At 46.0% G+C, this 121,896-nt stretch overlaps 2 protein-coding genes across 3 annotated transcripts; both read left to right on the top strand.

Annotated features, from left to right (window-relative positions):
• The first annotated feature begins 17,548 nt into the window (after window positions 1-17,548).
• SREBF2 (sterol regulatory element binding transcription factor 2) lies at window positions 17,549-52,293 on the top strand. 2 transcript variants are annotated; one of them, XM_069967300.1, is made up of 19 exons: window positions 17,549-17,899; window positions 28,305-28,685; window positions 28,994-29,205; window positions 30,358-30,504; window positions 33,778-33,999; window positions 34,167-34,281; window positions 35,483-35,664; window positions 36,529-36,721; window positions 37,688-37,872; window positions 44,503-44,764; window positions 44,848-45,017; window positions 45,520-45,691; window positions 45,790-45,901; window positions 47,187-47,299; window positions 47,784-47,913; window positions 48,619-48,784; window positions 50,437-50,622; window positions 50,715-50,826; window positions 51,725-52,293. In XM_069967300.1, exons 1-19 carry the CDS (start codon window positions 17,818-17,820, stop codon window positions 51,943-51,945), a joined length of 3,363 nt encoding a protein of 1,120 aa, XP_069823401.1. In that variant the 5' UTR covers window positions 17,549-17,817; the 3' UTR covers window positions 51,946-52,293. The 2 variants fall into 2 exon arrangements, with proteins under 2 accessions (XP_069823401.1, XP_069823403.1); XM_069967302.1 differs by having other exon boundaries at window positions 28,994-29,061.
• An 8,982-nt stretch (window positions 52,294-61,275) lies between these two features.
• On the top strand, window positions 61,276-118,860 carry LOC138788906 (cytochrome P450 2D15-like). The gene is made up of 9 exons (XM_069967303.1): window positions 61,276-61,475; window positions 74,419-74,590; window positions 94,627-94,779; window positions 106,901-107,058; window positions 110,262-110,435; window positions 113,510-113,651; window positions 115,642-115,829; window positions 116,502-116,643; window positions 117,980-118,860. Exons 1-9 carry the CDS (start codon window positions 61,281-61,283, stop codon window positions 118,159-118,161), a joined length of 1,506 nt encoding a protein of 501 aa, XP_069823404.1. The 5' UTR covers window positions 61,276-61,280; the 3' UTR covers window positions 118,162-118,860.
• Window positions 118,861-121,896: the final 3,036 nt, after the last annotated feature.

Below are 121,896 nucleotides of genomic sequence, written 5' to 3' on the forward strand. Positions count from 1 at the left end.
GGCTTACAATGTCTTTTATTGCACTGCATGTACTTTTACAAGTAAAACAGATTTGCAATAGGTTTTAATTTAAGTTTTTCTACCGTTTGGCTTCTGCAGCTTGCATGTATTGTAATACAGTGCAAGCTGCTCATCAATGTTCTGTCATTGACAGTCCTCTTCTTTTCCTGAATGCAGATCTAAGTTGAAGCCTAATAAGAGTCAGATGCAAATCGAATAAGATTTCATGAGAGAAGGGGAGACAGACTGAGCTATCGGACAGCTTGTCTGATGACCTCCATTCCGCAGCTTACGCTGTATGGTAAAACATACCAGCTGCAGAAGCCAAACGTAGAATTTTTTTTTTTTTATTAAAATCAGTTACAAATCTGTTTTATTTATAAAAGTATATCTAATGGAATAAAAAACATGGTGTCCATAGCCTTAAAGAGGCTTTTTGATGAAAAAAATATTTACAATATGTTTTTAAAAAAACAGCCTAACTTTTCCTCTGCGTTACCTGTGAGACTGTCTGAGATCAGCAGTTTTTCTGAGCCAGAATTTGTCAAATTGTTGTGTTTTATTTTATTAGGTTGTAAAGAACATATTAAATGTTGTTTTTTTTCCTAATGTTTCTTGTGCTGGTCTGTTATTTCTGTATTCTTTATCTTTATTCTTTATATTTTTTCTATTAAAATATCATGTGTTGATATTTATGCTACTTAGATTTTATGTAAATGGAGTGTCTCGTGTGTTGTAAAAGCGATTTTCCCATCTCAGCTTATACAGTTATACTTGTAGGACTTGTGTAGTTAAATATTTTTACAAATACATTCATTTATTTAGCAAACTTGTCTCCTCCTCCTGATATGTTGCTCTTTTCTTTGCCTCGTTAACAGCTCGTTGTCTAGGTTACTGACCACCACACTGCTGTAAAAGCATTGGTGAAGCTGGTTCATATAAAGGTATAAGGTAGATGTATAGAGATATAATGTATACACTGTATAATATTTAAAGCATAACTGTCATTTCAGGGTCATCTTTCTGAAGAGAAAAAAAAAAATAAAAAAAAAATATATATATATATATATATATATATATATATATATATATAGTACAAGCGATTTTAAGAAACTCTGAAATGGGTTTTATTTACCAAAAGAGTTTCCTTCTGTACTCAAAAAGCTGTTTTTCTAGCCCCCCCCCCCCCTCACTTCATAAGAAGCAGGATTTCTGTGTCCATTATGTGTCTATGGAGAGGGGAGGGGCTGAGAGGAGTGAGTGAGCACGGAGCAGTCCTGCACAGCACACCACCCTGCAATCTTCTCTCAGCAAGTTCCTAGATAAGCACTGACCTTTCTGACCCCTGAATCCGGTACTTTAGGTTCCCAGACAGTCTACAAACAGCTGACCTTCATGTCTCTTCTTCCTGCTCCCTTATCTTTCTCGGCCCCTCCCCTCTCCATAGGATATAATGGACACAGCAGAACCCGTCTTCACTGGCTTCTCTGTAATGAAGACTGATTTGCCTGATAATGCACAGATAAGAAGTAAGGGGGGAGGAGGCTGGGAAACAGCTTTTTTAGTACAGAAAGAAACTTTTTTGCCTAATGAAACCTATTATAGAGTTTCTAAAAAATCGTCTATACTACTGACTTCTAAAACAAAAAAAATTCAAATATGAGAGTTACGCATTAATGGTACAAACACACTTGATGTATCCGCAGCGGCTTTCTAGCTGAGAATACGCAGTGAAACTAGCTGCGGATCCCGTCCCTGTTTACTCAATGGCCGACAAAATCGCAGCAGGGAGTTTGTCTGCAGCCCACCCCGTTAACCTCGCCCCCCCCCCCCCCCCCCGCCGGAGCTGATACTTTACCTGATCCCGGCCCCGGCTTGCTTCGGGGCTCCCGGTGTCGTCTTGTCTCGCTCAGCCAATCAGTACGCTGCGGCGGGGCAGCGCACTGATTGGCCGAGCGGGACGTGCCGGGATCCGCCGAAGGAAGCCGGGGCCAGGATCAGGTAAAGTATCAGCTACGGGGCGGGCTGTGGACAAACTCACAGCAGGGATGTACATCCCTGCTGCGTGTTTGTCTGCCATTGAAAGTATAGGGCCGGGATCCGCAACGGATACGTAAGCAAGACAAGTTGTCAAAAATGGGAGGGAAAGAGGATATCAGGAGGAGGAGGTAACTTTAAGTAAATGTATTTACTTTGATGAGCTCTACAAGTATAACTATATTATTAATATGTGAATACCCTTTACAATATACATCCAAAATATAGAATCCAGTACAATATACTGTATATCATTACAGTACACATATCATAGTACAATATATAGGGATATGAACAACCTACATACTCTTATCAATTGATGTGGGACATTGTATAAACATTTTCCATACTAAACCATTACATAACCCATCGTTTCTCCTTGGAAAGAGCGCCATAAAGGTGTGCGCAGACTTCATGAGAATTCTGGGAAGAAGGAAATGCAAGCCAACTCTTGCGCTACCTTTTGGAGGTAGCTTTTCCTTCAAGCCCAAAGTGGTAGTGACTATAGAAGAGCAAACCTCATTCAAACCCGAGCGTGCTCAAGTTTGGCTTATGGCTAATAGTGACCCATCTGTAGACAGCTACTTTGGGGTTCTTGTCCCTTGTTAGTACAAAGCTTTCTGGCTGCAGAGAGAACTTTGTTGTGGGGTCAAATGGGTTATGTTTCTCTTTGAGGAAACACCATAAAAGTGTTTGGAAGCTTCTAGGTAGAGATGAGCGAACCAGGTTCGGGTTCGAGTCGATCCAAACCCGATTGTTCGGCATTTGATTAGCTGGGGCTGCTGAACTTGGATAAAGCTCTAAGGTTGTCTGGAAAACATGGATACAGCCAATGACTATATTCATGTTTTCCACATAGCCTTAGGGCTTTATCCAAGTTCAGCAGCCACCGCTAAACAAATGCCGAAAGTTCGGGTTTGGATGGACTCGAGCATGCTCCAGGTTCGCTCATCTCTACTATAGAGATGCTGGTGCTGCTATCCTTTTTTCTCACCTGTGCCCTGTTCCCGCGGATGGCGACAGTCTATTCCCAAGCACTGGCCCGGCATGAAGCACTGGGCATGGGCCTGCCAGCTACCAGTGTGACAAAATCCCCTCCCCTCTGTGACGTGGCTCCATTAGAGCGGGTGGCGGTTGGAAAAAAAAGGAATGCGGCACCAGCATCCCCACGACGGTGCTGGCATGTTCATGTAAAAAAAAAAAACACAAATCGATGTACCGGTGGTATATTTGCTTTAGGGTGCCTTCACACTTACCGGATCCGCAGCGGATCCGGTACCATTCACCCTATTGATAGCACATACCCGCAGCGGGATTGACATCCCGCTGTGAGTATGAGCTTTAACCCCCTGGCGCCCGCAGCCCCGCCGCATCATCCCAGCAGCTGCGCCGAGGAGCAAGTAATGTATGCTCTCGGCGGCGGGCTGCAGAGATGATGGGGGATGCGTGCTGGCTGCGGGGATGATCGGGGATGCGTGCGGGCTGAGGGAATGATCGGGTATGCGTGCGGGGCTGATGGGGGCAGCGGTGGAGCTGCAGGAGGCGGGGATGCGGTGGGGCTGCGGGCGCCAGGGGGTTAAAGCTCATACAGCGGGATGTTAATCCTGCTGCGGGTATGTGCTATCATTAGGGCGAATGGTACCGGATCTGCAGTGGATCTCGCTGTGAATCCGCAGCGTGAGGATCCACTGCGGATCTGGTAAGTGTGAAGGCACCCTTAAAGAGAACCTATCATCTAAATCTGACTGTCCCTATTATAAAAGTTTACCTCTCTCGAAGTCTATTCATGAAGACACAGCAGCCTTTGCAGTCTGTATCTTATACTTTACCTAATCCTCTGTGCAGGTGCAGTAAGGCCGGGTCCTGCCGCCTTGATGACGTCACGAGTTCCAGCGCTGGAACGCAAATGACGTCATCCAGATGATGGCGCCCGGCCTTGCTGCACGGAAACAGAGGATTGGGTAAAGTATAAGATACAGACTGCAAAGGCAGTCTGTATCTTCATGAATAGATAAGAAGAAAAGGGACACTAGATAATACACAGCGGTCTCGCGCTGTATAGCACAAAATCACTGTGTATTGACAGAGTGGCGGGCAAAGGAACATGGGAACCTATCCCGCTGCTCTGCATGATGGGAGTTTCCTGTCTTGCGCCGACTCTCTTGAAAAGAGCCGACACGAGACAGTGAAGGAAAGGCGAATAAATTAAAAACGTGGCCACAAAATTAATTAACTATATTTACAAATATAAATAAAAATGAGATTTAAATTAAATAAAAATCAGCCGTTATTGGTTCTCTTTAAAAATCTGTGATCTCCTCTGAAATTAATCTAAATAGGATTTTCGACTTAAAACTTCATTTTGGATTAGAGGAGCTCACAGCACCTAGCCATGTGCCTGGATTTGGCTTGGGTACAGGACTACCTTCGGAGGGTTCACAAAAAGCTCATTTCTATGTATAAGATGAGTGAATGAGTTTGAAAAATAAAAGATAAAGTGAGCGTTCAGTGTACAAATCCAATGAAGCTAAAGGATGAATATGTTCTCTTTAAGGAGACACTGAGCCATGAAATGAACAATAAAAGAATAATAGAAAAGCATAAAGTGTGTCAAGAATAATAAAAAGAAAATAGAAAAAAACAGCACAACATAAAGAGAGTACTTTTTTTTTTTAGTGGCCAATGATGTCTGGACAAATTAAAGGTATCCGTAAGATCCTGACTTATCAATGTCCATGTGAGGTCCCATCAATGTCACAGCATCATTAGGGAATGGTTGCTGTAGACTGGGGGACCTTAGGTGGAGTGACTGCTGGGGACTGGGGGATCTCACATGGGGGACCTTAGGTGGAGTGACTGCTGGAGACTGGGGGATCTCACTTGGAGCGACTGCTGGAGACTTGGGGATCTCACTTGGAGCGACTGCTGGAGACTGGGGGACCTTAGGTGGAGTGACTGCTGGAGACTGGGGGACCTCACATGGAGTGGCTGCTGGAGACTGGGGGACCTTAGGTGGAGTGACTGCTGGAGACTGGCGGACCTCACATGGAGCGGCTGCTGGAGACTGGGGGACCTCACATGGAGCGACTTTTGGAGACTGGGGGACCTTAGGTGGAGTGACTGCTGGAGACTGGGGGATCTCACTTGGAGCGACTGCTGGAGACTGGGGGATCTCACTTGGAGCGACTGCTGGAGACTGGGGGACCTCACATGGAGTGGCTGCTGGAGACTGGGGGACCTCACATGGAGTGACTGCTGGAGACTGGCGGACCTCACATGGAGAGGCTGCTGGAGACTGGGGGACCTCAAATGGAGCGGCTGCTGGAGACTGGGGGACCTCAAATGGAGCGGCTGCTGGAGACTGGGGGACCTTACATGGAGCGGCTGCTGGAGACTGGGGGACCTCACATGGAGCGGCTACTGGAAACTGGGGGACCTCACATGGAGCGGCTGCTGGAGACTGGGGGACCTCACATGGATCAGCTGCTGGAGACTGGGGGACCTCACATGGAGCAGCTGCTGGAGACTGGGGGACCTCACATAGAGCAGCTGCTGGAAACTGGGGGACCTCACATGGAGTGGCTACTGGAAACTGGGGGACCTCACATGGAGCTGCTGCTGCTGGAGACTGGGGGTCCTCACATAGAGCGGCTGCTGGAGACTGGGGGACCTCAAATGGATCAGCTACTGGAGACTGGGGGACCTCACATAGAGCAGCTGCTGGAGACTGGGGGACCTCACATGGAGTGGCTGCTGGAGACTGGGGGACCTCACAGGGAGCGGCTGCTGGAGACTGGGGGACCTCACATGGAGCAGCTGCTGGAGACTGGGGGACCTCACATGGAGTGGCTGCTGGAGACTGGGGGACCTCACAGGGAGCGGCTGCTGGAGACTGGGGGACCTCACATGGAGCGGCTGCTGGAGACTGGGGGACCTCACATGGAGCAACTGCTGGAGACTGGGGGACCTCACATGGATCAGCTGCTGGAGACTGGGGGACCTCACATGGAGCAGCTGCTGGAGACTGAGGGACCTCACATAGAGCAGCTGCTGGAAACTGGGGGACCTCACATGGAGCGGCTACTGGAAACTGGGGGACCTCACATGGATCAGCTTCTGGAGACTGGGGGACCTCACATAGAGTGGCTGCTGGAGACTGGGGGACCTCACATGGAGCTGCTGCTGGAGACTGGGGGACCTCACAGGGAGCGGCTGCTGGAGACTGGGGGACCTCACATGGAGCGGCTGCTGGAGACTGGGAGACCTCACAGGGAGCGGCTGCTGGAGACTGGGGGACCTCACATGGAGGGGCTGCTGAAGACTGGGGGAACTCACATAGAGCGGCTGCTGGAGACTGGGGGACCTCACATGGAGCGGCTACTGGAGACTGGGGGACCTCACATGGAGCGGTTACTGAAGACTGGGGGACCTCACATAGGGCAGCTGCTGGAGACTGGGGGACCTCACATGGAGCGACTGCTGGAGACTGGGGGACTTCACATAGAGCAGCTGCTGGAGACTGGGGGACCTCACATAGAGCAGCTGCTAGAGACTGGGGGACCTCACATAGGGCAGCTGCTGGAGACTGGGGGACCTCACATGGAGCGACTGCTGGAGACTGGGGGACTTCACATAGAGCAGCTGCTGGAGACTGGGGGACCTCACATGGAGCAGCTGCTGGAGACTGGGGGACCTCACATGGAGTGGCTGCTGGAGACTGGGGGACCTCACAGGGAGCGGCTGCTGGAGACTGGGGGACCTCACATGGAGCTGCTGCTGGAGACTGGGGGACCTCACATAGAGTGGCTGCTCTTTCTCCAGACCTGAATCCCATAGAAAACCTGTCAGTGTGTCGAGGCTCAAGGGCACATGACAAATTATTAGGACATTGACATTTGTTGTTGGGATACACCCACCACTTTTGTTTCAATAAATTGAGATGAATAAATCACCATTGATGCCTCCACCTCACTAATATCACTGTAGTGTGACTTTTTTACATTTCCATAAATTTCACCCGCAAGCCAAGTATGCCTAACTTTTTGTGAGCAGTGTAAGGGTCCTATTAGACTAAGCGATTTTTTTTTTGTTTTCACCGATTAACGATAAACGGTTGCAAACGAGCGCTTTTGGGAACGACCTAAAATCAGTCACCACAAAACAATTATAGTTAGTTGGGATTGCAATTACGACTTTTAGTAAACTCTTGTATAAAAATAAAAAAATTTGAAAGGGGCTAAAGATGATTTTATGGTCGACTCAAAATATGCCGTCAAAGACGCATGAACAAAGTTTCGTTAGTAATTTTATCGTTGCTTCAATACAAACGATATAACAATTTTACACATGATAATCGCCCCGTGTAATAGGGTCCTAATTGTTGAACTCTTATGGGGGTCATTGTCAGCCAGTGAGAACCCTGTAATGTTGTTGGAGGAGGCTACCTCTATTTAACCCCATAGATGCCACGGTGGCTATTGACTGGGGCATCTAGGTGGTTAAGCTAGCAGAATCAGTGTTTTCTCGTATTCCACAGCCTTCTGTGTATTATAGCCTGGTTCCACTGATTTTGTGGGTGCATGGATTGCAATGGCAAGAGCCTTAAAAAATGGATGTTATGGAACTTCCATTGAAAGTTCCAGTTTCATGGAATATTTGACAAAATTAAATACTTCTCAAGTTAATACCAACTTAGTTAGGGATTTAAAGGGGTGCTCCAGCGTGGTGGCACTTTTTTTTGGGGACCAGGGAGGAGGTGACTGAAATAAAAGACGTCCACTTACCTCCACGGTTCCAGTGGCGGGTCCCGCATCACGGCGCTCCGGTCCCCGCTTCCCGGCCGCTTCCGAGTGGCTGACGCCGCCCGAGACGCTACGTCTCAGGGCCGCTCAGCCACTCAGTGAAGTAGGCGGGATCCGAGCGGACTTCAAACGGATCCCGCCTCCTTCACTGAGTGGCTGAGCGGACCTGAGACGTCACGTCTCGGGCCCGCGTCAGACACCCGGAAGCGGCCGGGAACCGGGCACTGGAGCGCAGTGATGCGGGACCCGCCGCTGGAACCGGGGAGGTGAGTGAACGTCTTTTATTTCAGCCACCTCCTCCCCGGTCCCCCCAAAAAAGTGCCCCCACGCTGGAGCACCCCTTTAATAGCAAAGGGGGTGAATATGTACCCACTCAAAACTACATTTTCCAGATTGTAGAACAGTAAAACCAGAAATGCACCAACGATGGGTGAACACATTCACAGTGCACTGTAAGATTTTATAATTCATGGGAAAAAAAAAGGTTTTACCATATCGCTATAAAAGATCCATTTCCTACACAACCAATTCAGCTGCTCAGAGGCCCTGAAAGCAAGTATGAGTGACCAACTGAATATTTAACCCTTTATCAGCCACCTTTCTATTAACCTCCTGTGCATCTCTCTCCAGAGAAGTAACATTTTTTTCTGATCTTGAGGTCTGGCGTGTGTGATAGTAGCATGGCAGCGTTATCACCATTAGAGGGCACTGTTGCTGCTGATAGTAAGCGTTCATACAGCTGCACATACAGGACTGCACAGCACTCGCTAGGATCCAGCCGAAGTAGGACGTTTTTGCCTGGCACAGTTATCTCTATGTCCAGCAGCACATGACCAATGTTGATGCTACCAATTTTGCCAAAAGTGTCCCTCTTTATGACCTAGGAACTAGATTTGTATTAATAAACTTTATATGTTGTTCTAGAAAGTGTATAATAGACCTAAACTTGCATATTATTCTATCCTGCTGAAAGTTGTTATATATTCAGATGAATCATGTGACATTATGGTCCCGTTCACACATGATTTCACCTAAATCACATAAAATCACAATGGATACGTCACGGCACGGCTGTTGTTTGAATAACGCCCCTCACGCCTAGATGACTAGATGAGGGTGATTTGCATACGGTGCGACAATCATAAAAGTAAGTTTACAACTTTTATTTTGCAGGGATGCAGGGGATAGGAACATTTATGGGAAGTGTGCTGGGTGATGTATCAGCACATTTCCCTAGCTTAATAGCCATTTTTTGTGTGATTGGTTCCCTTTGAAGGGAACCTATCACCAGGGATGCGGGCACAGAGCCCGCCTAACCCCCCGATGCAGCCCCCGGATACTTACCCTTTCCGGCGAGTCCCGCTCCTGGAGACGAAGATATCAGCACCCGAAGCCGTGCACGCGCTTTATGCAAATTACCTGAGATGACTGGAGCCATCATTCTTTATGGGCATCGGACCCAACACTGCAGCGCGCACGCACGGCTTCGGGCGCTGATATCTTCGTCCTGGGACCGGCTCCAGGAGCGGGACTCGCCGGAAAGGGTAAGTATCCAGGGCGGCACCAGGGGGTCGGGCGGGCTCTGTGCCCGCGTCCCCAGTGACAGGTTTCCTTTAAGCCATTGTACATCCGTGTCACCTATCTGACAGTGGGTCCCTGCAAATGCAGACACTTACTGAAACACATTTGTAATCTTTATATACACCTACAACCCTCCAAAACAAAAATAACCAATTATTTGTAATAAATATACTTTAAATAAATATATACTTTTAATATCCAAAATTACATTAAAAACACCCCTAATAAAAACAATGAATAAGATATAGTGGGGGGTCCCACCAATTCATAAAATAATAATGGGGTCTCCAAGGAAGCCGGCAGGTCTGAGGTGGGATCCCCCATTCTATGGGGGAGATTTATCAAACATGGTGTAAAGTGAAACTGGCTCAGTTGCCCCTAGCAACCAATCAGATGCCACCTTTCATTTTCCAAAGAGTCTGTGAGGAATGAAAGGTGGAATCTGATTGGTTGCTAGGGGCAACTGAGCCAGTTTCACTTTACACCATGTTTGATAAATCTCCCCCATAGTATTAGAAGCAACCTGTGATAACTTCCATCTTCTTACCTGGACAGGCTATGGAGACATAATAAATGTGTTTGAGCCTGCTTCCAATCTCATATAATGGAGTGTTTCTTGCCTTATATATAATATTGTCCACATATTACTATTTTTCGAAGTCTTATTTAGTACCAGGTTGGATACACACTGAGCTTCCATTGCCACATTCATTTTACCTATGTGTACCTGGATTGCTGGTAGTGTTAGTATTGTAAACAATTATATTATTTTATGAATTGGTGGGACCCCACACTATATGTTATTAAAGAGTCACTGTCGTATTTTTTTTTTTTTTTGCAGAAATCAATAGTCCAGGCGATTTTAAGAAACTTTGTAATTGGGTTTATTAGCCAAATCTGCCATTATCTGCATGTAAAAAGCCTTTTCCCAGGTCCCCCCCTCCTTCCTCTTTTTCATCCACTCTGAAAAATCTGAAAATTGTGACTTGTTGCAGGAGTCGTCCCCTGTCTGCTCTAGGGAGAGGGGAGGGGGGAGGAGGAAGGAGGGAGTTAGCCGGCAGCAGAAAGCAGATAACAGAGGATTACAGGCACGGAGCTGGGTGACAGCTGTAATCCGAGCTCAGACAGGTCACTGGTGATGGTCAGAAGAGATAACAGGGTGAGATATTTGTAGATTAACTCTTTGTTGTCCTGTTTTGGTCTTTTCTTTAGCTCTCTCTATAGGAGAACAATGAAGACAGGGGGGAGAGCTTCAGACTGCTTTTTCATGATAAAAATGCATTTTTCGGATAATAAACCCAATTACAAAGTTTCTTAAAATCGCCTGGACTATTGATTTCTGCAAAAAAAAATTTCACGACAGTGACACTTTAATTGTTTTTATTAGGGGTGTTTTTAATGTAATTTTTGATATTGAAAATAAAGTATATTTATTACAAATAATTGGTTGTTATTTATGTTTTGGAGGGTTGTAGGTGTATATATTTTGTAGGTTTCATTCAGGATTTAACAGATTTAATTCTAAATTAATTGATATCTTCTGTTTACATTTGTAATCCTGTCTGCAGTTGTTGTGCACTAAATAGACTGTGCACACAATGTAAAGTGCGACTCCCGGCCATAATTTACATTGTCTGCTATGGCTAATTGGAGTGCGGGCAGACCCCGAATGTGCCCGCATTACAGTTAATGTGTAGTGATGTTCTACTGGCCGATACTGCAATAATTTCACTTTTTGTATATTGTTATTGTATATTGCCATCTTGCCTGGGCTGTTCTTAACAGCCTTTAGTGACACGCTTTACAGCAAGACTCATGGACAAAGACGACAATAGACAGAGTCTGTCTTCTTGAGATGAATGTAAAACATAACTCTGTGTACTCTGTGACCATTGAAAAGGTCATTCCACAGGGAGCTGCTATTGTCTCCTCTATCTACTGGTGTCACATGACGCATAGCTCCCAACTTTTGCAAAGAGCAAAGAGGAACATGTGCGCCACGGTCCCCATAGCCATGCCCCCATAGCGACCCTCCATAGCCACACCCCCATAGCAACCCTCCATAGCCACGCCCCCATAGCAACCCTCCATAGCCACTCCCCTACAGTCACCACATGCTGCTGACTGAATAGTGCCCGATACAGTATCCAATCCCCCCAAAAATGCCCTATATAGTATCCAATCCCCCATTATAGTGCACCACATAGTATCCAATCCCCCATTATAGTGCCACACATAGTATCCAATCCCTCCATATGTGCCCCACATAGTATCCAATCCCCCCAATAGTGCCCACATAGTATCCAATCCCCCTATATAGTGCCCCACATAGTATCCAATGCACCCATATAATGCCCCACATAGTAGCCAATGCCCCAATATAGTGCCCCACATAGTAGCCAATCCCCCATAGAGTGCCCCACATAGTAGCCAATCCCCCACATAGTAGCCAAAGCCCCCATATAGTGCCCCACATAGTATCCAATGCCCCATATAGTGCCCCACATAGCAGCCAATGCCCCCATATAGTGCCCCACATAGTAGGCAATGCCCCCATATAATGCCCCACATAGTAGCCAATCCCCCATATAGTGCCACACATAGTATCCAATCCTCCCATATAGTGCCACACATAGTAGCCAATGCCCCCATATAGTGCCCCACATAGTATCCAATCCCCCATATAGTGCCCCACATAGTAGCCAATGCCCCCATATAGTGCCCCACATAGTATCCAATCCCCCATATAGTGCCCCACATAGTATCCAATCCCCCATATAGTGCCCCACATAGTAGCCAATGTCCCCATATAGTGCCACACATAGTAGCCAATCCCCCATATAATGCCCACATAGTAGCCAATCCCCCCATATAGTGCCCCACATAGTTGCCAATCCCCCCATATAGTGCCCCACATACTTACCAATCCCCTCATATAGTGCCCCACATAGTAGCCAATCCCCCATAGAGTGCCCCACATAGTAGGCAATGCCCCCATATAATGCCCCACATAGTAGCCAATCCCCCATATAGTGCCACACATAGTATCCAATCCCCCCATATAGTGCCACACATAGTAGCCAATGCCCCCATATAGTGCCCCACATAGTATCCAATCCCCCATATAGTGCCCCACATAGTAGCCAATGCCCCCATATAGTGCCCCACATAGTATCCAATCCCCCATATAGTGCCCCACATAGTATCCAGTCCCCCATATAGTGCCCCACATAGTATCCAATCCCCCATATAGTGCCCCACATAGTAGCCAATGCCCCCATATAGTGCCACACATAGTAGCCAATCCCCCATATAATGCCCACATAGTAGCCAATCCCCGCATATAGTGCCCCACATAGTTGCCAATCCCCCCATATAGTGCCCCACATAGTAGCCAATCCCCCATAGAGTGCCCCACATAGTAGCTAATCCCCCCACATAGTAGCCAATCCCCCCATATAGTGCCCACATAGTAGCCAATCCTCCCATTTGTGTGGTCCGACCAGAAAAACAATAAACCAGTAACTCACCTGTCCGCCGGTCCCAGAAGCTGCTCTCCCATCAGAGCGCGCACTCCCGTCATCCTCCGGGGCGGGGAGCGAAGTACAGAGACACTGACTGTACCGGAAGTAATTCATGACAGAGGCTGCAGGACACTTCCGGTACAGTCAGTGTCTCTGTACCCCGCTGCCCGCCCCGGAGGATGACGGGGGTGCACGCTCTGCCGGGAGAGGAGCTGCTGGGACCGGCGGACAGGTGAGTTACTCGTTTATTGTTTTTTTCGGTGGGGCCACATATAATGCGGGACACTAGGTACTGTTCCAGGACCGCGGGACAGCACCCAGAAAACGGCACTGTCCCGCGGAATCCGGGACAGTTGGGAGCTATGCATGACGCTGCAATGCTGTAGAAATCACTTTACAGCAGCCTCCTCTTATCACTACAGACAGAACAGGAAGTCTCAGCTTAGTTTGGCCCCAGTGGTGAGAATGAAAACTGCAAGATTTCCTGATTCTTTCATAATATAGACAGCAACATGGAAAATTAGGAAAAATTTCATCAAAAATTCTTAGAAAATATGTTTCACATAAAAACATTATTTAAACAATGTCATTTTCTTATGACACAATCCCTTTAAGCTTGCACTGTTTTATGCAAAGTTTGCTATAACAAGGACGCCCATTTAAGCCTGATGGTGCTACAGCGCCCAATATAAATTACCAAAATTTCTGATCTACCATGTACCATGTGCCCCCTCGTAATGGTTTATTTATTATTGTTATACCGTAAATGCTAAAATATTTTGTCTGACCTGCCTTCTCTAGTTAAATAATTCACATGTTCCATCTCTCTAATCTTCAGCGGGTACACCCCTTGTACTTCAAATAGCCATCAGGACACCGCTCCATGTAATCCACATTTCTGCCATTCTAATGAGTCATAAAGGTGCTCTCACACACTGCAATTTTGCCCAGTTTCTGTCATGCTTTTTTAAAGAAAACTTAGCAAAAAACTTAGACGTTCATTATTTTATCCAATTTATTATGATCCATACATGGTTTTGGCTTAAAGTGACACTGTTACCCCCTTTTGTGCATTCTGACATCTCTACACAGGTGTAAAGGGTAAATTTAGCAGTTTTCATACCTTATTTTATATCATAGGTCATGGTGCTTGTTCAAGTAAAAAGTCATCTTTTATCAGCTGCAGATTATGTTAAGTGGGCGTGGCCTCACGGCATTAGCGCCACTTAGCCCCGCCCCCTTGTTGGCCATTGGTGGGCCGACCTAAAGGGGGTGGGGCCTAGACCTTTAGGCCAGCTTGTTCCAATGGCTGGTGAGGGGGCGGCGCCAATGGTAGTGTTGTGGGCGGGGCTAAGTGGCGTTAATGCATTGAGGCCCCGCCCACTTAACATAATCTGCAGCTGATAAAAGATGACTTTTTACTTGAACAAGCACCATGACGCATGATATAAAATAAGGTATGAAAACCGCTAAATTGACCCTTTACACCTGTGCAAAGATGTCAGAATGCATAAAAGGGGGTGACAGTGTCACTTTAAAGTGTCACTGTCACTTCACAAAACCTTTGACATGTCATATAGAGGTGTCAAAAGTTTTCTCTATGACATACAAAACAAACAGAAGGTTTAACAGCAACCTATAGGTGCAGGTGCTTACCGTATATACTCCTCCCAGCGTACACACGATAAACACCTGTTCTGTAGCCATTAAAAAATGAGGATCTTAGCAAACTACTCGATCAGTGTACCATGATGTCACCATGTTAAGGTGTCCTCAAAGACATGGTCCCTACTCTAGCATTCTCACACTAGCAATGGCTTCTCCTGGGCTAAGTAAGCCTACAACTGGGCAGATAGGAGCCAAATCTTTATTTATAGCACCCGCAAGACATGGGTGGAGTGCAGGCCAACAGGAGGCAGCCTTATTGTTAGCCCAGGAGGGGCTAAAATTTTGTAATGTGGTGTGTGCTAGACCGGTCACTTGCTAGATGGTACCATGTGACACCACTTCTGTGGTGGTTGGTCGGAGTATAGCTTAGCCAGTGGATGTACCTGGCACACAGGTATGGAGGCACACCTGCTTCTAGTTTAAGGTGGCCAACTATACCCTTACCCCTGTGGTCGGTGACCTGCCGGGCTGTGAGGGGGTCCCTTGGGTAATTATTACGGTGGTCTGGTGTGGAGTTGTGACCCACCCAGACTATCGGTACCACCACCCACAGAAAGGGGAGATGACCCAAGGATGAAGTACTTACTGTGTAGGTGCCAGAACAATGATCAATGAGTCCTGTTATCATAAATAAAATCTTACTGTGAAAACGCTTTGTACAACAGTTGATCATAGACGGTATACTTGTCAGAACAGAATCTGCGTAAAGAGGAGTTTGTGCTGAGAGTTCAGAGTAGTGGAGTTTGTGTTGAGAGTCCCAACCCAGGGTAGAAGTGTGCTCTGCCGGAATGTTAGAAGAAGAAGAAGTAGAATACTAAAGAATACTTGAAAGTAGAAAGATACTTGTGCCCGTGTTTCAACCTTTGTTGTTATGATACCACCTGTTGCCCTACAGTGTTGGGTGACCCATCCTATTAGGGTGACACAAGCCCCAGACCTTGTTACCTGAGTTAAGCAAGGTGTCCACGTTTACTTGGTTAAACCTGCGCAGCGAGATAGAGTACGTAGGCTTCTAGCAACTTTGCTCTTTCCAGATCAGTTCCTTTTGTTTCAGGATACTGTCCTGCTCTTTTAGAAGTGTTCACGGCGTGGGTTGGGGTGTTCTCTGCTTTGTCCTCTCCTGAGTATCTTAGCACTGCATTCTAGGAATAGGTGCAGCTTTTGAAGAAAAAGTCTCTGTGTCTCCCATGTGCGTCTGTTCACTACCACACACTAGACACACGATTGGCTGAGCACTGTTATGCTCAGCCAATCGCGGCTGATCAGCTGATGACGAGCTGGAGGGGGGCCGGCATGAGGGTGGGCTGGAGCGGTCCGGCCGGCCTCCTGAAGATGATGTGATCGTCCCAAGATGGCTTCTGGGTTCGACAGTGATTCCGTAAGTATACGGCATCACACTTCCGGGTCTAGTGGGGCCGGGGGGAACATGGGGAAGGGGGCTATTCACCTAAATAACACACATTACAATGTTGTATAACTTTGTAATGTGTGTTATTTAATGAAATAATGCTTTACCCCTTTAACCCACATGCAGCGTGCAACCTACAGTGTGAACAGAGGCATATAGGCGCTGACATTTTTTGCGCTTTTTTATGCCTCTATGACATGTCAAAAGTTTTGTAAAGTGACAGTGACACTTTAAAGGAGTTGTCCGGTGTTAGACAACATTTAATATACTGCTGCTGTCAGAGTATGTGCACACTACAGGAGCTGGCGGATTACCCGCCGCAGATTCCACAGCTCGCCCCCGCTTCCACACATCTCTGCTGGTCCCATAGGCTTCATTCTATGGTTTGCAAGATTCCGCCGTCTGCACGAAAAAAAAAGAGCGGGTTCACCACTTCTGAACAACAGCCCACTCAGCCAATCACTAACTGAGACGGGACAGCGCTATAACCAGTGATTGGTTAAGTGGGCTGTCACTCACGAGATGAGTTTGTCTGAAAAGTGTGGCATCAGCGGTGATCAGGGGACGCCGGTGACACCACAGGAGGACAACAGGAGAGCGCGGAGAGAGAAGTATGGGCTATTATTTACTTTCTATATAACAGCAGCAGTACATTAAAAGTTGTCTACCACCAGAAACCCCTTTAGGCACCGTTCACACTACGAAATCACCGCGGAGATTCTGTGCTGACACCCATCCCCCCCGCGCAGACAAATCCTGCCTTCAATCTCTTTGAATGGTAGGTCTAGCGCCGGGATTGACCGCTCAAATAACTGACATGTCAATCCCGGCGCTGATTCCGTAGTGTGAACGGGCCCTATAGTAAGATTCTCTGTTGCCCCTGGCAACCAATCACAGCTCAGCTGTCATGTTTCACATTCCTTTGGTAAAATGAAAGCTGTGCGGTCATTGGTTGCTATGATATAAAACAGCCAATACGTTGGTCACATGACACATCAGCCAATCACAGTTCTCCTTGGTCTCTCCTCATATGGATGTAAATTATGCAGAGATCATTGATTGGCTACAGCATCACGTGAACAATGTATGTGACGTCATCAGGGTATAATATAAAGCTGACCGTAATAGATGACTGTATTTATTATTTCCTATTTTATGCCTTTTCCAAACGTATTATGACAGTAAGAAGTTACACGTTATTCATGTCTAGTACACACGGGAACCGCAGGTCAGGGCAGCGTTATATGCGGTTTATTATGTGACACGGCACACAGATGGTTAACAATGAGATCACAGCTGTCAGTCTCTCATATGCGGGAGACACAGCGAACCGTTCTGTGAAGGCGCCGGCCTCCTATGCAAATATAGATCCCCTGATCGGTGACGTCGTATCACCCCACAGCATGCCAAGCGTTCTGATTGGTCAGCGTCCCCTGGTCTCATTGACAACAAAACAACCAGCACGCGCTATTACAAGAGGAGTGGGCGGGGCCTCACCCACACGCCTGGCGTCCAGTGGGGGCTTTCTCAGAAAAGATGGGAGGGGTGGAGGGGGAAGGAAAAGCCAAGCCTCGTTTTCATCACTGTACTTTACTTTAGCTCTCTATGTCCACAACGAGGCTCGACACGCAAAGTAGGGTGTGACGTCATATCAGCGGAGGGCGGTGCTGGAGGAACATGGCGTCGGTTTCGCCTGTGACAGGTTGTTGAGTTTAGGAAGAAAAGTGACAGGAGCCGCGAGTAGGCGCAGGGTCCCCGGGCGGGGAGCGCAAGGAAAGCGACATTTCTCATCTGCTCTATGGAAACTGCAGGAATGAGTATAGAAAACATGGAGACGCTGACGGAGCTGGGGGATGAGCTCACCCTGGGAGACATTGATGGTGAGAGACACGAGCCTGCTGCTTACGCTTTACCGGTTCTTAAAGGGGAACTCCACTTTTTTTATATTGTGATGAAAGTTATTGTGGGGGGAATCTGTGAGAGGTCACGTGTCAGGGACCCCTCAAATAGTGACCAGTGACCCCCAGCTATGTTGTATTGTGCAAAACTACAACTCCCATGATGCCTTGTTGTGCTGTGATGGGGGTTGTAGTTTTGCAATCAGAGGTTGTTGCCGTTGTCAGGGTTACAGTATGGGAGTAGTCACAACGGGCGGTCTGTCTCAGGCCGGGTTCACACCGTGCAGTTGTGGAGCATTTTTATACAATTGAAGCTGTTGTAGACGCTGCCTGCGACTTATGTGACAAAGGGGTGTGGCTTAAAATGCAGCACAATATTATAATCTTACTATGCATATTAAGCCATGCCCCTTTGCCACACAAGTCGCAAGCAGCGTCTACTACAACTTAAATTTCATAAAAATGTCCCACAACTGCACGGTGGGAACACGGGCTGAGAAAGACCACCCGATATATTCATAAGCGCGGTAAAGCAGCGCCAGTCGGCGACTACTCCCATACTGTAACCATGACAACCAGGTAGATTGTATTGTGCAAAACGGCAACTCCCATGATGCCTTGTTGTGCTATGATGGGGGTCAAAGATTTGGAACCACTGCGAAGCCCTCACAGATCTAATGCTTCTTGTCAGGGTTACAGTATGGGAGTAGTCGCCGACTGGCGCTACTTTACCGTGCTTATGAATATATCGGGTGGGCATTCTCAGGCCGGGTTCACACCGTGCAGTTGTGGAGCATTTTTATGCAATTGAAGCTGTTGTAGACGCTGCCTGCGACTTATGTGACAAAGGGGCGTGGCTTAATATGCCACACATTGCTACAATTGTAGACAGAGATGCTTAAGGGTACGTTCACACTTACCGGATCCGCAGCAGATTTCATTTAAATAACTGAACACCGCATCAAATCTGCTGCGGATCCTGTAGGTGTGAACGCACCCTAAAGGTGATGTAAGAAGTTACACCAGACTAAGGATGTGACGGGCTGGATAAGGTGGCGTTCACACCAGCATCTCTCAGCTCTGTTTCAGTTTATTTAGCTGGATCTGAACGGGCAAGAAAAGTGACGTCTGCTGTAATTAAATTTTTTTTTTTGTCTGATTAAATTCTACTAAACCAGGGATGGGGAACCTTCGGCCCTCTGGCTGTTGCAAAACTACAATTCCCATCTTACCTGGGCAGCCAAAGCTAAAGCTGATGGGAATTGTAGTTTTGCAACAGCTGGAGGGCTGAAGGTTCCCCATCCCTGATCTAACAAACAGAAAGCAGATGAATCCTATTAAAGTCAATGGGATTAGTCTGTGTCCACTGTGCAGCAGACTGTCTGACTTTGTCTTTCTACATTCAGTGGGCTCTATGATTGACGGGAACCTTGTCTAAACCTATCCAGGGGGGGTCCACATTGGGTACGGGCTGTATGGGGGCTGTACACGGGGGCAGAAGAGTATGTCAGTGTATATGAGCCGTACCTGTTCATCCATACCAGGGGTAGGGAACCTTGTCTGTCCAGCTGTTGCCAAACCACAACTCCCATCATGCCTGGACAGCTAAAGCTTTGGCTGTCCAGGCATGATGGGAGTTGTAGTTTTGCAACAGCTGGAGGACCGAAGGTTCCTCATCCCTGGTCCATAGTCTAATAATGACTGTTTGGTCCATTTCTAAGCACACACAGTGGTACCTTGGTTTAAGAATAACTTGGTTTAAGAGCATTGTGGTTTAAGAGCTCACAGTTTTTCAAAATTGTAACTTGGTTTAAGAGCTCCCTGTACTGGGTGGGAGTGTGAGTGGGGGAGGGGCATGGTCTGCATAGTGGGGTCTACAGCCCTGTACTCTGACCCAGGAGGTCTCCCTCACCTTCCAAATCATAGCAGATTCACTTCAGGCTGGGACTTACATCAGGGGACAGGACTGTGGAGGTAATCTCTCCATAGCTGTAACCCCTCTCTCCCCGGACAGAGAGCGCTGCATGTATGTGCCCACATCTGCCCTGCTCATTCCTTCATGCTCCCTGCAGTCTGTCAGCCCTTGTGTTTTCCATCCTCAGAATCTGCTGTTTCTGAATGTTTGTTTTATCTATTTTACATGTTAGGCTACGTTCACACAGAGCAAAAGGGGCGGATTACGCGAGGAAATATTTCCGCCTCAAATCAACTGACGCTGATTTCCGAGCAGAATATAAGCAGAATGTAAGCAGAATCCCTGCGTATTCCGCTAGGAAAGTGTTCAGCTCGTAATCAGCTCTTGCCAAATTCAGCGCGGAATACTCGAGGAATCCGTGCTGAATCCGCATGCATTCAGCGCTGAATTTGGCATGTAAACTAAACTACCAGAATATATACTAGAATCCTCCTCCCCTCCCCCTTTTTTCCCTATTTCTGCGCTGATTCAGCGAGTAATTTCCGCTTGTATTACGCTTGTATTCAGCGCTGAAACAGAAAATCAGAGCCCCATTGGTTTGTATAGGCTTCCGCTAGCGGAAGAATGAACATGTTCATTCTTCTGGCGGAAAGCGGATTAGTTCAGTGCAGAAATTCCACCGTGTGAACTGCAGAGCAGAATTTCCATTCAACACAATGGAAATTAGCTCTGTACCTATTTTAACGGCTGAAATTTCAGCGCTGATTCAGCGCAGAAATTCAGCTGCTTTTGCTCTGTGTGAACGAGCCCTTATTCAGAATAAAAAAAAAATCATTATTTTGGGGTGTGGAACCAATTGTCTGCATACCAGTGATTTCTTATGGCAAAATTTGCTTTGGTTTAAAAGTGATTTGGATTACAAGCGCGGTCCCGGAGCAGATTATGACCGTAATCCACCACTGTATTGTTATTTTCTAGTGTGACCGCCTGCCCCTTGTAATCCGATAATGTTACACCAAATGTGGCCACGATTTGGTCAGTCCTTTGAGATAAATGGGCCTGGCTCGGGTACATGGCGGTATATAGTGGCATACTGTTCTGCCTGTATGCCCTAGTATAGTGATTTTCAACCAGTGTGCCGCGGGGAAAGTTCCCCAAACTATGGTGCCCCTGTGTTTTGTTCCCCGGCAATGCGCAGCGATCGGTGGCGGATTATAATGTGGGCGGTTGCGTGGTGCGCTGCGACGGGCCGTGATGCACGCATCCAATCAACGTGTGCGCTACGGCCCGCCACAGCGCACCACGCTCCCGGTCTCCGCTGATTGGAGGAGCATGTCCGAGCCCTACGGCCGGCCAGTAGGTGAGGCGGACAGCAGCGGCGACCATCTCGGAAGAGGTGAGGAAGGGGGGAGAGAAACCTGGGGATGGGGGAGAGAAACAGCGGAGAGAAGCAGGGGGGAGAGAAGTTTGGTGGAGAGAAGCAGGGGAGAGAAGCAGGGGGGAGAAGTATGGTGGAGAGAAGCAGGGGGAAGAAGTATGGTGGAGAGAAGCAGGGGAGAGAAGTAAGGGGGAGAGAAGCAGGGGGAAGAAGTATTGTGGAGAGAAGCAGGGGAGAGAAGTAAGGGGGAGAGAAGCAGGGGGAAGAAGTATGGTGGAGAGAAGCACAGGAGAGAAGCAGGGGGGAGATGTATGGTGGAGTGAAGCACAGGAGAGAAGCAGGGGGGAGAAGTATGGTGGAGAGAAGCACAGGAAAGAAGCAGGGAGGAGAAGCATGGTGGAGAGAAGGACAGGATAGAAGCACAGGGGAGAGAAGAACATGAGAGAAGCAGGGGGGAGAAGTATGGTGGAGAGAAGCACGGGAGAGAAGCACGGGAGAGAAGCACGGGAGAGAAGCACGGGAGAGAAGCACGGGGGAGAAGTATGGTGGAGAGAAGCAGGGGGGAGAAGTATGATGGAGAGAAGCACAGGAGAGAAGCACAGGAGAGAAGCAGGGGGGAGAAGCAGGGGGGAGAAGTATGGTGGAGAGAAGCAGGGGGGAGAAGTATGATGGAGAGAAGCACAGGAGAGAAGTGTGGTGGAGAGAAGCACAGGGGGGAGAAGAAAACAGGCCCAGGTTTCACACTGAGTGAGTATAAATACATTTAGAATAAATGTTTATAATATGTACTGTTTTAGTGTCATTTTGTGCCATTTTGGTTGGTGGTGTGCCCCGGGATTTTTTAAGCATAAAAAGTGTGCCGCGGCTCAAAAAAGGTTGAAAATCACTGCCCTGGTAGACTACGCTCAGTCAGTTGGGACAAGCTCAGTGATGCAGAAGTATACACTGGCTTACCGTTCTGCCTGTATGATACATTAGACTTTCTTTCCATTGAGATAAATGGGAATGGCTGTGATTGGTGCCATTGTTATACCATTCTGCCCATATGCCCTAGTAGATCATTTTCTTGCTATTGAGATGAATGAGCATGGCTTGGCTACGTATTTAACATGCTATTGGGGTTGTCATTTTTAGGAAAATTGGCAACATTTTGGTTCTTCTCTGATTTTCTCTGAATAGGTGTCAGTCCTGGTTTGGGCTAAAACTGCTGTCCTCTCTGGTTTGGGCTGGCCTCTCTGACTTCCTCTTTTCTTAAAGGGCTACTCTCGTGCGACTGCTATCAGAAAGTTATACAAATTTGAAAGTAATGCTATTTTAAAATCTCCTGTCTTCCAGTACTTATCAGCTGCTGTATGTCCTGCAGGAAGTGATGTATTCTTTCCAGTCTTTCCAGGATTTACTACTGCTCTGGACAATTCCTGTTATGGACAGAGATGGCAGTGACTGGAAAGAATACATCACTTCCTGCAGGACATACAGCAGCTGATAAGTACTGGAAGACTCTTGAGATTCTTAAATAGAATTTAAGTTAATTTGAAAGCAATCTTTTTCTGCTGGAGTACCCTTTTAAATAGCTAAGCCTGCGGTGTACAGATTCATGGAAAGTCTGACGACCTCAGTTTTGTCTTAAAAAAAAAAAACCTTCTGCGTCTAATGAAGAGAACCCGAGCCGTGTACTTTCCCATAAAGCCGCCTATAACCTGTGACACAAAGGTTTCATTGTGATGTAATTTTTACTATAGGAGATTTGAGTCATGAGACGAGAGGTAGAAGCCTCCTAGTCATGTAAGGTGTGATCCTGAGTCACTGGGCACGGTCACCTAATACCGGCTACAGATAAGCACAATGCAAACACACAGTCTTCCATCTATATCCTGGTCCCATCGCTGGGCATCATGTGGCCCTATGGGCTCTGCTGCTATACTGCTATAACGGGGAATGTGACATAGTCTTGTGACATAGATGGGTGTTGCTGTAAGGCTGTGTTCAGATCTGCAGCATATTCCAGTACTATATGTGTGGATGGAGTCTGGGGATTTTACGGGAGCGATTCTCTTGTGGAAGTGCTGCAGGTTTTCATTGTGGATTTTAACTCTTTCAGTGATGAGACATATAAATTGTGGTAAATTTGCTTGCCGCACAGGAGGGTTTAGCCCTGTCTTAAAACTCAGCATAAGGGCCCTATTCCACCAGACGATTATCGTTCAGATTATCGTTAAATCGTTCGAATCTAAACGATAATCGTTCGTTTGAATAGCAGTTAACGACCGAAAGAGAAATCGTTGATCGTTTAATAAGACCTGGACCTATTTTTATTGTTGCTTGTTCGCAAATCGTTTGCATTGAATAAGAAGTCGTTTGGTCGTTCGCAGTAGTGACGAAAGCAATAGCGAGGACAAGACGACCGCAAGAACGATCATGAATAACGATTATCTTTCCATCTAAATGGACGAACAATTTCAGGTCTTTCGCAATAGCGGTCGGTTGGATCGTTTATTATTAACGATTATGCGAACGATAATTGTCCGGTGGAAAAGGGCCCTAAGGCTCTGTTCACATCTGTTGGCTTTCACTGAATGGTTAAACTTACTTATAATAAGGAATTTCCCATCAACTTTTTCGATTTCCCCCCCCCCCCCCCCCATTCAGCAATAGCCGGTATGGTCTCTAAGGACCCTATAACATGGAACGATTATTGTGTGCGAAATCGTTGTTTGAATGAGAAGAATAATCGTCCTGTGTAATTGCAGGCAACGATTGAAAAATCGCTCATATGTCATTGATCGTTGATTTAGATCTGACCCTAAAATCATCATTAATCATTCGCAGTAATTCCACATTCATTGTAACTAACATGCTGAACGATTTCAGGTTAACAATAAACCTCGATAAACAATTTCAGGTTAACGATAATCTTGTTTGCCATAGTTAATTGTTAAAAATTGCTTTGTCTAGAAGGTCCCTAATGCTGCGTTTACGTGGAACAATTATCGTTCGTATTTTCGCATTTGAGCGATAATTGTTCCGTGTAAACACCACAAACAGCGACAAGCTAGAAATCGTTCATTTTGATCTTTCAACATGTTCTCAGAACGTCGTTCGCTAAAAATTCAAAGATCGCTTCATGTAAACAGTTTTTCAAAGATTCACCCTATGTGAAAGATGGGCCTAAGCGATCTTAAAAACGATGGCAAAAATTTTTCTTACAAATTTTCCAACTATTTATTTGTCTAAACGCTGATCGTTATAAAAACCAAATCGTTGCTTTAAAATGGTTAAACAATCGATTGGGCAAATTATCGCTCCGTGTGTAAATGCAGCATAAGGGTACTATTACAAGGTGCGATTTTTAATGATTAACGATCGCAAACGAGATTGTTTATCGTTAACCTGAAATCGTTCACCATATTACGTCCTTAGTGACGCTCGTTATTGCGATCGTTACTATGATCGTTTATTTCTTCTGATCCCACCAAAACAATGAGCAATGTGCAATTACACTGAACGATTAGTGAACTAATGCGGAACTTGAGCGAAGGAATGTGGAATTACAGCGAACGATTAACGATATTAGGTTCACATCTAAATCAATGATCAACTACGTACAAACGATTTTTCGATCGTTGCCTGCAATTACACAGAACGATTATCGTTTAAATTTGAACGATCTAATGATTTTTTGAACAGTAATGGCCCCGTGTAATAGAAACATAGAAGATTGTCGGCAGAAAAAGACCACTGGGTCCATCTAGTCTGCCCTTTTAGTATTTTCTTTCTTATTATCTTAGGATAGATATATGTCTATCCCAGGCGTGTTTAAATTCTGTTATTGTAGATTTACCAACCACCTCTGCTGGAAGTTTGTTCCAGGTATCTACTACTAAATTGTTGATTCTTAGGTGATCCAATAGGGCGCTAAGTCTGTAATATACGGTGCTTCCTGTCCCTGCAGTGTTTGTTACTTCTGACAAGTTTGAACTTTTCCTCAATGGTCACAAGTTGCATGGACGTCCCCCCCCCCCCTTCCTTCCAGGAATAATAGAGGTAATGGGCTATTTTGGGCTGACATGTAACCTGAGGCTACGGGGGAGGCATTGTTGTGTGCTCCCAGTTACATCATACAGATACCATGCCTGGCGTATTCAGTACAGTCTGCTGTTATATGGTAACCATCTATAACTGGACTCCCTATTATACTGTATATGGAGGGATATCCCCCAGCACTATGATTCCTCGAAGTGTATTTACTTATAAGGTCATCCTTTAACTTTTTAGTAACTTTTGAAATGTAGTACTTGATTTTTATGTTGATAAAAGCCCCATATACAGAACATGCCCCATTTTAGGAGGAAAAAATAAAACCCAATTTACATTTTGCTGTAGGCTTTGGGGTGTAGTCCGGCCCGTTCTTCATCTGAGCAGAGTTCCTAATAAAGTGTAGGAGAAAGTGATGTGTATGTGTAATAACTGGTTTATAACCTGATCATTCAGCTCTTTATGGGCTTGTTCACATTTGGCATTTCATAGATGGTTTTCTCTTTCATTGCTGTCACTAGACGTCTGACATTTATTAGAGTCGTCATAAGTTTTCATGGGTGAGGGGTGTTAAGACCCCAATCTATAGCTTAAACCAACCACCAGCAATCGGTTGGGGTCTGAACACTTGACCGATCAAAACTTTTGACATCTCTATGTCAAATGTTTTTAAAGTGACAGTGCCTGTTTTAGAAAACCAAATAAAAAAATAATAAAATGGGAATATAGCTTAATCGGGAGAAGAATAAGGGTAAGTTCACACCATGCAGTTAGTGGCCAGACAGACTTTACTGCAGCGACGGGTGGTAAAAAGCTGGTTTACTTCCATCCTACAGAAGGCGATGACTCAATGTGAACACAGCCCGTGGAGTCATGACCCGCTCACTGGTTGTATAATGTTGCATCCTGTGTGTGATGTAAAGGATGGAGACATGGATGTAGATGTGCACATGTGTTCTCTGTATGGAAGCGGACAGCGTATACTCCAGCAATCACTGTATCTCTCAGCATCTTGTGATAAAACACGACGATTCTAGAAAAATGACTATATTACTGCTGATGTGGTTACTGTGATTTATGGTATACTCCCACACACAGTAATGAGCACTGCTGTATATAGCAGTGTGTGGGTATATAATATATATATGTGTGTGTGTACTGCTATGAGAGTCGAGCAGATAGGTGAGATGTTAGTAAGTGACTCTGGCTGGGTATATATGTGTGAAGTGGGTTGGGGATGTATAAATGTAGATGTGCTGGGCAAAGGGACGAGTAATGTCCTGGGCATGAGAGTGCAATGTGTTGTATATAAAGGAGCATGATGTACCGTACTGCAGTCACCTGAAGCTGTGGATACAGGGGTTCTAGAGCCATATTACACAGCCTGGTGACTTAATGTAAGCCAGAGCCGATCAGCTAGATCAGTGCTCGCTTACTGAGCCATATACAGCTTGAGGGGCTTTGGGGTATTTAGAAAAAAAATTTTAACATTTTTTTTCACACTTTAAGTCCCTTTGGGAGACTTTAAAGGGGTTATCCAGCGCTACAAAAACATGGCCACTTTCCCCCTACTGTTGTCTCCAGTTTGGATGGGGTTTTGAAACTCGGTTCCATTGAAGTAAATGGAGCTTAATTGCAAACTGCACCTGAACTGGAGACAACAGTAGGGGGAAAAGTGGCCATGTTTTTGTAGCGCTGGATATCCCCTTTAAACTGCAATCATTAGATTGCATACACTGATCGCTGCTATGCCATAGGCATAGCATTGATCAATGTAATAGGCGCTCTGCTCATTGAGCAGACTCAATGAGCAGATAATCGATCGGACCGCACGGAGGAAGGTAAGAGACCTCCGGCGGTCTGATACAGCGATCGGGACCCCCACTTCCCCTGTCACTTACACCTAAACGCCACGATCCCGGTGTTTAAGGGGTTAATGGCTGCAGTGTGATCGCTGTAGCCTGCCATTAATGGTGAGGGCCCCGCTACTGATTGCAGCCTGCACCCACGTACTGGTACGTCTTTGGTCGTCTATGGGTTAAACAACAGATGATAGAATGGGTAGGGGGGCATCTGTCTCCTGTTCATCTAAACCAGGGGTAGAGAACCTTCAGCCCTCCTGCTGTTGCAAAACTACAATCCTCATTGTTTTTGGACAGCCATGATGGGATTTGTAGTTTTGCATCAGCTGAGGGCTCCTTTATTGTTGCCTTGTCTATTCTGTGCAGTATTACCTGTGAGACAGAAGAATCTGAGGGTTGGAGCCAGGGTTATAGTAAGCACTTTGGCTAGATTTAGGCCTATTTGGTCTTTTTACTTTTAATAAATAAAAATGGTGTGATTTTTTTTTTTTATTTTTTTTTTTATAACATTGTTTTAGTTCCTTTAGGCGACCTTTGTTGTTTAGTTTTGAACCGGAATGTGCTGGCATAATTCCCTATGTATATAGGCAGATGACGGGTAGCCTCAAGGGCCTTTATTAAACCATCAGCCACAACCTGCACTGACTGGTGCATATGGGGTTTCCCCCATGTATATGTATGATTGTTGGTTACCACAGTGCTTCAACTGGTGATCACCAAGGCACAGCTTTTATATACATGTGTAGACATGATGGGATATTAAAAGGGAGCTCCAGAGAATGGGAAAAAATCTGGTGTCAGAAAGTTATACAGATGTGTAAATTACTTTTATTTAAAAATGTTAAGTCTTCCAGTACTTAACAGCTGCTGTATGTGTTGCAGGAAGTGGTGTATTCCTTTCAGTCTGACACAGTGCTCTCTGCTGCCACCTCTGTACATGTCAGGAACTGTCAAGAGCAGTAGCAAATCCCCATAGAAAATGTAAATCAAAGCTCCAGTCTCATCCCAGTGCTTAGTGTCCTCTCCCTTGCCTCATTTTCCTGCTGCTCATAGCAGCTTGCTAAGCCAGTGCATCACCCCCCCCCCCCCCCAGAAATCTATAGTAATGCACTGTATACATCATTCCCCAGGGATCAGTCATTATAGTGAGTACAAGTAAGTAAAAAGTATAACCTTTGTCTCTTTTTTTTCCTCTAGAAATGCTCCAGTTTGTCAGTAACCAGGTGGGAGAGTTCCCGGATCTGTTTGAGGACCAGTTATGTTCCAGCTACCAAGCAAACACCGCAATGGACACTGGTTTACCCAAGACGTACAGCCAGGCCCAGCCCCAGAACTACCAGACCCTGGCACCGCAGCCCCAGACCCCACAAGCTGTAGCACATGTAAAGAGCTCGGTGCAGAACACCCCTCAGAGGAGCACACCCGTTCTTCAGCCTCGCCCCGTCATCCAGTCCCCTCCACAGCATCAGCTGCAGCAGCAGACGGTGATGCTGACCCCAAATTTTAGCACCACCCCCCAGACTCGATTTATTCAGCAACCACTCATCTACCAGAATGCCGGCACCACAAGTTTTCAAGGTGAGGTTTGTAATCTGTATGTTTATCATCAAAGTTGTGGTAGGGGTCCTAGTGGACAAGACTCCAACTGGTCGAACATTTGGCACTCCCCGCTGCCTGGACAGCCAAAGCCATATCTTTGGTTGTCCAGGTAAAATGGGAATTGTAGTTTAACTACAGCGGGGGTGCCAAAGGTTCCTCGATTACTGCCCTGTCCTATGTATAGGTAGGTTTTGATATTAAGAGAGCCCCTTTAATCTGTCAGGAGTTGTAGGGTATGGGGGTAATCATCCTCTCCATCTCAGTTTTTCTGTTGTTCATGTTCTCAGTTCTGCAACCCCAAGTTTCAAGTTTGATGACTACACAGCAGATGCAACCAGTGACCATCCAGCAGCAGGTACAGACTGTCCAAGCCCAGCGGGTACTGACACAGACCGCCAATGGCACCATACAGACCATCGGTCCAGCCACGCAAGGCACAATCCAGACGCTGGCTCCAGCTACTGTCCAGGCTGTTACACCCCAAGTGCAGCAAGTTCCAGTAAATGTCTCAGTTTTTATGTATATTTGTTGGCAACAAGACATTGTTATTGCAAAGTGCTATATGCTGTACAATGGGTGTCTGTAAAAACTGAAGGCTGTACTGAGAGAAGAGCAAAGGCCAGTTCACATGGAGTAAAACTGGCGCATTCCGCCGCATACATACATACATACATACATACATACATACATACAGCCTCCTCTCTCCGTGTGGAAGAATTGTCGCGAGCCCTCCCATAGACTGCCTGTAGGACACAAAGGCCAGTTTTACGCCATGTGAACTGGCCCTAAGAGGACAAGGACACTGAAAAACAAGTAACAGAATAAGTCATAAAATTAAAATTACAGAGCTGAATATTAACTTTAAAATGAATCTGTTTGTAGGTTAATCCTACCTTTTAAATAAGGGCAGAAAAAATAGTGACAGGAATGCTAAACAGAACGGTGTATTGCTTATCTAACTGTTCAGCCGTTCTCCTGATATGTAAGAGAATGGGCATTATGCCGCACACCTCCCTCTGCCCTCTGGCTGCTGACTTACAGGGGTCTGTATGTACACAGTATGTACACAGTATGTAAATATTTATACTGTGTGTGTGTGTGTGTGTGTGTGTGTGTGTATATATATATATATATATATATATATATATAATGTTATACACAGTGAGTGTAATGGTGCTCATGAATCTAAAGGACTACTGAGCACACACATATAATGGAGAGGACTAGTGTGTGGGACTCAAGAGTTTTTGTTATTCTGTAGAATATCTCTGAATCAGCTGCACAGAACAATGTAAGTGTCCAGCTTTTCTGTCACTAGTTTTTGTTATCCTTGGATAGGTCAGCATAAACCTACTGAGAGAGTCTCTTTAACTAATCTATCCCAATCTCACTTCCCTCCTCTTAACTAAGTTACCCTGGCAGTCTGTTTAATTCCATGGGTAAGCCTGCTGAATCCTCTGCAACAACCAGAGCACTACATGCAGTAGTGAATTGGTGACCATGGTAGTTGTATGGTACCTCTTCTTCTAATTTTTTTTTAAATTTTTTTATTAATCAGTTTTTAAATCCAAATGCTTAATATAATGTGCAACATTCTGGTTGCCTTCATCTTCACAGTTGTGCTGTACATAACCTTGGCTTGTCCTTGTAGGTTCTGGTCCAGCCTCAGATCATTAAGACAGAGTCCTTGGTGCTCACAGCACTGAAGGCTGACGGCAGCCCGGTCATGACTGCGGTACAGAATCCCGCCATCACAACCCTCACTGCTCCTCTACAGACCACCGCCCTGCAAGTACCCGTAAGGCTTTTTTAATCTGTTTGTGTTACTTATGGTTAAAATGTACCTCAATGTCATAAAATATATTGTATAAAACTAATAGGCACTGTCATTAAACAAGTTTTTTACATGTCACAGTTTTGATCAGTTGGGGTCTCTCTGCTGAATGATCAGAATTATTAGTAGCACATTTCATTCCCCGACACGCTGTCCTCTCCATCCAGGCAGCTCCATCAGAATGCTATAGAGACTGAGATGATGATCACAGTGAGCTAGTGATGTGTGTGCTGAGGGCCGTCCTGATCAGTGGGGGTCTGTGCAGTGAGATCCCCACCAATCAAAACGTTCTACATGTCCCTCTGAGATGTTTGTAGTTTTTTTGTTTTTTTTTTATAATTTATTAGAAACTCATTTTAATTGTACAAGTTTCCCATGATAACACAATAGAGAGGAAGGGACTGAATATAATAATTGTGGCCCAAAATATGTTCAGTTTAAAGGGAACCTGTCACCCCGGACGTGGACGCAGAGCCCGCCCGCCCCCCTGGTGCAGCCCTGGATACTTATCCTTTTCTGCAAGTCCTGCTCTTGGAATCGGTCCCGGGACGGAGATATCCTCGTCTGAAGCGGTGCGCGCGCGCTGCAGAGGTGAGTCCGATGCCCATAAAGAATGACGGCTCCATTCATTCTCTATGGGCATCGGACTCCTCTCTGCTGATTAGCATACAGCACGCGCTCAGCTTCGGGCGCCGATATCTCCGTCCCGGGACCGATTCCAGGTGCAGGACTCGCCGGAAAGGGGCTGCACCGGGGGGTCGGGCGGGCTCTGCACCCGCGTCCCGGTTGACAGGTTCCCTTTAAGCGCAAGTCTGGGTACTCTACTCTGCTATGGATTTTATCTGTGAAATTAGACAAAGGGTTTTTCTGGTTTTATGGAGGTAATAAATGACAAGTCATGTAACTTTCTAATGTACGTTGTCTGTGTTAGGATATTTATGGTCCGTGAATAAATACACACTTGTTTATAGCCAGGTACATCACTGACAGCAGATCTAGGTGATACAGTGGTATCTGGTCTTTGAGTTCAGCAGATTCTCCTTGAATGTGACATTGATGGCCTGTCCTTAGGATAAGCAATCAATATCAGATAGGTGGTAGCGAGACTCTCTGCGCCACTGCCGATCAGCTGCCGAGGCTATCAATTGTATACCATTCATACTTCATTGTATAGCAAGCACAGCCCTATACTTTTGACATGTGCGCCTCTTGTTACAGACCACTCCCATTCACTTCAATCTGAGCTGTTGTAGCAGGCGCAGCCGCTACTAGAAGTATACAGCTGTACTTGGCACACAATGAAGAGGCTGCAAATTTTTGGTGTTGGTCGCGTGACAGGTGTTACAGTGTGTCACCCTTATCTGGAGCTGGCTGGTTAGCTCCACTACTTTACTAAGAGCAACATTAGTTCTGTATGTGTTTTCAGCCTTCCCCTGTGAACAAAAGTGTGTATTAAAAGAAATAATAAAAGTACAACTTTTATTAGAAAGTTGTAGAGCTGCTTATAATTTTTTTTTTTCTTAAACTTTAATCTCGATGGTAACACTATGTTATGGTATATTGGACCAGCTTGTGATTCCCCTTTTTAATACTTATGCAAGGCACATTAGGGGAAAGGCCCCGCTTATCTGTCCCCAGCTACAGTATAGTGTATGGCATTAATAATTGATAGAAGTGATGGCATGGGTCAAGGTGATGTTAAAGTCGCCATTCACTACACCAGCTTATCTTTACACTGCAGATATGGTCATGAGTGTAAGTATACATACGGAGATCCAGATAAGATATTTTATCATCTCACGCTACACTATTCACTAGTTAATTTATTGGAAAAATTAAGAGAAATAAAAAAAAAAAAGAGAGAGAATTTTTTTTTTTTTTTAAGTGTAACCCTGCCTGGAATCTGTATGCGGAGTTACAGATCTGTGAATGCAAAATGTCACTTAGTTACAAAGATTTGCTGCATAGAGCCCTTACGAATACATATATATGCGTGGGTGTGCTGCAGGAACTGGTGGATGGATCGGTGAACGACAGAACTTCCCAAGTCATTTACATAGAAAAAGTAAAAATTATTATAAATGGACCTTCCAAATAAAGGTTCAGCCACTCTCCCTATCCTCCACCCTATTAGAATCTATTGTGTCTAGATTGTGTTTAAGCGTTGTCACAACATCTCCTATGTGAGGTAACTGTTCCAAAACACAGGGTTGCATCATTGTCAAAAAGTGCCCATGTACACATACAAAGAAGGGTTGTAACTAGTGAAGTCTATCAACTTAAGACTTCTTCCTTTGTTTTTATTTCACTGAATCAACATTTGTCCTCCTGTATCAACTTACACCAAACAACTTAACCCATGGCTGCATGCTTAAAGTGACACTGTACCTACAACCTGATTCCCCCCCCCCCCCCCCCCCCCCCAAACCGCTTGTACCTTTGGATAGCAGCTTTTAATCCAAGATCGGTCCTGGGGCCAGTTCGGCAGGTGATGCAGTTATTGTCCTAAACAACTTTTAAACTGGCAGCACCATGCCCAAAGGCCGGGGCTTAGATTGTGTATGCATTAGGCTGGCACAACCGCTCTGTCCCTCCTCCCCGCCCTCCTCATCATTAGGAATGCTCCAGGCAGATTGTCTACTATTCTCCACCTGTGTCAGCACGGCACATGGGCTGGATCGTTAAGCACATGTTCAGCATGGAGAAAATGTTCCAGTGGCATTCCTAATGATGAAGAGGGTGGGGAGGAGGTACAGAGTTAGGGCACAGATACTCCTGTTTGGCATGGGGCTGCAAGATTAAAAGTTGTTTTTTAGGACAATAACTGCATCACCTGCCGAACGGACCCCAGGACAGATCTTGGATTAAAAGCAGCTGTCCGAAGGTACAAGTGGTTTGGGGGGGTCAGATTGTGGGTACAGAGTTGCTTAAAAAAAAATCCTCATAGTTCCATGACAGTGATGATCTTTTTGGGGAGGTTTAAAGGACGTTGCTACCTATTAATTCTGGTAAAAAACAACAACATAGGAGTACAGTGAGACACAGCGCCCTCTACAGGAAATTATTGCTCATTTTCCTGCACTGTTCACTCTTCATTTCTACTGGAGCATGACTCTCTCAAGTATAAGATCTGGGTGTTTCTGATTAGTTGAGGCACCGGACACCTTAAAAGTTTTCTTTCTTGCTGACCAGAGGTCATAATTTAACAATATGTCTTCCTTCCATTACTTGTTTTAGACATTGGTTGGTGGCGGTGGAACTATTCTGACAACGATGCCGGTCATGATGGGACAAGAGAAGATGCCTATAAAGCAGGTGCCTGGCCTTGTAAAACAGCCAGAGGTGCCCAAGGAGGGCGAGAGGAGAACAACACATAACATCATCGAGAAAAGGTATCGCTCATCCATCAATGATAAAATCATCGAACTGAAGGACTTGGTTATGGGAACTGATGCCAAGGTGAGTGTCGCATCATTTTGGACTTTTTAAAGATTTTTTAAAGGGTTTAGTATTTTTAGTGAATTTCTGTCAGATGGTGCGATTTCTAGATAATGTGAGTGGCTTAGTAAGATGAATAAATGACACACATGAGATTCGCCTGTCCTATAAAGTATGTTGTTTCGCAGATGCACAAGTCAGGGGTCCTGAAGAAGGCCATAGATTACATCAAATACCTGCAACAATCCAATCAGAAGCTTCGTCAAGAAAATATGGCTCTCAAACTGGCCAACCAGAAAAACAGTGAGTGCATTGCTTCTATATGCAGCAGTCATACAGGCCTGGCAGCTTTACAAATGACATTTATTGGGGTATTCTAGTCCGAGGCTAGATTTACACGTAACGGGTCCGTAGTGGATTTGACGCTGTGAATTTGCAGCGAAATCCACTGCGGATCCACTGCCTGTTAGTTTCTATGAGAATACATACTCGCAGCGGGATTGACTGCGATTGATCCCACTGCGAGTATGTAAGTGACAGCCCTGTTAACCCCCCACCGGCCGGAGGATACATTACCTGCTCCACGCTTCGGGGGCTCCCGTGTCTGGACATCCCGCTCAGCCAATCAATGCACTGCAAATGGGATGTCCAACTGTTTCTTCCTGGGATCACCTACCACAATACACTTACAGTGCAGGGCTATGGGGATTCTAGCAGTTCCATACACCGCTCGCTTGAAGAGGGGACTATGAATCTGCTGGTGATCACCAATGGCCATTTGTACAGCTCACGGTGGATTCAGTTGTCAAATCTGAGATATATGGGTCTGTCTAGAACAACCACCAACAGATGATATCGGCTGTGATTGAAAAACACCACTGACCCCTTGACCCCCCATGAGAGAGAGAGAGACTGAGACTCTGCAGGGAGTCCACTCTCACTCAGACTTACCCCTCCCCTACCTACAGAGAACACAGGAATGTTTAGCTGTGCTGAATGTTCCTATGAATATGGAGGAAGGTCGGGAGACATAGTTGACAGCTGAACCATCAGTTGGCCATCAGTTATTAAAGGTGTATGGGGGACCTTAAAGGGGTTATCCAGCTTTAGAAAAAAACACAGATACTTTCTTTAAAAAACAGCACCCCCATGTACTCAGGTTGTGTGTGGTATTACAGTTCAGCTACATTCACTTCAATGGAACCCTACACCCGAGTTGAGGACAGGAGTAGAGCGGTTTCTGGGAAGAAACAACCATGTTTTTCTAAGCCTGGACAACCCCTTTAAGCCATGTGTAACATACTTTATGTGCAGATACTCATGGTAGACTCCCCAGATATGCAAAACATTTGTCGTGGAGCCGGATCTTTGCTATTTCCTGTGCTCTTTTGTTTATACATATTTTATCTGGAGATTGTCAGACACTGAACAGTCTAGTCAAGAGTTTGGATAATGATCCCCGTGTTTGTATTGCTGTTTGTGACGCGGTATTGTTGTTTTACAGAATACCTGAAGGGCATTGATCTGAGCAGCCTGGTGGACACCAGCATGGAAATGAAAATGGATGAATTCAACCAAAACATTCTGATGATGTCTCCTCCGGCATCGGACTCTGGATCTCCTGGTGACTTCTCTCACTATTCTGTGGATTCAGAGCCAGGAAGTCCTTTGCTAGATGATGAAAAGGTGAACTTCTTGTATATATTGTGTCTGAGTGATATGCTTTATAGGAAGGTTATGTCTGAGTTGTGTGCCATTTTCTGTAACAGTCTTACATGTATTTGTATGGAATTAGTATCATAGGGGTATTCTCTGCTTACAAAGTTATGACATATTGCTAAGATCTACCACTACTTCATGATCTATAGTTGCTACAGCCTCTTTATCCCTACCCCAGCAGTGTCCCAGAGGCCGAGCACCCTTGGATTATAAAGTATCGGTATGTCCTAGCAATGTTTTACCATCCATAGATGAAGGTATTGGCATATTTCTAGTGATCTGCAGGGGTCTGACTTCTGAGACGTCCCATGATCCTCAGAATAAAGGGGCCACAGTGCTGACTAAATGCTGCATCCTTTTCTAACTTTTCCGATCATACACAGTAATGCTCTTGAATAGGGCTGTCCTGCATTTCCATGAAGGAGCTGCAGGGTGAAATAAATGCTGTGGACCCTTCATAATCAGGACTGTGTATGCGTGACATATAAAGTAACATTACATATGCATTGGGGTGGTATGGTAGTTTGACTAAGCGGTAGTCAGTTTGCTTCAAGAAGAACTGTGGATATAGTCTTGGGTTGTAATGCAGGCTGTAATTCAGGATCAGTAAGGCTATATATTTCCTGAGCTACATTACTTATATTCAGTGTAAAAGATATATGAACTGTAACATGGTGGCTGGTTTGGCCTTCAGTTTTTGTCTATCTAGTAAGGTTAGTATATTGTGTCACGCTATTGCAGTTTAGTTGCAGATACTTGTATGCACTCTTCAGTATGGCACAGCATTACACTGGGCACTGACAATTTACAATATTCCTATCTGTTTCTAAGGTGAAGGACGAGCCAGATTCTCCAACAGGACTTGGGATGATGGATCGCTCTCGGATGCTTCTCTGTGCTATGACGTTCCTTTGCTTGACGTTTAACCCTCTGACATCCTTGCTGCACTCAGAGAGTGGGCAACTTTCAGACCGGCCTGCGCAGTATGGGACAAGTAGAACAATGCTGGGTATTGAAGTCTCAGGTACAGTGCATCTCCTTTTTATGGCACGAACATCTTAAGAAATAATAATTTTGCAGTAGCAGTTTTTGGTGGGAAACTGTATAGTTTGCTGCCGAAGGCTGAATGTATGAGAGGTCTCATCATCATATAGCTTTAACAGCTATTTGATATGTGGCCTTATTACTGCAGACAATGAATGTGATTCTCCTTGTGTTTCTAGCCTAAGGGCCCTATTCCACCGGACGATTATCGTTCGCATAATCGTTAACTATTAACGATTATCTCAAACGACCGATATTGCGAAAGACCTGAAAACGTTCGCTCATTTCCATGGAACGATAATCGTTACTTATGATCGTATTTGCGATCGTTTCTTCTTCGCTATTTCTTCGCTATTGCGTTCGTATCTACTGCGAATGACCGAACGACGTCTTATTCAATGCGAACGTTTTGCGAACGAGCAACGATAAAAATAGGTCCAGGTCTTATAAGGCGATCAACGATTTCTCGTATTGTCGTCAATCGTTAACTGCATTTCAACCGAACGATTATCGTTTAGATTTTAACGATAATCTGAACGATAATCGTCCGGTGGAATAGGGCCCTAAGGGTATGCTCACACTGAGTAAATTAGGCGGAATTCTGTTGCAGAATCCCACCTCTCTGTGTGCCATAGCCCGCCTATGGGAGCGCACACGCTCCTCCACTGCTGCGGCTCTCCGCTCAAAGAGGTGACGTGTTACTCGGTGTGAACATACTCTTAACCTGTGTATCAGCTTCTCTTTAGTTTTTAACCTTTGAGCATGTGAAATGCTTTGTTTATGCTGTAGCAACATCCATTGCAGAATTCTTCATTGCATGCAGTAGATGTCTATGGTACATGGGGTAAATAGTAAATGTACTAAATTGACAGACATTTTGAGAAGCTGGAGTTAATTTATGAACAAAATTCTATTAATAAAAATCACCTTTCTATGTATAATTCAGCTCTTTCTGGGAGTTGGCTTGACTGGCTTATCCCTACATTAATTCTGTGGCTGGTGAATGGAGTGATCGTCCTCAGCGTCTTCATGAAGCTGCTGATCCATGGAGAACCAGTGACGCGGCTGCATTCGCGTTCCTCTGTAAAGTTCTGGAGACATCGCAAACAGGCTGACTTGGATCTCGCTCGGGTACGTCGCTTGTCATTACTTGTTTGTTTTTTTTTCACGAATGTTACATATATGCACTTTGCCATTTATTTTAGTAAATAATAATTTTTATTTATGTAGCACCAACATGTTCTGCAACACTATGGAAATGATTCATATTTGCTTATATTTGCAGTAAGTTTATGTTCACATGGATTTCAGTATGTATGTCATGCCGAAATTCATATGGAATCTGCCAATGCATTTTGAACAGCATATTACTCAGGACAGGCCACTTTTAAGGTGGATTTCGTATGTAAAAGTCAGTGAATTGCCGTTTTCTCGGGCGTCTTTTTGGGGGACACAGACACCATGGGTATAGGCTGCTGTCACTAGGAGGCTGACACTAAGAAAAAATAAAGCAAGTCGGCCCCTCCCAGCAGGCTATACCCGCCCACTGGCACTGAGCTAATCCAGTTTAGCTTAGTGTCAGTAGGAGGCAGATGCAGGTCTGGTTTCTCCAGATCATCTCTGCTATTTTTCTGTTTTTTTTTTTTTCCTTACAGGTTGGGCACGGTGAGTAATCTAGACTCACCCTGATCCCAATTCCCAAGTGACCAGGGAACAGACCCTAAATATAGAGGGACTGTCTACCCTAGGTCACCTACGGCCGGACTCAGCGCCCAGGACACAGACCTGCTCAGCTGTCTGTCTCCTCATTGCGGACCTTGCTCCGCCAGCCCCTGCACACTCAGCCTCCCAGAGTTGAGCGTTCAGCGTGGCACAGTGCCGGCAGAAGACCAGAAGACATCGGATGGTGAGTTTCTGGTCTCGGACCTGCCCGGGCGTTCTGCGCGTCCCCTTCGCTCCCCCTGTGTGCGCTCGTGCTTGCCGCTGCCCCGGCGCGCGGCCTCCGTTCTCGGCCCGGCGCGCGCCCGACTCTTCCGCCGGCTGTAGCGCGCAGGGCCTGCCTCTCCTGGCCGCTCCTCCACCCTGGGCCTGGTGTCGGAGGATACCGGTGTCCCTCTGGTCCCGAGCGGCAGCTTACTGGGCTCTCCCGGCAGCGTACGCTACACTGGGGTCCCGGCGCCATTCCGGTTCAGGCGCCTGTTTGAATTTCCCGCGCGCGGGCCGGCGCGGTGACGTCACTGCGCTGAGGACGCCGCGCTAGTACATTCCCGCGCGTCGGCTCCAGGATACAGGCTTCCGGTCCGCACGCCGTTACTGTGTCCTGCTCTGCAGCCGTTCTGCTGGTCTTCCTGCGTGTCTCTGCTCCTGCTTCATCTTCAGGACGCTTCGGATTCTCCCGGGTAAGCTCTCTGGGATTCTTTACTTTATGTTACCGTCTTCTTGCTGCCAGCTCACTGGATATCTGTTCTCCCCCTGCAGGCTGTCAGCCTCCCCAGTATCCGGGTACTCTGCTGGAATCCTTCTACCACGACACCTTTTTTACTTAAGCTGTCTGCCTAGGAGGATACACTTGTGTTTTTTTCCTTTTATATTGCATTATGTCTGATTCAAGGTCTGACTCCTCTCGCCGTCAGCAACCTCCTCCTTCTTCTGTTACTTACTATTTCTGTTCATCCTGTAACACTAAATCTTCTTCTGGCCATTCTCAGCCACTCTGCACTGCTTGCTCCATGCAGTCCTGTTCTTCTCAGTCCCTTGCACAGGATCCCCCTCCTTCCCAGGAGTCGGATGAGCCAGCTCCAGCTTGGGCGCGTTCCCTCTGTCGCTCTGTCTCTCAGATGGCTGAGCTTTCCCAGTCGGTCGCGGCTGCCCTCGACCGTCTATCCACTTCCGCGGCAGTTCAGGCTCGCCCTCTCCCTTCCACCAGTCGCTCCGGTCGGAGTCATTCCCGTAAACGCCCTCGGGCGGCCTCTTCCCGGTCGTCTTCAGGCTCCCCTAGGTCGAGTTTGGCTCCTGCCCACATCTCCCCAGCTAGACGGTCTCATTCTCCTGGAGACCAGTCAGATTCTGAGGGGGCTTCCGCCTCTGACCCAGAGGATCCTCACATGTCTGCCACGGTGGATAACCTCGTGGCCGCCATCCGTGATACCTTCCAGTTGAAGGATTCAGCGGACCCACCTCCATCCGGGGAGGTCTGTTTCAACAGGAGCGCCCTCCGTGTCTGTAGCTCCTTTCCTAGTCACAAGGAATTTGACGCTTTACTCACCAAGAACTGGAAGTCCCCGGATAAAAAGTTTGCCAAGCCCAAACGCTTGGACACCTTGTATCCGTTTTCGCAGGACCTTGTGTCCCTCTGGTCCTCCCCCCCTTCTGTGGATCCTCCAGTTTCCCGTTTGACTAAGGCCACTACGCTTCCTCTTGACAACGTGGCTTCCTTCAAGGATTCCACCGATAGACGGGTGGAAGCCTTGGCTAGGTCGGCTTTCGAGGCCTCCGGATCCTCCCTTTTGCCCACCTTTGCCTCCACGTGGGTTTCCAAGGCGATCTCGGTGTGGGCTAAACAACTGAGGGACGGTCTTCTTTCTGGGGCGCCCCCTGATGACCTGGCTGACCTTACTCAGCAGATACAAGATGCGGCCCAGTATATCTGTTTGGCTTCCTTAGACTCCGCAGCCAGCTCAGCCTTCGCTTCAGCTAATATCGTGGCCATACGTCGATCCCTATGGCTCCGTGAGTGGCGGGCTGACCCGGCCTCTAAGAGGTCTCTTACCAGTCTTCCTTTTGCAGGTTCCCGTCTTTTTGGGAAACGCTTGGACGAAATTATTTCTGACGCTACCGGAGGTAAGAGTACCAGTCTTCCCCAGCAGCGCCCGAAGCGTCAGGATACCCGACGCAAGCCGGGTTCCTTTCGCTCCTTTCGGTCGCTCCCGCCTGCTCCCTCCACTAAGAACGCGGGCTCTCAAAACAAGAGGACTGGTTTCTCCAGGAACCGTCCTTCCTGGCAAACCAGGACGAACTCCTCCCGGCCCCCCTTCAAGTCAGGCGCTCCCAAGACCGCCTCCTCCTGAAGGTTTCCCCCCGTGCGACTCCCCGCTGGTGGGCGGCCGTCTCCTGTATTTCCAGGAGGCCTGGCTCTCCCATGTCGAGGACGCCTGGGTGCGGGACGTGGTTTCTCGGGGCTACAAGATAGAGTTTTCCTCCATTCCTCGCGACCGTTTCTTCCCTTCTCGCCTGCCTCGGTCTCCCTCTCTGGCGGCCGGGTTCTCTCAGGCCCTTCAGTCTCTCCTCGACAAGAGAGTTGTCGTCCCCGTTCCTTCCCCCCAACGGTTCCGCGGTTTCTATTCAAACCTTTTTGTAGTTCCGAAAAAGGACGGCTCGGTGCGCCCAATCTTGGACCTCAAGCGACTGAACCGCCACGTCCGGCTATCTCATTTTCGGATGGAGTCTCTGCGTTCTGTCATCGCGTCCCTGGAGCCGGGAGAGTACCTCTCCTCGGTGGACATCCAGGACGCGTATCTCCATATTCCGATTTTTCCCCCCCACCAGTGTTTTCTTCGCTTCGCCATCTTATCGGACCACTTTCAGTTCGTGGCCCTACCTTTCGGCCTGGTCACGGCCCCTCGTGTTTTTACGAAGACCATGGCGGCTGTCATGGCTCTTTTACGGTCTCGAGGGATTTCAGTAACACCCTACTTGGACGACATTCTGGTCAAAGCCCCGTCCCGGGACCAGAATTTGGAAAGCCTCCGTATAACGTTGGACACACTCTCTCGTTTCGGGTGGCTCCTCAACCGACCCAAGTCCTCCTTGACCCCCTCCCAGTCCATTGTGTTTCTGGGGATGAGGTTGGACTCGCTTCAGGCTCGGGTCTTTCTCCCGGAGGACAAGCTGGCGTCCCTTCGCTCCGGGGTTCGAGCCCTTTGCAGTCATCGCCCGGTGTCCATTCGATTCTGCATGAGGGTTCTGGGGAGGATGGTGGCCGCAATAGAGGCAGTGCCTTTTGCGCAGTTCCACTCTCGTCCCCTTCAGCTCTTCCTTCTGGCGCAGTGGGACAGGTCTCTTCCTTCCCTGGATCGCCGGGTCAGCCCCCCTGCTTGTCTTCGGAGGGATCTCCAATGGTGGCTCCAGTCTCCGAGCCTCTCCATCGGTCGCTCATTCCTCCCCATCCACTGGCAGATCGTAACCACCGACGCCAGCCTGCAGGGCTGGGGAGGAGTGTGGCACACTCTCACCGCGCAGGGGACTTGGTCGCCGCAGGAGTCTCGGCTTCCTATAAACATACTCGAACTACGGGCCATCAGGCTCTCTCTCCTGCACTGGCAGTCGCAGCTCCGAGGTCTCCCCGTCCGTGTACAGACAGACAATGCCACTGCGGTGGCGTACGTGAATCATCAGGGCGGCACCCGCAGCAGGGCCGCCATGACGTAAGTGGCGCTGATCCTCTCCTGGGCAGAGGTAAACGTGCTGGCCCTGTCGGCTGTCCACATCCCAGGGGTGGACAATTGGATGGCCGACTACCTGAGTCGCGCACGTGTGGATCCAGGGGAATGGACTCTGCACCCCGAGGTGTTCTCCCAGATCTGTCTCAGATGGGGAACGCCCGACGTGGATCTGATGGCATCCCGGATCAACCGACGTCTGCCGAAGTTTGTCTGTCGGACGCGGGACCCTCAGGCTCTGGCGTCAGACGCTCTGGTGATTTCTTGGCGGCAGTTCCGCATGCCTTACATTTTCCCTCCCCTCCCGCTCCTTCCACGGGTCCTGAGGAAAATCAAGGCGGAAGGGGTTCCAATCATCTTGGTGGCCCCGGACTGGCCCCGCCGCGCCTGGTACGCGGATCTAGTGAACCTCGCCGTCGACGCCCCCTGGCGTCTGCCCGACCGTCCGGATCTTCTAAGTCAAGGCCCGATCTGCCACCCGCATTTCGCGTCGCTTCGTTTGACGGCGTGGCTGTTGAAACCTGGGTTCTAAAATCCCGGGGCTTCTCGGACGCGGTCGTCAGGACGATGATCAGGGCGCGGAAGTCGTCTTCTGCCAGGATTTACTATCGCTGTTGGAAGGCCTACCTCCGTCATTGTGAGGCCTGCGCGGCGCACCCGCTTTCCTTTTCGGTGGCCCGGCTCCTCGCCTTCCTCCAGGCAGGGCTGGAGTCCGGCTTATCCCTTAGTTCCCTTAAGGGTCAGGTTTCCGCGCTTTCTGTTTTTTTCCAGAGACCCTTGGCTTCGATCTCTCAGGTGAAGACCTTCCTTCAGGGGGTGGCACATCTTGCCCCCCCTTATCGTCGTCCAATTCCCTCCTGGGACCTGAACCTGGTTTTGGATGCTTTGCAGTCTTCTCCATTTGAACCCCTCAGGGACGTGCCCCTGTCTATTCTCTCCTTCAAGGTGGTCTTCCTGGTGGCCGTCACGTCTATTCGGCGAGTATCGGAGTTGGCCGCTCTTTCTTGCCGCCCTCCCTTCCTGGTCTTTCATCAGGACAAGGTTGTGCTGCGGCCTGTGGCCTCATTCCAGCCCAAGGTCGTGTCGCCTTTTCACCTCAATGAGGATATTATCCTCCCCTCCTTCTGTCCCGCCCCCTCTCATCCGAGGGAGCGGGCGCTTCACCACTTGGACGTGGTTCGCGCCTTGCGCATCTACCTTGCGCGGACGAAATCGTTTCGCACTTCTGACTCTCTTTTCATCCTCCCTGAGGGTCCTCGCAAGGGATCGGCAGCGTCCAAGGCGACTCTTGCCCGCTGGATTCGTTCTGCTATCTCTCGAGCTTACAGTGGTAAGGGGAGGGCGCCTCCTTTCGGAGTCTCGGCTCACTCTACTCGGTCGGTTGGGGCTTCCTGGGCTATCCGGCATGGGGCTTTGGCCCTTCAGGTGTGTAAGGCCGCCACTTGGAAGTCTCTGCATACCTTCTCGAAATTTTACCATGTGGACACCTTTGCATCGGCTGATGCGAGCTTGGGCCGCAAGGTCTTGCAGGCAGCGGTGGCTTCTTCCCCTTGAGTTCTTCTCTGCTCTTTCCCTCCCAAGGGACTGCTTTGGGACGTCCCATGGTGTCTGTGTCCCCCAATAAGACGCCCGAGAAAGGAGGAGTTTTTACTCACCGTAAACTCTCTTTCTCGTAGTCTTCATTGGGGGACACAGCACCCACCCCTTGTTTGTCTGTGTTGTAGTTGCCGTTTGGCCTGTGTTTTCAGACCTTGAGTGTGGACTTTGTTTTTTTCCTTTTTCCTTCGGCTCCTCCTACTGCTTTTCACTACTGGATTAGCTCAGTGCCAGTGGGCGGGTATAGCCTGCTGGGAGGGGCCGACTTGCTTTATTTTTTCTTAGTGTCAGCCTCCTAGTGACAGCAGCCTATACCCATGGTGTCTGTGTCCCCCAATGAAGACTACGAGAAAGAGAGTTTACGGTGAGTAAAAACTCCTCCTTTCTGTTGCTACGTCAGTACAGTAGGATGAACTTTTAAAAAAATTTCCCAGCTCCTGGCATCATAATGAATCATGATACAGGGAGCTTCGAGGACCAGTCCGCAGAATGCTGTCCCATGCCCAGGCAGTATTTTGTGGATGTAGGAATGCCTTCTCATGGTAGCAGAAGTTAATTTCTGATCAGTTATACTACTGCCAATTGATACTACTTGATAATTGATACTACTGCCAATTGGTTCATTATGGACAGAAAGGAATTTTTCATCGATCAGGAAGAAATACCTGAACTGATGACCCATCTCTAGCAATCTAATACTTATGGAGTTTTACCTTTACACACACAGGGAGACTTTGCAGCGGCAGCAGTAAATTTACAGACCTGCTTATGCGTCTTGGGACGCTCTCTCCCTGCTTCGCGGTTCGACCTTGCATGTAGCCTATCCTGGAACATTATACGCTGTAGCCTTCAGAAGATCAGTCTGGTACGGTGGCTACTGAAACGTACTCCAGGCCACTGTAAGAAAGCAGAATTCCAGGATGAAGCCACAACCAGCGCTCGGGATGCAGCCCTTGTCTATCACAAGCTGCACCAGCTTCATTTGACAGGTACTCTGTAAGATGCTCGATACAATTTGTGTACCCAGCCACTCTTCTCCTTCCATATTGATTGTTTTATTTCCTGTCTTTAGGAAAGCTTCCATCAAGTTGGCGTTGTTCAGGCTTAAATCTCTCACTATGTGCGGTAAATCTCGCTGAGTGTGCCGGTGACAAGATCTCGCCGACCTTACTAGCAGAAATCCATCTAACTACTGCCGTGCAGATGAAGATCACCTTCTCCGGCAGATTTTCTTTCCTGTCTGTAAGTTTCACCCGCACACACGCACAGTCACCGCCCACACCGCCCCATTCAAACTCTTCTTTATTGCAGTTCTGCAGTAAGGAGGAAGGTTTAGCTGGGCAGCCCCATTTCTTTTGCAAAGTGGGAGTCTGTATTGGGAGCATTTCCATTCCCTTGCCTCAGCTGATAGCCTAAAAGGGGTTATCCATCGCTCCAAAAACATTGCCACTTTCTTCCAGAGACAGCCCCACTCTTGTCTCCAGTATGGGTGCAGGTTTTGTGACTCCGTTCCATTGAAGTGTATGGAGCTTAATTGCAAAGCACACCTGAACTTGAGACGAGTGGTGCTGTCTCTGAAAGAAAGTGTCATGTACCATGTTTTTGTAGCGCTGGAAACGTCCAGTCATAGGACCCCTCAATAGTCACAACTGAGAGTGTGAACCAGGAGCGCTCTCAATATAGACTGCTCTGGGATCCTTCTATTTGTTTCAAGTTTAGTGATCATGTGACTTTCCCATTTTAGGCATATTTCTTGGGGTATGCTCAAAGCAGCAGCTCTTCAGCGGACACAGATTCTCTACCAGAATCCCTACGCTGGCTGACGCACCCTCTTGGAAAACACTTCTTCATCAATTCCAATTGGACTGTGAAGACTGCATCGAAAGAGTCTATATACAGCTCTTCAAGAAACCCAGGTAGGAGGGATAATCACAGATTTTACTTGTTGCTTATCGATACAACTATTTGCTTTAATAGTAAGCAGTAAAGCCACATTGTTAGTTTCCTCTTGCAGCTGACCCCATTGCTCAAATCCATCGGGCATTTTGTGAATCTTTGCTGGAGAAAGCCCTGTATGCTCTCGCAAAACCAGAGGCTAGCAAATCATCACTGGATGAAGAAAGCTGGTATGAATCATTCCAAGAATTTACATGCTGCACTGTATATCAATGCTGAATCTCAGTCGGATCTGCACCTTTGCAACCTGCTTTATTTTTTTAAGCAAAAATGTACAATAAACATTTCCTATGCATGTTCATAGGTACTAGATTGATCCAGTTTATCCTTCATAGTCCACAGACAACGCTCACATGTAGTCTTAGGGTGTTATTACACAGGCCGATGAAGGCCCGATAATAACTGTAAGTGAGCGCCGATCTGCTAGATAGGCCCAGTAAACGACCGCCAATTACATGGCCCGACTATTGTTTAACAAGGGCTGCGTGGACATCTTGTGGTCTTCTTCTCCCCAGGTCCCGCACTCTCCAACTTCAGAGCGGCCTGTCTGAGCTGACAGGCCGCTCAGCCAATCACTGGCCATGGTGGCGCACTGCTATTACACGTAGAGATGCGCGGTTGACCCCGACAATTATAGGTTCAAACCTATATCAACGAACAGCCGATAATCATTGTCATCGGCTGATCGCTGTATTTATTACACGGAGCGATAATTGGCCGAATTGGGCCGGTTCGGTCGATTATCGCTCCGTGGAATAGGCCCCTTATCCTTCTGTAATGTATTACCCCCCTGAAGTTAATAGGAGCTGAGCCGTGGTAACCCTGCATGGCCGCAGTGTACAGAGCTGTCTGCTTCAATATAAAGTTGTTTGCTCATGTGTGAGTAAGGGGTCAACCCTGAAACGTCGTGTCACGGCAGTAAGGAACGCCCACTCCGTTCTATGCACACCTAAGAGAGCCCACAGCTACCAGCATGAATTACCATGTGAATACTTCTGAGAATAAATCTGAAAGATTCAGCGACTGAAACGTGAGTCCATCTCTTTTCTGTTTTGGATATACTAGGAATTAAAGTAACATTGTCATGGCACTTCAGCAAACAACTTTATATTGATGTATACGAACGGGCTTGTGGCAGCCTGATAGACTGTGAGTGCACACTACATATATAATTGACTGAGAGATATACGGGACATTGAACCTGGTTCACACAGATATTTCTTTGAGTCAGAGCTGTCTGCTATCTGTTTGCTGGTGCAGCTCAGGTCTTGGCGCCCCACTGATATGGTATTGATGCCTATCCTAGGGATATAAACTATAATTTTGCTTGGGAAATCCCTTTTAAGTTGTATATAGCCCTAAACCTTTGGCAAAAACTGTAATCCACATCCTCCTCTTTGCTGTCTTCAGGCCTTAGCTTGTCGTATATGTTACATGCTTTGTTTTGTTTTGCAGTGAGTTTTCTCAAGCTCAACAGTATCTGAAACTATTAAACGTGTTTGCGGATTCAGTGAGCGGCGTCAGCTTTCTTCCTATCGGAGGCTCATCCTGCATGTTGACTTCTACTAGTAAGTAAATGTCGGCACGTAAACTAACATATGTCTAAGGGGGCATTCACACATTCTGTATATATGGACTATGTGCTTCCAAACAGAATTCAGAATTCCCGGCATCATCGTGAATAATGATGCCAGGAGCTCCGAATTAGTTGAAATCTTCACCCTACTGTACTGACACGGGAGCGTGAAAATGTAAACTGATTCGGAGCTCATGAATGATGATGCCGGGAATTCCACAAACCGTTCTGCAGCATATCATCCGTGTATATGCACCGTGCACGGGATGTGTGAATCCCCCTAATTTTATATTGTCTGTTCCTTTCATCGATGAAGGTCGCAGATCAGTTTTCACATTTTGGCTTGCTACAGTTTTCAGTGAAAATCTAGTCTTCCCAGATGAAAAAATATGCATCTGTATTAATTGTACTGAATGTAAAATTATCTAAGAATTATAAGTTGTTTATGCTGTGACTGTGTAACTTGTCATTTTCAGGTACTGATCCCATCTGTCGCTGGTGGTACTCTGTCACCTCTATGGCTGTCGGCTGGCTGCAGGGGGATGATACTGTAGTGAAATCCCATTATTTGGATGTGGAGAGAATACCAAAGCTGCTGGATGCTGAGTAAGCCACTATTCAGTAGTCACTATTAAAGGACAACACCGGCCAAAACGTATTTTTTTATATATTAAATAAATAAAGGGTAATATATTAAATTAAAGTACATTAATTATTGGAAATGCACATATCCTGATATTACCGTTAATTTAGTAGATCAGGCAGGCTTTAAATTCTCTGAAAAACTGTGGTGTTACAAATCAGGTGTAATTCAAATGAAGTGTCCAGCAGGGGGCGCACTATATGTAGAAGTCTATGGCACTCCTTTTATTGATTTTTATGGAATACTTTGGGGAGCAAGGGCACACTCTCCCTGTGCTGCCGATGACCAGCGCTCACAGAGAAAAAAATTGAAGCCTGCCTGATCTACTAAATTAAGGGAAATAGTACTGTATGTGCATTTCCCATAATTAATGAATATTAGGAATTTATCTAACGTTCCTTATGTAATAACATATTAAAAATATATTTTGGCCAGAGTTTTCCTTTAACCCTTACCATTTACAAATAGCATGTAGATATTAGAGTTTGTTATATGTTATAATTATAATGCAACATATTCATGTGCAATGGTATAAAGTTGGGTTTCCACAATCTTTTGTTTTCAAGACGCCTATTGTGTATGTCAAAAGCTTTCCTGGCCTACTGGCTAAACATAGATAGAACAAAGCTGTCTGCGTTTTTAACTCGTCTGTTTTTGTTTGTTATCAGGAACCCCTTAGTGAAAGCGGTTGTTCACATGTGCAGATCCCTGCATATGTCTTTATCTGGGAAGACTGACAGTGTGCAGAATTCATTCAGTCATTGTGAGAAAGCCAGCGCCTTTCTGTGGAATAGCCTGAATATTAACAGCCCCTGTAACAACGATCTCAACAAGGTGATTATCCGCTAGATAGAGGCGCTGCGGCCATGTCTCTGCTTGTTTTGCTTATTTCAGTATTGTAAAACCCTGCTACTTATGAACAGCCGGGAGAGAAGGCGAGTAAAATCTCATTGGTGTCACCGTGGTGCATTGTTGTTGCATTGCATGTCTCTTTGGTGCCTGTGCAATGTTTCTTCAGTGCAGTATGGAGGCTTCAGATGTATCATCCGTTCAATAGACCAACATCTCTACAACTTGCTTCTACCATTACTTTTTCTTGTGAGTGTGGTTGATATTGAAGAGTAATAATTCTCAAATATACAATTCATTATACTGTTTATTATTTGAGTACACCAGGACATCACATCCATATTGTATTCTAGTATATTGATCGTTTCATTTAAAAACCTTTGATATGAATGTGGAGTTGGTGCTTCCTTTGTTGCTGTAACCTTCACTATTTGGAAAAGCCAAAACGGCATAGGCTTGCAACTATTCAGGCACATGGGCATTACTAAGGTCAAGCAATGGGTCACATATACAGTAGTTATCAATTTCTCTAAAATCCAAGCCTGAAACTTTTTTTTTTTTCCTCTTACATACCTCTCTTTGTACAGGAAAGAAAACATAAAATACATCCCAAAACAGTGTTATTTTTGAATGTCCTAGAGATGTGAATCCCACCTCTTGGACCCGTACCTGTCTTACTAACTGATCGCTAGATACAGCTGGGAGTGTGCAGCTATGTGCTTCACTCCCCAACCCACCACTTGATCTGACCTCCTGCGCGATATAGGCCCAGCTGTGCTCTTCTCTTGGCTATAGGTAGCATTTGGTGGCAGAGAGACCCCGATTGATCAAAATGACCTGTCAAGGTTTTTAGTACAGGTGATTTTGAGAAACTTTTTAATTGGGTTTATTAGCAGAAAAATGCTTTTTTATCAAGAAAAAGCAGTTTGAAGCTCTCCCCCCTGTCTTCATTGTTCTATTATGGAGAGGGAGGGGTGAAGGGAGATGAGGCACCAAAACAGGACAACAAAGAGTTAATTTACAGCTACATCACTGGGCTATCTCCTCTGAAGTCAGCACTGACCTCTCTGACCTCTGAATACCGGCTTTCACACAGGTCCCACTGTGTAATCTTTTGTTCTCTGCTGCCGACTAATCTCCCTCCACCTCCATCTCCTCTCCATAGAACAGACAGGGCCGAATGATGTAAACTAGTTGAGATTTTCTGATAATGAGGAGGGGGGGGGCCTGGGGAAATGCAGATAATTGCATATTTGCCTAATAAACCCAATTACAAAGTTTCTTAAAATCGCCTGGACTATTGATTTCTGCAAAAAAATTAAAAATAAATAAAATCAAAGGACAGTGACACTTTAAGTGAGAAAAATTATTTACCTATACCCAAGCATTGATGTTGGTGGGTGTTTGATGGCACTAAAATCACAAAGTTATATTTTGGCCCACAAATGACTTGTATGACCCTGTTGCTGTAGTGCTAGCAGGTGCAGGATTTCCAGACTGAGCTTGGCTCCATAAGAATTGCCCAAACTGTCAAGATGAAGGAGTGAAGTGGTTATGGCACAATTAATGTAATGCATTTTTTTAAGTAGTGATGAAAATATGAATGCTTTTTTTCTTCTCTATGAATGCATTTCCAGGTAGTGCAGCTGCTGATCTGTGACCTCCTGCTTTCCATGAGAACTTCACTGTGGCAGAAACAGGCCTGCTCCACCCAAGCATCCGGAGAAGGGATTCACGCTTCAAAATCAGTGTTGACCGGCTTTCAGAGGGACCTCAGCAGTCTCCGAAGATTGGCCCTCACCTTCAAACCTGCACAATGCAAGGTATGTATGCGGATAGTGTATAGTGGATAGCAAAATAGAAGGGAGCATTACTTTAGAAGTTTCTAACTGAAATCAATTTTGTTCAATCCTAGTTGTTCCTGCATGAAGCCACGGTCCGTCTTATGGCTGGAGCAAGTCCCACCCGTACCCATCAGTTATTGCAGCACAGCCTTCAGAAACGCTCCCCCAACACCAATAAGCAAGGTATTTATCACTCTCATTGCACGCTCTTACTTAAGAGACTTAGGGTCCTATTAAACGGGCCAATTGGAGCCCAGTGAATACTGTGAACGACCGCTCATCTGGAAGATTGGCGCTTGTTTACTGGGCCTATAACATGGCACGATAATTGTTTTGCTTAAACACTATACATTGCCTATCCATGCTCCAGGCCTCCTCCTGCTCTCTACTATTTCCCGGTGGTCCCGGCCTGTGATTGGCTGAGCGGCCTGTCAGTTGAGAAGCTGCAGCATGTGGGACCTGGGAAGAAGTAGAGCGCAGGAGAATCCCTGCAGCCTAGATAGGTAATATGTACTGTTTGCAGAATCGTCAGCCGCTGGCCACGCATCGCTGTTACACGTAGCAGTGCACTGTCGGTACCCGATGATTTTTGGGCCTAATGATGATGGTTTGGGCCTAAAGCAACGATCAGCCGATGATCGTTTCATCAGCAGGTTGTCTCTGTGACACTGAGTGATAATAGGCCGATTCAGACTATTATAGCTCTGTGTAATAGGGCCCTTAGATCACCATGCTGGAAAGGACAACTTGTTCCATGTTATATTAAGATTTTAGTGACTGAACATCAAGATCAATCTAGCTTTTGTCCCACTGCTCCATGGGAGGTTTCTGTCCTCCCTGATCTTTCCTTGAGACACCTGCACCTTACGGGTTGACAGGTGTACCGCCCAAGTGAAATTCTCCATCTTCCCCTGTATGTGCAAACTCCGAACTGTTTGTAGCAGTGGTGCAAGGAACCTCTGTGTTGTCCTGTTCCAGTAATAGGCTCATGGATTTATCCTGTTTTACACAGAACTAATTTTGCTTGCGTCTAATATTTTGTAAAACACTGATATGCATTGTTTTCTTCCTTTTCAACCAGGTGACCTGGAATCATTACCAGGACAGAGGGAGAGAGCCACAGCCATCCTTTTGGCATGTCGCCATCTTCCCCTGTCATTTTTATCTTCTCCTGGCCAGAGAGCAGTCATGTTGGCTGAAGCAGCACGGACTCTGGAGAAAGTGGGCGACAGGCGCTCCTATCACGATTGCCAGCAGATGATGGTTAAGCTTAGTGGGGGCACTGCCATGGCAGCTTCTTGAGGCCCACTGTTTTCTAGTGAACATCACCCAGGAGTAAATACTGATGAGCATGGTCAAGCCCTTTAAGCATTTTTATAAACCAGATAGAGAAAAAAATAAATTCTACAGGAAGAGACATCTGGACGGACAGCTTCATCATCAGATACAAAATTTATATGTTCTCATGAGATTTGCCTTCCTTTGTCATCCCACAGTCACAGAATTGGTTCTTTATTAGCGACCAGTAACACCTTATACAGCAGCCCAGCTTAACGTTACAGCACACATTAAAAAATTTGGTTTATAAGAATTTACTTACAAATTAAAAATTAGAAAGTGGGAAATATCTTCCCTATTTCTGGATCCTTATCACCTTGTTCCTAATTTATTTCTATATCGAATCAGACTACTGGTTAGAGTCATTCTCCACCTGTATAATGCACATATTATCCCAGTAGGTCCTATTCAGGATCTGAAAACTCCTACGCCATCCACAGCTCGGCAGGGATGTCTACAAGGTATCAGGCGTCACCTTAATATTGTATTTTCTCTCCAATTCATCATTCATTTATTGAGCAATTTCTTTACCTCTCTGTGCTATTCAGGTCACCGCCCAGTGGTGTTCCTGTGATAAAACTGGTTATATGTTCATTGAAGTGGTCACCCCTAGTGGAAAAGCTAGGGACCCTTTCCTCACTGGATTGTAACAATTGTCTTACCCATCTAGTCATAGGTTCACCTATGGTTTGTATTACTGTATATAGTAAAAACGAACTGGTTTGCATAGATCAGTTTCTCCACAGCCTTGGCTATGTGATCAGTAGCCCTGGTGGAAGCGTCTTCAATGGCTCCTGTATTTTGGATGTCTCTTTCTTATCCTGGAACACTGTTAAGTGGTCTTGTTATTTTAAATGTTCTACAAAACAAGGCATAAAGCATCCTACATGTGCTGGCCGGTCTATGTGAGTTACTTTAATCAGAACATGTACCCCTGTGCTATAGTAAGCATGGATCTTCTTTCCCCAAACCCCTTCTAATATGATCCCTGAGCCCTTGACACATTTCTTGCCCCTTTGTACATCCCCATGTCTTGTTCATCTCTATGGGACTGATCATAGGCAGAGCAGAAGCAAGTGTCTGCTCACGTGCTGCCAGTGCATTTATCTAGCGAGAGTGTAAAGTGGTCAGAGACAAACAGAGCATGTGTGATTCTCTAGTGTACATAGGTTGGGAAAAAGACACTTGTCCATCAAGTTCAACCAAGGGCAAAGTTGCTTATATGAAATCAAGAAGAAGGGAAATCGTAGCACATTAGGTGTCTGTATGTCTGACTGGTTTCCAAGCTTTTGAAGGTGATCTGCCAGAGCGAGAAAACTCTAGCATCACCTTATATACTAGATAGGCCTACAGCATGTCAGTGGGCAAATTCAGAGACAATGTTACCATAGTTCTGTGCTAGAGCTAATTCAAGTCTGATCAACCCCTTTAAAGTGTTAATACATGCCATATACAGCCTTTTTCTCTGGCTTAAAGACAAAAACATTTCCAGGCTTAATTTATAGTTCTATTTTTTTTTTCCTAGCTGTAGTTCACTATTTACCCAATGCACCTGAAAAATTGTAACTGTTTTGAAAAGTGTTGTCATCTATGCTTCTCTTTGCAGTACAGACATCACATGGGGGACATATCCCAGTATGTGGTTGTACTGTGGCTATTTTTGAGCCTTTTGTCAGAGGTGGGGAAATCCTCTTAATGTATGCCTATGAGAAGGCTCAGACGCAGTCTCAACAAAGCGATTGTTTTCCCACAGAAGAGTTTGTCTGTCTTCATCCAGCACATAGAGTTTAATGGAGTGACAACGTTCATGTTTAACTGCTGTTCCATTTATACGAGGGGGACACAGGACCCCTGTTGTGGTTGGTGGGGGTCCCAGCAGTCAGACCCAACTGATCAGACACTCATCTATGCTGTGAATACAGATGGGTGTCCTTTGTGGAAAATCTCTGGTCCTGTACATGTTAGGCTGATTCACATCATGGTTAAGATATGTCAGGTTTAGGGATTAGTGAATTTACGGTACTAGCGAAGTGAAGAGCGGCTCTAGGCTCGGCCGTTGGCTTGTCAGCTGGCTACCTTGTGTCGCTCCTCTCTGAGTGCCTGGAAAAGCTGGGTCCAGCTGAGCCTAGAGCAGCTTTTCACTTTGCTAGTACTGTAAGTTCGCTCATCCCTAGTCGGGTTAGCGTCAAAAAGGTGTGCCTGTTTATACTATAGCGTACTCATAGTGGACCCACTCAGTATAATGGATCCAATGTATACTTTATTTTATGCTGGAATCAGATGTCCAGTAGCTATTGCTTTTTGGTCCTGCACAAAGTGAGTACACATCCGATAAAATGGACACATCCTTTAGATGTATGGCCGAAACATGATGTGAATGGGTCCGTACACTTTTAGAGATTGTGGAACGTTATTTTTTTTTTTTTTCTCATCTGAAAGCCAGTTTTTCTAATTGTTTTGTATGTGTTTTGTCAGCCACCAAAATTCCAGTTTGCATCCACAAAAGCTAGAGGACCAACATGTCTATGTGTGCTGAAATACAGGCATACATAGCCAGTTTTATTTTTGTAGGCCTTTTGCATCGTAGATTATGTTCACACACAGTATTTTTGTAGCCGACACAGTACTGGGTCCAAAACACAGGGAAAGTGCTTCACCTGTCCGTCTTCTCATTTTGATAAAAATCCTGTCCAAAAAAAAGGCTAAAAAAAAAAAACCTGAGTGGGAACATGGCCTTACGGATCATCGACATGGTTTCTATTCATAAGAAATTAAATATTGTAAAATAAACATAAAATTTGTTAAAGTTAAAATGGACTTGTACAAATAGAAACCCCAAGGCCGATACCTGTAAATAAGTATATTTTTTTGTAATTTCTAAGATGGATGTGTAGGCACCTGGCAAAGCATGTGTATATTTTTGCATATTTATTTCTTGTCGTGCTATGTTGCGTGGTAGAAGTTGTAGGCCTCCCGATGTGTACCATTTGCAAGAATTCACGTAGTTGTGGTCGCAAGTATTAAAAACATCACTACTGTTTTCTACGAAGTGCATATTACCAGACCTGTTTAGATCTGGAGCAGCATTCAGGCTTGATGTATATCAGACATGTCCAAACCTTACTTTATTTACTCTTAAAGGGATTGTCCAGGATTATAAAAATAAAAAACTGCTACTTTCTTGCAAAAACAGCGCCCTGTCCTCGGGTCATGTTTGGTGGTACAATTTAGCTCAATTCACTGCATTGAAGTTCCCAAGGCCTTGAACCATCTGTAATACTCATTGGTTGGGTGGCCATGTAGTGCTATGTTTCCTTTGTAGCGGCTGCTAAATGGAACATATATGGCTGACTGGTGCTTTTCTGGCATATTCATTTGTGTCTTCTTTGAGACATTCCCCTTTAAAGATTCTGAATAGGAGTATAGTCAGACTAATGTGTTAAAATAATGTCTGTGTGGAATGCACAGTAAGTTTGCACAGAGGTCTCATTTATGGTAACCGTTTACAACGTAAGTGATGAAAATCCCGGCACTCACCACTTTCATCATGTAATTTTATTTGGTTCCATAAACCATAATAGTGTTAACAGCAGAACGTGTTTTGGCCATTTGCCTTCGTCAACTGCATAGAATCCTACAGCACCTAACTGTCCCCATTGACTATAATAGGTTCTGTTGTGTCTCTCCTGGTGTCCATTCTTTTGGTGGACCACACAAAGCTGCCTGATGCACTATGTTACCTGTTATATTTAGAATCCAACACAGGTGGGAACAAAGCTTAAAGGGGTTTACCAGCGTTAGAAAAACATGGCCGCTTTCTTCCAGAAACAGCACTGCTCTTGTACTCAGTATGGGTGTAGTTTTGCAGCTTAGTTCCATTTAAGTGAATGGGGCTGAATTGTACAATAGACATGGTTCTTGTAATTACTTGTAGAATTTTGACAGGTATCATAAAGCTCCACCTGCTTCTCGGCAATACCTGGAACATGCCAAATTTAGTTCTCTTGGATCCTATACAAATAAAGAAAGTCTGCCTCCGTATGACACCTGAAGATTGTGGCGGTAGTGTATAGCTGCCCAGACGCTTGTTCAGTATTGTGCAGGAGCCCCTATTCTAGCTTCCTTTTATAGATGTTTTAATAAGAAAAGCCCCTTCCACCTATTTATCGGGTGTTTTTGCCCTTTTAAACCAGGCAATTTGATATAAATTATTATTACAGATGTTAATGCTGCTTTCTAAGCTTTCTTCTACTACTACCTTACATATGTTGTATTTCTGACTTTCTACAGAAATCGAATCTGGCTTTAAAGCAACGTTTCACCTATGCAGCTGCTTTATAAAAGGAAAAAGTTGAGACTTTGAAATACCATTCCTCCAATATATTATCAGTAGAGATGAGCGAACTTGAGCATCCGATCCATCGGCAGTTGGATACTGGTTGTTGAAGTAGTTAGATGCAGCCCTAGGGAGTCCTTGAAAACATGAATGCCGCCATAGGCCATAGTTTGCATCCATGTTTTCCTGGACTCCCTTGGGTTGTGTCCATCTTCTTCAGCCTCCAGTTGTTGTACAGTCGGACTCTAGCACGCTTGAGTTGTTAGTCAGAAATGTAGTCGTGTTTCTCAGACCTTGTTCAGATCCGTCAGAGCCTTTTTCATCTCCTATAGGTATCTGTTAAAGGTGAGCGAAACCACAGTAAGTGTCATTTCACGAAAACACGAATCGCAGAACGCTCTGTAGTTGACTCCTGGTAGTTGGAGAAGATCCCATCTTTAGGCCTTTAGGAGTTGAATGTCGTTCATTCATCGTTTCATGAAATGGCTTTGCTCATCTCTAATATCTATTACAGGTCCATAGGTCCACGGACAGATTAGGTCACGCTTTACCCACACCTTGATAACGTATTAGGGCATTGCTCATATATTCCAGAAAGCAGCTTCAGAGGTGCAGATTGCTTTTACTTGTTTATATACCTTTGTTCATTTATCTGTCATTTGTTAATTTGTTTTTTATGTTTTGTATATATCTCTGAATTGTATAATACAAATGGTAAATATATACAAAAATTTACGGATTGTTTGCAGCGTGTGGAAAAACATTTGTTTCTATTTTAAGTAGTAAAATACACTTTTGCCAAGAAATCGACTTGCGTTTTTTTTTTTTTTTTTAATCCTGGCGTTATGTTCTAAAACTGAAGAAAACCTTTAAGACCAGTATAATACAATAGCACTGCTTTTATTGACAGCCTGTCAGAGGAAATACAGTAAGACATCAGTGGCAATATTAGGAGACTCTAGCGCCACCTATTAGAGGTATCTTGCGTCCGTGAGTAAATATCCGAACTACTAAAGAGCGTCAAAACATGACAAGGTATTTTAGCCAATCCAGAAACCTCACTATGAGGCGAGGAAGAGACGCCCGACGGTAGATAGCGTTTTTTTCTGCTCATTAGAACTATTCCTGTAATGGAGCACGGTGCTACTTCTGAATGAGTCATATCTTGCCATTCACAATGTCTTCTCATTGACCTTGGGAGTTGCATGTATGCTATGTATAGTATAATTTACATTCATACCACATGCCCAGGGGCGTAGCTAGGGGTTCAGCCTAGGGGGGGCGAGTGAGTCTGAGTGGGCCCCCAACCAACATTACCCATAGGGAACCTCAGCAGGTGGCAAGGCTTTTTGAATAATAAAGGGAATATTCTTCTACATTACTTATAGTGAATAAGGATACAGAGCTGTGTAAGAGGCTTCTACATCTGGAATATAGAGCCACAAAAAGATTAGAAGAATATAGCTGCCTTCTTCCACAGACAGCACCACTCTTGTCCTCAGTTTGTGTGTGGTATTTGACTAAAGTTAATAGAGCCAAGCTGTGATACCACACACAACCTAAGAGCAGGGGTGGCGCTGTTTTGGAAGAAAACAATTATGTTTTTGTTTTTTTTTTAATTCTGGAGAACCCTTTTAACTAGATTATCTTTGCCTAAAAATAATAGTGGTATAGGTAATAAGTTTTTGTAGTTGTGTGTGTGTGTGTTGTCACTCCTCTCACAGTCCTCACTCCCCACACACAGTCCTCACTCCCCTCACACAGTCCTCACTCCCCTCACACAGTCCTCACTCCCCTCACACAGTCCTCACTCCCCTCACACAGTCCTCACTCCCCACACACAGTCCTCACTCCCCACACACAGTCCTCACTCCCCTCACACAGTCATCACTCCCCACACAGTCCTCACTCCCCACACACAGTCCTCACTCCCCTCACACAGTCCTCACTCCCCTCACACAGTCCTCACTCCCCTCACACAGTCCTCACTCCCCTCACACAGTCCTCACTCCCCTCACACAGTCCTCACTCCCTTCACACAGTCCTCACTCCCCTCACACAGTCCTCACTCCCCTCACACAGTCCTCACTCCCCTCACACAGTCCTCACTCCCCTCACACAGTCCTCACTCCCCTCACACAGTCCTCACTCCCCTCACACAGTCCTCACTCCCCTCACACAGCCCTCACTCCCCTCACACAGCCCTCACTCCCCTCACACAGCCCTCACTCCCCTCACACAGCCCTCACTCCTCTCACACAGTCCTCATTCTGTACCTGACAACGTCCAGAGCTGCTGCTGGACGTCTTCACAGCCCCCCCCCCCCCCCCCCCCCCCCCTGGCAGCCATAGACGGTGAGGATCCCTCTAGCTGCCGCCCTCCCTCCTCACACAACGTTTTGCAGCCAGTGAGGGAGAGGAGGGGGAGGGGCCAGCAGCAGCAGCAGCAGCCTGTAGCAGCGTGTAGAAGGAAGCAGCAGGAAGAAGATCCAGCCCTGGCCGGGCTCGGCATCCGACAGCTGAGCGGGCCCCTCAGGAGCAGGGGCCCGCTATTCCCAGGTGCAGTTTTCCTCTTGGGGACCCCAGCCACTACAGACATGTGTTAACGCTGTCTGCAAAAGCAATAGCTTTTGCAGACAGCATTAATCTGTCTGAGACCTCAGTGGGCCCCTGCCTGAGTGGGCCCGGGGGCGACCGCCCCCTTTGCCCCCACCTATTTTCGCTACTGCACATGCCATATTCATGCCAGGATCCTATGATAGCATGAAGAAAAAAAAAAAAGGTTCACCTTGAGCACTACAATCACAGCAAGGCCTGCATGGACATGAGCCCAGCTTGCAAAGCAGAGGAGACGCACGGAAGCCAGGTTAGTATAGATGTGCATATTGGAGACGCTGATGATTACATTGGTTCTGACGGGGGAACCAATATGGTTTATGCTTCATCCGTATTTTTAAATGTATATGTTTTGGACTGGTCCTTCATTAACCCCTTAAGGACAGAGCCTGAAATGGTCTTAAGGACCGGGCCAATTGTCACTTTTGCGGTTTCATTTTTTCCTCCTCGCCTTCTAAGACCCATAACTCTTTCATTTTTCCACCTACAGGGCCATGTGAGGGCTTATTTTTTTCAGGGGCTGCTGTACTTTGTAATGACATCTTACAATCTGCCATAAAATGATTAACGGAACCCTCAAAATATTTATGGGGTGAACTTGGGTCAAAGAATGCGATTCCGCAAATTTTTTTTGGGTTCCATGTTTACGTAATCCAATTTGCGGTAAGACTGGCATTTTTCCTTTATTCTATAGGTCAGTCTGAGCACAGCGATATGCGGGTTACTAGGTTTCCTAACGTTTTACTATTTTTATTAGCAGTAAAACATTTTATTAGCAGTAAAATTATTTTTTTAAACATACTTAAAATGGTCCTATTGTAACTTCTATAGCGCATTTATTTTTTCACCTACGGGGTCGTATGGGGTGTCATTTTTTGTGTCATGATCTCTAGTTTTTTTTTTTTGTAACATATTTTTTTCTAGATCAAACTTATTGATCGCTTTTTATAAATTTTTTATACAAAAAATGGCATTAAAAAAGAGCAATCTCTGCGTTTTTTTTTTACCGCTTTTTGTTCACGCCGTTCACCGTGCGGGACAAGTATTGTTTTATTCTAATAGGATGATTTATTATAATCGGACGATTACGCACTCTACGGTATATAATGTTAATTAACTTTATTACTTTCTATGTGTTTTATGTATGAAATGGGAAGGGGGGTGATTTTCACTTTTATTGGGGGAGGGGCTTTGGAGCATTTTGTAAAACATTTATTTATTAATTTTTTTATTGCAATTTTTTTTGTTTTCTTTGTTTTATGTTTGCCTGATATAGGAGTGTACAGAACTCACCAGATGTAGTTACAGGCAAAACTCATAATTATTTAAGGGGAATTCCAGCGATCCCATAAAGAAAAATGCACAAAAAGCATATAGATGCACTCACCGACCCCCACTGATTGTTTGACATCTTTCACCACTTGTCTGCGCTGCTTCTAGCCCCAGATTAAAACTTTTACAAATAATCCACGTTTTATGTCATGGCACCCAGGTGGGAAACTACATCTCCCAACATGTATTGCACCTCAGAGCCAACTGCCGGGTACCTGCCCCTGTCTTAACGTATGTGTCCACATCTGTCTCAATCTGCTTCCACTTGGCACAGTAAACACATGTATCTATCTATTCATATACATCAGGCATAGGGAATCTTTGTCCTTCCAGTTGTTGCAAAACTAGCATGCCCACCATGCTTGGACAGCCAAAGCTTTAGCTTTGACTGTCCAGGCATGATGGGCATTGTAGTTTTGGCAACAGCTGGCAGGCTAAAGGTTGCCCATGCCTGATCTACATAGATATATTAGAGAAAATGAAATGAAACAACAGTGTTTACTTTCCCCTATACTACTCAGGAGAGGGGACAATGAAGTGAGGATTTTCAGCAGCTTTAGGGTGTAAGTCAGAAATCTATTATAAACAAACTTAGATTCTAGGTGAGGCTAGGTGGGGGCCTTTAAATCTAGTGATGGTTTCTTTGGTTATTGTCATTGCATAAAAATTAAAGCACCCAAAAATTTTTACCCCTAATTTAACCTTATTTGTATTTTTTTTTTTGCCATACATTTTAGGGTAAAATAAAAGGTGTCATTACAAAGTAAATCTGCTTTAGTACCCATGCATACATCGGGTCTGTCAGTGTTTGCACTGTGTAGTGCTGCTGGCACAGAGCCCATCTTTACCTTTACCACCCCATTATAGTGACAGTACCTGGCATTTAGTTACAGGAGGTGTGCCCAGGTGCCACTGATCTACTTGTTGAAGTTGGCAGATACTTTAAATTCATATACACATATACTTATACAACATACTATACTAGTACATATTATTAGACGCAGCGCACAAAGGAGATGGCTGAGCTTCTCTCTTTCCTATTTTCCAATGGATTTTTATTGCTCATTTCTTTCATCGTTGGCCTTTTCCTCTTGGACTTTGTGAAGAGCAGGAAGAATGGATCCCAGTTTCCCCCAGGTCCTAGAGGAGTTCCGTTTCTTGGTAACATTCTGCAGATGGACTTCACAAATCCAACAGAAACATTGCGCCAGGTACAGTATGTGTATAGTATAGATTATTCCTGAAAGTTATAAAAATTTGTGTCCTAAAACTAATAACCCAGTAACCCCAAAAAGCACAGAAAATCAAGCAGTTATATCAGTAGTTGTATAGGAGAGATGGACAATAAGGGGGAGATTTATCAAACATGGTGTAAAGTGAAGCTGGCTCATTTGCCCCTAGCAACCAATCAGATTTCACTTTTCATTCCTTACCGACTCTTTGGAAAATGAAAGGTGGAATCTGATTGGTTGCTAGGGGCAACTGAGCCAGTTTCACTTTACACCATATTTGATAAATTTACCCATAAGCCTCCAATTGACTTTTCACACTTATTGTGCATCACTGCAATGTCTAGAAATTGGCCTATTGGACTGAGAACGCTGGGCATATTGGCCATATTCATAAGCAGATCTATTTCAGAATATGTTGCCTTTGTTCTTGGTAATAAGTCACATTCAGGGCTGGACATTAACAGGGAAACTATCAGTAGCTTAGAAATATCTAACCTGCTGATATCTCCCTACAGCACACAGGGAGCTGAGGATGAAGGTACATCTCTTACCTTCATCCTCTACGACGTTTTTTTGCACAGCAAACACATCCAGTGGTGCCGATCCAGCAAGCAGAAATTCACAATTCATATAGCACAAGCCAAAAAAAAAGGGAGCAATAGATCGCACTCACCATCCAAAAGTATTTAAAAAAATAACATCAGGGCAGGGAGAGAGGGAAGGGAAGTAGCTGAAGGAACGCTGGCTACACTTGTAACAAAAAAACAAAACAAAATTTGGCCTGGTCTTCAAAGGGTTAAAGATAGATAACAATGTTGTGTGTCAAACAAAAATATGAGCCTAAATAGTCCTGTGTGTGTTGACACGCTGATGCCTTGTGATCCTGTCCCAATCACAGATGTATTACTGTTCAGTTCATTAAATTTTAGGGTCTGATCACACATGCAGTAAGGGACGAGTATCGTGCGAAAAGTCGTTAATTAAACGTAGTGTTTAGTGTAACTGCGGCCAAGAGAAATCTTTCATGTGTCATTGACCCTTAGTTTTATGCCGACACCAAAATCTTTGTTAGTTGTTCGCTAATCCTTCAGTGTAATGCTGCGTTAACACGAAACGATTATCGTACGAATTTGCACGATAGCGATCGAATTCGAATGATAATCGTACATGTAAACGCAGCGAACGATCAAGCGACGAGCGAGAAATCGTTTATTTTGATCTTACAACATGTTCTAAAATCGTCGTTCGCCGTCGGCAAAAAATCCGCAGATCGTTCACCGATTTTTCAAATGTGCGGGATAGGCTTAAGTGATCGCAAAACGAATTTTCCGTACAATATATCATTCCATCTAAACGCTGATCGTTCTAAAAAAAAAAAAATTGTTACTTCGAAATCGTTAATCGTACGATCGGCCGAATTATCGTTCCGTGTAAACGCAGCATAATTCCACATTGTTCATTCGTTATTTGCTGGAGCAAATGGTTGTAGAAACGACTATCGTTCCGTGTAATATACTGAACGTTTTCAGGTAGCTCTCATTTGTCATCATTTTTTGTTGATCATTAAAATTACTTTATCTAAGGGTCCGTTTACACAGATTATCTGACAGATTTTTGCATCCAAAGCCAGGAATGGACTATAAACAGGGAACAGGTCATAAAGGAAAGACTGAGATTTCTCTTTTTTTTAAAATCCATTTCTGGTTTTGGCTGCAAAAATCTGGTAGATATCTGTCAGATAATCTGTGTGTGTAAACGGACCCTAATGCTGGGTTTATACGGAGCGATAATTCGCCCGATTGTACGATCAACGATTTTGATGTAACGATTTTTTTTTTTATAACGATCAGCGTTTAGACGGTACAATATATCGTACAGAAAATTCTCACACATAGGGAAAATCAGTGAACGACTGTTTACACAGAACGATCGGCAAATTTTTTGCACACGACTAACGACTATTTAAGAACCTGGTAAAAGATCAAAATGAACGATTTTACGATCGTTCGCCGCGTTTACACGTACGATTATCGTTCAAATTCGATCGTTATCGCGAAAATTCGCCCGATAATCGCTCCGTGTAAACCCAGCATAACACCATAAAAATTTGAGCCCAATTTAAAAACAATACAGAATTCCACCCATTGTTTGCACCTTTTTGTTACATTTGTTATCCAAATTTTACTATTGACAACAACTGCTACTACCCTTCACACACTTGTTTCCTTAACTATCATGCATTGCACAAAACACTTACATTGTACAATTTTTAAAAAAATTAATTTTGGACATTTCTATAGTACTTACAATTTCTATGAGAATGTTTTTGGGTTTTTCTCTGAATAAAGTTTTTTCCCCCCTTTTTTCTGGCACCTCCATTATCATCAGTAGATTCATCCTGTCCCTCTATGTTATCCATACAATCTCCTGATCCTGACTAAGGGTGCGTTCACACTATGGAATCCGGGCGGATAACATGCCACTAATTCCACCGCTCGCTCCCATCTCCGCCCATGCTGTCTAGACTCCAGATTCCGTAGTGTGAACACATCCTAAGGCTATGTGCAGACGCTGTAAGAGACCGGCTGGTCTCTGAAAAGATAATCCCGGCCAGTACTGCAGTACCAGCCGGATAATCTTTAGCGCCGCTGAGTTTTCCTACGGGTACATCCGCTCTCGCCCGCATCAGAACTCCCCACAGCACACCATGGAGCTTGCGGCCGCAGCCACTCACTACATAGTTTGCACTGACGTGGGTTTCTGCGGCCGCTATTCATGTCAGTTGTTTGCGGAGCCGCTAGGGATCCCGGCCGGAGCGTATACACATAGTATACGCTCCAGCCGGGATCCCATAGGCAGCAAAGGCTTGTATATTTCTGTATAAATCGCGGCCGTTATACAACGGCAGTGGTTTTACAAAAATATACGTTGTGTGAACATAGCCTAACTCCCATCAGATACAGAACATGATGTGCGTAGCTTAACATAATTTTGTGCGCTCGCAAGTTGCTGAGCTTGATATTCTAGAAACTGAGCCCCCAAAAAAACATCAGCCAGCTGCGAGCGACCTCTTGCATCCATGCTGGCATGTGTCTGGTGTAGAAGGGCTGTGCAGTAATTCTCATGTCCATTATAGGGTTTGCGCAGTTTGAGTAATTGCGCAAAAATGATCAAGCCATGTGTGCCTGATAAATTTTGCGCATGGTCTAAAGACTCTCTGCATGAAAAGTGCGCTAACGGAAAAATTCTTGCACTAATCATAAATGGGTCCCTTTTGTTTTTGTTTTTTTAATAAACTGCCCCCGACGGTGTCAGTAGCCACAGACTATTCTCAATGAAGCACGCTTTGGCATTTTTTTTTTCTCTTTAAAATCAACTGGTATTATAAAATCAAATAGATTTGTAAATTACCTCTATTTAAAGAGGACCTGTCACCCCCCGTGCCGGGGTGACAGGCTCCCGACCCCCTGTTAGAACCCCCTATACTTACGTGATCCCGCCGGGTCCCACTTCCTGAGCCCTTCGGGTCACGGAGATTTCAGCACCCGAAGCCCGGCGCGCGCTGAGAGATGAGTCCGATGACCATAGAGAATGACGGAGCATCGGACTCCCCATTCATTCTCTATGAGCGTCTGACTTTGCTGTCAGTGCGAGCGACGGGCTTCGGGCGCTGAAATCTCCGTGACCCGAAGGGCTCAGGAAGCGGGACCCGGCGGGATCACGTAAGTATAGGGGGTTCTAACAGGGGGTCAGGAGCCTGTCACCCCGGCACGGGGGGTGACAGGTGTCCTTTAAAGTTCTCCTCCAGTACTTATCAACTGCTGTATGTCCTGCAGGAAGTGGTGTATTCTTTTCAGTCTGACACAGTGCTGTCTGCGGCCACCTCTGTCCATGTCAGGAGCTGTCCAGAGCAGGAGAGGTTTTCTATGGGGATTTGCTACTGCTCTGGACAGTTCCTGTCTCGGACAGGGGTGGCAGCAGAGAGCACTGTCAGGCTATGTTCACATAACGTATCTTTTCGAAAAAGTACGGCCATTGTTGCAATTGGCAACAACTGCTGTACTTTTTACGAACAGATACTGTACATTGCCTTGTCTTCTATGGGATCCCGGCCGGAGCATATACACATCGTATACGCTCCGGCCGGGATCTCTCGCGGCACCCTAGAAAACTGACATGTCAGTTTTCTGCGCCCGCTATTCACTGAATAGCCGCCACAGAAAACCCTGTCAGTGCACACAGTGGAGGAAGCGCCTCCGGCCGCACGCTCCATAGTGTGCTGTGGGAAATTCTGATGCGGGTGTGCATGGATGCGCCTGCATCAGAACTCTGCGGCTGAAAAGATCATCCGGCCGGTACTGCCAGGATGATCTATTTAGAGACCAGCTGTTCCGTGATCCGGCCGGTCTCTTACGCAGTCTGAACATAGCCTCAGACTGGAAAGAATACAGCACTTTCTGCAGGACTGATTAAATAGAAGCAAATTAGAAATCTATATAACTTTCTGAAACCAGTTGATGTAATTTTTTTTTGCCAGAGTACCCCTTTAAGGCTAGGTTCACACTATGTTAAAACAACGGCCGTTTGCAAAACTATGGCCGTTGTTATGAAATATGGCCGTTGTTTTAGTGTGAACCTAGCCTAAAGTTGTACAATGAGATTTCGGGCTCTTATAGCTCAATTCAGTTTTCTTTGACTCTACAGGCTTGTGCTCACTTTAAAGATCTCTATCAAGTCTATCAAGCTGTGATATATGTGACCCAAATCTCTCTAATGCACAGCAGCATTTTTTTATGGCTATTAGTAGCTTGTTTGATCATACACTAGTTACATTTGTATATACTTAAAGTGTAACTAAATTGAAAAAAAAAACAAAAAACTTCTGACATGTCACAAGGTGGTGAGGGTCCGGGTGCTGTCCTGTCCTCAGCAAACACACACAATGTGAGACAGAAGCCTGGAATATTTGTTTCCTAGGGGACGATAGCAGAAGGAGCAGGAGACAATGTGGATCCGCACAGAGGCCATTCATTTTTTTTCACTTCCTGGATTTCTATCAGCTACCGGGTGGCAGAACCATACAGAATGGTAATACATTATATAGACACATCTATATAACTTTTAATGTACTTTTAATAGAAAACAAGTTTTTCTTATCCGGAGTTCCCCCTTAAATGTCAGTGTCCATGATCTACTGCCAAGACTCTGCTCAGTAAAACCCAGCTAGCCTCCATGTCATAATGACAGTCTATGGAAGGCTCGCACGCCGCCTGTCTCCGCGCTGAAGAATGGACGTTTGACGGCCAGGTACAACTCCATCAATTAAGGTGGACAATAAAGGGGCAAGCCTTTTAGCGATTAACCCCTTAAGGACAGAGCCTGAAATGGCCTTAAGGACAGAGACAAATTTTATGAATTTGACCAGTATCACTTTATTCATTAATAACTTCGGGATGCTTTTACCTATCTGACTTTACATTTCTGGTAAATTGGAGTCGATACTTATAACAAATCTTTATGAAAAAAACCAAAATAACGTGAAAAATTGTGAAAAAATGCATTTTTCCAACTTTGAAACTTTTTTGCTTATACAGAAAATGGTTATTATCTTAAATTTTTTTAGACAATAGAAAGCTTAAAACATAAGCAGCAAATTTCCAAATTTTCAGTAAAATTAAAAAAATGTCAAAACCCTCAATTTGAGGGTCCTGTATGTTAGCCCCACAAAGCACCCCATTTCAGAAACTGCACCCCCCACACTCTGCAAAAGCATATCCGGAAAGTGTTTTAACCCTTTAGGGGAGTCACAGAAATAAAAGCTAAGTGTGTAAGAAATTAGAAAATTTTAATTTTCTGTGCAGAGAAATCTGGTAGATATCTGTCAGATAATCTGTGTGTGTAAACGGACCCTAATGCTGGGTTTATACGGAGCGATAATTCGCCCGATTGTACGATCAACGATTTTGATGTAACGATTTTTTTTTTTATAACGATCAGCGTTTAGACGGTACAATATATCGTACAGAAAATTCCCACACATAGGGAAAATCAGTGAACGACTGTTTACACAGAACGATCGGCAAATTTTTTGCACACGACTAACGACTATTTAAGAACCTGGTAAAAGATCAAAATGAACGATTTTACGATCGTTCGCCGCGTTTACACGTACGATTATCGTTCAAATTCGATCGTTATCGCGAAAATTCGCCCGATAATCGCTCCGTGTAAACCCAGCATAACACCATAAAAATTTGAGCCCAATTTAAAAACAATACAGAATTCCACCCATTGTTTGCACCTTTTTGTTACATTTGTTATCCAAATTTTACTATTGACAACAACTGCTACTACCCTTCACACACTTGTTTCCTTAACTATCATGCATTGCACAAAACACTTACATTGTACAATTTTTAAAAAAATTAATTTTGGACATTTCTATAGTACTTACAATTTCTATGAGAATGTTTTTGGGTTTTTCTCTGAATAAAGTTTTTTCCCCCCTTTTTTCTGGCACCTCCATTATCATCAGTAGATTCATCCTGTCCCTCTATGTTATCCATACAATCTCCTGATCCTGACTAAGGGTGCGTTCACACTATGGAATCCGGGCGGATAACATGCCACTAATTCCACCGCTCGCTCCCATCTCCGCCCATGCTGTCTAGACTCCAGATTCCGTAGTGTGAACACATCCTAAGGCTATGTGCAGACGCTGTAAGAGACCGGCTGGTCTCTGAAAAGATAATCCCGGCCAGTACTGCAGTACCAGCCGGATAATCTTTAGCGCCGCTGAGTTTTCCTACGGGTACATCCGCTCTCGCCCGCATCAGAACTCCCCACAGCACACCATGGAGCTTGCGGCCGCAGCCACTCACTACATAGTTTGCACTGACGTGGGTTTCTGCGGCCGCTATTCATGTCAGTTGTTTGCGGAGCCGCTAGGGATCCCGGCCGGAGCGTATACACATAGTATACGCTCCGGCCGGGATCCCATAGGCAGCAAAGGCTTGTATATTTCTGTATAAATCGCGGCCGTTATACAACGGCAGTGGTTTTACAAAAATATACGTTGTGTGAACATAGCCTAACTCCCATCAGATACAGAACATGATGTGCGTAGCTTAACATAATTTTGTGCGCTCGCAAGTTGCTGAGCTTGATATTCTAGAAACTGAGCCCCCAAAAAAACATCAGCCAGCTGCGAGCGACCTCTTGCATCCATGCTGGCATGTGTCTGGTGTAGAAGGGCTGTGCAGTAATTCTCATGTCCATTATAGGGTTTGCGCAGTTTGAGTAATTGCGCAAAAATGATCAAGCCATGTGTGCCTGATAAATTTTGCGCATGGTCTAAAGACTCTCTGCATGAAAAGTGCGCTAACGGAAAAATTCTTGCACTAATCATAAATGGGTCCCTTTTGTTTTTGTTTTTTTAATAAACTGCCCCCGACGGTGTCAGTAGCCACAGACTATTCTCAATGAAGCACGCTTTGGCATTTTTTTTTCTCTTTAAAATCAACTGGTATTATAAAATCAAATAGATTTGTAAATTACCTCTATTTAAAGAGGACCTGTCACCCCCCGTGCCGGGGTGACAGGCTCCCGACCCCCTGTTAGAACCCCCTATACTTACGTGATCCCGCCGGGTCCCACTTCCTGAGCCCTTCGGGTCACGGAGATTTCAGCACCCGAAGCCCGGCGCGCGCTGAGAGATGAGTCCGATGACCATAGAGAATGACGGAGCATCGGACTCCCCATTCATTCTCTATGAGCGTCTGACTTTGCTGTCAGTGCGAGCGACGGGCTTCGGGCGCTGAAATCTCCGTGACCCGAAGGGCTCAGGAAGCGGGACCCGGCGGGATCACGTAAGTATAGGGGGTTCTAACAGGGGGTCAGGAGCCTGTCACCCCGGCACGGGGGGTGACAGGTGTCCTTTAAAGTTCTCCTCCAGTACTTATCAACTGCTGTATGTCCTGCAGGAAGTGGTGTATTCTTTTCAGTCTGACACAGTGCTGTCTGCGGCCACCTCTGTCCATGTCAGGAGCTGTCCAGAGCAGGAGAGGTTTTCTATGGGGATTTGCTACTGCTCTGGACAGTTCCTGTCTCGGACAGGGGTGGCAGCAGAGAGCACTGTCAGGCTATGTTCACATAACGTATCTTTTCGAAAAAGTACGGCCATTGTTGCAATTGGCAACAACTGCTGTACTTTTTACGAACAGATACTGTACATTGCCTTGTCTTCTATGGGATCTCGGCCGGAGCATATACACATCGTATACGCTCCGGCCGGGATCTCTCGCGGCACCCTAGAAAACTGACATGTCAGTTTTCTGCGCCCGCTATTCACTGAATAGCCGCCACAGAAAACCCTGTCAGTGCACACAGTGGAGGAAGCGCCTCCGGCCGCACGCTCCATAGTGTGCTGTGGGAAATTCTGATGCGGGTGTGCATGGATGCGCCTGCATCAGAACTCTGCGGCTGAAAAGATCATCCGGCCGGTACTGCCAGGATGATCTATTTAGAGACCAGCTGTTCCGTGATCCGGCCGGTCTCTTACGCAGTCTGAACATAGCCTCAGACTGGAAAGAATACAGCACTTTCTGCAGGACTGATTAAATAGAAGCAAATTAGAAATCTATATAACTTTCTGAAACCAGTTGATGTAATTTTTTTTTTTGCCAGAGTACCCCTTTAAGGCTAGGTTCACACTATGTTAAAACAACGGCCGTTTGCAAAACTATGGCCGTTGTTATGAAATATGGCCGTTGTTTTAGTGTGAACCTAGCCTAAAGTTGTACAATGAGATTTCGGGCTCTTATAGCTCAATTCAGTTTTCTTTGACTCTACAGGCTTGTGCTCACTTTAAAGATCTCTATCAAGTCTATCAAGCTGTGATATATGTGACCCAAATCTCTCTAATGCACAGCAGCATTTTTTTATGGCTATTAGTAGCTTGTTTGATCATACACTAGTTACATTTGTATATACTTAAAGTGTAACTAAATTGAAAAAAAAAACAAAAAACTTCTGACATGTCACAAGGTGGTGAGGGTCCGGGTGCTGTCCTGTCCTCAGCAAACACACACAATGTGAGACAGAAGCCTGGAATATTTGTTTCCTAGGGGACGATAGCAGAAGGAGCAGGAGACAATGTGGATCCGCACAGAGGCCATTCATTTTTTTTCACTTCCTGGATTTCTATCAGCTACCGGGTGGCAGAACCATACAGAATGGTAATACATTATATAGACACATCTATATAACTTTTAATGTACTTTTAATAGAAAACAAGTTTTTCTTATCCGGAGTTCCCCCTTAAATGTCAGTGTCCATGATCTACTGCCAAGACTCTGCTCAGTAAAACCCAGCTAGCCTCCATGTCATAATGACAGTCTATGGAAGGCTCGCACGCCGCCTGTCTCCGCGCTGAAGAATGGACGTTTGACGGCCAGGTACAACTCCATCAATTAAGGTGGACAATAAAGGGGCAAGCCTTTTAGCGATTAACCCCTTAAGGACAGAGCCTGAAATGGCCTTAAGGACAGAGACAAATTTTATGAATTTGACCAGTATCACTTTATTCATTAATAACTTCGGGATGCTTTTACCTATCTGACTTTACATTTCTGGTAAATTGGAGTCGATACTTATAACAAATCTTTATGAAAAAACCCAAAATAACGTGAAAAATTGTGAAAAAATGCATTTTTCCAACTTTGAAACTTTTTTGCTTATACAGAAAATGGTTATTATCTTAAATTTTTTTAGACAATAGAAAGCTTAAAACATAAGCAGCAAATTTCCAAATTTTCAGTAAAATTAAAAAAATGTCAAAACCCTCAATTTGAGGGTCCTGTATGTTAGCCCCACAAAGCACCCCATTTCAGAAACTGCACCCCCCACACTCTGCAAAAGCATATCCGGAAAGTGTTTTAACCCTTTAGGGGAGTCACAGAAATAAAAGCTAAGTGTGTAAGAAATTAGAAAATTTTAATTTTCTGTGCAGAGATTTTATTGTAATCCAATATTTTTCATAATTATAAACCTATTACCAGAGAAATGCACCCCAATAATTATTGCCCCGTTTCTGCAGTTTATAGAAATACCCCATATGTGGCCCTATTGCGCTATTTGACACAACCACCAGCCTCAGATATAAAGGAGCGCCTAGTGAATTTCAACGCCTCCGTTATACTTGGTCATTTTTGACTGTACCACTTCAGGTTTTCAGGTGCCAAAACATAAAAAACACCCCTAAAAAGACACCATTTAGAAAACTACACCCCTCAAGGAATGTAACAAGGGGTGCGGTGAGCATCTGGTCCCCACAGGTGCTTCACAGATTTTCCGAACAATATGGCGTGAAAAAAGAAAAATTTCTTTTTTACACTAAAACATTCTAGCCTTCAATTTTTCATTTTCACAAAGGGATAAAAGGAAAAAAAAAACACAAAACATGTAGCGCAGTTTCTCCCGAGTACGGAAATACCCCACATGTGGACATAAAGTGCCAAGCGGGTGCAGGACGAGCCTCCAAAGGGAAGGAGCGCCAATTGGCTTTTGGAAGCTGGATTTCACTGGAATGGATTTCAAGGGCCATGTTGCATTTACAGAGCCCTCGTGCTGCCAAGACACTGGAAACCCCCACAAGTGACCCCATTCTGGAAACTACACCCCTCAAGGAATCTAACAAAGGGGGCAGTGAGCATATGGACCCCACTGGTGACGGGCACAAATGTGGAACAATGTGACGTGAAAGTGAAAATTTCCATTTTTTCACTTTCATGGCACAAAGGGGTCCATATCCTCACTGCACCCCTTGGTAGATCCATTGGGGGTGTAGTTTCCAGAATGTGGTCACTTGTGTTGGGTTTCCACTGTCCTGGCAGCACAAGGGCTCTGTAAATGCGACATGGCGTTCATCATCCTTTCTAGCCAAATCCAACCTCCAAAATCCAAATGGCGCTCCTTCCCTTTGGAGGCTTGCCCTGCGCACACATGGCGCTTTATGTCCACATGTGGGGTATTTACGGACTCGGGGGAAATTGCTCTACACATTTTGTGTTTTTTTTTTCTCTTTTAACCCCTTGTGAAAATGATAAATTCAAGGCTAGACCAACATTATAGTGTAAAAAATGTAATATTTCATTTTCACTCCACATTGTTCCACATTTGTGCCGTCACCAGTGGGGTCCCGCGCTCTATGTAAATCACCATGCAAGTAGTCACGGTGGGCGGGAGCTTCTTTAAGTAGTCACTGGGTCATGGGCCGGCTCCGGCGCTATAATCACGCCCCTCCAGGCATGTTGGAAAGCGGCGCCTGGTGACTTTGGGGGCCGGCATTGCACGTCAGCCACGCCGACTTCTTTACTATACTGCGCATGCGCAGTACAGTGGGTGAAGCCTCTGCTGTACTTCTGCATTACAGCAGCGGCTTCACCCACAGTGCTGCGCATGCGCAGTATAGTACAGACGTCGGCGAGGCCGACGTGCAATACCGCCCCCCCCCCCCGAGTGACGTCACTAGGCGCCGCTCTCCAACACGCCCAGAGGGGCGTGATTACAGCGCCGGAGCCGGCCCAGGACCCAGTGACTACTTGAAGAAGCCCCCGCCCACCGTGACTACTTGACCAGCCACCCGCCCACTGTGACTACTTGCATAGTAATTTACATAGAGCACCGGAGACTATTAAACTAACTTTGCGGGCTGTATGTACATGGGACGGAGGGTACAGGGGGATGGTTAGGAAGCGTGCTGGCTGATGTACCAGCACGTTTCCTTAGCTTTATGGCCAATTTTTGTGTGATTGGTTCCCTTCAAGAGAGTAGCAGTAGCAGGGTTTGGTGAGGTCTGGTTTTGTAACTCTAGCTGGGGAAGGCTTTAGAGACTATGGGGGCAAATCTGGTCTTTTTTTTTTTTTTTTTTCTTTGGGTACATTATAGGATTCTAAAACTTCTATGGAAACGGCGGCGTGGTCCAACCATTTAATTTGTTCTATGCTAGACCTTTGCACTAATAATATGTCTATCAACCAAAAATAAATTAATTCTAGAGTAGGCATTATGACTGTCTGAGTAGTATGTAAATTCCTTCTCCGTGCTATAATGCAATCGCCAAATATCAAAAACCTCCTAGGAGTGGGAGTGGGCCAAGGAGTGAGGATGTCTACATGATGGGTGGGACACTAGTTTCTCCGTCTCTGCATACAATGAGAGTGCCCTGGGCGCATTTCTTCACTCGGTGCAGTAGCTTATTAGAAAAGTGTATTTGTCTGCTGTTAGGTGCATATAAGGACACTAAAGTATATGGCTTGTTGTTGATTAAGCATATTAAAATAATATATCTGCCCATAGGATTAATTAAAGTAAAAGCTAGTAAATTTTTAAACGCTATAGTTGAGATTGGTAAATGTGGGAAAAACAAGGATTCTTAAGTCTAAATGCATCTTTAGGCTAAGTTCACACAGTGTATAATTTCATTAAACATCGGTCGTAGTTGCAGTTTTGCAACTACGGCTGTTATTTAACAAAATTACAGATCACATTAAAGTCTATGGAATCACAGCCAGAGGGTGTATACACTATAGGGGACATGTATCAAGAAGAAAAGTCATACTTTTTTGCGAAAAGTGCCGATTTACAAATAATTTATTCGCAAAACGGCCATTTTCAAATAAACTATTCGCAAATTGTCAGCGTCAACTTTGTTCTGTTTGTGTCTGGTATTACATTCCAGTTCCATTGAAGTGAATGGAGCCAAGATATGATATCTGACTCAACCTGAGGACAGCTGTGATGCTGTTCTTTCTAATCCCAGATAAACCCTATAATAAAATATGAGATTTTTGCATTCTTCATAGATTTTGTTGAACAGATTAGTTGTTTGCCTTTTAAATACATATATATCTCTTCTCAACAGCTGAGAGAAGAGTTTGGAGACATATTCAGTTTGCAGAGCTTCGGAAACAAAATAGTGGTGCTGAATGGATTTGAGGTGATGAAGGAAGTGCTGATCAATAGGCTGGAGGACATCGCAGATCGGCCTCGATTTCCTATCTATGAAAAATTAGGATATGTTGGAGACACAAAAGGTAATGTCATAATAAGTCTAAACTTCAGGGTGGGTTCACACGTAACTAATCCGCAGCGGGTCCCTTACTGTTATTCTGAATAGGATTACATACTCGCAGCAGGATTGTCATCCCATTGCAAGTATGTAAAAGACAGCCCCCTTAACCTGCGTCAGCCCGGTGTATATGCAGTGTCCCAGAACATGCAGACTACTACTCCTATTATGGCCATTTCTCTTGCTGTGTCAATGCCTGTTCTGGTAAGTGTTTGCACTGCAACTGCTGCTGGTTTTCCCCTAGTATTCTCTGGTAATGTGCATTCTCATGTGTATTCTCATGTATTCCTGTGTATTATTACAGTGTACAGTGGTATGCAAGGCTGTTGATCACGTGACCTGTAACCATGGTTCCTCCAATGGCCGACTAGCTCTGGCCAGGAGCAACCATGTGACCTCCCACTTCCTCCTAACAAGTGAGTCTTCCCCCTGCTTCCAAGCAAGGAGGATGTGTGTCGTCCCTCTCCTGCCTCAGAGGAGTTGGGCTTCTTCTCTGCAGCTCCCACTTCACCACTAGAAGTGGGGATCAGGTGCTCTGCTGTGTTCAAGTCTTCGGCTGTATCTGCCTGCTCAAGTGTCCGGAGTCTTCTCTCTCATCTGGGTGTCGTTTCGTTATCTCTCCTCATCGCTACAAGGATTCACAGCAAGTATTATTCTCTAGCTAATCCACCCAGCAACGCTATTTCTCTCATACTCCTACTCCCATCATCCAGCACGTATTCTCACAGCCTATGCAGCACCACTCCTGCTTTATTTGTCAAAGCCTGCTATATACCCGGATGCATCTGGACAGAACTGTTGCTACTAGTTACCTCATCTATAATAAAACCGCTGTTACTGAACCCTGGCATTGGTGTCCACTAACTGGTGCCCTGACTAGGTGCAGCGAAGAATCGCATGCCCATCATCACCCGCAGATTCCACAGACCGGCCCTACAGCTGTGCTGCCCTCAGGCCTATACCGTGACAAGTGTAACCCCTGCAGCTGCCCCGGTCATTGCCCGCTCATAACACCAGCACTGCGGAAGTGGCCCCCAGGGGCCAGGGCATCGCATATACATTACCAGTCCATGCTCCGGTTTGCTTCAGGGGGCTCTTGGCATCCTGACGTCCTGTTCAGCCAATCAGTGGCTGTGATGGGGCAGCACACTCATTGGCTGAGCAGGACATCAGGATGCTGTGAGCCCCCGAAGCAAGCCTGGTAATGTATATATCGTGTCCCACCACGGGTGTTATGAGTTTATACACCCCTCGCAAAAGCCTGTACTACAAGTTAAAGGACAAGTGCCATGAAAAACTTTTTCCCAGTAATTGAAGCACATTACAAAGTTATATAACTCTGTAATATGCTTCAATCACCTATCTGCCTCCCTTTCCTGTCTTTTCCCCCCTCCACCCCCCACCAGGAAGTGTCCTGACTCACACAGACCTGATTACTGTCGTCACCGTCACCAAGCTCTTCTCTCAGCTCCTTTTCCTGTTACACTAGCCTCCCCCCTCCCCTGCCTTGTCAGGTGACAGGCTTGCTCATCTCTCATTGGCTAAACAACTGCAAGCCATCACTTGTCACATGTCACTTGCTTATCTTCCCTCCGACTGACTCCGGCACATAGGCAGCTCCCCCCTCCCCTCATACCCTCTCTCCTGCTGCCATGGACTCAGTGAAGGAGTCATGTCACTAGAGAAGATAAGCTGACCAAGCTGAGTCACCTGACAAGGAGGGGAGGGGGAGGCTGGTGTAACAGGAGCTAGAGCAGCCCTCCTGCTGATGACTCATCCTCACAAGAAGGAGCTGCCTGGTGACGGTGACGACAGTAATCAGGTCTGTGTGAGATAGGACACTTCCTGGTGGGGGATGGAGGGGGGAAAAGACAGGGAAGGGAGGCAAATAGGTGATTGAAGCACATTACAGAGTTATATAACTTTGTAATGTGCTTCAATTACTGGGAAAAAGTTTTTCATGGCACTTGTCCTTTAAGGTGGTAATGAAGCGATACTTAAGTTTTACCACTAGGTGTCCCTATTATCTGTATATGCACTTGTATATTGCACAGCTGTAGTGACCACAAGGGGTTATTGTTTGTCTATGATCTTCTTACCTATCTCTGTTCTCCTTCTTCTCTTTACACTTTCTTCTCCACCACTCACAGGAGACATTACACCTCCTGTAGGAAGTTTTCACATGGGGAGAGGAAGTGCACACGCACACTTAGTCAGGGTCCAGTGTAATCTAGTCAGGAGTGTGGTAGTGGACGGACGCACATGGGAGACGGAGAGACGCTATCTTTGGTCCAATTATGCAGTGCTAAACTACTTAAGAGAGGACAAGTCAGAGAACACCCCATCCCATGCCGTGAACACTTCTAAAAATGCAGGACAGTATCCTGAAACAAGAGGAACTGATCCGGATACAGTAAAGTAGCTACAATCCTACGTACTCTATCTCGCAGCGCAGATGTAACCAGGTAAACTTGGCCAACATGCTCAACTCAGGTGACAAGGTATGGGGCTTGTGTCACCCTAATAGGACAGGTCGCCCGATACTGTAGGGCAACAGGTGGTATCACGATAACAAAGGTCAAAACACGGGCACAGGTATACTTGTATTTTCAAGTATTTTTAAGTATTCTACTTCTTCTAAAGTTCCGGCAGAGCATACTTCTACCTGGGTTGGGATTTTCAGCACAAACTCCTCTCCCCTAATCTGAACTTGAAGCACAAACTCCTCTCTACTATCCTCAGCTCGCTGTACTTCTCAGCACACAACCAAGTCAGCTCAGCTCTTCTAGTCCAAAGGCTCTTAGCGCAGATTCTGTTCTGTCACGTCTACAGTTTATGATCAGCTATTGTACAAAGCATTCTAACAGTAAGGCTACAAACCCACTTGACGGGTTTGCAGCGTGTCTCCTTGCTGCGTTTCTGCAGCGAGACTCGCTGCAGATCCCAGCCCTATACTTTCATTAGCAGCCCGCCCCATTAACCCCCTAGCCGCCGGACATTATACATTACCGGGTCCCCGTTCCTGCTTGCTTCGGGGCTCCCGGTGTCTTCACGGCTCGCCCGGCCAATCAGTGCGCTGCGGATATATGACTTGGATATAGACCCCTGTGTGCTCCTCCAGTAGTATATAAACCCCCTGTGTGGTTCCCCCAGTAGTATATAGACCTCCTGTGTGCCCCACCAGTTTTATATAGACCCCTTGTGTGCTGCCCCAGTAGTATACAGACCCCTGTGTGCTCCCCAGTTATATATAGACCACCTGTGTGCCTCACAAGTAGTATATAGACCCCCTGTATGTTCCCCCAGTAGTATATAGACCCCCTGTGTGCCCCACCAGTAGTATATAGACCCCTGTGTGCTCCCCCAGTAGTATATAGCCCCCCTGTGTGCTTCCCCACTTGGATATAGACCTCCTGTGTACTCTCCAAGTTGTATATAGACCCCATTCTGCTGCCCCAAGTAGTATATAGACCCCCTGTGTGCTGCCCCCAGTGGTATATAGACCCATCTGTGAAGCCCCAGTATTCTATAGCCCCCCTGTGTGCTCCCCCTGTTATATAGCCCCTGTGTGCTCCCCCCATTTATATAGACCCCCAATGTGCGCTCCCCCAGTTAAACAGACCCCTGTGTGCTCCCCCTCCCATATAGTATAACACAATAAAACAAACACATACTCACTTGGGTCCGGGCATCTCCTCTTCTCTTCACTCTTGTGGCTGCAGGAAGGGTTTTCCCTGCAATCACAAGAGACCGCACTCCCCTTGTCCTGGCGCCGATCCTCCAGTGATGTCACTGGAGCGCCGGCACCACAGGGACAAAGCTGCCACTTGTGACCACAGGGACCTGCGGCCACAAGAGTGACTGACAGGAAGGGGGCCAATGTCTCCCGCCCTGTCAGTGCTGCTGCATGTAACTATGAGCGCTCATTACGAGTGCTCATAGTTACAGTTCAGATGGCAGCAGCAAGCGGGGCAGCGGCCCTGTCCAGCGGTCTTGAGCACAAGTGCGGGGTGTGGGGGCCCCCCTGGATATTGGGGGCCCCAAGCGATCGCTTGGGGTGCTTGGTGCCAAAGACCGCCACTGCTTGTAGGCAAGATAATTTGTGGCATGGCTTTCTTCTGGTCATTTAACCATGCAGCCTATTTTTCTTCAAGTGCCCACTTATTGTGCATCTTGAAACAGCCCAGTATTTCAGCTGATGTTATTTGTGGATTTTTCTTTGCATCCTAAAGAATTTTCCTGGCAGTTGTAGAAATTTTTGTTGATCTACCTGACTGTGGTTTGGTTTTTCCAGAGCCCCTGATTTTCCATTTGTTAGGGCACAAACACACTTGCCGTATCCGCAGCGAGTTTCTTGCTGCGTATTCGCAGCGAGACTCGCTGTGGATCCCGACGCTGTGTACTCAATAGCAGACAAACTCCATGTACATCCCTGCTGCGAGTTTGTTCGCAGCCTGGCGCCGGAGACTATACGTCACCGGCTTTCTTCGCTGATTACCGACACGTTGGGATCGCCGGGATCAGGTGACGTATAGTCTCCGGCCGCTGAGGGGTTAACGGGGCGGCTGCGGACAAACTCGCAGCAGGGATGGTTGGAGGCGTGGTTTGATGGCTGACTGAGGCAGACGTGCCTCGCTGGAGCTCCTGCATCTCCTGACCTACCAGGAGCTCAGGCCATTCTGGGCCCTCGGTTAGTGCCGGTGGTGTGGTGCTCGGCTCGGCTCCTCTCTTCCTCAGCATCTGTCAGGCGCATCCGGGCCTCCCCCTCCTCTCTCCTCTCTGGACCGGGTGCGGATAGTGCCTGTCCCCTGTGCCCCTCCACTTGTTGCTCGGTGGGATCAGTGGGGTGAAGAGTGCGGCTGGTGGCGCAGATACTGTGGTGGCACTCCTCGTACCCGGCCAGGCCGCCATTTTGGCCACATGGCAGCCCTCCCTCTGCTGCCCTGCAGGCACTGAACTCTCGTGGACTCCAGTCCTCTCCTCCCACCACTGTTGTTGGTTGTGCTCCTCTCTCCTTCATTCACCTGCTCTGAGTACAGAAATTGGTGTACTCTCATATCTTACTGATTGTGTGGAGGACATAAACTGCTGTGACTGCTACTGTGTTACTTGTGGCTGGGATCTCCGTGTGAGGCTGACCACTGTTGCTTGTTACTACTACCTATACACCTGCCTGCCTCTCCCTGACTGTATTTTGTTAGCGCCTTTCCTGGCGGCGGCGTTACCTGGGCTGCCTACCCCCCGTACACTATGGGAGGTTCCAGAGGGGGAAATAACCCTACTAAGAATAAGAAGGGTAAGGGGACTCCTGTCCCCCTTCGGACATGGACTCTGGTCCTGAGGATGTGGAGGAGCCCTCCGGAGGACGTAGTCCCATCTCTGAGAAGGTGCAGTCCCAGGCGGCTAAGCAGCTGGAACGTTACTCCAAGTCCCGGGAGCGTCACAGGGACGCCTCACGGGATAGTCGGGTTTCCTGCTTTGAGGGCTCTCCAAGCCCACCTAGACCTCATTCTCCAGAGCGGTCCCAATATTCAGCTTCTGCCATTGATGGGAAGTTCTCGGAAATCCTGGCGGCTATAAATACATGCCAATCGATGCTTGTTACTAAGGTGGACGAGTTACGCCAAGACTTTGTCATACTGGGGCATGAAACCCAAAAGATCTGTGAGCGCACCACTGAAGTGGAAAGGAGGGTTTCAGAGGTGGAGGATACTGTGGTGGATTGGGGACTTGCAGCGGCAGATGAAAGTTGTCATGGCCCGAGCAGATGACTTTGAAAATAGACTGCGGAGGAATAATGTCCGCATTGTGGGGCTACCTGAAAAAACGGAAGGAGATGACCCTGTGGAATTCACTGAGCGCTGGCTACGCCAAATCCTGCCTGGTGAGACTTTCTCAGATTTTTTCACGATTGAGCGAGCGCATCGTGTTCCTGCTAAACCTCTACCACCGGGGACCCCCCCCGGCCTTTCCTGATTAGGCTGCTACATTTTCGAGACCGGGACGCTATCCTGAGAGCGGTCCGGATTAAGGGGGAAGTCCTGGTTGACAATAGTAGAGTGTCCTTCTACCCTGACTTCTCCGTGGAATTACGGAAACAGCGTACTCAATTTACGGAAGTCCGCAACAAACTCCGTGCCAAAGGCTACAAATACTCCATGCTGTATCCTGCTCGTCTGAGAGTGGTGGATGGGAATACCACTAAATTCTTCACGTCACCCTCGGCCGCCCTGGACTGGGTGGAGGCGGCTCCGCAGGTTTTGCCGGCTGATTGAGGAGTGTACTGTTGGGATTGTTGCCCGTTCCTGATGCTCCGGCTGTCATCATATCCGAGACTGACAGTCTATGCTAGTTATTCTATGGGTCTCTGTTGACCATTTGCTCCTTGTTTCAAATGCCTTAATGAAAAGGGGGGGGGGGGGAGGGAGGGGGGGGTTGTTCTTAGTTACTTGGTTAGGGGGGTAGGGGGTAGTTCTAGTGTGAGTTTCTTTAGTTGTAGTTGGAGTTCTCTGCCTCGGCAGCAACTGGCCTCATAGTTTAGCATTCAGTTAGGGTTTAAGGTCTGCACTTATACTTTTGTAATCTTAGACAGGGAGTTGGGTACCCAGTCCGGTTGACTAGGATGTTTCTGTTTCTCATGTGTTTTATGCTATGTGTTTGTTTCTCGTCTGTCTTGTGTGTTTGGTGGAGTGGTTGGTGGTGTGTATTGCTGCGCCTTTCTCCCCCTCGGCCGCTGGCTAGGTTGGGTCCTATAGATTCTTATAGCTTATGCAATGGCGTCTCTTAAGGTACTCAGCTGGAATGTGAGGGGCCTTAGTTCTAAGTTTAAGAGGGCTCTCGTGCTGGACTTTGTTAAACGTCATTCTCCTCACATCATCTGTTTGCAGGAGACTCATGTGGTTGGACAGAAAACCCTGGCTCTGAAGAGGGCTTGGATAGCCAAGGGATATCATGCCACCTACTCCACGTCCTCCAGGGGTGTATCAGTACTCATCTCTAAGGCTTTACCTATAACGGTCTCTCAGGTGGTGTGTGACCAATTTGGCCGATTTGCGATCCTTCATTGTGTGTGTCAGTCACTGTCGTTTTCTCTGGTCTCACTGTACGTCCCCCCTCCCTTTTCTGAGTTTCTCCTGGATGTCATATCTGTTCAATTATCCTCTTTCCCTGCAGACCCCGTTCTGGTGGTTGGCGACTTCAATACGGTGCCCGTTCCCTCCTTGGACAGGACGAGTGGTGTGGACCCAGCCTCCGCTCGGCTCAACGCCTGGTGTGCTGCTCTCCATTTACAGGATGTTTGGCGCTGGAGATTTCCGCAAACGGTGAAGTACTCATACTTCTCGCAGTTACATGGTACCTTTTCTAGGATTGACCTGGCAGTTGCATCTCCTGATTTATTGCCCCGTGTTGGGGAAATTTCCTACACCAGTAGAGGGATCTCAGGTCATTCTGCCTTGCTAGTCTCCCTCCAACTATCCTGTCCCCCCTCTTCTAAGTTGTGGCATATGCAACCTGGATGGCTAACATCTGAGGTGGTGCAGGAGGTTCTGTCGACTGCTCACTCCTCCTATTGGGAACATAACTCTGACTTCCCGGATCCACTTATCAAGTGGGATGCTTATAAGGCAACCATCAGAGGGGCATACGTCACGGGAATTACTACCCAAAAGAACATACACATGCGAGAGGAGGCTTCTCTGTCGGCCCTTGCCGACTCCCTTGAGGTGGAGGTGGCGCGCACAGGGGAGGAGGAGGTTAAGAGGAAATGGTCTAGGGCCCAGAGAGACCTCCTAATCCTACAAAAAGAGCGCACGAGAAAAAAGCTTTTTGCTACTGAAGCGGCTCTTTTTGAGTTTGGTGATAAAAATGGTAAACTGCTGGCTTATCTGGCAAGGGCTGAGCGCCCCACAGTCTCCATCCCTGGTGTCCTAAACGATCGAGGGGATACGGTGACCGATGCTATTCAGATCAACTCGGTCTTTCGGGCCTTCTACCAAGACCTCTACTCCCCCCCACTGCCCTCCTGATCCCTTATTGTATGTGACCTTCTTAGACCAGATTCCATTATCCTCTCTTACTCCCTCACAATCTGAAGACCTTGATGCGCCCCTTACAGCTGAGGAGATAGTGGAGGCTATTAAATCTATGCCCCTGGGGAAGACACCGTGTTTGGACGGTCTAGTTATAGACTGGTATAAGGGGGCGTGTCCTGGCAATGGCAGCGTGAGGTCGCACTACTCTTGAGCTCCCGCCATTAGGGAAAATCCTCTGGCTTTTTCATCCTCCCTCACCCTCCACAGCCGGCTCTATGAGCAGAAGAACTAAAAGGCTCACCCCGCAGACCCGTTTGCTCCGCTCCGGAGCCCGACAAGGCAGCCTGGACGGCTTCCTCTCCCTCCCTGCTTCCCGCCGGTCCTCCTCAGCGCCGCGGCCGCCATCTTCCTCAGAGGTCTTGGAGCGCAGTGCAGGTGCCGGGACCCCTGGAGACCGCGCCGCTGCCTCGAGCGGGTTCTCCGATCAGCCGGCTCCTGTGACATCCGCCCGGCTCCCCGCTGCTCCGGCACTGCCGCCCGCGCCATCACTGCCTGCCGAGGCCGGGCTGACACCAGCACACGCAGCGCCGCCGCCGCTGCACCGCGTGGCACCGGACACAAACCTCCAGGAGGCGGCTAGCGGTGAGTGGGAGCCCCGTTCTACCCCCCTGACCGCCCATTTGCGCTCACCTGTCCCTCTGTGCTCCCCGGTCACTCCGGTGTCGGCACCTTGCCTGGCTGAAGATAGGGTTGGGGCCCCTGACTGCGCTTTGCCTGAGGGACGGGCGCCATCTTGTCTGCCAGGGTCCAGTCCTTCCAGTGATCCTGCACAGGTCCTCTCTGCTCCTCAGCTTCACTGTTGTCCGGAACAGGGGCTGCACTTCTCTGCAGAGGACTGGCCACCTCTTCTTCCACCTTCTCTCCCCTGTACAGTGAGAGCAGCAGGCCTGAACATGTCAGCTAAGGGGCCATCACAAAAGCAGAAGGATAATGGCAATAAGCAAAATGCCTCTCTTAACCCCTCAGCAGCCCCATTCAGCTCTTCCCAGGCGGGAGAATCCTCCCTTTCTGCTCCAGTCATGGCCACTGATAACTGGGACTGGAAAGATCACGTTAAACAACTGCCAACTAGGCACGAAATGGAGAAATTTATTGAGCGCCTGGAAAATTCCTATAAACAAGAGATTTCATCTATTAAAGCCTCTGTACAGGAATTGGATACTAAAGTTGATGAACTGGCTTGCGGTCACGATTCTCTTTCTTCTACGGTCTCTGATTTACAAGCTAAATGTGACGCACATGATCAACATATCCAACATCTATACCGTCTACAGGATGACACTGAAAATCGTAGTAGACGCAATAACATTAGGGTGAGAGGGCTGCCTGAGGCTGTGAAATCTTCAGATCTGGTTTCGACACTCCAGGATATCTTCAGCAATATTCTGAACCGCCCCATTTCGGATGATATGGAAATTGACCGGGCACACAGGACTCTGGGTCCAGTTAGTCAGGACCCGAATCGTCCTCGGGACGTTCTCTGCCGCTTGCATCATTACCGAATCAAGGAGGAAATCATGCGGGCTGTCCGAAACGTGGACTCTGTTGTTTATGGAGATTTATCTCTGACCTTTCTCCAAGACTTGTCCCGCAACACTTTGCTTCAGAGAAAGGCCTTGAAACCCTTGCTGGAACTTTTGAGAGAAAGAGAAATCCCTTATGCATGGGGATTCCCGTTTCATCTGATTGTCAGGAGGAATGGTCTCTTCCTATGTGGTTCCTGACGCCTCCATTACCGGGACGCTCTGGTGCCAGCTCAGCTATGGAGGCCACTGATTCTGTCCGCTGAAGATGATGTTGAGGCATGTGAAGCTCTTTAAGTGATCTTGTGGGGGACATACGGGGTTAACCCGTTCCCTCCTCCTTGCCCAGTCAACTATGCAACAGTGCCTTATTCGCCTAGATGTTTTGTATTTTTGGGGGCTTTCAGTTTTATATATAATTATTTCCATTGTTCCTTGCTCTTGTCTTCAGAAGGGGCTCGATTATCTGTTTCCTTGATTGTTTATTTGTTCGTTTGTTATACTCCTCTGGGGTGGACGTGGTTGGAGGGGTGGGCCTGCACTTATTTTTTAGTTCTGCATACGGTTATTGATATCTGTTTCAGTGGATGATTGTATTATTCTACTGCATTTATGTTTCCCCTTGGCGGGGGCTCTGTCTTCCCATTGTTAGACAGGTCCCCCGCTAGGTTGACGCCTGTGGCGTTGTTCCCGATTTGACGGGTATACTTTTCTGCGAGAGGTTAGCTCTCTCGCAGCTGTGGGAGCCAGTCTGTTTGCTCTCCTTCCTTTATTGTGTTCTATCTTTGTCCCTTCCCCTTTGTTTATGTTGTGGTGTCTGTGTGTGTCCTTTCTTCTCCGTCTGAGGTTTTGGTGGGTAGCAATGGCTCTACTGTCGCTGAAACTTGCATCATTGAACGCCCGAGGGCTTAATGAACCATCAAAGCGATCTCATGTCACGTACTCCATGCATAGACAACGAGTGCATGTGTTGCTCCTCCAAGAGACACATTTTCAAACTGATCATATTCCAAAAATGCGCTCCTCGCACTATCCCTATTGGTTGCACAGTTCCTTTCCGGGCTCTAAGTCTAGAGGGGTCTCAATTGCTCTGCACAAATCTCTACAACACCAGGTTCTAGATACATTGGTGAGCCCAGAGGGTAGATTTGCGTTTTTGAAGGTTCTTATAGCCAATACTAAATATACTATAGGTAATGTTTATCTCCCCAATGCTAACCAGGGGTCTGTCCTACGAGATATCTTACTGGAGGTAGATCACTTTGTGGAGGGGGTATTCCTGTTGGGAGGAGATTTTAATATGGCTTTGGATCCCCCCCTGGATACCTCTACGGGGAGATCAGTGGTGCCGCGCTCCTCTAGAACCCAGGCACTCAAGGCGCTCCACCTTTATCGCTTGGTCGATGTGTGGAGGATTCTACACCCAAAGGACCGGGACTACACCTACTTCTCCCCTGCTCATAATACACATAGTAGGCTAGATATGTTTTTTATCTCCCAACTAACTCTTCTTTCTCATCCTTCTGCCTCAATAGGGACGGCGGTGTGGTCGGACCACGCTCCTATTTATCTATCTGTTGCCATACCTGGTGGAGAGCCGCGCGAATGGACCTGGCGTCTCAATGAGACTCTGTTGAAGGATGTGGTATGTAGAGCCGAGGTTGAGAGGACGCTAGCCACATTTGTAGCCACACATGAGTTGGACCAGACCCCTCCCCCTATACAATGGGAGGCCCTCAAATGTGTTCTCCGGGGCGTCTTTATTCAGCAAGGGGCACGGCTCAAGAGGGACAGAGGCGCTAAACTCAAATCTTTGTGCGAAGCATTGAACGTCGCGGTTAGGTCACATAAAGCAGCTTCCACCCCCGATCTTTGGGCCCAGATTTCCTCCCTTAGGGAGCAGATTAAAGATTTAATCTCTCTGACAGCAAACCGGAGAGGGGAGAGATTTCGCAGCTATTTGTATGAACAGGCCAACAAATGCGGTAGAGCTCTGGCCAGGTATCTCCATCCCAATTCTTCTTCCACATATGTCCCATCTCTACGCCTCCCGGGGGGTGACTTGATTCATAATCCTCGGGCCATTGCAAATGCTTTTGGGGCCTTCTACAAAGAACTATACAACATACGGGGTGCTTACTCCGATATGTCAGGCCCCGCCCTGGAGGCCAGAATTCGGGACTATGTACATGAGACGGCTCTGCCTGTACTTGACTCCGAAGCCATGGAGCTGCTGGACTCTCCCTTCTCCGTTGCGGAAATTGAAGCGGCTATATCCGCCCTTAAAAATGGCAAAAGTCCTGGGCCAGACGGGTTCACTGCCCCATTTTTTAAGACCTTCAAATCCGTGTTGGCGCCTTTGATGCTCAAGGCCTTTAATAGCATATCGCCCACGTGTCCCTTCCCCCGTCAGTCCCTAGAGGCCCATGTGGTGGTTCTGCCAAAGCCGAACAAAGACCCTCTGGTGTGTGGCAGTTATCGCCCCATCTCATTGCTTAATTGCGATATTAAGCTCTACTCTAAACTCTTGGCCAATCGCCTGGGGACGGTGATCCCTAATGTGATTCATCTGGATCAGGTGGGGTTCGTCTCTGGCCGTGAAGCCCGAGACAATACCTTGCGTACAATCACTTTGATGGCTCACGCCCAGAGGACGAAAACCCCCTTCTGTCTTCTCTCTGTCGATGCCGAGAAGGCCTTCGACAGGGTGCATTGGCGGTTCCTTTGTTCTTCCTTGGCTCAGATAGGTGCCGGCCAGTCTTTTATAGACCGGGTCATGGCCCTGTACGCGAACCCTAGTGCGAGAGTCCGAGCCAATGGCATCCTGTCGGAGGTTTTCTGCATCCGGAACGGTACACGGCAGGGTTGCCCCCTGTCTCCCCTTCTATATGTTCTCACCATGGAACATCTTGCGATTGCATTACGGCGTAACCCTGATGTAACGGGGCTGGTCGCTGGGCAGGACCACCACAAACTGGCCCTATATGCAGATGATCTGCTGCTTTATGTGACTTCACCACAGGTGTCCCTTCCTGCCATTCTCTTTGAATTTGACAGGTTTGGCAGACTAAGTAATTTTCAGGCAAATCTCTCCAAGACTGAGGCGCTTAATGTGTCTCTCCCTTCTGGCACCATGGAGGGCCTTCGCCATGGTTTTGCTTTCAAGTGGAGGGAGGAACACATTACGTACCTTGGCGTTAATATTCCGGCTCAGCTTCATCTACTTTTCCCTCTCAACTATGCTCCATTGCAGTCTAAAATACTGTCCCTGCTGTCGGCTTACCACACTAAATATTTGTCGTGGTTTGGCCGTATGGCTGTGATCAAAATGGACATACTTCCAAGGTTCTTGTACCTCTTTCAGACTGTACCAATTCATGTGTCCGCTTCCTTTTTTAAAGTGCTTCAACGTGCTTTTACACGCTTTGTGTGGTCGGCATCGCGTCCGAGATTAGGGCGAGACACATTATCTAAACCAAAACAACTGGGAGGCGCGGGTGTCCCGGACCTTCAGTTGTATCACGAGGCAGCTATTCTCACGCGGTTACTGGACTGGGCGCATGCTGACCGGACAAAGCTGTGGGTGTTATTGGAGAGGTCGCTTGCTCCTCTTAATGTTCTCATGGCTCCGTGGATTTCTCCTGGCGACAGGGGAGACCCGACATCCTGGCCATTCCTAGCCCCGCACGTTTTCTGCATCTGGGATAAATGGGTGGTTAGGTATGGCATTTCCTCTCAACCTGGCTTGATGTCCCCTCTGTTTGGGAACCCTGGGTTCCAGCCTGGAATGTCGAGACGCACCTTTTTAGTATGGGACAACTCTATGGGAGTGCGCTTGGCTCAGGTGTTTCCCCAGGGGGCTTTGCCTACTGTGGAGTCACTTAGATCCGCACATCCTGACGTGTTGCTTTCCTGGCTGGAATACAGTCAACTTCAATCCTTCTTTCAGGCTCTGGTGTCCGGAGCGGCTCTCTCCAGGTCTCTCACCGATTTCGATAATTGGTTTCTCTCTGTTGAGTCGGGGCCGCGGACCTTATCCAGATTGTATCAACTCCTCCTAACACTCAGTAACGCGGGACGGGCCCGTTTCTTTTGTAAATGGGAATCTGACTGCTCTACGACTTTTTCTGAGGAGCAGGTCCATAAGATCTGTACTCTTACTCACGGTCTCTCCATGGCCTCACACGCAAAGGAGAAGAATTATAAGATCCTATCAAGGTGGTATAGGTGTCCTTCTGATATCCAGCGTATGTACCCATCTGCGTCTGGCGCCTGTTGGAGGTGTGGGTCCCAGGATGGGGGAATTCTGCATATATGGTGGGCATGTCCCGTGATCAGATCCTTTTGGGATAGAGTGTTCCAGGTGTATGAGGCCTATTCGGGGAAGCGTGTCGCCAATACGCCGCAGAGTGCCTTGTTGAGTCTCCTCCCAGGCTCTATCTCTTCTATTAAGAAAGGTGTTTTGAGACACTTTTTGACGGCTGCACGCCTGGTTATTCCCAGGCACTGGAAAACCTCGGAGTGTCCCTCTATGGCGGAGTGGCTGACGGAGCTTAACGCGATTTGTAGATATGAAGAGCTTATTGCAGAGGATCATGATCGAAACACAGCTTATTCTAAGGTGTGGCGGGCATGGATCTTGTTTAAAGACTCCCCCGATTTTCCACAACTGATTCGTTGAGCTCCCTGGGCCACTTTGCCACTTGTGACGGGGCTCGGAGGCGGTCCCTGTTCTCCTGCGATTTGTGTCTCCTTGACCTCAGACGGAGAGTTGCAATAGATGTTTGTGCTCGTATTTGCTTTCTTGTCTTGTCTCTGTGGTGTCCTCTCTTTGTGTGCCCTCACTGGTGGGTGCATGATGGTTGTCTTTGCATCCTTAGTGTCTCCCTTGTGTTTCTTCTCCCTATGTCTTCTTGTCTGCTCTCACACTCCAACGCAGGTGGTCGCTTCCCCTGATGTACAGCTAGATGTAGGTTGGTGCACTTAGCTAGAAATTCAGAGACATGGGGTTGGTTGTCTTTCTATGTTCTGATATACTATTGGATTACAGATTATGCTTTCATTTGTTGCGACTGCGCAGTATTTTGTATTTGTTTCTTTATTCTGTTTCTTCACAAAATTCTTAATAAAATCAGATTCAACATAGTTATAGACTGGTATAAAAATAATGCCGATGCGGTGGCTCCTCCTTAATATGTACGGGGAATCCTTGGAGGTGGGTCGACTTCCACAGTCACTTCGGGAGGCCCTGATAGTACTGCTCTTAAAGCCGGGCAAAGACCCGTTGTCCCTTTCCTCATATAGACCTATCTCACTCCTCACAATAGATGTTAAAATTCTGGCAAAGGTACTGGCGATGCGGCTTAACGGGGTTGTGCATTCTGTGATCCATCCTGACCAGACCGGGTTCATGCCGGGTAGAGCCACAGACATTAACATCTCTCGTTTATTCATGAACATAACGGCCAGTGCATCGGACGTAGTTCCTGGATATGTACTCAGTCTTGACATTCACAAGGCCTTCGACTCGGTTGAGTGGCCTTTTCTGTGGTCTCTGCTCGGTAGGATGCGGTTTGGTTCGAGATTTCGGGCCTGGGTTCGGCTGTTATATGCGGAGCCTTCGGCTAGAATACGCACTAACTTAGATATCTCCTCCTCCTTCTCTCTTGGGCGTGGGACACGTCAGGGTTGCCCACTATCTCCCTTACTTTTTGCCATAGCCATTGAGCCGCTTGCGGCGGATGTCCGTGCCTTGACCTCCATTAAGGGCCTTCAGAGAGGATCAATAGTAGAAAAAGTGTCACTGTATGCGGATGACACCTTAGTTTACCTTGCCGATGTGGGACCCTCTTTGGGAGCACTAATGTCGCTTATCCATGACTTTGGTGCAATTTCTGGCTTGATGGTAAACTGGTCTAAGTCGGTCCTTATGCCCCTGTCATCCTCTCTTCCCTTGCCTGTCACCCTGCCAGATAGATTGCAGGCGACCCGTCAATTCCGGTACTTGGAGGTGGAGGTCACCGCCTTAATTGATAGTTATATGGTGTTGAATCTCACGCCTCTTCTGTCGGCCACTGACCTTCGGTTGCAAAAATGGGGGCCATTGCCACTATCTCTGATGGGTAGGATAAACATCTTTAAAATGATTTTTCTACCTAAATTCCTCTATCTCTTTCATGCTTCCCCTGTCTTTCCTCCCAGGCAGTTCTTTGCAAATCTGGATAAGATTCTGAGATCCTTTTACTGGCAGGGCAGGTCTCCTAGGATTGGATACTCTCACCTCCTTGCGCCTAAGCATTAGGGGGGCCTTGCAGCTCCTAACATGTACCACTATTTCTTAGCCTCTCAATTGGTATATGCTAATTGGTGGCTGGATCTGGACCTCAGTAATGCAGCGGTGGCGTTGGCCGGGGCGCTGGTTGGGTCTTACGAGGGCCTGACAAATACCCTCTATAGGTACACCCCCTCTTCTCCTTGGCTCCCTCCCTTAACTACGGTACAGAAGGTGTGGAGGGTTGTGCAAAAACAGATGCCTTCTTCATCCCTCTCTCCTCGTACCCCCTTGTGGCTTAATCCCCATCTCCCGGAACTCATGGGTTTGCAGGGCGCAGCTCTCAGGGGGAAACATGGGGTTCGATATCTGTCTCACGTTTTTTCACCTGATAATGTGTTCCGCTCCTTCTCTGACTTGTGTGAGTTGTATGGGATCCCGCGCTCAGCATTTTTTCACTATTTGCAGCTGCGGCATGCTCTTTGCACTCAGTTTGGCAGCCTTACGATTCCCTTGGGATTCACAGAGGCGGAGAAGCTCCTGGGATCCCCTGATCTGGATAAGGTCCTGACGATTAGTTACTTAATGCTGAGTCCAGAGGACTCGTCCCCTTTCCAGAAGGCGTATGAGAGGTGGGTGGTAGATATCCCCTCCCTGGGCGATCAGCAGTGGATGAGGTGGTGCATACCTACTATCCTACGGTAGTCAATGCTAGAGACCGGTTGATCCAGTTTCGCTTTCTGATGCGTACATACTATACTCCGGAGAGACTCCGAAAAATGGGAGTGTCCCCTTCAGATACCTGTTTTCAAATGTATGTCTGATGTCGGTACTCATGCATGCTGTGTGGTCGTGCCCCAAAATTCAATCCTTTTGGCGTTCCGTTTTGCAATTTCTGTCCGATCATTTTGATTTCCCTTTTGTTTGCACCGCCTCCGTGTGCCTGCTAGGTCTTATCAATGGACTCACACGTAACAAATACTACAGGATATTCATTAGATTTCTTCTGTTCTGTGCTAAAAAGGTTATAGCTACGGAGTGGAAGTATACAGATACCCCCTCCTTGGCCCGCTGGAAACAATTGGTTAATAAATATGTCCCACTGTACGAAGCTCTCTATGAACATCGTAAATGCCCCAAAAATTTTTTTAAAAATCTGGATTCACTGGCTTATGCTTGATGAAACGGCAGATGTGTAGACCTTTGTGCTGGCTCTCTGGTTGGGGGGGGGGAGGTGTGGCGCTGTCTGGATGTGTGTGATTGGTTGTATGTGTTGTCTGTCATGTCTTGTTCCTGGGGGGTCGGGTACTTCTGCTCTGAGGCGACCCTGATTGTATGCGATGCAATATAACTGGTAAATTTTACTGCCATGATAACGTACTTTGACCAAGCTTGCAGCATTTGGTCCTTATGGATGTGCCTTTGTTCGCTCTGCAGGGGGCGGATTGTACTTGACCTCTCTTGTGTATGGTTCTGTTTTTTTTTGGTTTTGTTTTGTTTTTTCTCTTTTTATCTGTGCAAAAAGTTTAAATAAATTCTAAAAAAAAAAAACTCGCAGCAGGGATGTACATCATGCTGCGAGTTTGTCTGCCATTGAGTACACAGGGCCGGGATCCGCAGAACTCGCTGCGGATACGGCAAATGTGTTTGTACCCTTAATCACAGTTTGAACACTGCTGACTGGCATTATCAATTCCTTGGATGTCAGAACAAAGTGAAGGTTCTGGAGTGGCCATCTCGGTCTCCTGACCTTAATATAATTGAGCCACTCTGGGGAGATCTCAAGCACACAGTTTATGCAAGACAGACCAGGAATTTACAGGAACTGGAGGCTTTTCGCCAAATAGAATGGGAAGCTTTACCATCTGAGAAAATAAAGAGCATCATCCACAACTACCACAAAAGACTTCAAGCTGTCATTAATGAGGGGGCAATACATGGTAATAAGAACTGGAGTATGTAATCTTTTGATCATGGTCATTTGGATGTTTTTGGCTTTATGATTTAAAAAGAGAAAACACATACACACATTTCCACTGGAATGGGATTACACTAGCCCAAACATGTATTCCATGAATAGATTGTATCTCCGAAGTGTAATAACAACTATTGAACCAGAAACCATATCATCTGCTGCAGAACATCTTTATAGGCAGATCTGTCAATCATCAGATTGTTGGAATGTGAGACAATTTGACAAGAGACAATATAAGCTGGGAAGCATTCTGTTTTATTGGTGGGTTCTCTAAAAGAGAAGAGCTGGGCAGCATTAGTAGAAGCTGCTGCAGAACATCTTTGGGAGCAAACCTGTTAATCACATAAAACGCTACACACACACTCATATACCACTGACACACAGATACATACATACATATATATATATACCTATACACACTGCCTGACACACATAGATACACTCACTGACATATACATATATACACACACACAGATACAATACACTTACTGACACAGAGAAACACACAAAAAAGGGGCTAAAAAATGGATTGCACCTCAAAAATAGTTTAGCAAAAACATGTATAACAATCCTTTATTGTACACAACCTGAAAAATACAGACATTTAAAAACAATTAAACACACAAAAAAAATCCACACACCGCTTTCAAAGGTTCAATGTGTACCATACCACCTCCTCAAAAATATCCAAAAAGAGCACCATAATATTTATTAATATCACAAATAATGCAGCAAACCGAATCTACACAGGACCGGCAGATTCACTGGTATCCTTCCTATTTGGATAGCACAGGTGTCTAAATCTAGGTCAGAACCGCCAGGATGGTATGCGGTATTCAGACAGATAGGAATCCACAGATAACTTAAAAAGCTATATTTATTAAGGCAACGCATTTCGGTTTATTAATAGACATGAACAAGCCATAAAAATCCTTCTGACATACACCAATAATTATTTGGTCCAGAATTACCTGTCTTGCTACTTCTTAGACTCCGGAGTCTAAGAAGTAGCAAGACAGGTTATTCTGGACCAAATAATTTTTTGCGATCTTGTGGTTACACAAATTAGTACAGTATAAACATTAAAGACCGAGATGTGAATTACACACTCGAGTATGGCTGTGACCCAGAAGAAGATGGAGGCCATATTGAGGAATAATGTTATTTTATGTATATATATTCGTGGATGTCGGAAGGATTTTTATGGCTTGAGAAAGGCTTGTTCATGTCTATTAAAAAGCCGAAATACATTGCCTTAATAAATATAGCTTTTTAAGTTACCTGCGGATTCCTATTGTTCGAACATATGGTCAGGACTGGCTCCAGGTTTTTGTGGGTCCTTGAGCAACAAAGCCTCAAGGGGCCCCTCATCCATCCACTATGCACCCATCATCTACACACTGCAGAATCACCACTATCACATATGCACATTATTGACACAGACACTGACTGACAAACTGACATAGACAGACTTACACTGACTGACATAGATATACTGACACAGACACTGACTGACTGACACTGACATACAGCACTTACAGCTCCGTCTTCTCCCTCTTCTTCTCTGTCGGGTTGAGGACCTGTGGGTCATGGGATCAGGTCCTTTACTCTTGTCTCCTCTCACTGTACAGGCCCTGATCTGTCTCCTGTGTCTTGTGATGTTCAGCGCTCACCCTGCACTACAGTGAGTTGGCTGAATATTACAACACCTGGCCCCTCTCCCTCTCTGGGCCCCTAAAGGTGCTGCAGGCCCTGGTACTTGCCCGGGTAAGCCCTATGCTGACGCCGGCCCTGCGCATGGTATCCCATGTTGAGATCTTTTTTCTTGTAATGAATTTATATTGTAACTATGAGGATGTGTGGTAAAGCAGAGTGATTTCTGCAAAACATTTTTTACAGAGTGTCTTCATGTCTCAAAGAGAACCTTCTCCTGGCCTTGGAGGTTGGTTGGTGTTGGAGAAAATCTGTGCCCCACAAGAATACACATTGTAGATCACATTACCCTCTAAAACATTTTTTACACCGAAATTAACTATACTAGATACAAGTAGATACAACACTAGAGTTAAAACTACACTTCCTTTACTGTTGAACCCCAGTGATTTATTTGATACAGAACATTTTGTGTGCTCTTATTAGGCATAATTTTGGCCAGATACGGGAGCTCATGGAAAGAGCAAAGAAGATTTACCCTGACAACACTTAAAAACTTTGGGATGGGCAAGAAATCCCTTGAGGAAACAGTGACAGAAGAAGCTCAGTGCCTGTGTTCTGCATTTAAGTCTCAGAAAGGTGAGTGTCAGCTGTTTGTCCAGAATTTTTAATATGTGATTTAATAAACCATCTTGAAATTGACCCGTTGCATAGATCCATAGATTCCCATCTACCCTTCCACCTACTTTTGAGTTAGTTCTGCCGCTAGTGACCTTCTGCACACCTGATGGACCTGTTTTAGTATCTAAGGGCCTGTTCACACTGAGCAAATTCAGTGGAATTCTGCATCGGAGGACTATGGGAGGGCTCTATGGGATAATTGACTATGGGACATGTCAATTCTTTGAGCAGAGAGTGGAGGCGCGCAAGCCCTCCTATAGACACACTAGGGGAGATTTATGAAACATGGTGTAAAGTGAAACTTGCCCGTAGCAACCAATCAGATTCCACTTTTCATTCCTCACAGACTCTTTGGAAAATGAAAGGTGGAATCTGATTGGTTGCTAGGGGCAACTGAGCCAGTTTCACTTTACACCATGTTTGATAAATTTTCCCTCACTGTTTGACAGTGAGGCAGGCGGAATTCCACGGCAGAGAGCTCCCGCCTGGCTCATTGTCAAAAGGTGTGTATATGGGAGGGCTTGTGTGCCTCTGCTCTCTGAAACGTACAAGTCCAGTTTTATCAAATGAACCATCACCTTTTCTTGACAGTCCTGAAAACTGGTCTTAAAGGGTACCTGTTAGAGATGAACAAACCTCGAGCATGCTCGAGTCCATCCGAACTCGAACTTTCAGCATTTGATTAGCGGTGGCTGCTGAAGTTGGATAAAGCCCTAAGGCTATGTGGAAATAATGGATGTGGGTCCGGGTGCTGAGACACCCGCTGATTGCTAGAATGAAGAGGCAGAAGCCCTTTGCAGCATGCGCTCTGCCCCTTCTTCTCCACTCGCACTGTTAAAGTAGCAGTGGACGGAGTTATAATAGAGAGGGTTTTTGCTTCACGATTTCAAGTGCTGTCTCCATTGATTTTCTTTTTTAATTATAATGGAACCCTAAGGATCTTTGTTCTACCAATTGGCAGTGGTCTCAGCACCCGGACCCCCACCAATAGAAACCTCTGACATGTCAGAAGTTTGTTTAAATGAAAAGTACGCTTTAAAGTTATTGTTCTACTCTCAGGATAGGGAATAACTACTTGATTGGTGGGTTGGAGCACAATCTTGAAAAGAGGACCCAGTTCTTCCATCATTCCCTTTCAGTGGGAATACTGTAGACAGCTGAGTCATACTTTTTGAATGACGCTATGTATGGTGGTGGTGGGTCTTGGCCAAAAGTGGGTCCCAGCACCATATATGATTGTTTTCCTCCATTGGGATTGTGGGTGATCTGGCATGCATGTTTTTCTACCTGGTCATCTGGGACTAGACTCTATGGTGCTGTTGGACTCCATGGTGTTGCAGCCTGTACTCATACGTTTACATTTTTGTATTTTTGCACATCTCTCTCCATGAGGATCTTCCTTTGGCAATAGTATTAGGGATTAGTGCAATTTACTTTATACTCTTTTGGCAACTGCGGGTATTGTGCAATTCACAGGCATTCATAATTCACAATTTTACAGTGCATTCTACAGCGCTGGCCCAAAGTATTGGCACCCCTGCAATTCTGTCAGATAATACTCAATTTCTTTCAGAAAATGATTGCAATCACAAATGATTTGCTAATAATATCTTCATTTATTTTGCTTGCAATGTTTTTACACAAAACTCTAAAAATGGGCCAGACAAAAGTATTGGCACCCTCAGCCTAATACTTGGTAGCACAACCTTTAGAAAAAATAACTGCGAACAACCGCTTCCGGAATGCGTTTCTTACAATGCTCTGCTGGAATGTTAGACCATTCTTCTTTGGCAAATGGCTCCAGGTCCCTGAGATTTGAAGGGCGCCTTCTCCAAACGGCCATTTTGAGATCTCTCCACAGGTGTTCTATGGGTTTCGGGTCTGGACTCATTGCTGGCCACTTTAGAAGTCTCCAGTGCTTTCTCTCAAAACCTTTTCTAGTGGTTTTTGAAGTGTGTTTTGGGTCATTGTCCTGCTGGAAGACCCATGACCTCTGAGAGAGACCAAGCTTCCTCACACTGGGTCCTACATTATGCTGCAAAATTTGTTTGTAGTCTTCAGACTTCATAATGCCATGCACATGGTCAAGCAGTCCGGTGCGAGAGGCAGCAAAGGGACCCCAAAACATCAGGGAACCTCTGCCATGTTTGACTGTAGGGACCGTGTTCTTTACTTTGAAGGCCTCTTTTTTTCCCCCCCTGTAAACTTTATGTTGATGCCTTTTCCCAAAAAGCTCTACTTTTGTCTCATCTGAGCAGATAACATTCTTCCAAAAAGTTTTTGGCTTTCTCAGGTAAGTTTTGGCAAACTCCAGCACACCTGGTGCTCAGAAACTTCTTCAGCAAAATCTGCACTGAAAATGCTATTTGGCGCTCCTTGCCTTCTGAGCCCGGCTGTGTGCCCATAGAGTGGTTTATGCCCACATATGGGGTACCGTTGTACTCAAGAGAACCTGCGTTACAAATTTTGGGGTACGTTTTCTCTCCTGTCCCTCGTGAAATTGTGAAATTTCAAACTAAACGAACATATTATTGAAAAATTTGAGCTTTTAATTTTTACTGTCTAATTTTAAATACTTTCCTCTAATACCTGTGGGGTCAAAATGGTCACCACACCGCAAGATGAATTCTTTGACGGGTTTACTTTCTAAAATGGGGTGACTTATGGGGAGGTTCTGTTCTGCTGACACTACAGGGGCATTGCAAACACACCTGGCGCTCAGAAACTTCTTCAGCAAAATCTTTACTGAAAATGCTAATTAACGCTCCTTCCCTTCTGAGGCCTGCTGTGTGCCCATACAGTGGTTTATGCCCACATATGGGGTACGGTTGTATTCAGAAGAACCTGCGTTACAGATTTTGGGGTACTTTTTTCTCCTGTTTCTTTTATTTGATGGTTTTTTAAAATTCAAACCATTGTTAACAAATATATGTTCCTTAAAATTGCTCCATTCCCAGGCTTATAACGCTTTTATCCTTTGGTCTATGGGGCTGTGTCAGGCGTCATTTTATGCGCCATGATGTGTTCTTTCTATTGGTACCTTGATTGCGCATATGCGACTTTTTGATCACTTTTTATTACATTTTTTCTGGATTTAATGCGACCAAAAATGCGCAATTGTGCACTTTGGAATTTTTTGGCGCTGATGCTGTTTACCGTGCGAGATCAGGAATGTGCTAATTTAATAGTTCAGGCGATTATGTGCGTGGCGATACCAAATATGTTTATTTATTTTTTATTAATTTATATTTGTAAAATGGGAAAAGGGGGGGGGTGATTTGGACTTTTACTATGGGAGGGGATTTTTTATTAATAAAAACACTTTTTAACTTTTTTTTCCACATGAACTAGAAGTCCCCCTGGGGGACTTGTATATACACAGCAAAGATCGATTAGATCGGTCATAGATTGCTTTGGCCTGCTGCAGGCCACAGCAATCTATTGCCGAGCCGGGATCAGCGTCATTGCGACGCTGAGGCCCGGCACGGGCAGAAGAACGGATCTCGGGGGGGGAAACGGGGGGTGATCCGACCCACTAGACACCAGGGACGTGAGGTCTGAAGCACTTCAATGCAGCTGTCAGGTTTGACAGCTGCATTGAAGTTCTTAATTAGCCGGCGCGGCAACGGGACCCGCGTCGGCTAATAGAGGCGCTCCCCGGCTGCACATTCAGAGCCGTTCAGAGTGGGGTCCCGGCCATTTAAAAAAAGAACTGGTCCCTAAAAAAAAATCAGTTTTGGAAACTTTTACGAAAATGTGATAATTTGCTAATAAATTTCTAAGCCCCATAACACCCTAAGAAAGTAAAATATGTTTACCAAATTATGCCAGAATAAAGAAGACATATTGGTAATGTGATTTAGTAACTAATTTATGTGATACAACTTCCTTTTTTTAAAAGCAGAGAATTTCAAAGTTCATAAAATTTTCATGATATTTTGATGTTTTTCACAAAAAACACACAAAGTAGTGACCAAATTTTGCCACTAACATAAAGTGCCATATGTTATGAAAAAACAGTCTCAGAATCGCTAGCATACGTTAAAGCATCACTGAGCTATAAGCGCATAAAGTGAGACAGGTCAGATTTTGAAAAATTAGCTTGGTCATTAAAGAGGACCTGTAACCAGGCCCGCTTCTGCCATGAGGCGGAATGAGCCTTCCGCCTCAGGCGGCAGAATTTGCGGTCCGGCTGGGGGCGGCATTATGTCCCCCCTGCTGTCATTTTTGTTAAGTATCACTTAACAAAAATGACAGCGGCCGCTCACCTGTCCCGTCGCCCGCGCTCTCCACATCCCGTCAGGTCCCGCGATGTCACCCTGCAGCTGTCACGGACCTCCAGGCTGTGGTGAGTGCCCGGGGTCGGTGGGGGACGCGCTGGGGTCCCGCGCGACCCGATCACCCCACTCACTCACCACACCCTGGAGGTCCGTGACAGCTGCAGGGTGACATCGCGGGACCTGACGGGATGTGGAGACAGCAGAGATCGCGGACCGGCTGCGGTGTGGGACAGGTGAGTAGATGGCTGCGGCGGCGGCGGGGGGGGGGGGGGCGGGGTGCTGGTTCGGGGGGATGCCGGCTATCACTCGGGGCGACCGCCTGAGGTTTGCCTCAGGCGGCAGAAACCCTTGAATCGGCCCTGCCTGTAACCCCCCCCCCGTGTCGGGGAGACAGGCTCCAAACCCCCAGCTAGATCCCCTTATCCGTACCTCATCCCGCCGAGCCCCGTTGTCGGAGCCGCTCCCGGGACGGAGATATCCCGGTCAGAAGCCGGCGGCACGGCTCCATTCATTCTCTATGTACGCCGGACCTATCTCCACAGTGCCCGTGCCGGCTTCTGACCAGGATATCTCCATCCCAGGACCGGCTCCGGCAGCGGGACTCGGCGGGATGAGGTCAGTATAAGGGGATCCAGCTGGGGGTCGGGAGCCTGTCACCGCGGCACGGAGGGTGACAGGTCTCCTTTAAGGCCAAAACAGGCTTTAGAGGCAAGGGGTTAATCCATTTCAACTGGATGCAAGTGTGATTTAGTTATATCCACCACCTGTTATGTGCCCCAGGTAAGTAACAGCTGCTGTTAAGTACACAAATTAGAGAGGCATCACATGATTTTTCTAAGGGGGCCAATACTTTTGTCCACCCCCTATTTGTTGTGGAATTTATCCAATTTGGCCTTTTGACAATTCTTTTTTAATTCAATTGAAATTCAATTTGTTAAATGAAGAGATTAATACCAAAGCATTTGTGATTGCAATAATTTTCTGGAAGAAATTGAGTATTCCCTATCGTCCCATTGGCTTCACAACGTATGGGGTATTATCGCCCCTGCGAGCCCCTGGGATGAAGAAATATTTTAATGAAAACAATAGAAAACTTTAATTTAAACTTAAAGGGGTTGTCCAGTGTGGGGGGCAGTTTTTTTGGGGGACCACTCACCTCCCCGGTTCCAGCGGCGGCTCACTCATCGCGGCGCTCCGGTCCCCGGCCGCTTCCTGGTGTCTGACGCCACCCGAGACGCTATGTCTCAGGGCCGCTCAGCCACTCAGTGAAGGAGGCGGGATCCGTGTGAAGTCCGCTCGGATCCCGCCTCCTTCACTGAGTGGCTGAGCGGCCCTGAGACGTAGCGTTTCGGGCGGCGTCAGACACCAGGAAGCGTCCGGGAACCGGGGACCGGAGCGCCGCGATGAGTGAGCCGCCGCTGGAACCGGGGAGGTGAGTGGACGTCTTTTATTTCAGCCACCTCCTCCCCCCAAAAAACTACCCCCACACTGGACAACCCCTTTAATTAATCCCCTCCTACCGAAAGTATACTAAACCCCACCTCTCAAACAACATCAGTCTTTTTTCTCTTTGCTCTATCAGCCCCAGGGGACCTTTCTCCCTCCTACTGTTTTTTTGTTTTTCTTTTTTAGGTACCTTATTATTGATTCATGGGAGCAGTCTTGCTCCTGTGTAACTCTCCTGGTGTGCTGCGCCAGGTTGTGATTCGCGGCTGGCGGTGGCTAGCAGGTTCAGGCGTGACACGCATTGCTGCGGCCTTGCGTGTCACTGGAGCGGCCACCATTACTCTGACTTGGCCCACGTCCTCACGATGGACATGCGCCGTACGTAGCGCGTCATCCGTCGCCGCCGCGCTATGACGACAGCGTGTGCCGGCGCTTATTAAAGGACCGCTTGGTAGAGCTAAGATTGGGTCTGATTCTTCTGTGAGTCTTGCTTTCTCTTCTGCTGCATTCCTTTCAGTTAGGTATCCAGAGCTCCTTGTGCATCCATTTAGTAAGTTCTTACCGCCATCTAGTGGTCGTTTTGGATATTACCAGCTAGATAATTGAGTTTACAAGCTAGGATTGTTTTTATACATCCTTGCTATGTTATGGTCTTACCCTGATCTGTTATTTCTCAGATGTCGGCTATGGAGACTAGCCCTTTAGGGAAGAAATCTACTAAGCGCAAACATTTTTTTTTTGTGCTGAATGTGACACTCCTCTGCCGGATGGATATAAATACTGTATGCTGCGCCTAGATCATCATTAAGGTTTTTCATTATACGTAAGGTGTTACGTTACTTACTATGTGTATTACAGTGCGTTGTACCGCTTGTCGTCCTAAAAATATTGAGGAACCTGATTTGCAGGATGTGGTAATATGGGTGAAAGATTACGTGGAAAAATCACTTGCTAATCGAGAATGTCGCCATTCTTGTCAAAAGAAGAAATCCAAACATAGTATTTCTCCTTCTGTATCCCAGCCTGTGAGTATTGTTATTGGGGGCTGGGCTAGGTTCACTCTCCTCAGGGGACTGAGTTTAAGGTGATTGAATGAAGTGGGTTCTTCCTCTTCATGTGAATCATCCTCTCCATCTAAGGACGAAAAAGAAATGTTAAAGGGGTTATTTCCAATGGACAGCATTTATAAACTCCGAAAGGCTGTTCAGGCTGAAATCCACCCTGAGGAGTTAGAGGATGGAGTTTCCCCTGCCAAAAAGCCGAGGGCTTTTTCTGTTGGGGAAACATCCATGTCGATGCCTCAGACTGAATGGAAAAAAACAGAAAAGGCGCCGGTTTTGAGAAAAAAATTTAAAACCTTATGTCCTTAAGGAGGAACAATCTAAGGACTGGATTGATCCTCCCAAAGTGGACACAGCCATTGCTAAATTGTCACCGTATTACCTGCAGAAGATGGCTCTAACCTCAAGGATCCTATGGACAGGAGAGTTGAGGTGGCCTTTAAAAGGACATATACTGCTGCAACCACTCAGTTGCTATTTCCTCCTTTGAGGTTTCTAGAAGCCTCAGGAGATGGCTAGCTAAAGTCCAGGAGGATCTAGAGTCCGGAGAGAACAGGGACATGGTCTTCCTTTCATTCAAGAAAGATAACATGGCCATTGACTTTCTATGTGATGCTGCTTCTCAGGAGACTAGATTGGCAGCTAAGACTATGGCCTTATCTACGGCTGGTCGCTGCGCTCTTTGTTTGAAGTCTTGGGTTGGGGACTCTAACTGAAAATTTCAACGTTGTAATTTAGACTTCCAGCCGGGTAGGTTATTCGGTTCAGAACTCGATAAAATCATGGAAGAGATGTCTGTTAAGAAACCGGGTACTCCTTACCCTTAACAGATCGTGTGGTTCCTTTCGGAGAGGCAGATCTCCTCAGAGAGGAAAGAGTCGCTACCAGTCTAGAGGAAGGGCAAGGTACTACAATAAAAGAGGTGGAGGTAAACAGCAGAACAAGGATTCCTCCAAAAAGCCTGACTTCTGACGCAAAAAGTATTCCTGTGGGGGGGGCGACTAACCTTTTTTCTTCCTGCATGGGAAAAACTAATAAAGGATCAGTGGATCATAAGCATTATTCGCAGTGGTTATTTGCTTACTTTGTCTCCTCTTCCTCCCCCAAGGTTTCTGGTATCCCGCTTCCTAGGTCCGGTAAAGCATCCAGTGTTTGAAGAAGAGATTCTTCATCTTTTGAAGATCAAAGCACTAGAGGATGAAGAATTGGACTGGACTAGGAGTGTATTCTCGGGTTTTTCTCGTGCCGAAGCCATCCGGAAAGTGAAGGCTTATTATTAATGTAAGGTATCTAAACAAGTTCATGGCAAAGAAGAAATTCCGCATGGAGAATATAAGATCCGTAAAGACCATCCTCCAGGAGGGAGACTTTATGGTTTCCATAGATCTTCAGAACGCTTATCTCCACATCCCTATTCTGCCAGTTTACAGGAAATACCTGTGTATTGCCATTCAGCTCAAGAGGAAGGTACGACACCTGCAGTTCAAGGATCTTCCCTTTGGAATAACCTCGGCCCCTTTGTGTCTGCCGTCATGGTTCTTTTCAGGCTTCAGGGAATAAAGATTATTCCCTACCTGGACGGTTGGTTGATTATGGCCCAGACTCAGAATCTTCTGAGTTCTCAGGTGAATTATGTCCTGGACATACTTCAGCAGTTGGGGTGGTTGATCAACCTGGAAAAGTCAGATCTAGTCGCATCCACGACAAAGACTTTTTTGGGCTTCATCATAGATTCCATACAGATGAAGTTATTCTTGTCAACACCCAGGGTGATATGTATTCAGAGAGGCGCCCAGTTTCTCATTTCTCCTCGCCAGGTGACTCTTAATGACATTAATGAGATTTCTGGGGCTCCTTTCCTCGGCTGCAGATGCAGTCCCTTGGGCGTTATGGCACATGCGGTACCTCCAGAGGGAAGTCCTGACAACCTGGAATCGGAGATTGGAAGACCTAGAGGCTCTGCATGTTCTATCAGCAGAAACCAGACAGTCCCTAACCTGGTGGAAGCAGGTAAAGTATGGAGCATTAATAGCTGAACCTCAATGGATCACAATCACCACGGATGCTTCAGGCTCGGGTTGGGGTGCTCATCTGGAAGAGAGCTTGGTGTCAGGCTTATGGAACAACCAAGAATCATCTTTGCCGTCAAACGTCAGGGAACTCAGAGCTATATATCTAGCTCTTCTACGCTTTGCTCCGAATTTATTCCAGAAAGCCGTGAAGATCAGGAAAGACCACACTGCTTGTGTAGCTTACATCAACAAGCAGGGTGGTATCAGATCATCTCTACTTATCAGAGAAGTGGAATCTTTCTTCAAATTGGCGGAACCCAGACTAGACAGACTGACTGCTCTACATATCAGAGGCATCCACAACACGCTGGCAGATCGTCTGAGTCGGGGACTTATGGTTCCGGGGGAATGGTTGCTTCCGAGGAGACTGTTCATTCAGTTAACCCAAAGATGAGATCAGTTAGCCTACATATTTCCGCACATCTCCATGATCCCGAGGGTTCTTATGAAGATCAGAGTGGATCAAGCATCGGTAATCATCATCACTCCCTTCTGGCCGAAGAGGTCGTGGTTCACCCTTCTCATGATATGACAAAGGGGGAATTCTGGAAACTCCCGTAAGAGCCGGACCTAATATCCCAAGGACTTCACCTATGCCAGGACCTAGTCAGTCTCAGTCTCACAGCTTGGAGACTGAGAGGACCGTATTAAATTCTGAACTTTCTGAAAATGTGCTTCGTACCCTTTCTCATGCACATAGCGTTTCCACTAATAAATGTTAAATTCGTATATAGAACATCTTCCGATTCTGGTGTCTGTCAAGACAAATTGATGCATTAAAGCCTTCTACTCCTCAACTTTTTAAATTTTTAAGAAGGTTTTGATAAAGGTTTGACGGCGGGCTCCATTAAGGTCCAAACAACCGCTCTTTTGGATCATTTGAATTACAGGCTTTTTCAAAAATTGGAGGTGAAAAACTCTGTCAAGGCCATATCAAGATTAAGACCTAGAGTGACCAGACATGTGGACTCTAAGACGTATCTGCCTCGCTCCTTTTGAACCATTGGAGGAAGTGGCTCTTCTGTTGGCTGTTACATCTGCCAAGCGGGTGGGGGAGCTCCAAGCTCTCAGGTCTGCTCCTCCCTATTTAATTTTTGAAGAAGACAAGGTGACCCTTAGATTTTTACCTGTGTTCCTTCCTAAAGTACCTTTTATTAGTTAACATTCATGAATCGGTAGTATTTCCAGATTTTTCTCCTTCGGTGCAGTCCCAAGAAGATATCGATCTTTCGCTTCTAGATGTTTCTAGGATCATCAGGATTTACCTATCTAGAGTAAGTCCTTTCAGGAAGCATGAGAATCTGTTTATCCTTTTTTTCTGGAAGAAACAAGGGGAAGGAAGCCTCCAAGCCATCCATCTCTAGATGGATATGTGATACTATTGGATTGTGTTAGGGTCCTATTCCACGGGCCGAGGAGGGCCCGATCAACGATGTAAACGAGCGGCGATCTGCTAGATCGCCGCTCGTTTACTGGGCCTATTTTACGGCCCAATGATTGTTGAGCGAGGGCTGCAGGGACATCGTTACCGATGTCCTTGCAGCATCATACATTACCTGCCCAGGCTTCTTCTCCGCGCTGTCTTCATCACCGGGTCCCGCGCGCTCTATCTTCAGAATGGCGGTCAGCTGACAGGCCACACTCAGCCAATCACAGGCCACGGCGGTCCTGGCCTGTGATTGACTGAGCGCTCCGTCAGCTGACCGGCCATTCTGAAGATAGAGCGTGCGGGACCCGGGGATGAAGACAGCGCGAAGAAGAAGCCTGGACAGGTAATGTATGATGCTGCTGCTTGTCAAATCGCCGGTCGCCCGCCACGCACCGCTATTCAACCGTAGCGATGCGTGGTGGGGGAACGATGATTTTAGGTCTGGCCCTAAATGAACGATCAGCCGATGACACGATCATCGGCTGATCGTTCTCTCTATTTCCCCGAGCGATAATTGGCCGAATCGGGCCAAATGTGGCCGATCAGGCCGATTATCGTTACTGTGGAATAGGGCCCTTACTTTGCTGCGGAAAGATCTCCTGAATTTACCAACGCACATTCCACTAGAGTGGTGGCCTCTAGTGGGGCTGAAAGATCTTCTGTGCCTTTGTGGAATATTTGCCAAGCTGCTTCTTGGTCGTCATCGCCTACCTTTGTAAAACACTACAGACTTGATGTTAATTTTTCAGCCAGAACCGCCTTCGCTAGGTCTGTTCTCAATGCGGCTATAACCCACCCTCAGGGGATATTTCTTGCTAGTTCTCCATACGCTGTGATGCCAATGGAAGCTAAAATTACTAAGTTAATTTGTTTTCCCTCAGACCCATTGGCATCACAAGTCTCCCTCCCTTATTATGGATTCTTGTTATTTGACTGATGTTGTTTGAGAGGTGGGGCTTATTATACTTCCGGTAGGAGGGGATTAATTGAGTTTAATTAAAGTTTTCTATTGTTTTCAATAAAATTTTCCTCCGTCCCAGGGGCTCGCAGGGGCGATAATACCCCATATGTTGTGATGCCAATGGGTCTCAGGGAAAACAACAATAATTTTAGCTTATCTGACAGAATTGCAGGGGTGCCAATACTTTTGACCAGCACTGTAAATGCTTTTATGTATGGCGGCTTGTTTACCATTATGTTGTCTGTTTTTGCACTTTTTTAACCCAAATAGTATTATTCCTATGGTGTATATAGTGTCCAGCTCTATACAATATACTTATCTGCTTATCCAGTAAAGTTTGTTGGCTCTTTTCCACTGTGCTTGTGTCTTCCTCTTCTCCTCACACTGAATACATGATTTTATATATTTGTGATGCATTAATTTAATAAAATGATATATATGTTTGCTAATGAAGTTCGATATGTTTTTTTTTTTTTGTGTGTGTGGGGGGGTATATTCTTTTTTTTTTTTTTTAGGTGTATAATGATTGATTTGCTACCTCTTAATTTTTCCCCTAGTGGGATCCAATTTTTTGGGTGTATATTGCTGGGGATCTGCCAAGAGCCCCAGTGAACAGGAGAATGCATGGGCATGCTGCACTTATGCGCTGTCCCATAGAATTAGAATGGAGCTACCTGGATGGATATTGCTGCGAGCCAGGCATCATCATGCAGTACCGCATACTTCTTCCAGCTTGTTCTCCTGATCAGTGAGGGTCTCAGCATTATGACTGATCAAAACTTTTGTATTAGTGTATTTAGTCATATAGTGTATTGTTGTGTTTTTTGCAGATCAGTTTGATCCACATTTCCTCATAAACAACGCTGTCAGTAATATCATCTGCTCCATTGCATTCGGGAATCGGTTTGATTACAATGATGCGAAATTCCAGCTACTATTACGTCTCTCAGATGCCGCCCTAAAGGGTAAATCTGGAGTCTTGGGCCAGGTACTTTTAAAACTTAAAAGCAATATGGCGATAGTAGCCACAAAACACTCTGACACAATCATAAAACTAAAGAAATGAATAACAGCAACAACTGACAATTGCTTTTTGGCTGCAGCTTAATTTTCAGCATTGCCAGACAGCATCGCTCAATCGCTTTTTTGGCGAACTAAGTGGTGATCTTTTCTTTTAACCGATATGATAAATTGATACGAAGAGTCGTTAATGCGATCGTAATTTGTATCCTGTCAATATTCGTAATTTGGATTTGTTTCCATGTACTGTCACCAATGAGTGTTTACACAGAAAGACTTGAGAAAGATTAAAGGAGAAGTCTGGCGAAATTTTTTATTAAAGTATTGTATTGCTCCCCAAAAGTTGTACAAATCACCAATATACACTTATTACGGGAAATGCTTATAAAGTGCTTTTTTTCCCTGCACTAACTACTGCATCAAGGCTTCACTTCCTGGATAACATGGTGATGTCACTTCCTGGAAAACATGGTGATGTCACTTCCTGGATAACATGGTGATGTCACTTCCTGGGTAACATGGTGATGTCACTTCCTGGATAACATGGTGATGTCACTTCCTGGATAACATGGTGATGTCACTTCCTGGATAACATGGTGATGTCACTTCTTGGATAAAATGGTGATGTCACTTCTTGGATAAAATGGTGATGTGACGCCCCGACTCCCAGAGCTGTGCAGGCTGTGGCTGCTGGAGAGGATGATGGAAGGGGTACACTGAGGGACACAGGGCACTGGAGGGACACTGAGCATCCCCCTGCCATCATCCTCTCCAGCAGCCACAGCCCGCACAGCTCTGGGAGTCGGGGCGTGACATCACCATGTTATCCTGGAAGTGACATCACCATGTTATCCAGGAAGTGACATCACCATGTTATCCAGGAAGTGACATCACCATGTTATCCAGGAAGTGACATCACCATGTTATCCAGGAAGTGACATCACCATGTTATCCAGGAAGTGACATCACCATGTTATCCAGGAAGTGACATCACCATGTTATCCAGGAAGTGACATCACCATGTTATCCAGGAAGTGACATCACCATGTTATCCAGGAAGTGAAGCCTTGATGCAGTAGTAAGTGCAGGGAAAAAGCACTTTATAAGCATTTCCCGTAATAAGTGTATATTGGAGATTTGTATAACTTTTGGGGGGCAATACAATACTTTAATAAAAATTTTCGCCGTAGTTCTCCTTTAACAATGATTTTGAGGTTAGTTCAAAAAATGCGATCACCCACGTATGAACGATTTTTTGATTATTGTAGTATAATCCTTGTCGGATTTACACCAGAAGATTATCACGTATATTTGAACGATTAAAGGATTTTTCTCACCACAATCGGCTAATGTAAAAGGCCCCTAAAACAGTACATGGATGTAAGTTACTGTACTAAGAACAGCACATTTGTCCTCCTTTACATATATCTACTGTATCTGGTACACATCTAATTTTACCAACTTTGCTTCATAACGCCTACCCTTTTATTGCAGCTGTCAATAAACACTAACTTTCTGCTGCACTCTATATAGACACTGTCACTGTTAGAGCCTTATTACATGGATTGATATTTGGCTGAATTGGACCAATTATCGCTCCGTGTAATAGAGGCAACGATCAGCCGACGACAACAATCATCGGCTGATCGTTGGTTTAGGTTTGGACCTAAAATCGTCGGGCGCCGACCGCACATCGCTACGTGTAATAGCGATGCATGGCTGACAATTGCCGAAACACCTGACACCTTACCTCTCCCTGCACCTGGTCTTCTCGCCTGTGCTCAGACGCTGAGAGAAGGCAGAAGTGAGAAGAGGGAAGGTGTCAGGTGTTTGGGCAAGGGCTGCATGGACATCACTAACAATGTCCATGCATCCCTTAGGGTCCATTTACACAGAAAGATTATCTGACAGATTATCGGCCAAAGATTTGAAGCTAAAGCCAGGAACAGACTATAACAGAGATCAGGTCATAAGAAAACCTGAGATTTCTCCTGTTTTCAAATCCATTCCTGGCTTTGGCTTCAAATCTTTGGCAGATAATCTGTCAGATAATCTTTCTGTGTAAATGGACCCTTTACTGCCCGATTATCAGGCCGTGTTATAGATCCAGTAAACGAGCGCCAATCTAGCAGATTATCGCTCGTTCACTAAAATGATCAGGCCGGAGTTCGCCCGTGTAATTGGACATATAGGCAGCATAAAGAATAATAGAACATGGCACTTACCACTTGAAGTCTTCTCAGTTGCATTTATTTAAGTTCATACAAAAAGGTGCACACACAGGTCTGCGAGAGGACGCCTTTGCGTTCACAGCGACAGCTGTTTCATGCCTACTCGGCACTTCATCTTAAATAATGCTCCTAAATGACTAAAGATAGTAAACCTGTTATTTCTCTTTTACATTCTTGCATTTAATTATCTTAATTAATTTAATTAAAAATGTGACACTTTCCCTTTAAAGTGCCACTGTCGTGAATTTTTTTTTTGCAGAAATCAAAAGTACAGGCGATTTTAAGAAACTTTTTAATTGGGTTTATTAGCCGAAAAATGAATTTTTATCATGAAAAAGCAGTTTGAAGCTCTCCCCCCTGTCTTCATTGTTCTCCTATGGAGAGAGCTAAATAAAACACCAAAACAGGACAACAAAGAGTTAATCTACAAATATATCACCCTCTATCTCCTCTGACAGTCAGCACTGACCTCTCTGACCTCTGATTACAGCTGTCACCCAGCTCCATGCCTGTAATCCCTTTGTTCTCAGCTTTCTGCTGTTGACTAACTCCCTCCTCTCTCCTCCCCCCTCCCCTCTCTATAGAACAGACAGGGTTGTGTCTGATGTAACAAGTCACAATTTCCAGATTTTTTGCAGTGAATAAAAAAGAGGAGGGAGGGGGGAAAAGTCTTTTTGAATGCAGATAATGGCATATTTGGCTAATAAACCCAATTACAAAGTTTCTTAAAATCGCCTGGAATATTGATTTCTGCAAAAAAAAAAAAAAAAAAAAAAATGACAGTGACTCTTTAAATTAATAAATGTGTAACATTCTTCTTCTAGTTGCCATAAACACACTAAGCAGTCATAAAGGACTGAATAGCCAGGTCGCTATTTATAAATGTATATATCAGTATTTAATATTATCATACTGGACAATTCTTGATTTCACCTTTTAGATCCTAAATGAATTTCCTCTCCTCATGAAAGTCCCCTGGCTTGTCAACCATGTAATGCAGTCGGAGCGTGAGACAATTGAATTCTTAAAGGAAATAGTTTCAGAGCATAAAAAAATCTGGAATCCAAACAACGTCCGTGATTTTATCGACGCCTTTCTAATGGAGATGGAGAAAGTAAGTAGACATCTGGCCGAAGCATTTGTCTTTTCTTTCACCGGTATCTATACATAGTAGGTATACAGGGGAGCTGGATCTCTTTATAATGTTCCAAAAAGTGGTTGACCTGTTACTACTGGTGAAGATGAAATGTTTGAAGCACTGGCATTCCCTCAAAACTCTGCTTCGTCTAAAGTTAAAGGGTTACGCCGCTGAATTGAAAATTTCCGTCAATCAAAAGGTTAATAAAAGTTATATAATGTTGCAATATACTTACATTACAGATTCCTGCATCTTGTTAGTGTATTTATTGAGTGTTTTTCTTGACCTCACCGAAGTTCTTCTCCACTGTTGTCACTGTCGACCGCACTTTCCTCCGCTCCCACCGCCATTTTGTGACAATACGTCACATAATCGGGACCTGCCCTGAGAGCTTTGCCTTCATTGTCGCTTTTTCTGTGACTGACCCCTTCCTGATGTCCCTCCCACCTTTTCACTGATTGGTGGGCATCTGCACAGGTGATGATGATGCAGATGGAGATCACGTGGTGTGTGGAGGACAATAGGAACACATGAATGAATAAAACGTGACCAAACCATACTTCCCATACTTATTAGCTGCTGTATGTCCTGCAGGAAATGTCATTTTCTTTTCAGTCTGACACAGTGCTCTCTGCTGACATCTCTGTCCAAGACAGGAACTATCCAGAGCAGCAGCAAATCCACATAGAAAACTTTTCCAGCTTTGGACAGTTCCTTTTTTGGACAGAGATGTCAGCAGAGGGCACTGAAAAGAAAACATTTCCTGCAGGACATACAGCAGCTGATAAGTATGGGAAGACTTGAGATTTTGAAATAGAAGTAAATCACAAATCTATATAACTTTCTGAAACTAGTTGATTTGAGAGAAAAAGCTTTTCACTGGACAACCCCTTTAAAAGCCACAATTGCTATAGATCACAGGGTTTAAAGGGTTAATGGCAGGCAGCAGTGTAATCAGGGCCACTAGTGTGTGACTTCAGCAGAAAGCAGTAGCTTACAACTGGGAGAAGACTAGATAATAACAAGTATGGAATGTATTGTTCGTCTCAGTATATCAAAAGGTATGTTTGAGCATAATACCTCTTTAGGGTGTCTTCACACACACCGGATCTGCAGCGGATTTCACGCTGCGAATTCGCAGCAAAATCCGCTGCGGATCCAGTGTCAGTTCATCCCTATGAGAATACATACTTGCAGCGAGATTGACATCCTGCTGCACGTATGTACTGTTTGTTAACACCCCGCTGGCCAAAGCATACATTACCTCCTCCCAGCTCCGGTTTGCTTTGGGGGTTCTCGGCGTCTGCTAGTCCCACTCAGCCAATCAGTGCGCTGCCCTGTCGCAGCCACAGATTGGCTGAGTGGGACGTCCTGCCGACAACCCCTGAAGCAAGCCGGAGCGGGAAGGAAGTGATGTATGCTTGGGCCAGCGGGGGGTTAACATACATACTCGCAGCAGGATGTCAATCCCGCTGCAAGTATGTATTCTCATAGGGATGAACTGACACCGGATCCGCAGCGGATTTTGCTGCGAATTCGCAGCGTGAAATCGGCTGCGGATCCGGTGTGTGTAAAGGCATCCTTAACCCCTTCCCACACGAGGACATAACTGTACGTCCTCGCGTGACTGGGGGAGTTCACTCTGAACCGCCGTGGTCCCGGCGGGCACAGTCCGATTGCCGTGCCTGCTAATTAACTTTGACAGCTGCATCTGATTACTTGACAGCCGCATCTGATCACTGCTTGCAGCCTCATCCCTTATTATACGTTACATATCGTTGTAATCGTAACGACTTAAAAATATATATAACAAGACAGTTTTATCCCAGGGCGAATGGCGTAAAAACAAATACTCCCCAAATATTTCACTACACATTTAATTTTTTCCTGCTTTTGCAGTGTACTTTATGAAAAAATTCAGCCTGTCATTGCAAAGTACAATTAGTGGTGCAAAAAATAAGGGCTCATGTGGGTCTGTAGGTATAAAAATGCAACTGCTATGGCCCTTTAAGCACAAGGAGAAAAAAACGAAAACGCAAAAAACGAAAATTAGCCCGGTCCAGAAGGGGTTAATATAAAAACAAACAAACAAATAAACTTACATTCTTTTTGCTCTCATGCCAGGCACCAGAGACTTCTGCTTTGAAGCAGGTGGATCAATGAGTAATGCCATTATGCTTGCCCGTACCAGGCCACAGTCATATGCTACTCTCTGTGTCGCTAGCTTAAAGCTTCCTATGAGAATAAATGTTGTTGCAAGAAGCTGATGGTTCAATAGCTTTCAACTGTATGTGTATATTAACAACACTTATAGAGTTAAAGCGTAACTGTCATTTCAGGGTCATTTTTCTGAAAACAGTAAATATCTATAGTACATGCGATTTTAAGAAACTCTGTAATAGGTTTTATTTACCAAAAGAGTTTCCTACTGTAGTCAAAAAGCTGTTTTCCTACCTCCCCCCTCACTTCAGAAGAAGCAGGATTTCTGTGTCCATTATGTGGCTATGGAGAGGGGAGGGGCTGAGAGGAGTGAGAGAGCATAGAGGAGTTCTGCAAAGCACAACACCCTGCAATCTTCTCTCAGCAAGTTCCTAGATAAGCACTGACCTTTCTGACCCCTGAATCCAGCGTTTTAGGTGCCCAGAGAGTCTACAAACAGCTGACCTTCATGTCTCCTCTTCCTGCTCCCTCATCTCCCTCGGGCCCCCCCCCTCCATAGGATATAATGGAGAGAGCAGAGCCCGTCTTCACTGGCTTCTCTGTAATGAAGACGGCTTTGACTGATAATGCACAGATAAGAAGTCGGGGGGAGGGGCTTGGAAATTGCTTCTTGAGTACAGAAGGAGGCTTTTTTGGCTAATAAAACCTATTATAGAGTTTCTTAAAATACTTATACTACTGAATTCTGTAAAAAAAAAATAAAAAAATGACAGTTACGCTTTAAAGACGGCTTTTACCCTTCTAATCCCTGCCACCTGGCAGCTTTTTGTGAAGCCCAGAAACCCCTTTTAAGTTGACCTCATTTATTCTATGTACCATTTTAATAATAGGTGAAAGGGGACAGTTCCTGCAGCTTTAATGAAGGAAACCTGCTTCTGACGACGTATGATTTGTTTACTGCTGGGTCAGAAACTACAAGTACCACCCTGAGGTGGGCGCTACTGTACATGATCCTCTACCCAGGTGTCCAATGTGAGTAGCAACACTTCAATTTAATTACATATGTGGTTGTTTATTGTATTAACACACAATCAGACATTAAAGGACAACTCCGAAGCTAAGGAGCAAAAAAAAAAAAAAAAAAAAAAAAAAACATAGACAAAATTTTTCTTAGACTTATGTTTACTCTCAATTTGAATCTGTTGTCAACCACGGGTCCCCGAAGCTCCCATCTGCGTTTTCTTCTCTCCGGTACTTCCTTGTTCTTCGGCCGGCAGCATCAGATGACTGACAGCTTGCTCAGCCATTTGGAGCTGAGCAAGCTGTGAGTCATATCCTAACGTCTGATGCCCGCTAAGGAGATGTCATCGACACAAGATGGTGCCAGCCATGGTTGATCAGGTACATATGCGTTTTTAATACTTCCAGGGGGTGGGCAGGTGGGGGGGTGATAGAGAAAGTTAAATAAAGCACATTACAAAGTTATATAGTTTTAATTACCAAAGAAAATATCACCGGAGTTGACCTTTAAGTTTCACATTTGTCCTGAAAACACCTTTAAGTTTATTCAATAAAACTTTATTTATTCACAGATTGCATTATATTATTTCTTGAAGTGAAAGTACCACTAGGTACATCTTGTTTTTTAACTTGAACAGATCGGCGCTGGTGCAGGGATGCCGGTGGCACAGCCATTTTTTTGAACCACCACCCAGTTCCCGTACGTGATGCTGGCCTATTCCCAAGCAGCGGCCCGGCCTGAAGCACTGGAGGGGGGCCCGCCGACCCCCAGTGTGCCGAAACTCCCTCCCCTCTGTGACGAGGCTCCATTAGAGTAAAAGGAACTGCGTCACAGAGGGGAGATCGTCACACTGGGAGCTGCTTCAGACTGAGCCAGTGATCGGAAATAGACCAGCGTCACGTGCGGTAACCGGGCGGCGGCAGGCCCGCTTCTGCCATGAGGCGGAATGAGTATTCCGCCTCAGGCGGCAGCTTCTGCGCTCCTGCAGGGGGCGGCAGACAGCAGCCCTGCAGCCGCTTGCCTGTCCTGTCATCAGCGCTCACCACTGTACCCCGCCGGGCTCCCGCGCCGTCAGCCAGCATCTCCCTTTGCCCTTCAGCCTGTGGTGAGTGTCGGCGAGGGCTGCAGTCGGATCGGTGCGCGCGGGAGCGCCGGGGGGGGGGGGGGGGGGGGTATTCCTATAAGGGCTGCATTCCCATGTCGAGGAATGCCTGTAACCGGAGTCTCCCCCGCCCGGACAGCATCTGATAAGATGCTGAGAGCGGGGGAGAACTGTACTGATACGTGCGATGCTGTAATGAATCAGCCGCGCGTGGTGCTGTCATTACAGCGCGGCACATATCAATAGAGTTCTCCCCCGCTCTCAGCATCTTATCAGATGCTGTCCGGGCGGGGGAGACTCCGGTTACAGGCATTCCTCGCCGACACTCACCACAGGCTGAAGGGCAAAGGGAGATGCTGGCTGACGGGGGCCCGGCGGGGTACAGTGGTGAATGAGTGGTGGTGATGGTGGGGGGGGGGAGGCAGGGGGGGTCGCTAGTGTGGGGCGGCCGCCTGAGGTTTGCCTCAGGCGGCAGAGACCACAGAAACGGCCTTGGGCGGCGGTTCAAAAGAAGGACCATGCCACTGTTATCCCCACACTGGCATCGATCTGTTCATGTAAAAAAACCAAGGTGATGTACCTTTAAAATGTTCTTGTAGCACCCTATATGTTAACTCCTATTTCTTTCTTTCTTCTCTCTATTTGACCCATATTCTCTTTCTTTTTTTATTTGTCCACCTTAATTCTCTTGTAATTTTTATAAATGTTCTGTAAGGGCTGTGTGCTATGAGAAAGTAGCGCCGTCCGCCTGCAATCTCTCTCTTCTGTGGGTACCCCCCCCCCCAAGTGTTTTTTTACAATTTTTATTTATATAACAACTTAATATTATTCCTTTATAAAAAGCACATGTAGTAAAGTTATGTAGAAGTATTTATGTAGTAATAAATATTGTCATTCAGCCAAAGTACAGGAAGAAATTGATCAAGTGATTGGAAGAGAGCGGAAACCGACAATGGGGGATGTGCTGCAGATGCCGTATACTAATGCTGTGATCCATGAAGTACAACGATGTGGGGCTATAGTTCCCTGCTCTGTGCCTCACATGACCTACAGAGACATGGAGATTAAAGGTTACATTATACCAAAGGTAAAACTTCAGAAGGTCATTGAGATAAATTCTGCTAGTTTCCATCAGGATGTGGTTATTTTTACTATTCGGCTTTATGACTACTATCATGCTATAACATTTCTATAATATAAGTGAATCTGTCAGCAGCAATCAGGTTTCAAATTGCTGCCGCTGTAAGGTCAAGGAGACACATGGTATCTTTCATATATCAGTCTGTGCTTCCATACTGTAGGAAAAGGCTTTTATTCTCTGGGACAACGTGACAAAGAGGCGTGGGCTGAAATGTCTCCTCACTCCCCCTTCTATACCTGTCCCTGCTTGATTGTCAGTCAGGGTTCAGCTTCCAGCTGGCTGTCAAGCAGGGATAGAGATGAAAGGGGGAGTGAGGATGTGTTAGGGTACGTGCACACTGCGGAATGGCGACGGAAAACCCGTTGCGCATTCCACAGCCCTCACCCGCTTGCGTGTCATAGACTCCATTCTATGCGCGGGCGGATTCCGTTGTATGTCCAAAGAATGAACAGGTTCATTCTTTGGACGGAGGGCGGAATCCGCCCATGCATAGAATGGAGTCTATGACACGCAAGCGGGTGAGGGCTGTGGAATGCGCAACAGGTTTTCCGTCGCCATTCCATAGTGTGCACATACCCTTACTGTCCTCAGATTTGCTTTCATTTTTTCCCCCCAAAGGGCACCACTGTCCTCGCCAACCTGTCCTCTGTGCTTAAAGATCAGCAAGTATGGGAGAAACCTTTCCAGTTTTACCCAAAGCATTTTCTAGATGAGAACGGAAAGTTTATAAAACGAGAAGCATTTATCCCATTTTCTGCAGGTGAGTCTGAAAATCTCATTGGTGTCAGCTATCATGTTATATACAGGGGTCATTAAATCATTTAGACATAGACAACTACCCAGAATTGAATCAGAGCCAAGAGCATACAATGTCAGACTTAAAGTGTCCCTGTCATTCTAACTTTCAAAACCTAAATCATCAGTAGATATATCAGTGCTATGGCGCAACTTTGCAATTTACATGCATTATTTTTTTTTTTAAAGTTTTCATAGAAAACACCGCAGTTCCTGTGTTCTGTTTTTTTCCCAAAGAGTCTAAACACAGGAAGTCCTGTGTTTCCCAGGTCATCTGAGACTGCCAGAGAGAAGGCAGTCTTGTGACTGGTGGACACATTGAGCTGTGACTCTCTGTACAGGTCAGACTTCATGCATCTAGTGTCTTTTTTTCGCATCAGAACTCTCCACTGCACACTATGGAGCGTGCGTCCGGATCCGCTCGCTCCATAGTGTGCACTAACATGGTTTTCTGCAGCCGCTATTCAATGAATAGCGGCCGCAGAAAACTGAAATGTCAGTTGTTTGCGGCACCGCTAGGGATCCCGGCCGGAGCGTATACTATTTGTATACCCTCTGGCGGGGATCCCATAGACAGCAATGCAACGTATATTCTCGTAATAATTTTACGAAAATATACAGTACGTTGTGCGAACATAGCCTAATAGTATTTAAAGGGATCATTTCTGAGATTCCTCTTTTTTTCAAATCCATTCCTGACTTTGGCCTCAAGTCAGATAATATGTTAAATATATGTGTGTTCGGGTTCGAGTCCATCCGAACCCGAACGATCGGCATTTGATTAGCGGGGGCTGCTGAACTTGGATAAAGCTCTAAGGTTGTCTGGAAAACATGGATACAGCCAATGACTATATCCATGATTTCCACATAGCCTTAGGGCTTTATTCAAGTTCAGCAGCCACCGCAAATTAAATGCCGAACGTTCGGGTTCGGATGGACTCGAACCCGAACCCGGTTCGCTCATCTCTAATGTGTATGTGAAAGGACCAATGATTTGGGGAGCACACGTCTATTGACAGACACCCTTGAATGTTAGTAACACCTAGTACCTGGGATTTATAATAGTGTAAGTTTTGCATTAGCATGGTCTGTGCCAATAGGCCATAGTTATTAATCATAAGATGTGATGGCGTATCACTACAATACAGTATGTTATCACTTTCTCTTTTGTGGGGTCTGATCTCTGGACCCTCACAAATGGTGAGGATGAAGAGGACGCAGTGCTACATCCCTCCATCCCTCCATTTTTTCAAGTTGTAATGTGTGATGGTATGCAGAAAATAATATGTTTTCTCTTGTAGGTCGGAGAGTGTGCGTGGGAGAACAACTTGCCAGAATGGAACTCTTCCTGTTTTTTACCACTTTATTGCAGCAACTTACATTTGAGATACCGAGTGACCAACCTCGTCCCAGGGAAGATCCTGTCTATATGTTATTGCTAAGTCCACAGCCCTACAATATACGTGTTTTTGCTAGGGGATAACTTTTCAACCAGCTTTAGTTTTTTGTAGAAATAAAAGCTCAGAAAAACTCTAAAAATCCTGTTTTTTAAGAGAAATATACAGAAGACAATTTATCATTCTGGTATAAATGTTTGTTTAGGTTTATCCGTCCCAAATTCAAGTATATACTGTATACATCTGAGGTTCCTGCACTTTAGCGCAACCACGCGTACATGTAAGTGAATGTGTTAAACTGTCACCAGGCAAAATCAGCCAGGGACCTATCACAGCTAGCCAGGGACAGGGATCGCTGGGATTGGTCCATCATTACAGACTAATGACAGTGTAAACTAATACGAGGGGCTGTCCAGCACTCCAAGGATCTGATTTCTTGCACACAGCGGAGGAGATCAGAGTTGGCAGTGCTGAACAACCTTAGGTCACAGTGTAAGAAAAAAAAACACTTAGCAGAAGTCCGGCCCTGGCTAAGATCTGAAACGAGGCAGAAACAATGGCGAATATAACAAAAGGCATTTTCCCCAGTTTGTGATGACATCATCACAAAGGGGAAAATGCCCGTCCCGGCTCGTGGACTGGCCGCTCAGCCAATCATTGACTGCAGCGGCCTCCAACCCCATTTTCTGACTGGCTGAGCGGGCAGTCCATCAACCGGGTCATGATGTTGGCTCGGGTGGAGCTCCCGGAGCCTGGCAGGGGTCCCGGAGCAGTGATCCAACACTGGTGAGGTACAGGGAGAGGCGAGTTTTTTATGTTTCACCCTGTTCCTACATTTTTTTTTTACATATTTCTTTCTTCTTTACTAAAGACAAATGAATCCTTTTATACCTTGATCATTGCCCCTGTTCGCTGTTTTTGTATCTAATCATCACCTGTCTGCTGCTCTTGTACCTGTTAGTCACCACTGTGTCCTGTTGCTGTACCTGATTGTTGCTTCTTTCTCCTGTTACTGTACCTGATTGTCGCTCCTGTTACTGTACCTGATAGTGTCTACTGTGCCCTGTTGCTGTACCTGATATTTGCCCCATTGCTGTACCTGATTGTCTCTCCTGTTGCTGTACCTGATTGTTGCTCCTGTTCCCTGTTGCTGTACATGATTGTCGCTCTTGTTACTCTATAGGAAATTTGAAAAATATGCTATATAACATGCTAAAAAGTAAAAGGACTTTTTCCAAATAATGCAGATGTATAGTAGATATACTGTAAAAGGGAATTAATATTTGATTTTTGTTCCCTGACTATCTTTCATACAGCTGAGAATTTCAAACCTATAAAATACATATTTTTAATTTTTAGTTTGGTTTTCACAAAAAATAGTGAATGTATTAAACAAAATTTACTACTAACATGAAGTACACTTTGTCATGGGAAAACAATCTTAGAATAACTAGCTTTGGCTGGGGATACCATGTGACTTCCTGCCTACCTCAGTCCTGCTTTCTACCTTCAAGGGGACAGGTTGTGTGTGTGTGTCCTCTCTCCACTGTCAGGAGAGACACGAGTGCTCTGCTGCTCCAGCGTTACTAGAAGTGTACCGGTCCAGTCGGGACCTGGCTGTGTTCCTCCTTCTCAAGTCCTAAAGATTCTCATCTCAACCAAAGATCTGGATGCCGACTCTTCAGTTATTTCTCTCATCATCTCCCATCATCATCCACAGAAAGTATCCGTCTCAGTTTCATTCCGCCCAGTATCTTACCCTCAGTACTACTACTCCCATCATTCAGTACGCTACCATCACAGCCTATTGCAGCATCACCCATTGCTCTGCCTTATCCAAGTCTGCCTCATTCCCGGTTGCATCCGGAGAGACTGTTGGCACTAGTTACCACCGTTTCAATAAATGCACAACTACCGTTGTTTCTGAACCTTGGCATTGGTTTAATTATTGGTGCCCTGACTAAGGACAACGAGGAATTGCTCGGCCTCCGCATGGTCAGGTCCCCGCTGGTTAGCTGCTATCCCTCGTGTCAAAACCGTGACTACCATCAGGCGAGCGACTACCCAGTACTACCACCTACTACTACCCTCAGCAGAGGGGCCCAGCACAGACACATGCTGCAGTAATAGAGGTGTACACAGATGTGTTGTAGTGATGCAGTATTCTTTCGGGTGTCACTGTGAATCCAGAGCAATGCCGGTTGTGGTGAGACTACAGGGACTTCTCTGCTTGTCAGAGTCGATGTCAGCCTGACAAGCAGAGAAGAAACTGCGGTACTAAGGACATCGCTGATAACAGAACTGCAGCACATGAGAGCCGCAGTGGGGAGTAGAGAAGGCATGCTCCCACCACTCAGAGGAAAATGTAACATTTAAAGGGGTTGTGCAGCGAAAATCTTTTTCTTTCTAATCAACTGCTTTCAGAAAGTTATATAGATTTGTAATTTGCTTTTATTCTATAGGGATTCCAATAGAAAACCTCTCCTGCTCTGGACAGTTCCTGTCTCGTCCAATGATGTCAGCAGAGAGCACAGTGTCAGACTGGAAATAAAACAACATTTCCTGCAGGACATACAGCAGCTGATAAGTATGGAAAGACTTGAGATTTTTCAATAGAAGTAAATTACAAATCTATATAACTTTCGGACACCAGTTGATTTGAAAGAAAAAGATTTTTGCTGGACAACTCCTTTAAGTCCCTTTCCTATGACCTATAGGGATGTGGTTTATGAAAAAACATATATTTGCATGAGTTATCATATATGAAACATATACCGTTCATATTCATGGCGAAGAATTTAAACACCTTTGTTTTTATACATGAGCCAACAGGTTTGAAAGTCGCTAACAAGTGGCGCACCTGTAGAAATGTATACAAATCTCTATGTGGTAAGCTATATGTAGATTGCAGTATCTGGAATGTCTGCAGTTTACCATCCATCGGCAGGTTATCTACCATCACCGAAAACTGCACGGGTTAGAACAGGCAAAAGATGTTTTAGACCAGAAAGGCAAAATAAAAGCACTTGTTGCAACGTATACAGTGCGACGGCATCCCTCTCTATCTGCACCCATGGAAGGTCCCCAGACCAACTCCACCAATCCTATAACTGTGTGATTACAGTAGCCTTGTGATAATCTCTTAGCATTGGTACTCCAAACCCCCCACAAGTTTATGTTTAGCTAAAATATGTGTCGCTAGACGCGGCCTGTTACCTGCCCATATAAATTTGGATACAATGGTTTGGGTTCTCGTAAAAAATGAAAAAAAAAACTGTAACTGGCAGGGTCCTAAAGAAATATAGAAATTTAGGCAAAAGAAACATTTTAAAGGAAGCGACCCTGCCTACCCAAGATATTTCTTGTTTGGATAGAAAGGTAGCCTCCGTAGAAATTTCGGTCAGAAAGGGTTTGGTGCGATATACTGATTTATAAGTGGTAGATAGTGACTGGTAGATATTTCAGCCCTTTGATCATCCTATCAAACGTGTATCGTGCCTTTAGATCTTTCTCTACACGATCCTATAAGGGTCTATTTACACAGAAAGACTATCTGACAGATTATCTGATAAAGATTTGAAGGCAAAGCCAGGAATGGATTTGAAAAGAGGAGAAATCTCTGGCTTTTTTTTTTATGACCTGATCTCTGTTTATAGTCTGTTTCTGGCTTTGGCTTCAAATCTTTGGCAGATAATCTGTCAGAAAATCTTTCTGTGTAAATGGACCCAAAATTTAGGGGCATTGCCTGAGTTTTTTTGCAAATTTAAATGATAGTACAATAATTGGCCGAATGTATGATTGCATGATTCGTGGTAGTGAGG

This window comes from Dendropsophus ebraccatus, chromosome 4 (genome assembly GCF_027789765.1).
Source record: "Dendropsophus ebraccatus isolate aDenEbr1 chromosome 4, aDenEbr1.pat, whole genome shotgun sequence".
NCBI classification, from domain to species: domain Eukaryota; kingdom Metazoa; phylum Chordata; class Amphibia; order Anura; family Hylidae; genus Dendropsophus; species Dendropsophus ebraccatus.

Excerpts from the sequence above, each read along its gene's own strand:
- LOC138788906 (XM_069967303.1), top strand. The coding sequence starts at position 61,281 with ATGGCTGAGCTTCTCTCTTTCCTATTTTCCAATGGATTTTTATTGCTC. Across the intron at positions 107,059-110,261 it reads AATCTGGAGTCTTGGGCCAG|ATCCTAAATGAATTTCCTCT; the intron begins GTACTTTTAAAA and ends TTCACCTTTTAG. Across the intron at positions 110,436-113,509 it reads TTCTAATGGAGATGGAGAAA|GTGAAAGGGGACAGTTCCTG; the intron begins GTAAGTAGACAT and ends TTTTAATAATAG.
- SREBF2 (XM_069967300.1), top strand. The coding sequence starts at position 17,818 with ATGGAAACTGCAGGAATGAGTATAGAAAACATGGAGACGCTGACGGAG. Across the intron at positions 34,282-35,482 it reads ACTGGCCAACCAGAAAAACA|AATACCTGAAGGGCATTGAT; the intron begins GTGAGTGCATTG and ends GTTGTTTTACAG. Across the intron at positions 37,873-44,502 it reads CTGACTTGGATCTCGCTCGG|GGAGACTTTGCAGCGGCAGC; the intron begins GTACGTCGCTTG and ends TTACACACACAG.